The sequence below is a fragment of the Podarcis liolepis genome (genome assembly GCF_965112155.1).
Source record: "Podarcis liolepis genome assembly, chromosome: 6".
NCBI lineage: Eukaryota > Metazoa > Chordata > Lepidosauria > Squamata > Lacertidae > Podarcis > Podarcis liolepis.
This window is the reverse complement of record NC_139559.1, coordinates 19,809,117-19,921,237: the sequence shown is the minus strand read 5'-3', so window position 1 is coordinate 19,921,237 and position 112,121 is coordinate 19,809,117. Positions and strand designations below refer to the sequence as shown.

General features: G+C 44.8%; 3 protein-coding genes and 1 long non-coding RNA gene across 8 annotated transcripts; 2 read left to right on the top strand and 2 right to left on the bottom strand.

Annotated features, from left to right (window-relative positions):
• Window positions 1–47,313: 47,313 nt before the first annotated feature.
• On the bottom strand, window positions 47,314–57,800 carry SPATA2 (spermatogenesis associated 2). Of its 2 annotated transcripts, XM_083508123.1 has the most exons (5): window positions 57,672–57,786; window positions 56,491–56,799; window positions 52,485–52,911; window positions 49,206–51,164; window positions 47,314–48,870 (listed from the first exon to the last, which is right to left on the bottom strand). In XM_083508123.1, the coding sequence occupies exons 3-4, from the start codon at window positions 52,800–52,802 to the stop codon at window positions 49,926–49,928; spliced, it is 1,557 nt and encodes a 518-aa protein (XP_083364249.1). In that variant the 5' UTR covers window positions 52,803–52,911; window positions 56,491–56,799; window positions 57,672–57,786; the 3' UTR covers window positions 47,314–48,870; window positions 49,206–49,925. The 2 variants fall into 2 exon arrangements, with proteins under 2 accessions (XP_083364249.1, XP_083364250.1); XM_083508124.1 differs by lacking the exon at window positions 56,491–56,799 and having other exon boundaries at window positions 57,668–57,800.
• A 4,986-nt stretch (window positions 57,801–62,786) lies between these two features.
• On the top strand, window positions 62,787–72,301 carry RNF114 (ring finger protein 114). 4 transcript variants are annotated; one of them, XM_083508292.1, is made up of 6 exons: window positions 62,787–63,081; window positions 64,993–65,143; window positions 67,251–67,357; window positions 68,418–68,532; window positions 69,167–69,274; window positions 69,645–72,301. In XM_083508292.1, the coding sequence occupies exons 1-6, from the start codon at window positions 62,942–62,944 to the stop codon at window positions 69,708–69,710; spliced, it is 687 nt and encodes a 228-aa protein (XP_083364418.1). In that variant the 5' UTR covers window positions 62,787–62,941; the 3' UTR covers window positions 69,711–72,301. The 4 variants fall into 4 exon arrangements, with proteins under 4 accessions (XP_083364418.1, XP_083364421.1, XP_083364419.1 ...); XM_083508295.1 differs by having other exon boundaries at window positions 62,791–62,967; XM_083508293.1 differs by having other exon boundaries at window positions 62,813–63,142.
• A 2,983-nt stretch (window positions 72,302–75,284) lies between these two features.
• On the bottom strand, window positions 75,285–79,163 carry LOC310709166. The gene is made up of 4 exons (XR_014527378.1): window positions 79,120–79,163; window positions 78,245–78,299; window positions 77,496–77,650; window positions 75,285–75,351 (listed from the first exon to the last, which is right to left on the bottom strand). It is a non-coding gene; the product is annotated as an uncharacterized lncRNA (long non-coding RNA).
• Window positions 79,164–99,759: 20,596 nt separating this feature from the next.
• On the top strand, window positions 99,760–105,735 carry SNAI1 (snail family transcriptional repressor 1). The gene is made up of 3 exons (XM_083509909.1): window positions 99,760–100,944; window positions 101,888–102,403; window positions 104,470–105,735. Exons 1-3 carry the CDS (start codon window positions 100,866–100,868, stop codon window positions 104,649–104,651), a joined length of 777 nt encoding a protein of 258 aa, XP_083366035.1. The 5' UTR covers window positions 99,760–100,865; the 3' UTR covers window positions 104,652–105,735.
• Window positions 105,736–112,121: the final 6,386 nt, after the last annotated feature.

Below are 112,121 nucleotides of genomic sequence, written 5' to 3'. Positions count from 1 at the left end.
TTGATCAACCGATTCATTAATAAATGTAGCTATCCCATACTTCTTTGCCACGAATAAACAGGTGTATGGAAGATGCTGCTGGTCTGAGCACTCTCCACAAAATAGGAATAATGGCTTGGATCCAGGGATATCTTGCATGAGTGGAAAGGCGCTTGCAGTTCTGCCAGGTTGATTGGCACCCCCCAAATCTGCTCCGGGAGGGGTTGCAGGAAAGAAACGAAGGTGAAGTCCTGCTGTGCAAGTGGTACTCTTTGCAGGGATGTCGTGACCAGGGATTCCATAATCACCCATGCTATGCATCTCTGAATCAACTTGTGGGGCTTTGGGGGCCAGGCTAGGTATGACAATAATTGCACCACTTGCAATTGTGCTGGATTTTCTTTCATTTTCTTTCTTTTTTATTGTTAGTAGCAGCCATATGTTAGCATGGGGGTGGGGGAAGCACCTGAAATGGGAATGCAGCTGGAGCAGAGAGTCTATTTTCCTCTCCCTCCCCAACTGCGGTCCCAATCCACCTATTTCTTATCAAACAAACGAATCATCCATATTTCAGCCCGGACACTGAGGTCCAGTGCCGAGGGCCTCCTTGTGGTTCCCTCACTGGGAGAAGTGAGGTTACAGGAAACCAGGCAGAGGGTCTTCTCGAGAGTGGCACCCGCCCTGTGGAATGCCCTACCATCAGATGTCAAGGAAATAAACAACTATCTGACTTTTAGAAGACATCTGAAGGCTGCCCTGTTTAGGGAAGTTTTTAATGTTTGAAGTTTTATTCTGTTTTTAGTCCTCTGTTGGGGGCCGCCCAGAGTGGCTGGGGAAACCCAGCCAGATGGGCAGGGTATAATTAATAAAGTTATCATCATCATCAACAACAACATCATATCTAGTCTGACCTGTAGGATATCAAAATGCAAACAACATTTTTATTTATTTACTTTCTTCATAAAATGTATATACCACTTGACTGTAGTTTGCAAAAAGAGAAAAATAATAAAACTATCAGTAAAAACTGTTAGAACAGCAATTTAAAACATTTAAGTACTGTAATAATTTAAATCAGCAATAAACTAAGCACAGATTAAAACACTTGTACACATTCTACATAAGGAAATAAAATAAAGACCAGTAATCAAACAAGGTATTAAGCTTGTGGCAGCATACACACAAACACACACCTTAAAGCCTTTAAGCAGTTTACAAGAAATATCAATATTATTATTATTATTATTATTATTATTATTATTATTATTATTATTATTTTGTTGTTGTTGTTGTTGTTAATTAAATTTATATGCTGCCTTTCATCTGAGGATCACAAGACATTTTGCAATATAAAAACAAAATAATAAATAATATAGTTAGTAACAAACAAACACAATAATATTAGTATTATTTATCATATTTCTATAATTACCAATAAAGACCAAAAAAATATGTAGTAAAAACATTATGGAAATAATTAACATTAACAGTAGACTAAAAAGAGCTGAAAATACATCACTGTCTATAATTCTGGATAGCCCTGCCTAAACAAAAATGTTTTAAGCAGGCAATGAAAAGAGTACAGAGTAGTCACTTGCCTGGTGTCAATCAGCAGGGAGTTCCAAAGTGTAGGTGCTGTCACAGCAATAGGCCTGTTTCCCCCACCCCAAGTGCAGAACGAGTATTATGCAGCACCTGTAAGAGCGCCAGTTCCACAGACCAAAGTGTTTGAGTGGGGCAAGTAAACTGGGCCCAAGATGTTGAGGGATTTCCAATAGCAACACCTTGAACTTGGCTCTGTAACAAGTGGGCCACCAGTGCAGATGCCTGCAGAATTGCAGTACTAGCTTTCTGGGTCAAGTGCAAGGGAAGCCCCCATAGAATGCATTGCAGTAATCTGGTCTTGAGATCGCCGTTGCCTGAACTACTGTGGTTAAGCTCTCCTAGTCTAGACAGACAGATGGACGGATGGACAGACAGACAGACCCTTTTTGCTATGGAGGCCAGGAGCTATGGCTAATGCACATATTTCAGGTATTATTTGCACTCATGTAAAGGGAAATGCCACCTTAACCTTTCAACTAAATAGCCACATTTGTTCAGGGCTTTCCATGCAACCCCCTCAGATGTTGATGAACTGCAACTCCAACCATCCCTGATGCTTGACCATGCTGACCTTGCGCCTGATGGGATTTGGAGTCCCAGAATATCTGGAGATCTACAGGTTCCCCATCCCTGATGGAAACTGCTTCCTCTGTTGCAGGCTGCAGGTCCTTGCACTCTGTTTCTGTAAAATGAATGTCAGATAGGAAAAGAAGGAATAATAAAACATTCATGATGGGAATGCAGTTACCTCTTTTTTGCTGGTCCCTCTCCTGCAGGGAGACAGGCTATGTGAGGAGCGTTAGTGATGGGCTGTTCTCAGACAATGCAGAAGGCCATTGCAAGTCTCCACTGAAATCTGGCCCTGTTTGTGTTTATTAAATCAAATCAGTCGTTGGCTCTGCCTGGCTTGGCAAGTCTCTAGTCACGACAGTCACTTATGCATCTATTGTTCATTCCCCACACATGAAAATGTTTTATTTGGCTGCCAGCGAAATGTAAGAAGACTGGCTTACACACACACACACACAGAGAGAGAGAGAGAGAGAGAGAGAGAGAGAGAGAGAGAGAGAGAGAGATGTTGACTTTTTTGAAAAAGCTACTTGCAGTTTAAATAGATGTGGATATGTATGGCATCTGCTAAAGTAAACCAAGGGAAGACATGCTGTGCAATCTTATACATGTGTGCTCAGAAGTAAGCTTCCATGTATTCACTGTTGGCATTGCCTGTGGGGGAGAAAGTTCTGCCATGACTCCCTGGTCTAATGCTCGGTTAAGGGTTTGTGTCTACCAGCTTTCAGAAGCAGATTCAGGTCATCTTGTTTGTTGCTATCTGTAAATGGCAGAGAGGTAGGGCCTCAGTTGTCTTACAGGCTTTTAAGGGCTTCTTTGAGTTCCTAAGAAAACACAAGGATTAAGCATTGCGTTTTGGCTATAAGTCATGGGATGAATAATACCCCTTTCACAGAAAACAATTGCAGCCTGTTGGAAATGTTACAAAGACAATAGACAATGGGGCAATGGGGCAGATTAAGTTGCAGTTTCGCACCACACCTCCAGTAATGTAAACTGCCAGCTGCTGTCAAGCAGAAAAATCTAAAACAGAAGACTCACCAAGCAGGTTCCAGATAGTTCCTCTTCCAGATAGGAACACACATAGCTCCATACCCTCTCAATGCAAACATTATATTAACCCTTTAGACTACATACTGTGCTTTCCACACACCTGAGAATGAGTTTGGTCTGAATAGACTCCATTACTTTCCCCTTACATAAGGACATGGAGTGTATGGGATTTTAGGGGAGGGGTAGTTTGTCTACCTTTGGTTCCCCTGCCCTCCTTTCACTCAGCTCTCACCTGTGGCTCCTAGAAGCTGTCAGCATGAGACAGAGGCCACACCCCAGGAACAGCCTCTACAATGGTTCTCAAGCCCTCCATGAGACTTCCCCTGCATGTGAAGACAGGCCCCGGCAGATTAAGCAGGTCATGACCAATAGTGGGTCCCACGGCCAAGAAGGCAGTTTCTGCACGTGCTGTAGAGCAAAGTTTTCCAAACTTGAGTCTCTAGCTGTTTTTGGACTACAACTCACACCATCCCTAGCTAGCAGGACCAGTGGTCGGGGATGATGGGATTTGCAGTCCCAAAACAGCTGGAGACCCCAGTTTGGGAAACCCAAACTGTAGAGGGAAGTGAGGGGCAGATGGGGCTTGTCAACCTGCTGATACATTAGCACTGCATCAAGCTTCCTGCTACCTTGCCCTTCCCAGGAAGCAATAGTGATCCACCAGCCTGGAAGCTAGAGTAGCAGCAGCAAGCCACTGTATTTTTCATGGTGGCAAAGTACCTGGCATTCCGTTGGCATAGCAGCACTTCTGCCCAATCTTACAGCCCATCACCCAATACAAAATGCAAAAGGGGTTGCAAGAGGCAGAGATTACTGCAGCATTGAAATTTTACAATTTGATCCCTTTCATGAGTGTGTGTTTAATTTGGTACCAGACAGAAGAAACTGTTTTCTTCTAATTGAACTTGTTCTTCCAATGTATTTTAGAAGCGAACCATTAATCATGGCATGTGTTCTTTTCCTGCCATATAATAGAGATACTTGTGGATGTTTAATGTGGGCAAAACTCAGGGCATTTCTGAGCAGCCCAGTTTTGTGAGTTTCCCATTTATTGTGCACAGTCAGCATACCTTCCCCCCAGATTAAGCTTTTGTAGCAGGGATATTGCAATTTCCAAGGGCTCAGTCGGTAATATTTTATATCAGGGAAAATGCAATTCTTCTCCTGGACAGCAGGTTCACGTATCAGAAGAACCTCCGGAATTCCATTGTTGGTTCTGTGGAGATGCCCTGGAGGGGCTGGTTGGATTAGGACAATGGATGGGAGAAGCTTAAAGAGTTGGAGCTTGACAGTCCCATGGCGGGATCCAGTAGATTGGGACGGTAAGTCTGAAAAGGATGCAGTGGGTGGTGAATCAGATCCCAAGGAGGGACCTAGTCACTGTGCGAGTCCAAATCCACTCCACCTTCTTCATCACCAGATATCCCCCCCCCCCCGGCGCCGCCAGCACCTGCTACAGAAGAGACTTCAGGTACCAGGACTGGTTCTGAGGGTAGAAACTGCAACCTGTGTTAGAATTCTTCATTCAGCAAGAAATTATAGGTTGGATCCAGATTTCATTCCCACCAGCATCTCCTGTGTGGAGTCCTGCTCAGCAGGTGTTGCCACTGGAAGAGAAGGCAAATTCTCTCCTTACAGTCCCCAGAATGACCTCCCACAGTGCTCTGGACAACGGAATCTCTCCACCAGACTATTGATACATTTATGTATTTACACAAATATCCCACCTTGCTCCTCTCATGTAACCCAGGGCAGCATACAATGCTTTCACCAATCTGATACTGTAAAAGTGTGGCCATTTAACATACATTTGAGCTCCAGTCATCACTGACTGTAATCTTTTGCATGTCCTTGCCACTCAGCTCCCACCTTTTCTCCTTTATCTACCTGTCAACAAAGGTTTCAGTTCATGCAAATGAAGAAGTCTATGGAAGTCGATGCCATAATAAATGGGTCAGTCTTTAAGGTTGCTGCAAGACACTTTGTTGTCTTTGGTTATTGTTATTTTTAACTTTTTGTTTGGTTTTATATTTTGTCTGGTGCTTCAATGAACTCGTTTTGGGGGGGAAGAAGCACAATATACATTTTTTTGTATAAGAAGAATTTATTTTGGAAAAATGATGAGCCAAGCAATAAGGAATGAAAAAGTGGAGCCCCTTTAGGCAATTACCAGCTAGCACACTAGAGACACCATGAAAGAAAATGTATTCTGTAGTTCTGACTTCCAGGAGCTAAAGGTGCACACGATTCCAGTGTCTCTGGTGTCTTTGTGAGTGTAGACCTTTGCAACACTGAGGAAGATCAGCTGAGAGGGCAGTCGATACCTCTCCTTAAGCATTTTTTCTTTCAGAGGATCAAAAGGAAGATGGGAATTCTGAATGGCTTCACCTTTCCCACCCCTTAGAGAAAAGGTGCATCAATTTTAATTTTGTTTGCACCCACTGGTATCCTCCTCTGATGAAATAGCTGGCTTCTCCCTAACCTTTAATACAAACTGGGGCAGTGCAGTGGGCAAGTCAGTTTGTGGTCAGGTGTGGCTATTTGTGTGGCAGGGTCCTGAACCCTCCCCCATTGTAGAATAAAGACAATTGACACCAGAATCTAGGTTAGGTAAAGGTAAAGGAACCCCTGACCATTAGGTCCAGTCGTGGCCAACTCTGGGGTTGTGGCGCTCATCTCACTTTATTGGCCGAGGGAGCCGGCGTACAGCTTCCGGGTCATGTGGCCAGCATGACTAAGCTGCTTCTGGCGAATCAGTTTACCTTCCCGCTGGAGCAGTACCTATTTATCTACTTGTACTGTGTGCTTTCGAACTGCTAGGTTGGCAGGAGGAGGGACTGAGCAACGGGAGCTCACCCCATCATGGGGATTCAAACCACTGACCTTCTGATCGGCAAGCCCTAGGCTCTGTGGTTTAACCCACAGCGCCACCCGCATCCCAGAATGTAGGTTAATGGGCTGAAAAAAGGCCACAACTTTATTGGTTACAGAATTAGGATAATTCCCAAGAGTTATAGAGAAGGCCAGTTTGATGCACATCTGCCAACCCACTTTTCACGGTGGGGAATGGGCTTTGCTTCCTAGATTCTACCATACGTTGGTTGTGCTTGAAGGGTGCAGAGGGGGGTTGCAACTAGGTGCACAAGGGAAGGGCCTTGGCTAGTGGGAGAGCATCTGCTTTGAATGCAGAAGGTCCCAGGGTCAGTCCTCAGCTTCTCCAGGTAGGGCTGGGAGAGAACCCTGTCTGAAATCCCAAAGAGCAGCTGCCAATCAGTGTGTGCAATTCTGGGTTAGATAGATATATGGTCTGACTCAGTATAAGGCAGCTTCCTATGTTCCTATATTCCACTTCAACCTACAAGAGTTGTGCATAAATGGATTTCTCAAGGTGGCAAAATATTGTCCTTTATGTAGGGAACAGGTGGGAGACCTTGCTGGACTACATCATTGGTCATGCTGGCAGCATGAAATATTATATTTATATTTGTTTATGTTTATATTTTCTTTTTAAAAAACCTTAAAACCAGTTCAATAAGCTTCCATTTTCAGGGCAGTTTAACTGTCAATCCCTCTTCCCAGGGAACTCTGGAAATAGTAGCTCTGGGGTTGCAGCTCTGTTAAGCACCCTTAACAGTTCCCAGGATTCCTTGGGGGAAGCCATGACTGTTTGAAGTTGCCTACCTTAGCGGGACCAGTGGTCAGGGATGATGGGAATTGTAGTCCCAAAACAGCTGGAGACTCATGTTTGGGAAACCCTTGTTTAAAGCAAGGAATGGAAGCAATGTTGGGTAGACGAACTTAGGATAGGCACGTAACACAAAGAAGGATTTTGTATAGTTTTAGTCTAATGCTCAGAAACGCATGTCCTTATGAACCATTGCATGTTTAGCAGTTGTAAGAGCATCATGATTTGTTATTAATATTGTTATTATTATTATGACCTTGGAACTATTAGCAGCAAATAATAGTGTGCGGTAAAGATCCTCCGGCTTTAAAACAATGCTTGGCTGAGTCCTGGAGAACTGCAGAAATGGCACAGATAATTGAATGAATACATTGGAGAGACTGAGTCATTTCAAAGAGCAGGGTTGCCTTTTATTAATTTTATGAGAAATCAATGCAATTTAGACCTTCATTTGTATAGATTGCTTGCAGCAGTTTAATTGCTGTTGCTTTTGTAACTGCGTATGTATTTCAGAGCAGGATCTTACGTATACTTAATAGGGAGATCGCTTGCACATTGCCAAAAAGGAGAACAAAAAGAAAACACAGATTTGCAAAAAAAAAGGAAGAAAGTGTGTTGGCGGTGGTGGTATCCTTCTGTCTTGAGAGACAATGGAGTCCGCCTCTAGGGGTGAAGTCAAAAAGTCGAACTGCTGTGTTAGCAGCATTGAAGTGACCTCCCTGGGGCGCAAGCCTGGGCAGCGTGTATGGAGGTCCTGGACTGCCCAGATGACAGTCACTCTTGGCCTCACGGATGTGGTCCAAAGGGAATCAGAGAGATACGTTTGGCACCAGCTTGGCTACAATAGTTGCTAGAAGGATGTACAGTGGTACCTTGGGTTACATACGCTTCAGGTTACAGACTCCGCTAACCCAGAAATAGTGCTTTAGGGTAAGAACTTTGCTTCAGGATGAGAACAGAAATTGTGCTCCAGCGACGCAGCAGCAGCGGGAGGCCCCATTAGCTAAAGTGGTGCTTCAGGTTAAGAACAGTTTCAGGTTAAGAACGGACCTCCGGAACGAATTAAGTACGTAACCCGAGGTACCACTGTATACGAGGCGTCATCTTAGGGACTCCACTCCAGATTTACATAGGTTTACACTGTAGCCTTCTGAAGGCAGAGGAGATTTCGGATCACGGTTTTCCTCCTTCTAGATTGGCTACTTTCTGAGGTTGCTGGGCCCCATCTGCCCCTATGTGTGTCGCGCTAGATAGATGATAGATAGATAGATAGATAGATAGATAGATAGATAGATAGATAGAGGATAGATAGATAGAGATGCAAATTTTGAAACAATTTGTTGTTGTTTAGTCGTTTAGTCGTGTCCGACTCTTCGTAACCTCATGGACCAGAGCACTCCAGGCACTCCTGTCTTCCACTGCCTCCCGCAGTTTGGTCAAACTCATGCTGGTAACTTCGAGAACACTGCCCAACCATCTCGTCCTCTCTCGTCCCCTTCTCCTTGTGCCCTCCATCTTTCCCAACACCAGGGTCTTTTCCAGGGAGTCTTCTTTTCTCATGAGGTTGCCAAAGTATTAGAGCCTCAGCTTCACGATCTGTCCTTCCAGTGAGCACTCAGGACTGATTTCCTTCAGAATGGATAGGTTGGATCTTCTTGCAGTCCATGGGACTCTCAAGTGTCTCCTCCAGCACCATAATTCAAAAGCATCAATTCTTCGGCGATCAGCTTCTTTATGGTTTTGAAACAATTAAAACAATTACTTTAATTTAAACTGGAAGAAAATACAACTCACCATACAGTGGTACCTCGGGTTTAGTACCAGACTCTGCAACTCATCTCCCTTTTTACAGTTCTTTATATTTACACTGGACTTCAACTGAGAAAATAGAACAAAAAAGTGTATAATCAGAGAAGCAAGGAGCAAGGAGGGTTGGGCCTTGTACATAGCCAGGAGGCAACCAAATATGCAGAGAAACACTTCTTCAGAGATACAGAGCCAATCAGGGCACATCCTGCCTCAGCCAACAACATTCTGCTCTGCTCAATCACTAAGCAGCAGCACCCACCTCCCCCCCCCCCCATCTTGGCTAGTTGACTCCAACAGAGTGAACCCTTAGCTACACACAGAATGGTCTCTGCTGCAGCACTTGCAACATGCTCTTCAGGTAGAATACACCTTCAAATAGAGCAGGAGCAGGGAATCTTTTTCAGATCCAGAATTGGCCCACCCACCCTTCACAGGCCATTCTTGACGGCTGGGATGTCAAAAGGGATGGAGGAAAGATTTGATTCAGTTTGCACTTAAAGGTGAACTTACCTAATTTATACTTTCTGAAACAATATGCAAACCAAAGCAGACATCCCCCTAAATTTGCACTTCTCCAAATTTTGCAATGGTGTTTTCCAGCCAATAAATATCAAAATTCATATACTACAGCAAAGTGTGCCTATAAATGCATATATATATATATATATATATATATATATATATATATATATATTGGGGGGGGACCATATTTATTTAATGTATTTATTTTCCAATGTGTATTTTTTATTTATTAAAAAAAACCTCAAAGCAGTTCACAAAAAGATTAAAACAATTATATTTATGAAGACATATTATATTAGGGGAAATAGGCTTGCAAAAATGTGTATTGGGAAAAATTATGTGTATATTTGGTGAACTTTGCAGTGAAAGGCTAGTGAATTTTCATGAGGACTTTAACAACAACAACAACAACAGCAACAATAACAATAATTCAAATTGTTATAGAAATGGAAAGAACCAAACCTAAGACAGGAAAAATGAGAAACCAGGAGGAACTGAAACTGACATGTTCATCCATCCCTTCTAGTCAATCACCTGACATCCTATGTTATCAGGTCAGCACAGAAGAACTGAACTGTAATTAGAATTATTGTTTGCTAAGAAAATTATGTGTCTATGGTTACTTTTGTAATTTGTGTGTAATTTGGTATTTGGGGTTTTTTTGGTTTTTTTCTTGTTGTATAAATAAAAAACTTTTTTAAAAAAGAATATTATAGTGAGGGGGGAAAGTATTTGATCCCCTGCTAAATTTGCCCGTTTGCTCTCTGACGAAGAAATGACCAGTCCATAAACCCTACCAGTAAAATTATGGACTGGTCATTTCTTCGTCAGAGGGCAAACGGGCAAATTTAGCAGGGGATCAAATACTTTTCCCCCCTCGGGAGCCATTCAGGGTGTAACCAAATTTGATACTTTTGATATTGCTCTGTATTTTTAAAGATATGTGAACGAAGGAGACAGCTTCAGATGGCCTCCTGCATCCCATTTTTCTCAACGGCTGGGCTATTTGAATATCTAAATATATGCTGAACTATTTTAGGATTTTTTTATGTCTATTGGGCTTAATAATTGAGCTGTATTATTGAAGTGTTACTGTATTTTTCCGTGTATAAGACGACCCCCCCCCCAAGGGGTCGTCTTATACTTGGAATGTTGCAATTATCATCATCAACCTTTATTACGGTCCAGAGACCCAACAAATCGTTACAAAGCAATACACAATTCATACAGCCTACTTCCAGGTTAAACAAGCATTTTGTTCAGAATATAGGGCTCATTGGTTCTTACAACCACCAATAATTATTTATTTCTTAATTTTGGGCTCAAAAAAATAGGGGTCATCTTATACATGGAGGCATCTTATACACGGAAAAATACAGTATATTATACTATCTGTTGTGCCAATTACCGTATATGTTAGACAAAAATTGCTTCTCTCTCCCCCCCCCCTTCTTCTTCTTCTTCGGCCTTGACTGATGGAAAAACCAATAAATGTTTATATATAGAATATAAGATTATAATATTGGAAAACGTATCCTCATCCTGTTCTAAGCTTTGCCACAGGGGGGATTTTCCTGTATCAAATGAAGCCAATGAAACAGGGCTAATATCAGTACAGCAGAGCTGTTCAGTGTAACTCACGAACGTTGCACTGTCATAATAACCTTTTATCCACTTTTGGGGCTAGCATATCTCCTGTGCTGTATATTGAGCAAATATATAGACTGGAAGGAGAAGTTGCTGAATTGCAACTTATTACCAAACTTAAAACCATGGAGAGACCTGGTCTGAATAGAGCCGTTGGATTCTTATCTCATTATACATGATAAAGCTATTTTTAGCTATCTCACCCCTTGCTGTTTCCTGTAAGACCAATTGTAGTTATTAGCAGTCATCAACAGGTTTACTATCAGCCAATCACCCACTCCCACCACCCTTCTGAGTATACCCCTCCCCACCCTTCCACTATATATAAGGGACTGGTGAATTCTGTTTCAGTGTATCTGAAGAAGTGTGCATGCACACGAAAGCTCATACCAATAACAAACTTAGTTGGTCTCTAAGGTGCTACTGGAAGGAATTTTTTTATTTTGTTTTGACTACAGCAGACCAACACGGCTACCTGCCCATATATTGAGCAAAGTTCTTCCTAGTTTCCTAGCAGGCAAACGTCATCAGCTGAACTTGCATATTTCCCACCCCCCCCAGAATAGAGTTGTGGGCTGAATTCAGCAATGCCAATTGTAAGTGGAAGGAGTCCTTCAGTTAGCGTAAGTGACTTATCCAGTGCAGGCTACTGCTGAGAGAAAGGAGTGAGGCCATTTTCAATTATTCCTAACCTGCAGTGCCCCCTGCAGGCAACCTCCCACAGTGCATTTGGAAATAGGCCTTGGGGAGACAAGGGGAAGACCCTGGTAGCATCAAGGATGTTCACAGAGGGAACATCTGGCGAAACTGGTGGTTGGAAGAATGGATGGCATTAAAAGAGCACTAGACAAATTGATGGAGAATGATTCTATCAATGGATAGGTTCTACCCCCATTGTCGGATGCAGTTTGACTCTGAATACCAGTGCTCTGATGGTGTTTCCTGCTTGGCAGGGGGTTGGACTCGATGGCCCTTGTGGTCTCTTCCAACTCTATGATTCTATGATTCTATCAGTTACTGGGAATCGTGAGGGCTGTTGCTTTCATATTCTGCTTGGGGGGTTTCTCATACCATCCAATTAGCTCCTGCTAAAACAGGATACTGGACTCGATGAGTCATTGCCACCTAGCATGGCTCTTCTTTTGTTCATATTTACAGATGTATCTGAGCCACAAAATCCATCTTATAAACACAGGTTCTCCACAAGCCAGTGTCTTCATTCTATCCTACAACCTTTTAAACAGTTGAGTCTAAAGGTAAGGTGACTGTTAGTCACCTTATTGTGTTCTCTCCCTCCCTCTCCAGAAATCTCTCTCTTTGTCTTGCATCTCTCTAATTACCCATATTTATTATCCCCTATTAATTAATGATAGGGCAATATGATGCTAAGGACGGATGTGGGAATTATTAAAACAATAACATTGGCCAGGATTCAAGCAGGTGCTTGAGGGTTGTGCTAACCCAGATTTTATTTTATTTTTTAAAAAAAATCTTTTATTTTCTTTCACTGGCAGACCCCCACCACCACCTCCATGCTGTCATTTCACAAAGTGCTTCTGAATTTTCCTTCAATCTCATGAGCAGCTTCCTATGCAGGAGTGGCGGGGAGGGGGGGGGCTGCCACTTAAGAAAAATAATCTAAAGCTCCCAATGGGCTCAGCCAAACTAGGTTCACATATATTTGGATCCCAGCCATGAATAATATCAATGGGAACCAGGAGTTCTTTGCATTTAAACAAGCAAAGCATTTAGAATTAAAGAAGGGCTTTTCTTTCATTTGTTTATTGACATGGAATGTTTCAAGTAGAATTTTAATTTCTCTGAGATGGGGGGGGGGAGGATCTTAGCAACCTGAAAGCAGTGTCTGCAAAGAGCGTACTAACTCTGAAGGACATTATCAGTACAAAAGGTGTGCTAAGTAGCATTATAACAAAACAGACGAGCTTTATTGTTTGTTTGTTTTTTCACATTGTTCGTTAGGGGCCTTGAACGCACTTGCAGGATTTACACTCAATACTCTTAGTGTAGCTTAATTACTTCTTAGCAAACAGGCCCTCTTCAGTCACTTCTCCATGTAACTGTGTCACACTTCCCATGAGCAGAACACTAAAGGAGATTCACCAGAGGCTAATCCGTTGCTCAGCCATTCAACGGAGCCAGGTTGTCAAAGGGACCTAACATTCACATTTACTTCCAGTAAGATGACCTGGCTCACTGGAAGGCCAGATCCTGAAGCTGAGGCTCCAATACTTTGGCCACCTCATGAGAAGAGAAGACTCCCTGGAAAAGACCCTGATGCTGGGAAAGATGGAGGGCACAAGGAGAAGGGGACGACAGAGGATGAGATGGTTGGACAGTGTTCTCGAAGCTACCAGCATGAGTTTGACCAAACTGCGGGAGGCAGTGGAAGACAGGAGTGCCTGGCGTGCTCCGGTCCATGGGGTCACGAAGAGTCGGACACGACTAAATGACTAAACAACAACAACAATAACAAAGATGACCTGAGATCTCAGTGCTGTATCTTTTGCAGCACCAGAATGTTGTTTCTGTCCTGTGCCACCCCAGCCCAGCTTTCCGCCTGTAAACTGGTCCCCAGGACCCAATATTCTGACAAACTAGTACAAATGTACTAGTTTGAAAGTGCTTGGATATTTGGCACTTGGGTTTTGTTTTTCAAAGTTTAGTGAAATGTATGTGATTGAAATTATATAATAGAGACCATCATACAGCAATTTAGGCTTTTGCTGTTTCATGTGGACTTGCGATGCCCTCATCCTATGAGACTTTGAGCCTTCTAAAAGCAAGGTGTGGTTAGGAAAGGTGAGGAACAGCTCATCTTCATGAGCTGAGAGGTGTTGAACCATCCAGCGGGTGCATAAATCTGCTGTATATCACCAGGCTCATGAAGCTGAAGTTTTCTGCATGCTGAGAACCTACAAGATTGCTCCTTGAATTAATCTTCAAACATTTCCCCCGCATTTCGCAATTCATTTTTCTCTGACACTCATATATCAGGATGCTGGGATATTTTTAGCAGAGGCCAATGCACCACCAGGAAAGACGTACTGTAGATGAATGAATGGGGAACACTGTTTTACAAAAATGTATGTATTAGGCAATATTGCATACAAACGTGTGTGTGTATTAAGAGGAATGCACACTAAAATGCTGGTTAATGTGCAGATGTGGAGAACTGAACTTAAGGTTGGAAAAAGGAGAAAATGAGAGAAACCAAATTTGACAGATATGGCCATTCCTATCTGTGGGCATAGCCAAATGGCAGCTGCCCCCCTTAAATCAAGCAAATAAATAAAAATACTTCACTAAAAGTAGAAATAATCAGAATATTTGAAATTGAAATGCTCACTTAGATCCCTTGGATGATGTTGTGGTGTGTTCTAGCAATGCAACTGGCAACCCGACTGACCTTTGGGCCCTTATCATGTTGGAGATTCAAGACTTCAAGATGAAAGCCAAGCAGTTCTCAAGTTTTTGTAAGTCACAAGACTTCGACCCCGAAGCCGAACTATGGTACACCATGTGGAAGGAGAAGAAACTCAGCAAAGAACAGTTAAAAGAGCTGAACGTAGCAGGTCTTCTTACCCTACCCCCAGTTGTGCACCACTTGACCATAGAGCAGAGAGTAAACACCTGGCTCAGGCTAGTGATGACAGGGGACTGTCTCAGTGGCCTCTGCTTACTGAGTGTGCACAGAAAAGCTGAATTGGAAAAAGGAGGAATTTGAGAGGGAAGTGCTGAAAATGTTTTTTTTTATTTGTTTTCAGCAAATCCAAGTTTAGATTTTTTTTTTAATAAGATGAAAAAAGGAGTGCTCTTTGTAATTTTGCAAAATGTTAACCGCATGAAAGGCTAAAATGAACAATATCACTTCCTAGTTTTCAAATGACAGATTTTGACCGTTTTTTCTGAGCACTTGGGATCAAAAGAAAGTAATCTGAAACAACTGTTGTTGAGACATTTCATTCCAAATCTACTAGACAGAGCCAGATGGAAGATGATGTCCTGACACCCCCCCTCCCCAACATAAATTCTGGCTACACCCTATCCCCAGCAAATAGTACCCTGTGATGTTAGGTGCCCACACAGTTTTGACTCCAGTAGATTTTGGTTTTTTTGCTTGAGTGTGTTTGCCAGGGCATTGTGGCGTAAAACTGCCTCTCCTGGTTTGGAATGAGAAACCTAGTTGCACAAGGGCCTTTGCACATAAATCAGAAAAGCACATGAGGCGATGGTGCAAACCAGAACCCAGAAAGCCTAGGAAAGTTTCCGAGTGCCAGAGCTGGAGGAGATCTCTGAAGGTGTGAGTTTAAAATTTGGAGCAGATAAATGGGCTGTGTTTGCAGTCTTGCAGAACTGACTTCCAGAATGAACTGAAGTCCTAACAGGCTCTTTATGGGTTCTGTCGTTGAGAGAGTGAATTAATCAGGCATTACAATACACCTGGGCTGCTTAAAACGAGTGAAACGGAGTTCCCGGCTCCTGCCTCTTCAGCTGAGAGATCTGCGTACACCTCGCCACCCACATCTGCAAGCAACGGCGGCTACTGTATAAAAATGCTATTAGGCTCCCGAATGCTACTGACCCCTCCATGAGGCAGCTGGGGCTGGTTTTTATTACACGTACCTCCCAACCTTCCCCTCCAAGTTTCATATTGGATTTGTTCCTCTTTTTTTGGAAGAAAGGAAGAGGCAACGGAGTCCAGAATTACATTAAGGTGTTTTATAGTGTTATGGCTGGGAGGTAATTTGTGAATTTATTGGATTTCAGCGGTTCACTTGTACGCATGTTTTATTTTTAAATTAGATGAGGTTATCTAGTGCTCCTCTGAGCGCACTTTAGTCATTGTTAAGAGCATTGATTCACTGCAAGCCAGGACAGGAGGCAGGTATTCACTTGATCTGCTAAGGCAAGATCGGCTTGAAAGTGATGGATTTCCCATTTCTTGGGGGAGTTTATTTAATGGCTGGTTAGCGCGTACTAATGGTATTTGATTAATCACTAACGATCTTTGGGCCGTCGTTCTCTATTCCCTCTCCTCCTCTTCCTCACTTGCCACAGACCTGTTGTCCTCTCTGGTACAGAGATCGATATGAATGTCATTGTGCAGCCCCCGTTAGAGGACCTGTAGTGCCATCATGAATTTGCATGGGGAACAAAATGGTGGTCGTGACAAGGGACGCAAAGAGGGAGGGATGTGTTGGCCTAAGAAAGGATTCCCTAAAAGTCTCTGACCTGGCCAATTGCAGGGTGAGCTCTTAGCTGCATGAAAACATGACCCAAGCCTGCACTTGCTCCCATGGTCGCAGCATGCCAATCCTAAGTCCCTCCCTCTCAAAAGTCTATTTCTGGGTTAGGAATACAGGTGGCTGACTTACAATGAGTTCTCAGATTGGTCAGAGCTGCCTAACAGTGGAACAGGTTCCCTTGGGAGGTGGTAAACTCTCCTCCACTGGAGGTTTTTAAGCAGAGCTTGGATGGCCATCTGCCAGGGATGCTTTAGCCGAAATTCCTGCATTGCAGGGGTTGGACTAGATGGCCCTAATGGGGTCCCTTCCGACTCTACAATTCTGATTCTATGGTGCATCTAATTCAATTGGCTGGCAAGAGCTCTCCAGGCTTTCAGACAGTGATGTCTCCCAGCTCTACCTGAGATTGAACCTGTACCATTCTGCACCACTGAGCTGTGGCCTTCCTGTTCACAGAATACCAGTCACTGGGAGTCACAAATGGGCAGAACACTTTTGCACTCATATCACTCTTCCAAGCTTCCCACAGGTCCTGGGTTGGCCACTATGGAAAACAGGATTCTGAACTAGATGGACTGTTGTTCTGGTCTAGCAGGACTTGGTCTTGTGTTCACCCTGGGCTGTGTCATAAAGACATACACTGCCAAAGCTAACCCCTTTCCAAGGCTGTACGCTTTGAGAGCACCATGGGATTCTCTGCAGACTTCAAGGATACTTTTCTATCGGACGCATGAAGGATGACTTTGAGTCCGCAAAGTTCAAAACTCCACATGATGAGAGCCTCATGTGATCAGATGTTTTGGTTTTAAAAAAGGAAAGTCATTTATTTCCATTAGAAAACTTGTCAAAAGAGCAACCCCGTTCTCCATGAGCAAAAAAGATGTGGAAATTAACTCTTGGGCTACCTGGTGTTTTGCAGCAAGTGAAAGATCAGGACAATATCTATGTGTGTGACTGTTTAATGGGAAGGTTTGTTTGTTTTGCTTTAAAATACTGTTCTTGCTCCCAAAGGAGCAAAATAAAAATTGTGAATAAATGGGAGAGGGGGTGAGCAACTGTTTGGAGAGATGTTGCAGCGAAGGTGTTATGCAAGACCTGGTTTTGATATGATGCAGCCGTCACAATTTTAAAAACAGATTAACACAATTACATGCAGCATTTGCAAGCCAGGAATCTATAGCTGCTACAGACACACCGATGGTGTGCTAACCAGTTAAGTTACCAGATAGCTCAGTTGTTTAGAACATGGTGCTGGGTAACACCAAGGTCGCAGGTTCGATCTCCGTATGGGACAGCTGCATATTCCTGCACTGTGGGGATTGGACTACATGATCCTTAGGGTCTCTTTCAACTCTACTATTCTATGATTCTGTGAACAAGCAGACCATCTAAATGTGAGGCTGAAGACATGGAGAAGGGTCATAGCTCAGTGATCGACCAGCTGCTCTGCATGTAAAAAGGAACCAGGTTCCACCTCTTGGCACTTCCAGGTAGGCCTGGGAAAGCCTAGAGAGTGACTGCCAGTCAGAGTAGACCGGGGTCAGCAAACCTACAGCACCTCGGGCCAGTGTCTCCAGTGCTGATTGTGCGGTGGGCTGGAGGGCGCATGCCCATACATGTGCACACACGCTATTTCCGGCACACTTCCGGGTCGGAGGAGCAACGGAAATAGCTTGTGCACAGGCCTCCTCCAACCCGGATGTGCACCGGAAATAATGCTTGCGCATGCACAAATAATGCTTGTGCATGTGCACAAGCTATTTCCGGTGCTCCTCCGACCCAGAAGTGGACAGCCGCGCAGCGCAGCGCCGCTAAGAGCGGGCCGCGGCAGCAGGCAGCGGAGGTCGCCGTGGGCTGGATAAACGAGTCCCTCAGGCCTTATCTGGCCCGCGGACCTTAGTTGATACTGAGCTGGATGCCCTTTTCTCTTCAAAAGAATTTAAGAAGAGTCCTGCTGGATCAAGCCAGGGGACCATCTCCTGCAGCATTCTGTTTGCACAGTAGCCAACCAGCTGACTGTGGCAAACCCACAAATAGGACCCGAGCACAAGACTTCCAGCAACTGGCATTCATTCATTCATTCAGAAACTGAGCGGAGAGGGGTGGTTCCACGATAATTACTTAGCATTTCAAAGAACTGTGGAGTTGGAAGGGACCTTGGAGGAGGCCTAGGCCAATTCCCTGCTAAATGCAGGATGTAGCTACAGCATCCCAAACAGATGACCATCCAGTCCCTGCCCAACACCTCCCAAGGCAGCCTGTGATCCACGGTTGAAGACCTTGCACTATTGCAAAGTATCTCTTACTATTTAGCCCCAACCTTCTTCCTTGGGTGTCTTGATTCTCGTCTACTCTTCTGTTGCCCAAACGTCAGGTGCTATTGAGGCTTTTCACACTTTACTTGCGATGTACCATCCTGAACAAAATAAAGGTACTAAATTTTCATAGTGTTTCAGGGACTTTCCAAAGCACTTCAAATGTGTTGTGTTAGTAACCCTGACAACAACCCTGCAAAGTAGACCAGTATAATTTCCCCCATGTTACAGTGCAAGGAGGGGGGCAGAAATGACTTCCCTCAGGACTTCCTGATTCACAACTCTGGCTCTCAGCCGTAATTATCAATTTAAATTAAATAACTAATAATTCATTGCCTTCTCAAAACAGCCCGAGGTGTCCACCTCACTCTCTTTAATAGAAGGGCTGGAAACTTCCCCACCTTTTCATAGATTCCAGTTATCTTTAATGGAAAAAAACCTAAATGCTATTCTTTCTAATGATCTTTCAGTGACCCATCATGAACCTCTAAGCCTCTGGCCGTGATTTTTATTCTGCAACAAGAAGAAACCAATAAGAAGAACAGCAGCTTCTCTTTCCTAATGCCTTTTCCCCTAGTGGGCATACAACATTAAAGCTAATTCTCACAATATCCCTCCTGGACACTTTATGAGAATCTGTATTTGGCAAATGGGGAAACTGAGGCTTGCAGAGACTTAACTGACATTACAAATGCCACTTCCCTGGTATTCCATTAGCCTGCCCTGAAAATATAAACAGTTGTGAATACTCTGCTTCAGTGCTCCAAGGACCTGATCAGGCTGGCTGGATGAGATAGAGCATTTCATAGAATTGAAGAGCTGGAAAGGACCATTAGGGTCATCTAGTCCAACCCCCTGAAATGCAGGAATCTTTTACCCAGCGCATAAGGGATTATCTCCTTTGTTACAGAATTCCTGCCTAGAGGAGGCAAAGAAGAAGAGTTTGGATTTGATATCCCGCTTTATCACTACCCTAAGGAGTCTCAAAGTGGCTAACAATCTCCTTTCCCTTCCTCCCCCACAACAAACACTCTGTGAGGTGAGTGAGGCTGAGACACTTCAGAGAAGTGTGACTGGCCCAAGACGTGAACCCAGTTCACCAGATTACGAGTCTACCTCTCTTAACCACTGCACCACACTGGTGACCACACAGAGAGCCCTCTCTAGGAAGTTTAAGAACTCTCTGTGTACTAGCCCTGTGCTTGTCTAGCAAAACATGCATTTGTGATTTGGCTGCAAACCACATGCAATGTTCCAGGTGTGTTCATTTCATCCTGCTTTTGGTGTGCTATAGCACAAGAGTGCCCTTACAGATGACAATAATGCAGTAATGCTGGGGAAGCATCTCAGAACAACAAAGCAGAATGGTGTGTAGTAAAGGTAAAGGGACCCCTGAAACGCTGTTTACCTGTTTCGCATCAAGCAGTAATTATCTAACCCATGCAATAACCAATAGCTCATCATATGTCTTTTTGGAAAGATCATTTGACAAAATTAGACCATTGCAGTTGAGCAGTCAGAATGCACTGCCTTCCTTCTTCTCTATAAAGGGACCCCTGAGCATTAGGTCCAGTAGTGGCCAACTCTGGGGTTGCGGCGCTCATATCGCTTTATTGGCCAAGGGAGCCGGCGTACAGCTTCCGGGTCATGTGGCCAGCATGACTAAGCCACTTCTAGCAAACCAGAGCAGCGCACGGAAATGCTGTTTACCTTCCCGCTGGAGCGGTACCTATTTATCTACTTGCACTTTGATGTGCTTTCAAACTGCTAGGTTGGCAGGAGCAGGGACTGAGCAACGGGAGCTCACCCCGTCGCGGGGGTTCAAACCACGACTTTCTGATCGGCAAGTACTAGGCTCTGTGGTTTAATCCACAGCACCACCCGTGTCCCTTGGTGTTTGGATAGTCCAATATAAACCCAACACTTATGCACTATTATTGCATCAATGCTACAAGGAAAGGTTGCTGTGCTTGGGGGTTATTTGGTATAGAGAAAAGGTGAGCAAGAAGAGCTATGATAGAAGAGCTATGATAAAATTATGCACAGTATGGGGGAAATAGGAAAGTTTTTCTCCTTATCTCATAGCACTAGAACCCAGGGACACCCAGTGAAGCTGAATCTTGGAAAATTTGGGGGAAAGAAAGTACAGCACTTCTACTCTTAGCAAATAAACTTTGGAACTCACTCCCAAGGGAGCCAGTGATGAGCACCATCCTGGATGGTTTTAAACGAGGATTGGGGAAATTCACCAAACATAAGGCTATCAATAGCTACTAGAGTAATGATGTTTATACCAGTTGCTGGAAGCCACAGGAGGGGAGAGTGCTCTTGCACTGGAGCAGTGGCATAGCATGGGGGTGCAGGGGGGGCCGGCCGCACCGGGCGCAACATCTGGGGGGGCGCGCTCGCACTCGCAGCTCTCTGCCCCTACCTGGCTCACTCACTCTCTCTCACTGCAGTGCTGGCTGTGCGAATCCGATCCGAGCCGCTGGGTCACCGCCCACTGTGGAGGGGGTGGGTGCCAGGCGTGCAGTGCGGAGAGAGAGCGAGGGACTATCTGGGGGAGGGACAGTGCAGCGGCCGCCCAGCACAGCGCTGAGCGAGGGAGAGAACCACACCAGACCAGACCAGGCAGCAGCAAGAGGAAGCTGACAGCGGTGGCAGGTTAGGGGGCGCAAATTACTTGCCTTGCTCCGGGTGCTGACAACCCACGCTACGCTGCTACACTGGAGTTCCCCATGTTCAGCCAATGTGAGAAAAACATGCTGGACTACATGGGCCCCTGGCCTGATCCAGCAGGCTCTTCTTTGGTTCTTATTCTGGCATGCCACTCCAATCTGAGCGGTGCAAAATTCCAGGGGTTCCAGCTACTCAGGGCCTTGTTTCCTTTTGGAATGAGGCACAGCAGAGATGGTGGTGCCTTTATGATATATGGTTTAGTTCCCTGAGTCTACCATGGAGGGGTTCACAGCATTAGCACCCCGATAAGGTCTTGCTTGTCCCATAGCAGCAGCCTATTCAAGGAGAAATCAGGCACGGCCCTCTCTCTGGCTTCCCAGACTACAGTCAGCTTCTAGCTCACACGGCTCTCAACTCTGGTCTTTGTCTTTCCAATTAACAGACAGCTGAGGGAGGGTGCCCCACCCATTTGTCTTCTGGCACAGAACCAATTCCTTTGTTACCTTAAGGACTCATGCTTAGGAGGCCATTATGGCCCTTGCCTGACTTATTCAGCCACTCCAATTCGTGCTGGTGGCAGGTACTGGGTTTCGGCATACAGCCAACTCTGAATACACCCCCCACCCCCCAAAAAAACTACCAGTCTGCAAGGACCCCCTAGATAAGCTCAGGCTGTTGTCCGCAGGCACATGGAGGGACCAACGGGAAGCTGTATCCGCTACTCTGGCCAAGACTTCGGGAGGGATTTTCCCAACCCAGGCAAAGAGGAGGCGGGCTGGTGGCGCTTCGCTCGCTCGCGCGCCCCTTCGCTCCCTCCCTCGTAAGCCTCGTTTGTTCCCTCTGAATAAAGCATCACGTACTGCAAATTGTTCTCATCAATAATCAAGACAGGAGAGGCAAAACAATGTAACGAAAAGTGCGGAGGCCCAGCGGCTCCGCCGGTAAAACAGCCCTAAGGATTTCGGCGCGGTGGGTTCTGCTCTGCTCTGTTTTCTGCGGTGTTTTGGTTGCGCGCGCGCGCGTGCTTTTAGCCTTCCTAGCAAAGCGACGCGCTCCGTTTCCAAGATCGCTCTGAATAATCGCTCGGCGTCGCTGTGGAGATGATGGGCACTTGGCGGGGGGGGGCTGGGGGCGGTCGGCCTTGTCCTTCACATTGAGTAAGGCAAGAGTCCTGCTGTCTCTCCCTTTCCCCCTCCCCACCCGCCTTGCCCACGGACGCTTCCAGGCAGGTGGCAAAGCTAAGGTAGAGAGAGTGGGGTCCGGGAGGGGGGAAGAGAGGCGGCATTAGAGCTGCTTAAGGCGCGCAGTCACTCGCCGCGATGATGTAAGAGGTGGAGAGACCGAGAGCGTGGACGACGTGAGTGGGAACACGCAGACTAAAGAGGGTGGGCGGGTTGCAGCAGGCAGGAAGCGAAGAGGTGGACATTTGCAGCAGGCAGGGATTAAAAATCATAATAAAAAAAATTAAGCGGCTGGAAACATAATGAGAACCTGGAAAGGGTCGTAAGAGAAAGCCAGGAGGCCGGGCCGGGCTAGGCTGGGTTATGAATGAAAGTCTGGGCGAATCAGTGAATGAATGAAAGGGGGAAGAGAATCCGGAGCAGCGTCTGCGTCTGTGCGCGCACGGCCCCCTGCTGCGTTCCGAACGTGCCTTGTCTGCGAGATCAAAGAGGAAATGGAGATCAGGGCGGGGGCGCGATATCCGTCCCACGGCGGGATGCAAAATTAATCAATGGGCTTCGTGGTGTGTTTGCAATCACTGCTCGCAAGGAGCGCAGAGGACAATTGCGAAGAAATTTCTTTCTTTTTCCTTCCTTCCTTCCTTCCATGTAGAATTAATGGGCTGGAGGAGCTGTCTAAACAGCTGCTTCTGATACTGGGGATATTATCTATAGGTGAGCCAAAACCTCCCGCACAAGCACCTAACAGGGGCGGGGGGAGAGAGGAGGGGGAGAAGCAGACCCTATCTCCTTCTTGCAGGCCCAGGAGATGGCGTGGAGCAGAAAGGGCAGCGGAGTTTCGATTCAGCAAGGCTCGTTGTTATAATAAAATATACCGCAGATCCAGCGCAGCGCTGATGGCAAATACAGTATTTTTTAGAAAGAGAGAAGGGAGGGGGAAGCCTGTGATGGATAGCCCCGTCGCAGCCACCTAAGTAGCGTGGCTGAAAATAGCAACACTTAGCACATGTATAACGTCTTTAGGCCGTCAAGGCAATTTTATTGTAATTATTTGTTTGTGAAGCATGAATGGATGAAATTTCCCTGGTTGGAGGGGGCACACGCACGCACTGTGAAACAAGAGAGATAAGGGCTCTTTTATATAGCCCGCCATTGTCCGCGATTCGTGCTCGGTTTTGCAACTTCTGGCTGAAAGGTCCAGCCAGAAACAGATTAGGGTGAAGCGATATAAAGGATAATGCGCAGATTTCCTTATATCTAGCCTTTGCCGTACGTGCAACACTTAAATTACTTTCTTCTCTGTCGTCTTTACAACAACTCTGTAAGGCAGGCCAGTATACCGGAGTCTCCTGCTGTAAATTGGGTGTGCATGCAAAGAGTATTTTCACTCTAACGCTCTCCAGACACTCCTTTGACTGTTCTTTCAAGATGATTTGTTTGTTCAACATTGTTTGCATCTGCAAAGCCTCTTTGCAGGGAGGACATGGTGCTTCCTTTCCAATCGCTACATGTCCCGAGCTGTAACTTCCTGCTGAAGTTCTGTAACTTCTTAGACCACAAATGTTCCAGGGCGGTGGTTGCTTTCGTCCTGTTTTTGTTGAGCTACAGTGCAAGAATGAGGGACAGCGCAAGACAGCAATATTGAGTAACTTTGGGGAATGATTGCAGAACGACTAATAAAAAGGAATGGTGTGTGTGTGGTCCAACATGAATGCACAGTTATTGCATCAGTGTCATGTTGCACAATCCACCTACAAAAAAACACCAAAAAGGAAAACCCAACAGTTTTAAACCATGAGGTCTAATTAAAGACTATTTTCTTGTGAAGGAGCAGGCCAGAACCCAAGAGAAAATAAAAACATTCTCCACTGGTGAGTTCTTGGCATTCTTTGTAAAGAGAAGAACTGCTTACCTTCTTCCACCCCATGTTGCTCAACAATGGAGCATCAAAGTGGGGGCTTCTGCAGCAGCCTATAGGAGAGGCTTCTCTGAATGGGATGAGAGTCAAATGGCCTAACTGGTCAGACTCCGTGTGCAGTTAGGTCATTTGATAATTCTGAATTTAATGGGGAGGGGTGCACATCTTTCAATGGTCAGGTGCATTTATTTGCTCACTTCACAATGTAGTAAGCCAGCCTTGTTCCATTTGGGGGGCCTTGTGGCTCATTCTGCTGAGCGGGGGCTCTGGACTTCTGCCCTAAAGTCCTTCCTTGGTAGCACCACTAGCTGCCCCAAAACTGTGGAACTCTCTTGATGCCTGGCTGGTGAAGACTGTTCTTTTGTTGTTACCACCGGCTTTTGCCCTGCTAAGTATTACAACTCTTATTGATTTCATAGAAATCAGAGAATTGTAGAGTTGGAAGGGACTACAAGCGCCATCTAGTCCAACTGCTGGCAAGGTAGGTATCATTTGCCCAACCTGGGGCTTGAACCCACAACCCTGCAGTTAAGAGTCTCACGCTCTACCAACTGAGCTAAGTGCCTGATAGGTTTAAAATAGTTCTTAACTGCTCTTGACCAGAAGGTTCCAGGACAAAATACATAAGAGTGAAAACAATTAACACAACATCTAAACCCAGTAATTTTGGAGAAAACACATAGAAGACAGGCAAAGACAAGAGTGGGAACTTAACTCCTCTGGCCTCCATGGGCCAAGTTTGACAGGTGGGCAACCCCATGCACAACACATTGCAGTAATCTAGCCAGAAGATTAGAGAGAGAGTGAATCACATGGCAAAACTACCTCTGTCCAGGAATGGCTGCAGTTGGTACAGCTGCCATATACATTCCAGTATTTGCTAATACCAGAGCACACACTAGCAACCAGTGATGGGTTAGATCAGGCGTAGGCAAACTCGCCCTCCAGATGTTTTGGGACTACAACTCCCATCATCCCTAGCTAACAGGACCAGTGGTCAGGGATGATGGGAATTGTAGTCCCAAAACATCTGGAGAGCCGAGTTTGCTTATGCCTGGGTAAGATAGGTATTTTCACATTTTTCCTTGACCTATATAAACATCTATGATAGGCCAGCACAGACTCATTTTAACACCGAAACAGAAGCTTTTTGGAAGCAGTCGGCACACACACACAATGCATAATTCCTGCAACTTGCTGATTCAGAATTACTCTCTGACCATTTTTCACTGGCTCGTTTGCAGTTAGGAAATTTTCCACTGAGCTGATAACGGATGCACACCTCTCAGGATGTAATGGGCCGTGGCGAGGAGTCGCAACTAATCAGTGCTTTTTGAATTTCTGGCTGAAGTTTGTGGTTGCACATTTTAAAATTATGTTACATTATTTTATTTTAACTTTGCAAACGGCTGCCCCAGGAACACATCTGAAGGGTAGCGTCAAAGTGCTGTGGCTAAGGATAGTGAGTTGTTTACTTCAGAAATACCAGTGTAGTTATGGCAAATGTGACTTCTGTATCACAGTCATGTTACCCAGCAGTGGATCCAACAGTCAAGAAGGTGATTTCTGCATGTGCTGTAGATGGAAGTGAGGGGCAGATGGGGCTTGTCAACCTGGGAAGGTAGCCCATCTAGGAGAAGGAAAACTCTGATCCTAAACCTCTGCTGCTTTGCAGGATATCTTCAGGAGAAGAAATGACTAAGGAGTAAACCCTAGTGGAGTCCCTAAGACAGTTGGATGGTGTCTTGTAAGCTTCCTTCCAGCAACTCCTGCAGCCAGGCTGGTGCCAAATGTATTGCTCTGCTTTCCTCTGGACCACATCAGCGAGGCTGAGAGGGAGGTCTGGTTGTTTGGGCAGCCCAGAAATTCCATATACACTGCCCAGGCTTGCACCCTGGGGAGGTCGCTTCAGTGCTCTAAACACTGACTGCTTGACTTCACCACCAGAGGCGCACTCCATTGTCTCTTGAGACAAATGAATGCCAACACTAAGAACAAGTACAATGTTTTCAGGCAGAAGATGCACTTCTTCTATGGAGCAAATAACCAGACACAAATTTGTCCTGTGCACAAATCACAAACACAATAGATGCAGTGTGAACTAGCTCTGTAGAAACAAGAAGCAAAGCCACCCAGATACTTTAACCACTAATCAACATTGCCTCCACAAAAAGAAAAGAAAAAACCAGGCCATCTCTTATCTTTCAGTGACCCCCAGAATCCTGCAGAGAGCAGTCCAGGTGGGCTGTACTTCTCCTCCAACCAACATTGAGTTGTGCTGTCCATTTCCAGCACTATGTAAATATAAAAGCATTACCTTGAAATTGGTTTCCCCCTTTCCTTGGTTTTCACTTAGAAGTTCTGCTCCATTAGGTTCCCCCTAATGTTTATCGCCTCTGTAGAACTATTTAATAAATCCTTTCTTCCTTGTGCACTTCAGCCCATGCTGTTAATTCATTTTCTCTTCACAAAGTCATTTCTCCCTACCCTTCACAAAGCATACCCTTTCAGATAGGTGAATTGTGCTGCTTATGGCACAAGCTACAAATGTCCTTGTACTTTTGAAAAAAGTAGTTAAAAGCAAAAAAAATACTGAGATCCAGGACTCATGAGTTTTTTCCAGAGATGCTGGTAAAGATTGACTGAGCCAGGCTCAGCTACAAACTAGTGGAGCTTGAAAAAGCTAAAGCCTTAAAAACCCAAGAAATTCTTCTCCCTCTCAAAACAAAATCCAAGCCGGATAAGAACCAGCATCCACTATGTTCATGCCAGCAAACTCTTCTCATAAGTCCACCCCCAATTTAGAAAAAAACCACAGCTCAGAATAATGCCCCCACCCATCCTTTGTTGCCACCCAAAGCACACACACAGAGCAGCAACAGTAACCAGCCCCCAGCCCCCAATCTTCCCTGTTATTTGCCATATTGTTTTCTCCATCCACAAGTACTGCCATTTTGAAAGAGACTTAAGGAAGATTCTGTCATCTTGGATTTCAGTTTCACACAGTCATTGTACCAGCTCCGGCTGCTGTGTGATGTCACATATGAGGTATGCAACTGAGAGCTTGCCTTCCTAACACTGAGAAGGAACTGCTAATTATTGTGCTCATTTCTCAGTTAAGGATGTGGCAGGCATCAGAGGTGCAAGCAGTTTGTCTACCTTTCAGTGAGTCACTGGTTAAAGCCAGGTTTAGAATCAAGGTCTCTTCAAAGTGAGGACCAAACTGGAGAAGATGTTTGGAAATCTGACTTGATATTCTGTGTTTGTGTTTTTCTTAAGTTAGAAGTAGCTGCAATGGGACTTGAATCAATGGAAGCTGAAGAATGGAAGTTTAACCTTTTATTGGGACAATTTAGAACCTCTCCTCCCCCTAAGCTGCTACTTGTATATTTTCCCCAATAGCAACAGGGCAAATAGCAACTGAGGGGCTCCTTAGGTCTGGAAAACAGTATGAGAAAGAAGGTCACCCCTCCACCTACCCAGCAATACCACAGATCAGAATCAGCATCTCACACTCATCCACACATGTTCTCACTCACACTACTTGTCAGGAGTGAGCCAGCAATAAATCACACGGAGTAAGTGAAGTTAACTATTAGAAGAAACAGGCTCTGCTCAGGAGTGCTAGGCCTAATGAGCACAGCAACTCTCTTCAGTAGGTCTTGCCCCTATGAGGCAGTTGTGGAGACTGAAGGTCCCCTGCCTTCCCTCAGCCACCTAGCTCTCCTCCTTTCCTGTGTCTTCCCCCAAGTAAATCTGAGACTTCACCTGTTCCCTCCTGCTTCATAGCTCTTCTGGTCCTGGGAGGCAGGGAGGAAAGGGAGCTTGTCACAGCAGGAGGGAGAGACACACTGGCTTCTTCGCCAGCCAGATTCTTTGCCTCTTGGTCTCTCTCCTCTCCTGCATCTGCTTCTGCTTCTGGGCTTCTACCTCATCAGCTTCTGGCACCTCCTCCTCCCAGTCTTCTCCCTCTGACCACTCATCATCATCCCACCACCACTCCCCAGTCTCTGAGCCTTCTTCCTTGGGGATTCTCCAGCTGGTGGCTCCCAGCATTCCTCTGCATCCAGCCAGTCCATGACACTACTGCTGTTTTTGTGTTTGAAAAACACCCACCGTTTCAGCACCTTTTCTATTTTGGCCCTACGGCAAGAATAAGTAATTACCGTATTTTTTGCTCTATAAGTCTCACTTTTTCCCTCCTAAAAAGTAAGGGGAAATGTGTGTGCATCTGGGAGCCAGTGTGGTGTAGTGGTTAAGAGCGGTAGTCTCGTAATCTGGGGAACCGGGTTCACGTCTCCGCTCCTCCACATGCAGCTGCTGGGTGACCTTGGGCTAGTCACACTTCTCTGAAGTCTCTCAGCCCCACTCACCTCACAGAGTGTTTGTTGTGGGGGAGGAAGGGAAAGGAAAATGTTAGCCGCTTTGAGACTCCTGAAGGGGAGTGAAAGGCGGGATATCAAATCCAAACTCTTCTTCTTCTTCTTCTTCTTATGGAGCGAATGCAGGCTGCGCAGTTATCCCAGAAGCCAGTGCAGCAAGAGGGACTGCTGCTTTCACTGTGCAGCAATCCCTCTTGCTGTTTTGGCTTCTGAGATTCAGAATTTTTTCTTCTTCTTGTTTCTTGTTTTCCTCCTCCAAAAACTAGGTGTGTCTTGTGGTCTGGAGCGAAAAATACGGTAATTTATTGTTTGCAATGATCAGCTAACATACATTTGCAGGATTGCTTTTAAAAGACAGCTTGGTATGGAAGGCAGTACATAAATGTTTAAAAATATAAATAAATAAATTTCAACTTGAGGGAGAGTGCTGGAAAACCTACAGATGAGGAAAATGAGCTTGTATCTATACAGCCTCCAATAGACAGAGATAAACAGTAGGGGAGGGTTCCCCTCCCAAAATTAGAAGAGCGATTGCTGCTTGTGAGTGCACTAAACCCACTTTTGACTCTGGCAAATACAATGTCCGGTTCTTTGGCATTGCTTCAGAGATCTGCAATACCTGTTAGATTAGAGGCAATGATGGGTTAAAAGTGATAGGATGGAAACCCACTTTTAGGTTGCAATATAGGCACATTTGTGTAACGCCCATTAAATCTGGTGGGATTGACTTCTGAGTAAACATGCCCAGGACTGGACTGCCAAGCACTTTCTAGTCTTTGAAATCCTATCTGCCAATCCATCTCATCATCTAAAGCTTATTTGTGACCCAACTTTCCATCCAGCTACGTCTAAGTTGGCTAATAATATAGAAACCACTAGCCTGTATCTAATTTAGCGCTAAGTAACTGACCCATCAAAAGGGACGCGGGTGGCGCTGTGGGTAAAACCACAGTGCCTAGGACTTGCCGATCGTATGGTCGGCGGTTCGAATCCCTGCGGCGGGGTGAGCTCCCGTCCTTCGGTCCCAGCTCCTGCCCACCTAGCAGTTCAAAAGCACCCTTAAAAGTGCAAGTAGATAAATAGGTACCGCTTTATAGCAGGAAGGTAAACGACGTTCCGTGTGCTGCGCTGGTGCAGGCTCGCCAGAGCAGCGATGTCACACTGGCCATGTGACCCGGAAGTGTCTGCGGACGGCGCTGGCTCCCGGCCTCTAGAGTGAGATGAGCGCACAACCCTAGAGTCTGTCAAGACTGGCCCGTACGGGCAGGGGTACCTTTACTTTTACCTTTAACTGACCCATCAATGCAAGGATCTATGCTTGTGAAATGGGGCTTTCTCCCCTCTTTCTCCCCAGTGCTGCCACCAAATTAATTATGGATGGTTAGGGGAAACCCAGAACAGATTTAGGATATGTTGCAGGGTGGGGGTTAAAGTTCTGTTGTGCAAGCAGAAATCTTTGCAGCGATGGGACGATTCTTTGCACTACATTGGATACAGGCCTATCCATCAATATCTATCTAACAAGTTTCCGAACAACGGCAAATAAAACAAAGAGCAGACAAAAATGACAGGTGAAATACCAGCTACTGTCTGGCTCCATCCTGACCTGAGGCGAGCAGAAAAGCTTTTCAAACCTCCCCAGGGATAACTTGGGAGCAGGATCATATATTTGCTGTAAGGGGGAAATATATTTAAGGTCAAAGTAAGGATTCCTTTTGTAGGGGCTTAAGTTCCAGGTCCCTTTCGTTTAAAAAAAATAACCAGGATCAAGCAGCTACTGACAGCTTCACTTTTTAAAAAGGCAGCCAAATTAGCTCCATTAAATTTTGAAATGGGTCCTTTGTTGTCGTCTTGCTTACGGAGTTTCTTCACTGTGATGCAGTTGAGCAAGCCCTGTTCCAGCTCAACCCCCCGAGTATGCTCCAGACTTGTGCCAGTTTAAGAACAGGAGGCTTTCTTGTCCCTGACTTTCTGCCATGTCACCTGCATAGTTTTCCAAGAGGGACTTTCCGGGGGCAAGCTGGAAATATTAGAGAGGTACCTTGGCCGGCCTCCAGCTGAAATTCATTCAGGTTAATCAATGAAAAGAGCTCTAGAAGCTGCAACGGGTCCGCTGGGATTTATAGATCAGAGTAAGCGATAGGGCTGGCAGCTTTTAAAAATACCATGTCTTTTACAGAGGGGAGATCTATAGGAGCAAACAGTGGTGGGTTAAAAGGGATAATTAGTGGAGGGAAAAAGAGGCCCCAAATGCTGAAGCCGGGGGAATACTACAGCTAAAAATAAAGAGATCTGCAAAATATAAACACAGTGACAAATAGAGAATCGATCCGTCGCATAAAAATAGCCAGGGATCAAAGGGACGAAATGGAGGAGTGTCATTCAGAGAGCTTACTTAAGCTATCATGTCTCCCAAGACCCCTTTGGCAAGGGCAAGGGCCAAGGAAATCTCTGCTGCCGTTGTGTCTGGAAATTGCTGCCCTGCAGAGGCACTCAGGGTAAGAAGTGTTCTACTGAACTTGCCATTTGTCTGCCCTCCATGTGAGTATTAAAAGTGGGAGCGGGTTAATTTGTGGAAAATGGTTAATTTCAAATTTGGCCATGCATTATTATTAAATATACCAGCCCTTCACCCTAAGGTCGCAGGGCATGTTAAAACAAAACATAATGTAAAAACGATTTACAGTGGTACCTCAGGTTAAGTACTTAATCGTTCCGGAGGTCCGTTCTTAACCTGAAACTGTTCTTAACCTGAAGCACCACTTTAGCTAATGGGGCCTCCTGCTGCTGCCGCGCCACCGGAGCACGATTTCTGTTCTCATCCTGAAGCAAAGTTCTTAACCCGAGGTACTATTTCTGGGTTAGCGGAGTCTGTAACCTGAAGCGTATGTAACCCGAGGTACCACTGTAAAGCCACTTACAATCACAGAGACAAAGGCCAGGTGTCAAAGGCCAGGGGAAACAGGTGTGTCTCCAGCGTTTGCTGAAAGCTGTACTGTGAAGATGCCAGATGCAACTCTGTGGGGAGGGAGTTCCAACACAAGGGCTGGCACAGGCAATGTCCTGAAACTGCTGCAGAAACAAAGGTGGGGGGAACCTTGTTTTTAGCTGTGCCTTGCTGCCTGCTCATGCTTTGAAGCCCCAACTTCAGGATTTCAAAGCACCCAATCCCCTGGCATCACTTCTTATGTCAGGTGGTTGACAGGTGGACAGCCCCACCAATCAAAGTTGGCTTGTGGAGCCAAAATGGTTCCCCACTCGCAGACTACAGACTCTCCCCAGACCACACCAATCATAGCCTTGTTGAGTGTTTATGTGTGGCTGGGAAATGATCCTCATCTCTCTGATAATGCCTCTTAGTTGCCTGGATGTGTTCATGGAAACTACTCTAACGTACAAAGTTAAAATTCACATCCATTGCCCCACCTACTTTCGCCTCTGGCCCTGCTCACTATTAGCATGTGGCCCCCAGAAGGTTATCATTGGAAAACTCCAATGATTATCATCTTGGTCCCTCTCCTGTCAATACATTTCAGCTTGTCATAGCTTTCCTAAACAGACGTAGGCAGTGCTATTGTTGCCGTGTTTCTTTTAGCGATTTTGCCCATAAAGCTCAATAACTTTGGGAAAAACTTTTAAAAGTTCAATAGGTAAAGGTAAAGGGACCCCTGACCATTAGGTCCAGTTGTGACCGACTCTGGGGTTGCGGCGCTCATCTCGCTTCATTGACCAAGGGTCATCGGGCCAGCATGACTAAGCTGCTTCTGGCAAACCACGGAAACGCCGTTTACCTTCGCGCCGGAGCGGTACCTATTTATCTACTTGCACTTTGACGTGCTTCCGAACTGCTAGGTTGGCAGGAGCAGTGACCGAGCAACAGGAGCTCACCCCATTGCAGGGATTCGAACTGCTGACCTTCTGATCAGCAAGTCCTAGGCTCTGTGGTTTAACCCACACTGCCACCCACGTCCCTTAAAAAAAAAAAAAACTTTGGCCAAAAAACTCACAACTTTTCTATCCAGATTTTTCAGTGTTTGAAATATGGCAACCCTATTCCTGTCTAAGTGCAGAACCTTACATTTGTCCCTAATCAAATTCATGTTGTTAGTTTGGGCCCATTTCTCCCATCTGTAGTCATCTTGAATCCCAATTCTGCCTTGTGTGTCATCAGCTACCCCTCCTAGTTTTGTGCCACATGCAGATTTGATGAGCACGCCCTCAATTCTTTTGTCCAATTATTTATAAAGACATTGAACAACAATTGGTCCAGGACATAAACCTGCGGCACCCCAATTTTCACATTTTTCTTGGATGACAAAGAATCATTAGTGAGCACTCTTTAGGTTTGGTCAATCAACCAGCTACAAATCCACCTAATAGTTACTGCATCCAACTGGAGGGACTTTGCCCAAAGCCTTACTGAAATCAAGATGCACTACATCCACAGCATTCCCCTGATCCACCAAGCTTGTAACTCTATCAAAAAAAGAAGTGAGATTCGTCTGGCGTGACTTCTGCTTCTTATGTAGCAGATCTCTCTCAGGTGATCAAAGAGCAGTACATGGAAACAATATTTTCCTCCCTGAACAATATTTTCCTCCCTGTAGCTTGTATTCAGGGACGCGAGTGGCGCTGTGGGTTAAACCACAGAGCCTAGGGCTTGCCAATCAGAAGGTCAGCAGTTCGAATCCCCGCAACAGGGTGAGCTCCCGTTGCTCAGTCCCTGCTCCTGCCAACCTAGCAGTTCAAAAGCACGTCAAAGTGCAAGTAGATAAATAGGTACCGCTCCGGCGGGAAGGTAAACGGCGTTTCCGTGTGCTGCTCTAGTTCGCCAGAAGCGGCTTAGTCATGCTGGCCCCATGACCCGGAAGCTGTACACCAGCTCCCTCGGCCAATAAAGCAAGATGAGTGCCGCAACCCCAGAGTCGGACACGACTGGACATAATTGTCAGGGGTCCCTTTACCTTAGCTTGTATTCAGTGGCATAAACACTGGCCGGGGGCACATTGTGGCTGGTGGGATGGAAAGCAAGGAGGCTGATGGTGGATGGAGTCAGAGCTGATGGTAGGTGGAGTCAACTCATTCTGGTTTCATCCTCATTCTGTGCATTGCAAGGACAAAACAGACTAAGGAGGGGGAAGCTGACAGCCAAGGACCAGCTGGCTCTGGGCTGGTTAGAAGGCAGGCAGGCGTGGCCTGGGTGAGGTTGGTGGGGCAGCCCCCCATTTGTCCTAATGGACTAGCTGGTGGCATATCCCCTCCAACCAGTCCCTTCCTATCACATTTCATATTTAAGAAATTTATAATAAGAATTAGAAGGAATACAATTTTCATCCCATTCTTCTTTAAGTCTATATCTTGATCTTTCCCCTCCTTCTTTATTTCTTAAATGAAGCTTCCATAATTGTGCGAGTTTTAATTTTTGCCTTCAGGGCAAAATGCACATTAAGTTACACTTCAGCCAAGCTGGGCTATGAATAGAAAGATAAGGCTGAGCAATTTCGCCTGGAGAAGGATGAGAAACTGTGTGGCTCTTTTTTAAAAAACTTTTTTTTTAAGGAAGAAAGAAAAGGTTATGATAATGAAGTGGTATCTTATGACTCCAAATGTACGGGCGAGTCTTGCCTGAAACAGTGTATCTCTCTGTTCCAAGGCACAGCAAGCATAGCAGGTGCGCAAATTAAAAGGGGGGTGGGGGAATCCACAGATTTTAAAGGGAATATAAATTAGAATGAAACTGTTATTATACAGACCAAAGTACAATGAGTAATGCAGGATAATTCCAAAAGAAATAAGGTGCCCTTTCCTAAGATCCTGATAAAATGTCCAAGCTGGAGGCAAACAGAGCTTTGCTTTGGGTGAAGACAGACAGAGGAGCATCCTATATCCTAGTAGCTGCGGGTTTTTCACCTGTGCTGAGAACTCAGCTTTGAAACTTGCCATAGCAAGCATGGTGTCAAATGGTGCACAGCTCAGCCGTAAAGCTGACTGGGTGACCTTGGGCCAGTCACAGTGTCTCCTGAGGTTGCTGTGATGACAAATATGGAGAGGAAGGGGAAATCATGTAAGTTGCCTTGAACTCTTGGAGGAACTGAGTTCCTTGGGCTCTGGGTGTGTTTTGCCTGCCAAAATGCGTTTTCGATAAGGCCTCTGGGTTGTCGGAATGATGGATAGAGAGGCTGCACGGTGTGTGTAGAAACGAGTCAGCTGCAAAAAAGGAAAACGTAGGTGTTTTGCTCTGCTGACTTTTGCCTCAGATCCTGCCCACCACTGACTGGCATGTGGCCCTCAAAAGGTTGACCAGGAGGCAATGCAGCAGCCCTTGGTTAGGAGGGCTTCTCACCTCCCCACCTCTGTTTCAAAGGTTAAAGCCCTAATGCAGAGCTTTCCAAACTTTTCATGTTGGTGGCACACTTTTCAGAAATGCATCATTTCACAACATAGTACCGTATTTTTCGCTCTATAACACGCACCCGACCATAACACGCACGTAGTTTTTAGAGGAGGAAAATCCGTAGGCATGCCACCCGTAGGCATTCCCTCCATAACACGCACAGACATTTCCCCTTACTTTCTAGGAGGAAAAAAGTGAGTGTTATGGTGCAAAAAATACGGTAATTCAGCTTCACTAGCAAACCAGGGGTTAAACTAACCTCTTTCCAGCCCCAGAAGGAGTGCAGGGAGGGTTTGCATGACACACCTACACACCACAACATGACTGTTGTGACACGCAGTTTGGAAAGCTCTGTTGTAATGGCTGGGGGCCTGGAGGTGCCTCTTCCATATACCTACCTGCACCTTTTCATTGGAGGGCCTTATCCAGCTTACTAGAGACAGGGCCTTTTCACTGGTGGCACCCCAACGATAGAATGTTTTCCCCACAGAGTTTTCGCCTTTCACCTACATTTAGGAGCTTCTCTGCACCAGGGGAAAACTTTTTTTCTTCTCCCAGGTCTTATTTGCGGGTCTTCTCCGTGCGTTTAGTTCTTTAAACTATAACGTTTCCCCCCCCTTATGGGTTTTAGGGTTGTTTCATTTATTTTTCTCAAGCTGCGTGGTTTAATGCTAGGTGGGATTCCCCCCCCCCCCCTTTGCTAGTTCTATATTGGTGCTGTTCATACATTGATTGCTTTAAAATTATGATTGGAGGGGTTATTTTAATCGATTGTATTTTCAATTTGCAAATTGTCCGGGGGACGTAGTTGACTGGATGGTATATAAATGCATTGATTAGTTAATTAATTAAATGCTGTGCATGTGAAAGAACCTAGGTTGAATCTCCATGGTAGGCCTGGAGCAGACCCCCCTTGTCTGCAACCCTGGATAACCTTTACTGCCAGTGTCAGTAATGCACAGCTAGGTGGAGCAATGATCTGACCCAGGATACATTCACACAGCAGTTTATTCCCTTTCCCCAAGGTTTCCCTAAATGTTAATTTCTGAATTATATTTGAACTTTGATGTCATGTAAAAGCTACTGTGAAAGGAACATTCGAAAACATAACAGAAGAGCTAGCATTATAACCAGAGAAACTAATGCAACACTCCCCAAATCAGAATGCACCCGCAGTACAGTGGTACCTCGGGTTACATACACTTCAAGTTACATACGCTTCAGGTTACAGACTCCGCTAACCCAGAAATAGTGCTTCAGGTTAAGAACTTTACTTCAGGATGAGAACAGAAATCGTGCTCCGGCGGCATGGCGGCAGCAGGAGGCCCCATTAGCTAAAGTGGTGCTTCAGGTTAAGAACAGCTTCAGGTTAAGAACAGCTTCAGTTTAAGAACAGACCTCCGGAACAAATTAAGTACTTAACCCGAGGTACCACTGTATAAGGCAACACTGGAGAGCTGCCCATTTTGTGAGTGTCGCTATCATAAGTGAGGCTGAATGTGATTAATGGTTCATGTTAACATTGGATACTGGAGCGTCAGGGGTGATTAATTTTTCCCCCCTGGTTAAAATCACCTGCGATGTATCTGAGTCAGTGATTTTGGAATCGAGGTCAGATAATCTATATGGTCCCTCTACTTTGACGTGCCGTGATATTTATAGGAAGCGCCCCGGTATAAATCACCACATAATGCCCATGATAATACATCGCTGCCATGCATTTGTCATGCTCTATTTTACAAATCACACAATTAGCCAGCTTCTAAATTGGTGAAAGACTGAAAGAGAGAGAGGAAGCCCATTTGCTGATAAAAGTCTGCTCAAGTTTCAAATGGCTCCGCTCTGCATTGATGTAATTATGTTTAAAAAAAATAAAATCAAACCAGACGCAGTCAAGTAATTGAAATTCTCAACTTTCTGGTTTATTTTCCCCAAAGTGGGTGGGGTGGGGGAACTTAATCATTGGGGTGAGGTGCTGGTATGTTGAGAACTAGGAGGATATAGACCTGGTTCCCATCATTGTCAAACCATCCACTCCTTAACAGCTGATTGGCTTCTATGATTGTACAGACAACCAACCACACCCTGGGCCCCCAATCCCTCTCACGACCAAGGAAATGTAGCAAGTGAACAGAAAGAGACCCTATCCAGCAGAAGCTGACACAAAACCCCACACATACACTGTAAAAATACAGTGGTACCTCTGGATGCGATCGGGATCCCTTCCGGAGCCCCGTTCGCATCCAGAAGCGAACACAAGCCACGTCTGCGCGGGTCGCGATTCGGCGCTTCCGCACATGCGCGTGACATCATTTTGAGCATCTGCGCATGTGTGAGCAGCGAAACCCAGAAGTAACGCGCTACAATGGTACCTCGGGTTACAGGTGCTTCAGGTTGCATATGCTTCAGGTTACAGACTCTGCTAACCCAGAAATAGTACCTTGGGTTAAAAACTTTGCTTCAGGATGAGAAGAGAAATCGTGCTCCAGTGGCACGGTGGCAGCAGGAAGTCCCATTAGCTGAAGCGGTGCTTCAGGTTAAGAACTGTTTCAGGTTAAGAACAGACCACTGGAACGAATTAAGTACTTGACCCGAGGTACCACTGTATATATATTTCACCACCACCACCCCTCCTTCTTCTTGACCTTATAGCAATAATCCTCAAACTCTGCCCTCCAGATGTTTTGAGACTACAATTCCCATCATCACTGACCACCAATCCTGCCAGCTAGGAATCATGGGAGTTGTAGGCCAAAAACATGTGGAGGGCTGAGTTTGAGGAAGTCTGCCTTATAGTGTACTCAACACAAATGTCTCATAACAAATGTAACTGATCTGTAAAAAAAGATTGTACAACCTGAAAAAGAGACAAGAGACTTTTGTAAACCAAGGAAATCTTTAATAAAAAATCATTAAATATAAAACATAAGACTTGGCTAAACAAGCACTTTATAATCATTAATGCTGTTGTGTTGAGGAGAAATGTCTGTCCCTGTGGGCTCTGGCTTGGCTCCATCATAGATGGGAGACAATAAGAGCACCCATCCCCAATTAAACTGTGCTTTTGTTTGAAGCAAAGATTTAGGCAACCTGTAGCTGAACCTGTAGTTTTCCAGATGTTGTTTGCTGATTCCATCAGCCCCAGCCAGCCTGGCAATGGTTGGCACTGATTGGTCCAACAACTTTGCATCACAGGTTCCCTATTCCTGCTCTTAAGCCGCCTTAGAATGTACCTTAGCCACATTCACAAAGGGGTGGCATGTCTTGTTTCACCACTTGAGATGAAATGGGAATGCTGTCCCACCCTGCCCACCTCTGCCATGCCACTTCCACCACCAATTTCCCACAAAATCTCACACACTCCATGAGATGTTGCCAGAAGCCAGTGGCAGAGGTCCCGGGTGGGGTAGGGTACCTGCAGGGGTGCCATCTTGGTGGATTCTGCCGCCTGAGGCAGCTGCTTCACCCTGAATTCACTCTGTAATAATAATAATAATAATAATAATAATAATAATAATAATAATAATTTAATAATAATTTATTATTTATACCCCACCCATCTGGCTGTGTTTCCCCAGCCACTCTGGGCGGCTTCCAACCGAATATTAAAAACAATACAGCATCAGACAATAAAAACATCCCTAAACAGGGCCGCCTTCAGTTGTCTTTTAAAAGTAAAATATTTGTTTTATTGCCTTGACATCTGATGGGAGGGCGTTCCACAGAGCAGGTGCCACTGCCGAGAAGGCCCTCTGCCTGGTTCCCTGTAACCTCATTTCTGGCAGAGAGGGAACCACCAGAAGGCCCTTGGTGCTGGACCTCAGTGTCCAGGCTGAACGATGGGGGTGGAGACACTCCTTCAGGTATACAGGACCGAGGCCATTTAGGGCTTTAAAGGTCAGCACCAACACTTTGAATTGTGCTCGGAAGGAAACATACTGGGAGCCAATGAAGATTTTTCAGGACAGGTGTTACCTATATGGTCTCGGTGGCAGCTCCCAGTCACCAGTCTAGCTGCCGCATTCTGGATTAGTTGCAGTTTCCGGGTCACCTTCAAAGGTAGCCCCACGTAGAGCGCATTGCAATAGTCCAAGCGGGAGATAACTAGAGCATGTACCACTCTGACAAGACAGTCCACGGGCAGGTAGGGTCTCAGCTTGCGTACCAGGTGGAGCTGGTAGACAGCTGCCCTGGACACAGAATTAACCTGCACCTCCATGGACAGCTGTGAATCCAGAATGACTCCCAGGCTGCGCACCTGGTTCTTCAGGGGCACAGATACCCCATTCAGGACCAGGGAGTCCTCCACACCAGCCCGCCCCCTGTCCCCCAAGAACAGTACTTCTGTCTTGTCAGGATTCAACCTCAATCCGTTAGCTGCCATCCATCCTCCAACTTTAAACAGTCACGGCTTCCCCCAAAGGATTCTGGTAGCTGTAGTTTGCTAACAGCATTGTTAGGAGAGACCCCCTATTCCCCTCTCGGAGCTACAATTCTTAGAGCAGTTTGTCTCTCCCTCTTAACAGGAAACTCATGAGAATTGCAGCTCTGCGAGGGAAAGGATGCTTAACTTCTTGGATTTGTTATTTACGGCAGTTCCTTTTCCACTCTCTGAGTCCAAGGAACAGCAATGTCCTTTTGACATCTCTGAGCTGCATTCATGAAAACTGATTTATCAGAGCTTTTGCCTTCTTGTTATTTTTAAGATCATTCCACCTAACACTCAATTCGCCTCTGGCCGGCGGGCCTGCTCCGCAGCTTCTCCTATTACGGAAGCAAAGCTGTTGGCTTGTTTTCATTTATTTCTACCTTGCAGATTTGGGCTTTAGCAATTGGCATGATTCATGCCTTTGTAACCTTGAAGATTGCCGGCTGCAATGCGGTCTGTGTGGGGCTGCCCCTGAAGACTTTCCACATCTACAGCTGGTGAAGAACAGAGCGAGTGACCTCCTAATAGGGGTGAGCTGCTGGAAGCAGTTGTACCAGAGAGACTCAAGATGGAAGGGGAAGCAATCTCCTTGCAATCACTTTCAGAGGTTACCTAGATGGGAGTCTCTCGAAAAGGGGAGGGGTGTCCCTCCGGCTTCTGGTCGCAAAAATTGAGCTTAATATACTATTCCGGCTTCCAATAGCCCTTCAGAAACACTTCAAGGTTTTGATTTTTTAAAAAAACATAAGAAAAGTTGGGAACCAGGTACAGTAAAGGCTGGGGACAGGCAACAGTCTCGCCCGCATACGCCAACCCAGTTAAAAGTGTTGTACATTGAGGAACGGGACGCGGGTGGCACTGTGGGTTAAACCACACAGCCTAGGACTTTTTTAAAATAAAGGCTATGCAAGATTTTGCAGTGTTATCAAACTGGAACTGATGACAATATAAATAATCCGTATACAATTATAGATCACTGTGTGAAACAAATACAGACATAAAAGAAAACCAAAATTAATAGAGAACTGGTATGTGTGGAAAGTAGCGGCTAGAACTATTTCTAGCATAGACAAAAAGGGTAAACAAGACAAGGTTACAGAATATGGACCCTATTATACTAAGGGAAATAATTAAAGTATTCAAATGCCCTCAGTCACTGTCCAAGCCATATTTGTTTGTAGGCTGAGCAGGGTCCTCTGCCATATTCCTCCTTGCCTATCAATGAAATAAATAGGCTGAAGACTGGACCTGGGAACCAGGTGCTCAACTGCTGAGCTGTTGTTGTTGTTTAGTCGTTTAGTCGTGTCCAACTCTTCGTGACCCCATGGACCAGAGCACGCCAGGCACTCCTGTATTCCACTGCCTCCCATAGTTTGGTCAAACTCATGCTGGTAGCTTCAAGAACACTGTCCAACCATCTCGTCCTCTGTCATCCCCTTCTCCTTGTGCCCTCCATCTTTTCCAACATCAGGGTCTTTTCCAGGGAGTCTTCTCTTCTCATGAGGTGGCCAAAGTATTGGAGCCTCAGCTTCAGGATGTGTCCTTCCAGTGAGCACTCAGGGCTGATTTCCTTAAGAATGGATACGTTTGATCTTCTTGCAGTCCATGGGACTCTCAAGAGTCTCCTCCAGCACCAGAATTCAAAAGCATCAATTCTTCAGCGAACCGCCTCCTTTATGGTCCAGCTCTCACTTCCATACATCACTACTGGGAAAACCATAGCTTTAACAATGCGGACCTTTGTTGGCAAGGTGATGTCTCTGCTTTTTAAGATGCTGTCTAGGTTTGTCATTGCTTTTCTCCCAAGAAGCAGGCGTCTTTCAATTTCGTGACTGCTGTCACCATCTGAAGTAGCTCAACCGCTGAGCTACAGCCAGATAAAAAAAACCCTTCAAACTAACACACATAACAACAATAATAATTGCACGCTACCCATCTGAGTGGGTTGCCCACACAAAGCCCACAATATCAGGAGAACTGCAAATATGCATCACTTCCCTTAAAGGAAAGCTCTACTTCCACCGCGTCGGGATGCAATAACCGTAGTTCCATTACTCCAATCCTTCTTCATGATAAACTTACGTTGCATGTCTGTGCTCTCCTGAAGCAGAGCTCTAAGCTCCGGACAATTTCTGCAAGGCAAAAGCTGATGCCAGAGCGCCACCTACGGGCATTTTTCAATAACTCCCACAGCATGGCAGAGCCACATTTAATTTTGGGAGAACACAATTCTTACAGTGCCATCTGCTACAGATCAGATCAGATCAGAAGAAAATCCCCTTGAGTTCAGCAGGACTCACCCCCCCGACCCCCAAGTAATTGTATGGGGGCTTTTTCAGCCCAAGAGTTACATTCCCCTATGAGCAGCTTTTTTGGAGGTGCATTCCAGGACTGGAAGGGGAAGGGAAGGGGAAGCCCAATTGATGGGGACAAAGGAAAATGTGGCTGGAGACAGTGGCAAAGCTGCATGCTCCGGAACCGGGGGCGGAGAGCAGGCGGGGGCGTGGCATGTCGCCTGTGGGGGCGTGGCGTGCATCCCGGGGGCGTGGCGAACAGCACGGTGGGGGTGTGTGGCATGAGTCCAGGGTGGCAGCCGCAATGGTACCCCCTCCCCGATGGTGCTGGGGGCAGTGCGCTCCTCCGTTCCTCGGCCAGTGGCTGGAGAATCAGGCTAAATGGCTCAATAGTCAGACCTAATATTTGTTTGTTTGTTTCGTTAAATTTGCACACCCCTTGATTGTAAAAAGAAAAAGAAAACCCCTCAAAAGATAAAACAGTAAAATCAGAAAATAATTACAATCCTGCTATAAAACATACTGAAGTTAAAATACTAAAACGGATTGAAATGGCCTCAACTTTCTAAGCATCTAGGTCAGCTTGTCTAAACAGGAATGTTTTCAGCAGGGCCCAAAAAGAGTAAAATATGAAGGCGCCTGCTTGATCTCCATAGGCAGGGAGTTCCAAAGTTTAGGATCTGCCACACTAAAAGATTAAGTTCTTACATATGCGGAATGGGTAATTTGCGGCACAAATTTGTAGAGCCAATTCCGCCCATCAAAGTGGTTGAGTGGGCACATGTAGGGAAGGCAATTTCGTGGGTAAACTGGTCCGAAGTTGTTATGGGCTTTACATACTAATAGCGACCCCTTGAACTCAACCTGCTGTCAGATCAGCAACCAGTTCAGCTCTCTGAGCACAAGTGTCAGAGTGTCAGGCCTAATGAGCACAGCAGCTGATCCTCTGTAGGTCATGCCCCATGGACATAGGCGCCGACTCCATGGGGCTTGAGGGGGCCCGAGCCCCCTCAAAAATTTGTTTGGGGGGGCTCCGCCCCCCCAATAATCTCCGGCGCCCCTCCAGCAGAGTGCCATCGCCGCCCCTCCCCCAGCCCAAAATGCACAGGGTCGGGCTGCATGCCTCCTGCCCTCCCTCCCGAGCAAAAGCTCCACCCAATTTCCGCTCCGGAGCTGATTAATAGGCGCAGCACGCTCTCCCCTATTCGCTCACGAGGAGGCGGCACCACTTTATTTGCATATTCATGAGCTTATTTATTATTCATGAGCTTTCCCGGGCCCCCCCCAATATTTTTTATAAGTCCACGTCCCTGCCCATGGATCAGTTGCTGAAACAGAAAGCCCCCACCAACCCACAACTGTCTAAATCCCCTCCTCTCCCAGGTTCCCCCCAAGCAATCAGAGGCTATGCCTATGTGCAGCCAACCTCTCTTCTTCCCTCATCATGCCTCTTCTGGTTCTGGGAGACAAGCAGGGACAGGGGTGCTAACTTGAATAAAATATTGCCAGGGAGGCAGGCATGCCCTGCCCTGCATAATTGATCATATGAAGCGATGCATGCACACCATTTGAAAGACAATACCCATCAACTTGGGAGGGGGTGCCCCCTCAAATATTTTATTGCTAGGGCCAAAGCTTGTCTCACACCCTAGCTGTGGCTGATGGGAGCTGTAGTTCAAAAACTTCTGGAGGGCACCGGATTGGCAAAGGCCGGTATAGATGCTGCATGTGATAATAATGATTAAAAATGAGGCAGACTGAGAAAGCTCAAGCCAGCTATGCAAAAGAGGAGCAGCATGACTGCGCTGACTCATTTAAGCTGCTTGTGTGTGTGTGTTTAAGAAGCTGCTAAGGCGCATGTTGTTATTAACAGTCTTATTTATTAGGACTTTTGGCTGGTATATGCCACTGGCAAAAAGCCCCATTTTGATTGCTCATCAAAGCAGGACTCATAATTTCAACGGATCTGAGAGCAAACAGAATGGAAGGAATTGTCTTTTTAAATGCTTGATGATACAATATTGATATTAATAATAATAATAATAATAATAATAATAATAATAATAATAATAATAAATTGATATCTGTTGTGCTTTCAGGTCAGCTTCCTTGTCCGTTCATTTTGCATCTAATCTCCCTCTGATTTCACTTAACCCTCCCCCCCCCCCATGTTCATATATGTTTGACAATTCAGGGTTGCACTTCACACAACTGTAGACTGTAGCCTACAAACACTCATGCCACATCACATTCCTTCGTTGTTAATGTGCTGCAAGATTCTGATGTTTTTGCTACGACTCGCTAGCTACTCTTCTGGAAGTTGCCCCCTGTAACATGTCCTGGCGTCAGAGCAGCCCGGTACTTCATTTCGACACATGCCACTTTAAATTATGCTGCCCCCGTGCCAAAAGATGAATAAGTGTGCTAAGATTCTACGGCAAACATGCAGGCTTTTCTCAACAAATGAGTCAGTATAGTGAAAGGATGGCTTGAAGATGGAAGTTTTTTTTAGCAAGCACTGCTTTATAAAACTAGTAGTTTTAATAAACACGAGCATGGTTATGATTATTTGTCTTTCACAGATACATTTCAGGGCAATGTGCAAAATTCTCCAGCATCACAGATGCATGCCACACTCTAAGTAACAGGAAAGAAACTTCCCTACTTTGACTCCTCTACCTTCCGTGGTTGAACTGGATTCATGTTCTCCAAATGTTACTGTATTTTTCACTCCATAAGGTGCACCTGACCATAGTTTTTAGAGGGGGAATGCAAGGAAAAAAATATTATTTAAAGGGAGCACTGAGCAGAGTCTGTATGCATCCCAGGCTCTGCTCAGCGCTCCCTTTCATGAGCCATGTGGAGCGTGTGTGCGGCGCTTGCAGGCTTTTCCCCGAGGAGCGCTCCCTCTAGCTGTTCTGGCTTCTGGGGTAGCCCCAAAGCCTCCGCAGGGGAGCGGGATGAAGGTTCCCCTGCGGAGGCTTCGCACAGCTATGCCAGAAGCCAGGTCAGCCAGCGGGATCCCCTTCTCGGGGAAAAGTCCCGAAGAGCCGCACACACGCTCCACGCGTCTCTTTAAAGGGAGCGCTGAGCAGAGCCTCCCGCCTGCATTCGCTCCATAAGATGCACACATATTCCCCCTTACTTTTTAGGAGAGGAAAAGTGTGTCTTATAGAGCAGAAAATACGGTAATTCTTTGTTCAAGGTCTGGGCTCACCGAAGACAGCAAGGAAAACTCAGGGGCTTTGGTGACGCACGCATTTTGCTGACCACCACCCCTCCTCACACATGTGATGATTGCAGGGAAAGTGGATGGAACAGGGGCAACACATTTGCTGCTTGAGGTGAAGGTCAAGATGCCCCTGGCTCCCTTCCACATACAGAAGTCACCCAGGCTAGCAGACGAATATTTCTTCTTCAAGCCTGGCTATGGGACAGCATCATCAGCCTGAAGGTAGCTGTCTATCTTAGGGGTGAAGTACAGGACATGTGGCAGACACAGCGCCATTCTCCAACATTTTGCCACCACCCTGTGTTGGCTGCATTGCTCTGCCCAATAGTAGAGCCAGGACTAGCTGTTCCTATCAGCTCAACACAGCTGAATCTCACCCACTTGGGGCAAATCCATGGCTCACACCTACAGAACAGCCTTGAATGCTGTTAGGCCTGTGCCAAACATTCGTTTGGGGACTAGATAAAAACTCTTACGTCAAACCAACGTTTTCAGCTACCCCACACAAGTAGATAGGTAAATCAGCTAAAACAGCTTCATATGTCCGGCTGTGGCTGGCTGAGAGGTGCCCAATTCTGTGGTTGCATTTCCTGTTCTGTATTGCAGATGTCTTAAAATGTAAAGCTATGCTTTACTTTAATAGTGTAGATTTGTCGTGGAGGAATTGCCATGTCCAGCCTTTGCTTCTCTAGGGGGTGGAATCTCTTTAATGGTAAGAGCAGTTTGACAGTGAAAGCAGTTACCAAGTGTTGGCAGGATCTCCACTGGAACTCTTGAAGATGTTGGAGTCAGATGCTTTAGCTTCCCTACATCAAACAGGGTGTTAGACTGAATCATGTCCCCTCCAGTTACCATGGACTTCAGTTCCCATCAGCACTAGCTAGCCTGGCCAATGTTTAAGGATGGGAGCTGTAGCTCAACATCTTAAGAGCATTGATAAATTCAGGACTAATCTGTCTCTCCAATGCTGCAATTCTATATTGTCCAAGAAAATGTGGATCCCTGCCTCTAAAGCAAGTGTTTCTATCGCTGCTGGAAAATGGCCTTTGGGATGTAGTCATATGAGTGAAGTCACGGACTTGGTGGATGCAGAAGAGTGGTGGGAGGAAGCAGTTGAGGAACCCCCAGGAGAACTCCCAGGGGAAGAAGGCTCAGAGCAAGGGGACTGGTGGTGGGACAACAATGAGTGGTCAGAGGGAGAAAAGAGGGCAGACTAGGAGGTGGTGTTGGAAGCAGAAGAGGTAACAGGGTTTAGTGAGCAGGAAGAGGCTGTGGCAGAGAGCAGTTCAGACTGGAGGCTGGAAGACACCAAGAGGCAACAATGAGGTAGGCAGCTAAAGAAGCCAGGGAGTCTCCCCTTCCAGCTGAGACTAGCTCCCCTCCCCATCGGTCTCCTAGAACACACAGAGAAATGAAAAGGGCAGAGCAGATACTGGTTGTGCATGGACAGAGTCTTCAACTGCTTGGGAAAGACCCTGGAGAAGATGAGCCTTGGGGAGTGGTGGGGACCTTCAGTCCTTGAAACTGCCTCATTGGCCCAAGACCTCTTTTGGCTTCTTTAAAGAGTTAACTTCACTGACACTGTTTTTTATTGCTGATCTATTATGTTTGACTCCAGCTCCTGACGAAGTGTCATAGAGAAAATAAAACCCTTTGTTATTCACCGCAGAACTCCATATGCTCAGACGTTCACCCTTTCTAGGTTTCCAGCTCATATTGCTGCAAATGTAAGCTTTAACAGAAGAGTGGGGAGCCGTGGCCTTCCAAATGCCGTTAAGACTCCAACTCCCATCAACCTCAGCCACCATGATCTATTTTCAGAGAGGATGGGAACTGAAGGGCAAAAATATCTGATGTGGGATTAAACATTGCACATCCCATCTGTGCAAGCATTGCAGCTTGCCCAATGGAACAATACCCCCTCTTCTCCCACAGCATGTTCTGGGTGTTCTCTTGACTTCCCCAACCCAAACCCGTTCCAGGGGACACATGGGGAGGAGGGGGAAGAAAGCCCCATTTCCATTGCCAGTGCTTATTAGGAGTATCCCCTCTCCTGTCTAAGTTCAAATACCATGGGGCTGGCTTTGCTGGGAGGTAGGGAGGGGCATCAAAAATCTTCCAGCTTTAGCTGAAAATAGGATTAATGACACAACCTCAGAATGCGGTGAGGGCAAGCATAACCTGGATTGTGAAGCGGTTGGCCATTATGTGCTACAATCCCTCCACAAAAATGAGCTCAATGTTTAAATCCCCACTCCCCCCAAATCAAGCTTTTAGGAGAGCAATATGCTTCTTTACAGATCATAACACAGAAATTCAGATGTTTAACAAATCAGATGCCAAGCAGCTGCATTTTAAATTAACATATATTTTACTGTCTCAATCACAGCAACCTCATACAGTAAGATACACATAAAAGTATAGTTTGCATGGTATCACTTGCAATTTAACACTGTTAAATACCACAGGTATTCCATGACAAATATGTACACAGGACTGTTTTTTTTCTTTTTAAAGCAATATAATTAGTCCCTGCTAGGTTCACTGTATAAATTACGTGGCATCACAGTTTTTGTTCATTTAGTGTCATGTGAGTAGCAGTATGGAACCTGAACAAGAGAGGAACTAGAAGCTGTACAGTATAGCAGCCAAGTAAAGACAGGCATGGTACTTGGAAGAGGCTAAGCAAAAACGGAACACATCAAAATGAACTCTACAGGCTGATACTTTAGAAAGAGTGAAATTATTTTAAATTTGGCATTATATACACATTTTATCTACAGGTATATGAATATATGCTTCTAAAAAAAAATCCATCTAAGATTATGAAAACCTTCATCGTTCACTTAAGCAATGATTTTACATGGACCTTCCCAGCCAGCAAGCTAATGCCTGCAAAGAAAATAAAATGCTGAATGCAGTAGTATGCCATCACTATAATCTCATTTCTACTTTTCTCAACCATGTATTCTTTTCTTGGTAACGCTTTGCTGTTGGCAACATTCCAGAAAGATCATGTGAGACAGTGTATTTGATGCTCAGTCACAACAAAGAATTTCACCAAATCTACAATGTGTTTAATCCCTTTATGTTTCTGCCACCCCCACCCCCGCCATACACTGGCTATTCATGTAAGCTTCTGTTACAGAAAGGGTGAAAGGACTGCAAGTCTTAGAATCAACAACCACACTCTTAAAAATTAACAGCTTTAAGGTCAAATGTAATCTGCCACAAAGTTCAAAACTCAATGCAATGGCATAGCAATTAAACATAAAGGGTGAATTATTAAAAAAGGAGTGTTTGATATCCTTTGTGGCTTAAGAAATTTCACTTGGCCGGGAATGGTGCAATCCCTGTTATTTTAACCATCATTATTTCTAGTGTGATGTGGCTGTGTACTTTATGCAAACACACTCCCGTGAGCACGGATGGGAGAAAGCATGTATGCATAGCCGAATCTTCTACATCCTTGTTGTGGCTAAATATCATTACAAGGGGAAAAGCTTCACTTCTGCATGAAACGGTTGGAGCCAAGTGACTTGCCCACCTCTCTGACAAAGCTCCAGAGGCAGAATTTCAAACCAGGTGAAAGAAGCAAAGAGACTAATAGATTTGAGGGACATCTGTCTACCACAACAGCTGTAATAAGCTGTAGGTGAAATACAGTACAAGGAAAAAATAATGTTACCTGAAAAAATAACCCAGAGACTTCATTTACAGGACCTTATATATATATATATTTTAAAAAACCACAACATACTGAATATATTTATTAAAAAATAATCTGCTTCCAAATCACCTATTTACAGTAGAAAGAACTGGATTTGATACATGTGCAAACAGAAGGTGAATCTGATCATAATTCATTGGGAACACTCCAGGCGTAACGTAACACATACTGATTCACTTCTTAATACAGTGGTGCCCCGCAAGACGAACGCCTCGCAAGACGGAAAACCCGCTAGACGAAAGGGTTTTCCGTTTTGCAGGCGCTTCGCAAAACGAATTTGCCTATGGGGTTGCTTCGCAAGACGAAAAAATCTTGCGAGTCCCCGCGGGTTTTTTTCGCTCCCCCCCTTTCCCTAAGCCGCCTATCAGCTGTTCCGCTGAAAAACCCGCTTAACAGCTGATCAGGGAAAGCCGCTAGACCGCTGTAGCGCTAGTCAATGGGCTTGCTTCGCAAGACGAAAAAATCGCTAGACGACAAGAATCGCGGAACGGATTCTTTTCGTCTTGCGAGGCACCACTGTACTAGAACAGTTTAAAAAACCAACCACACACACAAGGTGTATTGGCAACACCGAAAAATAAAGCAAATATTCAGTTTAGAATTTGATTTTATATGCTTGAGATGGTGAAGGAAAAGTAGAAGAGACACAAGGAATAGATGCCATGGTGATTTTGCCTTTTGGAGCTTAAGTAATGCTATTAATTTTCCTTTTTTAAAATAAAAAAATCACTTTTTTGGCAAACACAAAGGAATATTCCGCGCAAGTTACCAAAACAGACAATTTCACAATTCACTGAAAATGCTGTTCTTAGTTTCTTGGTCATCTTTCTAGTTACTACTCTGGTGCTGTGTTATGTGGATGAGGCAGTGTGACAGCCACAAAGCACAGACATGTGATGTCTTTAGAAAAAAATGAATTGCAATGCCTGCCTGCTTCTAAAAAAAAAAGGAAAAAATTGCTCCTCTCTCCCATCTAGAACGGAAAAGCAGCTAAGAGTCACCTAAAACAGTAGCAGCAGTGTCAATTATTGAATAGACAACATTTGTAAAGTCACATCATTGAAGACTGGCACTATGTTAAGATGTATATGTCCAATGTTAGGGCATGTCTACTTTTTTATTTCTCCTAAGAGGGTCAGTAGGATACTTCTAGCAACATCAGAATGTTTTGTGTTTTTAGCCCTTTTGTCCCAAATTACAGGATTTCCAAAAAACAAAAGATAAAAATAAAGGTCTATCTATAAACCATGTGTGGTAGCTGGTTTGATTTATAGTTTAACTGATTGTTTGGCAAGAACCTATGAAGCTCACTTTTTCGACAGCAGGGATCATAATAGTAAGCTGTGAGGCAAGAATCGCAGGAAACTTTTGAACAAAAAGTGCATGTGTTTGTAGCTCCTGGTCTGTTGCAAAATCCACAGCGTGAAGAGCCTGAAGGTTTCGATTTTGAACTGTACTGAGACACTCGGTCTTGAGTCTGCAACATGTACTGAGGCTTCTCCCTTATCACCGACCCAGAAGATATGCCTTCACTTGCAAGAGTTTTGAGTGAATAGCTGCTCTGCTTCATTGGTGGATAGTCCTGCCTGCAGATGAGCAAGTTGTCGCACTTTTGGCAAATGGAGGTGCCGCAAGATAATCCACAGTTTTGGCACTTAAGGGAAGTGGTATCTTTGGCTAGATGTGTACGTTTATGGTAAGTCGGGTTGGCATCATTCTTTAGCAGCCATACATCATGTTTAGTGGGTTCTTGTCTCTTGAACATACTTCTAGAATCAGAGTCAGTATATAAATCTAAATCATCTTGAGGGGAATAGTAAGTACTGTATGGAATACCCGTTCTTAATATGCCGTTGGTATGGGATGAAACTGGCAAATATTCATCGGAACATCCATGCGGAGAACTTGACATGGCAAGGAGGGATGGCGAAGGACGAATTATTTCATCTTTAATGTCATCTTCAGTATCAACCAAAATGGGTTCTTTTCTGAGACTCAAGGATGTCATCAAAGGTGGCTTCTTATTTTCCAAGTAACTATCATAGGCATCCACTGATTTAGAAGCTTTGCTAACTTTGGGTTTGAAGTAATCTTTACAGCCTCTCTCACTTGCAGATTTCTGAAGTACCATTCGTGACATGGAAGTGTTTAGATTTTCTTTGCATTCTGCACGACGCTTCAAGGCATCTGAGCAGCCTCGGACATCACTGCTATTCTTTCTTTCATTTACAATATCAAGTTCTGTGTAACCTTTATCTTTCACTTGCAAATGAATTTCAATCAATTGTTCACACTCTAATTTGGCCAAGAAAAGTTCAAATGATACCATCTTTACCTGGAGGGTATCAACCATGTCTTTGAGTTTATACATAGTTCCAAGTTCTTGGATGTATCCCATTGAGTTAAGTATCTGTCTTATATCCTCATCTGGTATTGTAGACTTTACATAATAAACAAAAGGTCCTGTGTAAGTCTGAAGATGGGAAAGAGAGGGGGGAAAATGGTAAACATAGTATTCAACCAAGTGCTCAGATGTAATTCTGAAATAGTGTAGATATGTTATAACCAGTGCTTTTTCGGGGGGGGGGGGGGGACACAGACGGATGCCCCTAAACATTTTGTAAATCTTTGTACTTCTGTCCATTTACTGTATTTATTTTCCCCAATTTGAACGATAAAATGGTGATTTTCTTGAGTCAAAATGAGAGTACCCCTAAACATTTTTTTAGGGGGGAAAGGACTGGTTATAACCACATGCGGGGGTCATACACTTTCAAAAAACAGGGTTTGGTGCTAAAATTCAGAATAATTCTATGCACAATCCACTTGAGCACACTAAGGCAAATTAATTTCAATTGGTTGCATCCAAAGCACAGCTACATTGGGGTACTGTCAGCATACGGATTCCTGCTTGTGCAACAGGTCTTTCCTCCCTCAGTGTATCCCCTAAATATGTTCTAGGGATTCACAATCCTCCATAGAAGATTTGGAGCAGGCAGGGAACATTCTGTTGGGCAAGCAGAAATCCTTGTGTTGACAGGACACAATAGAGGAATACCACCCCGTGGCAATACATTCACCAGATAATTTTACCATACCAGCTGCTCTCTGATTCAGCTTCTACAGTTAAGTATGATGCTACAGTAAAGATTAAACCAGGCTGAGGGTGAAACTGTGACCCAAAGGTATTCTTAAAGTCAATAGTTCTCCCATCTTCCATGATAGTAAAAAGAGACCAATACCAAACTCTCATTATTTATTCTTTCTAACTTTACATTTCATGACTGAACTTTTCATTTTTTCCCTTACAGGCCAAAGTATGGAGAGCACTAGGGAAGTGGGTGAGAAATGTACATTGAGGAATGTACTGAAGTTATTCATTTAGAATAATGAGGTGATTCTAAAATAAAATGCAATGAAAATATTCGCTGAACTCGAGTTTAGGAATTGGCAAGGCTGAATGCAGAAATCAGGGTTATAGTAACTAAACTTAAAGCCAAATTCCAGCCCAACTGAAGCTCACTGGGTAAGCTTTCCTGAATCGTGATTTCAGGTGAAAATCTACTTTGCATCCTAAATTACAATAAAGATTAACTGGTCTGAAAAAAGGACACAACTGGGCACAACTGCCCAACAGGCATTTATAAAAGCAACTAGACTTTCACCTTGCATTTATTTTGTAATCTTTGGAATAAATTTGAGTGCTACACACCTTACAGATAGAACAGACACCCTTTTAAGAGTTGAAAGCACAAATATTTAGATTACAAAAGACATATTTGCACACTCTTACCTTTATATTTTTGAACTCCTTCTTCCAAGGGTAAAGAAAAAGATTAACTCCAACTGATTCCAGAACGCCAAATGCATTTTGGAGTGACCGCAAACTTGAAGATTTCAAGGACCTAAGCGAATTTTCAACTATCTCATAAAATTTTATCAGCCGGAATCTGTAGAAGGGATCAATCTTGGGAAAACAGAGTAGGGTTGAAGCTGTCACTTGTAGACACTCATCACTAACAGAGTGCTGCTTCTTGTCAGAGGTATTCAATTTGGATTCATGAAACTGTACATACTTCCTAAATACATCGTCTTTATATTTTGCATCCATCTGAAGTTAGATTCTAGCACGCTCAAGGGCGGCTACCTCATCTCTTTCATGGCTACAGTGAGGCAGGCTGGGGAGGAGGCGGCAACGTAAGATCGTGCTGGAGAGTCTTCTGAAAGAAAAGAAGACACAAATAACTTACCATTACTACTAAAATCTGTCATCTCTCACCCTACTTTACTATTGTAAGAGCCTGCTGAATCAAGGCCAATGTAGTCTAGCATTCTGTTATCACAGTGGCCTACCAGACGCCTGTGGGAAGCTTATAAAGATGTGAGTGCAACAGCGCTCTGTCCATCTTCAATTCCCAAAGCTGGTGTTAAGAGACATGCTGCCTCTCACTGTGGCAGCAGAGCATAGCCATCATGGCTATCAGCCGCCGATAGCCTTACCCTCCACAATCTTATCTAACCCTCTTTTAAAGCCATCCAAGTTCACAGCCACCACTGCCTCCTCCGGAAGCGAGTGAATTTCAGTTCAACTATGCACTGTGTGAAGAAGTATCCTTTTACCTTTCCTGAATCTTCCAATGTTTAGTTTCCTGAGATGTTCACAAATTATCATGTTACGAGACAGAGAAACTTCCACTTTCTCCACACCATGCATAATTAGTATTAACGTCTCTATTACGTCACTTTTACTTGTATTTTCCCAGAACTAACAAGTCCCAAATGCTGCAAACTTTCGTCATAGGGGAGCAGCTTCACCCCTTTAATAATTTTGTTTCTGGACCTTTCCCAACATCTTTTTTGTAGTTGTGAATTAATAAGCCTTGGGAAACTATGAGGCAAGTGTCTCACAAGGAATTTATACAAAGAAATAAAAAGAAACCAGGAGGGAAGGATTAAAGAAAAGAAAAAGAAAAAAGGGGGGTCCAAAACAAAACCAACAATAACTGCTACAGTAGCATACTGGCCTAGTGACAGAACTGTGAATCAGAAAGCCTCCAGCTAAAATTGTGCCTTCTACTATGAACTTACTTAGGTGGCCTTAGGCAAGAAACTCATGCTTGGTCTCATCGCTAGATGTGCAACATTGGGGAAACCCCCACTTACCTTAAATGGTTGTTATAAGGATTACTGGTGTGGTATATGTAAAACTCTTTGAACATTTAGGAGGAATTTTATCTTGCCAGGTTTTTAGCAACCAAGAGTTAATGGTGTTTCATTGGGTTAGGGATCAGAACCGACAAGTAAGTCAATTCTATAAAGCCTAAAGAAAGTTTTGTTTAGTAGGTCCCTTTAGATAGAGAACTTGATGTAATCTTACTGCAATGTGACACTCTGCTATTCAAATTCATCACCCAAGTAATAAATGATGAAAAAGGATGCAACTTAGCCCTCTACATGCGATAAGCTGAATACTACACTAGGCATTTTTCTTTAATGGCTAATAAAATGAAGGCCTGTGTAATTTGAACAGTCAACTCCTACAACAATTTTCCTGCTTATGTGAAATCATCCACAACTTCGAAACCAATCATATGGGGAAATTAACATTATTGCTCATAAGAAAAAGCAGTTCCACATAGTGCCTGATCAAATGCCAAATCGTTCAGCTTTGTCTACCAGTGGTTCTGAAGGAGATTTACCCTGTAATATGAGGCACACTCCTCTATAGAAAAAATCACACTGAGTTCACTTGGACGTTTTCTAGGTAGAATTGCAGCCTGCAACACTAGACTAAGAGGTGTTGGAATCAACTACATTCTTTTGGAAAAATGTATAATATTTGCATCTCTTTTCCATCCTAATTATGACTTACCATCTGTATATGTTCAGTTCCTGCAAAGTAGCTTACTAGCACCTTCAGATGTAAATGCCAGAGCCCTGACTCTGCAGAGACTAAACTGAAGACAGTTTGCAGGAGGCCTATTCACTGTGTAAAGTTAAATGGGTATTAAATGTTTTATTTCTGGAAGCTTACAGACAAGACAGATTTTTGAAAATGTATTTACAGATCCCAGAATTTAGCCCAACATCACACCAGACAAACTTCCAAGTTTTCAGCTGCCAGAAGCCATTCTTACTGAGCCAGGCACCTGCGTTTTCTCCAGTCTCAGGCTTATCTCTTCTTATCACTATAGACTACTACAATGCAGAACACTATAAACAGGGCGTTAGCTTCTGACTCCTTTAGCAAACACTTAAGCATGCAGAATCTGTACAGGTGGAAAGCCTTGGAAATTCCCACAATACTAGTACAGTGGTACCTCGGGTTACAGACACTTCAGGTTACAGACTCTGCTAACCCAGAAATAGTACCTTGGGTTAAGAACATTGCTTCAGGATGAGAACAGAAATCGTGTGGTGGCGGCGCAGTGGCAGTGGGAGGCCCCTTGGGCTAAGGTGGTACCTCAGGTTAAGAACAGTTTCAGGTTAAGAACGTACCTCCGGAATGAATTAAGTTCTTAACCAGAGGTACCACTGTATAGTTTTGAGCCCCTCACTTTCTAAGATTATTGTACACCCTTTTCTAAATTAATTCTTCATTCAGATTGTGGACCATGAGCTGAATATATATATCCATATATATGGATGTCCCGCAACAGAAAACTGTCCCAAATAATATAAAAAAGACAAAGAAGGAGGAATTGAAAAACACCAAGAGAATAATCTTTGGAAACTTTTCACATCACAAGACCTGTGCCCCTGCGTATTACTTAATTCTTCCAGCAGAAAGTCAGTGCCTAACAATGAAGTGAACAATCAACACCTTCAAGCTATTTTGAAAAGAACTGCAAGGTGATCCTCACTCCTGAGGAAAGGTCCCCATCCCCAGGGGGTGGTAAAAAAACCACAACAGCCCTGCAAAGGTCACAGTCCTTACAATGGATGTGTGCCCCAGCTACAATTAGGCCTCTGGTCCCTTGCACAACCTAACCCGTGGTGAGAGATAGGCATGGAATGCAATCCCAGAAAGAAAGCACCAGCATGCTCCTTACTTTTCGGCCACGTTTCTCCATCAGCCCGAGCCTAAGCTGCTTCCAAGGTGCAAAGCCAAAAACAGCGCTCAGAACAGAGACACGCTTTGTGTGGCTTGTACACGGGGGGGGGGGGTAGATTTAAACGAACAATACCAGCCTCTACCCCCATTATAGAGCGAGAGGGGGGCTGGTTTTGTGCGTGTGTATATACATACATATATATTTGTGTGTGTGTGTGTGTGTGTCTCTGTCTCTCTCTCTGTGTGTATATATATACACACACACACACACACACACACACACACACACACACATCCTTAAACCTATATATATATATATATATATATACACACACACACACACACATCCTTAAACCTAGGTCCTTAAACCTAGGAGGAAGGCCAGCGTAAAAAATACAACTGCAGGGGGTGACCATCTGCCCCTAGCTCCTTCCTCAACTGGGCGGGTGTGTGAGAGAGAGAGAGAAGGGACGGCGAACGAACGAAGACCTCGGAAATCCTCACAGGCTCCCTTCGCCAAGTACGAGAAGGGACCCGGGGACCCCGGGAAGAGAACCCGCCCGAGGGGGGAGGAGTACGGACGAAGTAGGAAGACAACCCCCCCCCCCTCACCCGCCGCCGCCTTCCCCTTCGCCCCCACAGCCGGGGGTCGCCTGAGGGCCCCCCTCCCTCTCCCCAAGAGGCTTCCCAGTCCTCCTTCGGCCCCCAACCCCCCCCCCGCCCGCTGTCGCGAAGCGGTACCCACCGACTCTTTTGCCCTCCCTTCGAAATCTCGCGAGGCGCAGCGCGAGAACCCGGCGGTGCTGGCGGCGGCGGCAGCAACTGCCCCTTATCCTCCTCTTCGCCTCCCACCCTGGACCACAGACCTGCAACCGCCGCCGCCACTTTCGCCAGCCAGGAAGTCGCTCGTGACCCGGACGCGCAACATCCTGTCACTCTCTCTTCCTTGCCCCGCCTCCCAACCGGAAACCGGAAGTGAGCGCGACTCCTGTCTCCTCTCGCTCTCTCTGTGTGTGCGTCCCTCACACTCGCCCCCCGGACGGTCCGCATGGGCCTTAAAAGAAATTAAAAAAAATTCTGCCCCGCGTTCTTTTTCTCTCCCCACCACCCTCAATAAAACCGCAAAAGTGGCTTGGGCTGCGGCGGAGCATTTGAGAAAACTCGGGCCATTTGGGGCGCTGCGGAACTCCCTGCCACTTGAGAACGACGCGGAGGGCGGCGCCTTCCGCGGTGCTCCGCTTAAAAGCGTTATTTGGTTTAAAAAGCGCTTAGGAAGCGGAGGTAATTTTAATCCGTTTTAGTTCTTTGTTATGTTTGCGAAGTGATGGTTGCGGAGTTTTCTCCTCGATTCTAGGGTTTTTTTAAAAAAATCTTTTCGTCACCCGCTTTGAGGACTTTTTGGTTTGGGGTGTGTGTGTGTTTTAACGATCAAGAAGTGAAGTAAATAAGTGATAAAGTGGGCTGTGCTTTTGCGTGCGTGTATAAAGGGAGGCTGAGGATCCAAACTACCCTCAGCGTTAACATGCTGTACACGGAATGCCTCAGGGGAGAGCCACAAATTGGGCAGAAATCACATTTTAAAAAAGAAAGTAAGTTGCAACCTAAGTTTGAAATGAGCATATTCTTCTGTTTTTCCCTTTTTCCTTTTGTTTGGAGGCGGGAAGGCAACTATGCCCGCCACCTAATCGCAGCCATGCAAAAACATACCGATTCCTTCGTTTATTTCTAATTCTAGCTTCCACGGCGGGGTTGGAGGCGTTAGGCTCTTTTGGGATCTTTCCTCCCCAATCTATGAGTTGCTCTAACGTTTTTTCTAGTATCTATGCGCCGGGCGCATGCGTCGAATTCTGTGTCTCTAGCTTTTTATTTTTTATTTAAATAATAAATATTTAAACCCTCATTAGTAGCAGCATGGTACTTACTCACCTTCTTCGCTCCGCCTTTCGCTCTTGCCCGTTTCTTACTCCGGGAACACGTCCGTCAGGTGGTGATTCTGGCAGCTGCAAAGATAAGGAAGAAGGGGAGGGGTGGGGAGGGGAGAGAAGGGCTTTTCTTAAGTCGATGGAAACGTCGGGATCAGCGGGAGATTGACGTTCCCTGCACGTGTGTGACGTCATAAACCATGTAAAGACGCGGGATCCCCTCCAAAGCCGCCCAACAGCTATTTTCATTGCATCAATGCACTTATGAGCAAAATAACTTAAATGGATTTCTGCTAGGCAGTAGGACCTGTAACAAATTGTTGCAGCCTGCAGTAGGGTAGGCAGCTAGGGCACCCCATTCCCTTCTTACATACACAGCCCCCTCCCTACACACTCATCTAATGCAGTACCACAATATGTTCGGTAATTCTTGGGTTTCTCTTGGGGGAAATGGAGGGCTCCTTCCCCCTCCCCCCCCCAAAGTTATTTGTACAATTGCAAAAGTTTTTTGTACCTCCTACCTCTGTCATGTGTGGGTGATGTCATTTTCAATCCATTTGATTCAATCCCTCCTTGAATCTGCTGGCTTTCAGAAATCAAAGGCCAGACATTTTAGTAGAATATGGATGGGGTAGTATGAGGCAGGGTGTGTTAATCCAGAGAAGAATTCCAGCAAAAAAAAATCAGTTCAGAATCTGGAAGTTTCACCACCAGTTCATTGCAGTTAATTTGTAGTGGCTCAGAGCCATCTGTCCACTCCAGGGAACTAGTAGGATACATTTGTTTCACGATAATTAAAACTCAATCGCATCAATGAAATTCAGCTATGTCATTCATTTTTAATTCCACCCAACATCTTGTATTCAAAGAAGACAGAGATGAATAGCCCTATTCTTAAAAAGATCAGTATTTTTTTCCTCAGTAGCTTTGGACTTCAATGAAGAAGAAAACAGCATTCATTAATTTTTTCTTCTGCACAAAAAGCCTCCAAGCCATACATGACCAATAACATAATAAGTAAAATGTGCTCACATCCTCCAGCCCTGAAGCTAATGTCAGCAAACCCACTCTATCCTGCCTGCTGGCTGTATGATTACTTACTTTCTAGCAGCTTTCTCTGTTTTTAAACATTTCCCTTGAGGGAAAAAGAAGATTTTAAACAAATGCTGTAATAAGTGCCTGCTTCAACAGTCAGGCTGAGCAAACCTCTCTTCCTTCATGTGTTGCCTGAAGATAGATTTAAAGCCCATATCAGTGCATACATTCCGCTACATGAACCATGTTTTACTTTTGGCTCCCTAATAGATAGCCTTAGGATGCATTTATTTCATTGGGGAAATGAAACTCTGGATAAATCTTTTCCCCTTGTCAGCCTGTGCAGTTAACATACTAAGTGCTGTGTGAGCACAGTTCTATGAAAAGAACAGAAGCCTTCTGTCACCAGCATGCAATCCACGCCTTTCCATTTTCTAATTCAGCTAGTTAAGAGATGTCGCTTGGCACATCAGAAGAAACATTTGGCTCCAGAGTTACATTGTGTTCAAACACCCCCCCCCCAAAAAAAAACCACTTCCTACTTTGGCAAGCCTACCACTCCTCTATTTTTCTTCTACTTAATGCTATTTTCAAAGATTTTAAATGTAAAGATCTGCCTTCCAGAGCAGAAACTAGTATTTCACATCTACGGTGCCAGCATAATCATATATTTTCCAACCTGTTCTCTCGTTCAGCGGTGGAGGATCTCAGGCCTGGGGATTGAATGCTACCTTCCATGCCTCTGTAAACACTCTCCAGGCTTTGCCCTTCATTGGCCTTGCTTTGCACACCAAGAGTTTTTGCAAAGCTGGAATGTGTCCAGAGTGCACGGAAACACTGTTTATCTTCCCACTACTCGTGCTGGTATGCTTTCAAACTCTTAGGTTGGCAGGACCTGGGACACAGCAACGGGCGCTCACCCTGTTGCACGGATTCGAACTGCCAACCTTACAATTGGCAAGCCCAAGAGGCTCAGTGGTTTAGACCACAGCGCTACCTGCAACCCTGGGGGGGGTGTGTGTGTCTCTGCACACACCGTACATGGAGATGCCTTGCACACCCAGAGCGCTTTCTGTTTTTGAGCCTCTCTCCTGACACAGTTGCAGGCAGATTTACACAACACTGGCCACTTAATGCCATCTAACCTCCCTGCAAATAAATTCTCATTATGTCAAAGCAAGTGCTACCCCACACCTTCCAGTGCATTTTCCCCATCACTTTCCTTTTCACCAAAAGATCCTCTCTGCTGGAGAAGCAGGTTTGTTGCTCAAGAGAACCAAATTAACTATAATTGTGCGGCATACAATGTTAGTATGTGCTTGAACAGCGGTAGGCAACCTAAGGTCCATGGGTCGGATGCTGCCCAATTGCTTTCTAAATCTGGCCCACAGACGGTCTGGGAATCAGCGTGTTTTTACATGAGTAGAATGTGTCTTTTTATTTAAAATGCATCTCTGGGTTATTTGTGGGGCCTGCCTGGTGTTTTTACATGAGTAGAATGTGTGCTTTTATTTAAAATGCATCTCTGGGTTATTTGTGGGGCATAGGAATTCGTTCATCCCCCCCCCCAAAAAAATAGTCTGGCCCACCACATGGTCTGAGGGACAGTGGACCAGCCCACAGCTGAAAAAGGTTGCTGACCCCTGTGCTTGAATCTCACCTGAAAATAGTGACAGTCTAGAAGCAAGCACAGATTCCTCCTTTTGCAGTCCCTCCTTTTATCATCCTCCTATTTGAATGATGTTAAGCAGTTTGGTCCTAAATTATAATCACAATAATGAAATTATAAACCCCATTTTGAAGTTCTCCCACACCTACCATATCTTATTTCAGTGGTGTTTTGGAACTTCTTCCCCATGCTCCTTATAGGAAAGCTGTCTTCAATAGCCTTGATGCATTTATTCCCCTTAGCCTCTGCAACACAGAACAGCCTACGCATAGCTTCTGTTCATATATGAACTGATATGCGGCTGTCTTGTGTTCCTTCCCTCACACCTCAAGCAGCAACGTATGGAATCAAAGCATAAATCATCAGAAGGTGACCTGCTGCCAACAGTGACAAATATCCACAGTTACTGAAGGAAAAAGAAAATCCCCCATATTGCATGGTGATTAATTCCACCTCCCACTCCAAGCTCTCAGCGTCTGTCTTTGCTACCAATCTCCTGTATGTCACCAATGTATGAAAAATTCTAGTCCAGTGAAAAATGTGTCCCCAGGCATACAGTGTTACTGCACAATTTTAAAGTTGCTGCTGGTCACACAAGGACCTTGTAAAGCAGAGCAAGTTGACCACAAAAATCTTAATAGTAACAGTCCATTTGTTCCTAAATTGCTAATCCCAAGCAAGTGGGGATCGACTCTTATGCCAAGTACATCGTATGGCTGGGTTCTAGCTAAAGGGGAACCCTTTTATTAGAGTAAATAAATGTATTTTTTTAAAATTAGTTTTCCAATAAACCCCCACTAATAGCCAAATTATAACAATAACAGTTCATTCCCAATTATACAATTATCAAAAGGCCAATTAACTTCCATTTAATACATTTTAGTTTAAGTGGTTCCCCACATGATGGTTTGGGTACATTTCTGATATTATATCACTGCATTCCATAATCTTAATTGTAATAGTAATAATTCCTCAGTCAACAGCTACATAATTACATAATTTGTGATGTTACAATATATAAATTTATAAAGCTTCAAGTAAGGAACTCAAACTAATATCTTTATTCTGTGAAAACTTTTATATGCATGAATATTCCTTCTTTATTAGAGTAATTATATTCTAGTGTAAAATATTTGCCTGTTTTGCTTCCACTGCTCAGAATGTGATGGAGATTTATTTGTGGCATCACCAGAGAAGCAGAGATTACATTTTTAGTAGCTTGGAAGTTTAAATATCTGATGCAATGCCTAACAGTTGCTAGGCCTATAGGTCAGGTTTGATGGATGATATCCAATGGATAGTATCACTACCCTTTAATGTACAAAGGTTCTTTAAATGGACAGGGCTGCAGAAAATCAACAGATAAGGCTTTCTCCAACACTGCATCCCTGAGGGGGGAAAAACCCACCTGTATAATTCTTGACTATGGTGAACTGGGATGGAATTATTTTATAAAAGCTTCCAATCTTACCATTGGAATGCAGTAAACTTGCCCCCATTCTTGCCCAACATGTTGCTCCTTTGAGATGCCTGTGAAGTTATTTGGTTGCCTTAGTGCATAACTTACAAGGCAGCTGCCAGTGCTCATAAGACAAGGTAGTTGCATTGTGTCTTTGGACAAGTTCTTGTCCGAATACAGTACACTTCCTCTTGCAACTGAAGAGGCCATTCCCGAATGGGAAAGACATGCTGCGGTTGTCACATCTGTAAACCACAAGGGGAGAGGTCATGGCTGATGTTTAGCTTCTTATACTCATGCTCATTCTGGAGTTGTAGGAGCGATTTCCGTAAAAGTTGTGCATGGCATCTCTGCAAAATGACCAGATGTTCCTATTGTTTGCCAGAGCCTTCCATCCACTGAGAAATGTTTGCCTTGTGTTTGCAAATATTCTGACATCAGAGCTTTGGGTGACCTCTGAGTCTTTTACTATCGGCTATCTCACCTTTGGTACATGTCCATTTTGAATCTACATAGGCTCAAGTCAGCAGAGCTATCCCTGCTTGAGAGATAGCGAGATGCAAACTGCTTCTATTTAAATTATAGCATCTACCTTTATATTTGCACCTGTGCCTATAAACTAGGGAGTTTTTTTAGCGATTGCATTTTCCTATATTTTTAGCTGTTCCTTGTTGTAAAATGCAACCCGCCTCGAGTCCCTGTCAGGGGAAAGAGGTGGGGCACAAATAAATAAATGTGCAACAATAACGCAAATTTGTGTCTTCATTTATTTTATTTTCCTGCATGCAAAAGTCACCTTGCGCACTTTGTGGTCTGTCTCTGCCACCCAGTAACCAAACCCTCCCAAGTACAGTACAGCATTGCGCTTGATTTAGATTCCCAACCTTGTAAGGGAAGCCGCGCCTCCTGTGACGAAACGAAAGTCGCCGCCGCGGCCGCGCAGGCGCATTCGAACCCGGACCCGGTGGGCGTGGCCTGGGCGGCACTGGCCCTTTTAGGCCGCCGTCGCCGCCGCCTCCTCCTCCCTCCCCTCCGCTCCCGGCTTGTTGGCTAAAGCGTCGCTGCTGTCGCGCTGCCGGCAGAGTCTCTCGGAAGTGGCCTGTGGGGGAAGATGGCGCTGGCTGAGGCGAGCTCCCGGTACGCGGAGGGGGCAACGGCCGCCGCTGAGCGGCTGGACCCGCTGTCCCGCTTCACCTGCCCGGTGTGCCTGGAGGTGTTCGAGAGCCCCGTGAGGGCGCCCTGCGGCCATGTGTGAGTGCGGAACAGGCCACGGGGGCCGGAGCGGAGATAGGAGGCCGCAGGGGTGGGTGAGGTAACCATGGCAACGAAGGGCTGGTGGGGGGCGCTCTTGGGCGGAGGCCGGTTAGAACTGGACGGGCCGCTTTTTTCTTGCCAGGAGCGCAGCCAGGAGGAGGCCGCCGCCGCCGCGGCAGCTCCGTTCGCCTCTTCCCTCCTCCAGCTGCACAGCCTTCCGTTGTCTTACCAAAGCTCTGGGCTGCGGCGAAGGACGGGTTTAAGTCGCCAATGCGGTGGGGGTTATTTTTTTTTGGGGGGGGGGGAAATGGTGTTTAAACCCGAGTTTCCCCTTTTGGCCGTTCATAACAGCTCCCGAGTTAACGTGTTGGGAAGCGGTCGGGTCTCCGCCGGCCTGCCGCTTTTGCAGCTGAGCGGAGATGCTTGCAAATGAATAGGGCGTGTAGGTTCTTTCCAGAGTTAGCTTTCGGTTCCATGGGTTCTTTGCTGTGTTTACACTTTCTGTTTCGCTTTTGCTCCTCCTCCTCCTGCTGCACGAGCGGCTCGCCCTTCCTTTCACCAATCCCGCACCTAAGGGCAGTGCCAAGCGCACCTCGAAATAGGTTAAAAATTGCTCGTTTCTGGTAGAGCACGGGGTTGAAATGGTGGAAACAAAAGAACTAAGTGGCAATTATAAGTGACAGGTAATTAATTATAAGTGAAAGAACAGGTACTTAATTATAAGTGAAGGAAAAAATTGTAGCCTTTCTGAGGTTTCTAGGAACCAGCATGAGAAATTGGTCGACCTTAAGCATGCCTTAAGAAAATAGGGGTGCTAGCATTTAAAACTTTCAGAGAGCTTTTTCAGAGACCATATATAATTTTTCCAGCCCTGAAAATGGCCACATGCTCCCAGCAGTGTTACCTTTTGCCATCTATTAACAGGTACATATTGCTGTTAACTCAGTGGCGTAGCGTGGGGGGTGCAGGGGGGGCCGGCCGCACCGGCCGCAACATCTGGGGGTTAGGGTTAGGGGGCGCAAATTACTTGCCTTGCCCCGGGTGCTGACAACCCACGCTACGCCACTGTGTTAACTTACTGGTGTTGTGTGAACTTCATTGGTCACATAAATGCATTTCTGTGTAGCACAGAAGCCATAACGCTTAGACTCGGTTGCAGAAATGCTCTTGTTGGGTAGCTCTGTATACATGAAACAAATATTGTTATCCTGCAGTAGTAGCACGCATTATATCTGTTCTTCCTTGGTCAGTTCTAAAGAAATAAATGAAAGAAATCAAAACTGCACCTGTTGAGCAATTATGCTGCCTGTTTTTACTGGAAGTGTGAATGGTTGCGACAGGTGCAATCCATAGTCCCTGACTACTTTTATGTGTGTGTTTTTATTTTGCCCTAATTTGATGCTATGTATATAGTATGCTATGTATAGAGCACCTAGGAATATGATTACTATTGCTAACACTGCTGCTTAGTGAAGTTTATAGCAGTAATATTCACTTTTTATATAAGGTGTGGCTAACTATTCACCACTGGTATACTTTTGTGACTTCATCTTGCATGTTATCAAAAGTAAACGTCAACTGTGATTCATGCCGCTATCATAAATGTTGGTTTTGCAAGGTCTTTGAGGAGCAGGTTTTATGCTCCTTATGTAGTCAATTTTAAACAAGAAGAGACATTATTAAAAGGAACAAGAAGCTGTTAACCGGTTAACTAGATACCTTTAAGGTAAGTTATAGAAATAGTTGAGTGTAGGTTGCCTTTTAAAGATTACATTGTAATATATTAATAGGTTTCTAGGTCCTGTGCTGCTTGTGATTTCTTTTGGTGTTATAAGAAAGGGGTGCATTGGCACATTGACTGATTGTGTACAATGCAAATGTTAATATACTGTCTTTTTTTCATATTAGCTTTTGCACACCATGCATTCAGGAGTGTCTTAAGCCAAAAAAGCCAGTTTGTGGAGTTTGCCGCAGTACCCTGTCTCACGGCAGCAGAGCTTTCGACTTGGAAAAGCAAATTGAAATGACAGAGACTACTTGCAATGGCTGCAATAAAAAAGTAGGAAAAGCTGGCCTGTGTTTACCTATATATAACATGAATCTAGATAAAAGCAAATTTTCACATTAGATTTCTCACTTGATAACTGTCAGATTTGTGTAAAAAAAAATATCTGGTAAGCCCTGCTGAATTTCATGGTGGTGGGGAAGAGGCTATTCAGGTCTTTCAAAGAACTGGCCAAGGTAACATGTGGTTTTTTACTTTTTTCCTTGCCTCGACTAGAGCGTGGGAAATGGGTCTTTCAGTTTCCTGCAATGAGATCTGTCAGTAGTGGAAGCAATCCAGCATGTTCAGATCTTGTCACAGGAGGGGATCATGGGACATATTTTACTAACATGTCCTGTCAGTGCAGGGATTTCCACTTGCACAACAGGACTACCCCTTATTCCATTCCGTACCCTCTCCAAATCTGCTCCAGTGGGTTAGGGGAACCCCTGGAGCAGCTTTGTTTTGGGGGGAGGGGCTAGAATGCTCCTTTGCATAAATCCTTGTGCTAACAGAATGATTGCCTTAGCACTACTTTGGATTCCACCCCATGACTGCACGGCAACATCACAGTTCAGGTGGTGAAGAGAATACATGGCAAGCCCTCATGCAGCTTTTCAGTATTTCTTTGTAATATAAGAAGTAGCTCTCATGAAAGCATACAATTGTTTTGTGAAATTGATGCCATAATTGCTTCAATGGACCCCATGCACTTTGTTGTTTATGATTTGTAGTGAAGTTTGCATAACCCCCTTAAGGGGCTTAACAAAGTGAATTTTGGATGTACGGCTGATATCTTGAATAAAGTCTGATAGTTTGGGGACTGTTTTGAGCCAAAATTGAGTCAGGAATGGAATTGCATTTTATATCTGTCTTCCCGAAGCCCTACAGATGTTTTCAACTTCAGTTCCCATCAGACCCAAGCAACATGGCCAGTGGTCAAGGTTGATGGATGTTGTTGCCCAAAACATATGGAGGGCACCACGTTGTGGAGCGCCCCTTTATATTGTCAGTCTTCAAAGTACAATGAGAATGTGAGGGGGTGGGGATTAATGAAGAGCTGTTGTATCTAAAAGTACCTAAAAATACTTTGCTCTTTTGTAAGAATGGTTTTTGTCTATATCATTTGCAGTTGAAAGTAAAACTGAAGTCCTCTATTTTTAAAATATCTGACTTTCCATGTCTCAAACTGAATGCCTCTCGTGTATCATATTCTGTACTGAGCTTAAATCAGCATCCTCTTATCTATAAATGTACACACATAATATATTAAATGTGCTCAGCTTGATCTATTTGCCAGCTGAGACTGTTAAAAATTCCTTACCATTCCAGAAATTGTCAGATCATAGACTATGTTAGATCTGGTAAACCAAAATTAAAATTCTTGTTCAATTGTAGTTTGGACAAGCAAGCTGAACTCATAAAATAGAAATCATAAGAGTAATCCTGTAATTTGTGTTTTCAGTACAAATAAAATATACAATATTGTGACTATAGAAAGAAAAGCTTTTATTGGTAAATGTTGGCAACTGTACTTTGTCAGTGTCTGGAGAAGTCCAGATGATACAAACTTGTTTAGAGACTAACATTATATATGGGAAATGTAACAGCACAATAGGAAATATTAAATTCCATCCACCTCTGCTTTCTGAAACCAGAGTTTGTTTTATAATTTTGAAGGGGAGAGAAGTTGTCCCCAAGTACAATTTTAATACTATCCATATATCCTGGTGCTGTTCATGTGACCTTGTCACAATGCAATTCTTAAAGCAAGCTACAGTAGTTGATTTCTTTCTATCTGATTGTATTATACAGAGTTAACTAACATGGGGCATAAGAGAAACAGTAGACTGTTTAATCTCCTGGGAATGAAAGATAAGAACAGTGTCTGGATAAACAAGGTGTCAGCTAACAGAACAGTAAGGGATAGGCTAGGTGCTGCAGTATTGCTGCAAAGTGGTAAATCAACTTAGTACAATGTGTCCCTTGTGTAACTGTGTTTTTTTGACCCAGAGCCTGTCACAACAACCCTTTTGTGCAGTCCTTGGAACATACTTTTATGTCACATCTGAAACACCAACACTGATTTAAAGAAAATGTTTTATTTTCTCATTCTGTACAGATGTCCCTCTCAAAGCTGCGTAATCATGCAGCTTCTTGTTTGAAGTACCAGAATTATATAATGGAAGGTGTTAAAGCCGTGACAAAAGATCCACCACAGGATACCAGGTAACCTCTCAACTGTTGCGATTTGCTTACTTGTAATGGAGGCTCATATATAAGATAGGTGTAAAAACTGAGGTTTGCTGTATCTTGACCAAATGGCCTTGGAGATCTTCTGCACTTAAGCAATGGGACCCTTGAATTTTGCCACCTGATCCCTTCCTGAAGGTTGTTCTTAGTTTAAAATGGCATCCCTGTGAGGAGATTTAATTATTTGGAGGGTACATTTACATAGTGGAAGAGTGAGAGCCCACTGGACTCTGGACAGTTGAAAGGTCTGATGAAATATGTATGTCATAACCATTCACCCAAAGGCTACAAAGGTCAGCTGAGCTTCCCAAGGAAGGAAGCCTTATTTGGAATTTGATTAAATGATCTGTGGTGAGGTCTAAGTATATGGCACCTCACTTGCAGTCTCAATTGAGGTCCAGACAAATGTTTGTTAGCTAATGCAAAGCAGCTCTAGCAATTTTTCACATGTACGTATGCGCGTAGTTGATGGCAAGAACTACTTCCTATTACAGTGGTACCTCGATTTACGAACTTAATCCATTCCAGAAGTCCGTTCTTAAACCAAGGCGTGCTTTCCTTAATGAGGCCTCCCACCACCGGTGCCTTTCCACCATTCAGATTCCGTTCTTAGACCAAGGTATAGTTCGCAAACCAGTACACTACTTTTGGCTATGCGGAGTTCGTAAACCGAATCGTTCGTAAACAGGACTGTTTGTAAACTGAGGTACCACTGTATGTAGTTTGCTGTTCATCTTCGGAGCCACATGTTGAAAGTGTTGCTGCTTTGTGTCAAATAAGGAAGGGTTTTTCTTTCATATTTTAAAAGCCTCAAACATTGAGGGCACTAGAGGCTTAATTACAGTATAAGCTATTTTGTGTGCTTTTCCCTTCAGAGGCTGTAGTACTGCCTAATAGCCTGCACTGCCTATCATAGTTGCTTTGTTGAATGATTCTGCTGTGCTACTCAAGGAGCCTTCTCCTACATGAAGTTAAGCTGCTCTACATAATTGGAAGTTTTTCATAGAAGTAAAGGCCTTACCCTCTGTTTCTACAGGAGTGTTCCAAATAGGTTCACATTTCCCTGCCCTTACTGCAATGAGAGAAATCTGGACCAGGAAGGGCTGGTAGAACACTGCCGAAAGTATCACAGCATGGATGCAAAACGAGTGGTAATTGCTTTACTTTTCAAAGTGTAGTTCAGGGTGGGTTGATAGGTCATTTAATATGAAGCTTTTTTTCCTTGAAGGATCAAATAGCGTTACTTTGATTATAGCTAGTATCCAGTGCTGCATGACTTGCTAAAAATTTCTTAACAAACTTTTTTTCTGCCATTGCTGTATTTTAGCAACTACTAACATGGCTGGGTGTTTGTAGTGGTGTTTTTGAATACTTAAGATTGTTGCAGTTAGTAGGAGTTGCCCCACCCAAGTTTACACTAGGAAACATCAAGATATTTGGCTTGTGGCCAAAGAATCCCCAGCAGAATTCTGTTTGCCCTACAAGGCTTTTTTTCCCTCCCACTCTTCCCACACCATTTCCTTATGCCTCTTGAAAAGCCATTCCTAGGCTTTGCAGCAAGACAGTGCTGTGCTTGGGGCAGTGACTAATAAGTTTGTATGGACAGAATTGCCCTTCTGTTCTTTGGGTTTCTTACTAAGGGTTTTCCTGGGACAAGCCTTTGACAAAGAAAATAGTGGGCAGGATCTAGAATATATGCTGATCAGATGGGGGGCGGGGCGGGGAACCTCCCACCAAACTTGAAATGGAAGAAATTTGGGTTGGATAAACTGCAAACTTTTCCAGGTTTGCCCGATCTGTGCATCAATGCCATGGGGTGATCCAAACTACAGAAGTGCTAACTTCATGGAACATCTTCAACGACGACACCAATTTTCTTATGATACTTTTGTGGTAAGTAGTAACTAGGAAACAGCCTCTTCAGAATTTACCAAACGCTAGTCTTTTATTTTAAACTTTGTCTTTTTGGACAGCCTTATTCTAATGTAAAGAGCTAGGAAATAGTGTTTCATTCAGTTGCCGTCCTTGGAGGGGGGATGACCCTTCACAGATCAGCCCATACACAGAAGTGAGCGAAGCCACAACTGGGCCCTGAGCATACAGGGAAATCTTGGGCGCACCCCTTGGAAATTTGTGCCTATACCACTTAACATCCTGTAGTGGGAGAAATGAGAAGTGAAAGAAGGAAATTGGCTTTAACAGTTCTGGTACGAGACCAAAATCTGTTTAATCATACGCATTCTCCCTTGTCTCCTGTTTTTAGGATTATAATGCTGATGAAGATGACACGGTGGCCCAAGTTCTGTTACGTTCCTTGAGGGATCAGTGAATATTGCAAGGAGTAAAACTCTTCAATACTTGGCTTCCATTAGGGGAAATGTACCACAGAAACTATTTGCCTCAAGATTCTTTGGCGTCCTTAAAAGTGAAGAGCCTTTCTTAGTTTTGGTTCCTGCTGTCTCGATACTTGGCCTCTTCTAATGGTTGCTCCTTTACTGTTTGCCTGCTCAAGGGTATCTCTCTTCTTTCCAGTTAATCTTAAATATTATTCTCTGCTTTTTCTTTCACTTTTGACTTCTAAGGCCTATACATCACCAGGAACTTGGCAATAATTTCACCCTGTGAGCATCCTCTTCATATTATTGTGCTCCCCTATACATTGGTCAAGAATCGGAAAACTAGGTTTTCTAGATAATATAGAAGCCCTGGTTTGTTAGGTTCAGCTGTTAGAAATGGGCTTCCATTTCTTGATTTTGTAGAGAAACGGTGGATTTTATTCCAAATCCACCTTTACAAAAGTTGATGCCAGCCATTCAACCGCACAAGTCCCAGTTGTGAGTAATTCTCTCACTTCACAATATGCTCTTGTGTGTGTTCAGCAACTGTACAGTACCTGCTTCTGTGAGTTTAGAGGGAATTGGTTGTTTCTTTAATTTGTTTTTTATTTCTCCATCTTTTGACATCTTTGCAAAGTTCAGATGTGAAGTATGATGGTGTTTGTGTGGTCCTTGGGAAGACAGAAGAATTCAAACACAATGTTTTATTTCTTGCCTCTTAAACTCAAACTTGTATATTTCTACCTCTGCGCCTAGAGTTCGGAACAATTTGAGAACAAGAGGGGTGAACTTTAGCAGCTGGTTTCCTAGATGTAATATGTTGGAAATACTGCCCTTTATGTAAAACTGCACTTCTATATCCAAAACAAATGCTATGAAGGGATGTGCACGAATTTCCATGCTGACATGGCAGTGTTAACATGCTTAACCTATTGTAAGCATACAGCCACATTTTGAATTCTTAGGCTGCTGTGGTTCAAAAACATTTCAGTACATAGTATACAAGATCTGATTCTCAAATTGGTTCTTGATACCTCAAAAACCCTAGCCCTATTCTTGCCTGCTGTTTACACACTAACTAAACAGGTGATTTTCAAGTTGGGTGGTGTTTGTTGGCCTGGTGGTCCTGTGCTGAATGGGATAGGAGAACAGGGCTCTTTATACAGCTCTGCAGGCTTTATCTGTCAGGTCAGAAACCCTATTAGGAAGTTATTCTACTGAATATCCAGAGATCATATGATGCGGCCTGCAGGTGTAATTCCACTTCCCCATCACATTTAGTCAATATATAGTGAGAATAGGGCTACAGTGAAGTGATTTGCCAGAGGTTATCAGCACTTCTGAATGTACTGCCATGTAGTTAAGTCTGAAATGTTAGTCCTGAATAACCTTTTCCTTTTGCTAGATGTGTAAATATCCTCTTGTGTGGCACATTCAGATGTCATGTTCTGTGTACAAAAAATAACAGTGCATTTAACTGTCAGAAGCAAGTTTGAGAACTGGGCCAGATTCCATATTTCAGCCATCACTAGCCTTGGGTCCCTGGGAGGTGGTGTTGGACTGTAACTCCCATCAGCCCCAGCTGTAGTCCAATAACATCCGGAGATCCAAGGGCTGGGAAAGGCTGCCTTAGATTATACTTCTGTTATACAATCAGATCATTTCTTCTGTGTTTAATGACAACTTTTTGCACTAATTATTATAAGTGAAACCAATGTGAGGTTATGGCGCCAGAGCTAATAGCGATTTATGTAAATCCGCACACATAATTTAGCCTGACAGGCATGCAGTGATAAAATCTGAGTCTGAAGTATGTTTACAGCCTGCTGAAAGATAGATTCTTAGAACCTGTGGCTTTGAGCTAATAATGACTAATAATGACACGGTACATGTGAAACTAGTTCCTATGCTGAAGTGGTCTAACTGCCAACTGCCCATGCTACTTTTTAGAAAGAGCTCTGTGTGGAGACCGCTTAGTCCTATGCTAAAATTCCATCTTGAAACCCTTGGTTGCTAGGATTTTGATTCCATATTAAGAGTTTTGCACTGAACCATTAATTATATTTTTTGTGTGTGAGTTTGGCCAAGATACAAAGAGGGCGTGTGGTGTTCTGGCGCTCATGAAGTTCACTCCTGTCACCTTAGCCTCTTGTGTGTCTTTGCATTTCAAAGCAGTACGTGAAGTCTGGGGAACCCACCAAAACAATGTCCGGTATGGTATAGAAAGCCCATAGCACAGGGATCGGGAACCTGCGACCCTTCAGTTGCACTGCAGTTTCCGTCATCTCTCCTAATTGGCCATGCTGGCTGAGGCTGATGGGAGCTGGAGTCTAACATTCCCCATGCCTGCTGTAGCCAGAAGGGAGAACTGGCTGTCCATATATGCACGGAAGTGCCTTCTGCATGCGTGTGGGCCTCTTTGAATCTTGGCCACTGTCTTTCAGTATTCAGTCAGAACATTCTGCCATCCACCTATGGAATTCATAGGAACCTGGGTATCCTCCATGAACATACCAAGTCTTTTTTGTTCTTGTAATTCTAAGTGCACTTCTAGTAATTTTAATAAAAATTTTAGAGTGTCAAATCTGTCTTGTTCTGGCTTTTAAATGAAAAAAAATGTAAATAAATGCAATGGAGAAAGACAAATGTATGGAAATACTTTGTCCCTTGCTATGGGGAGCTCCAATGGCTGTCACTTGAAGAGCAGTAATGAGCAAAGCTCAGTCTCTGCTGAGTCTTACTCTTCTAGGTTTTCACCAGCTTCCTCCGTTGTTGCAGAGTGAAAATCTCAAGAACATAATTTTATTCTGGAATATAGTTTTATTGAACCAACTTCAGCCTGGCAACTCCTCCACACTGCTGTGGGGAGTGGGAGAGAAGCCTTGTGCAACTCATACTGTGGACAAAAATAAATCTATCAACACTTGGGCATGCTGACATGTACTGTTTCAGGATATGAAGGGAAAGGATTAAATGCATATGGGGTACAGAAATTGCATTAACCTGTGCTTTTTTGAAGATACTTTTAATCCTGTCCTAATTTGCATATGTTGGTAGGTTTCTGATCATGTTGACAAAAGCCCTATTCTAAGTGTAAAACGTTGCCTTGCTCATTTAATCTAAATGACCCTACCAAATATAGAAAGTGACAGCTGATCAACTGTTCTGTATACAAAACAAAACAAAAACAAACAAATAATCAAGCTCACCTCATGGAGGTATAGAATCCATCCCATATTGAATCTACAGGTATAAATGAGCACAATGGCTATCTTGGTTGTAAATTCAATCTAGTCTCCTTTTATTCCCTGCACACAGCTATGCAAGAGGTGTCATTTCTGAACCAAGCCTTGTTGGTAATTGCAACCCAATGTTCAAATACACTTTGGTCTCACTTTAAAGGAGCAGATAGCTAGATTCATGCTTTGGCCTTTACACTGAATACAGAGCGATAGCAATATTCTTATCATTGGGGAGTAAATACATGTGCTGGATTGGTATATCTCTGCGGCTCATTGGTTGTCCCCCAGGTATTTGATGAGCCCAGTATTGGTATGTGTTAGATTTTTGAACATTTGTAAGAATGGTGTCAATGTTATTTATAAACTGCTAAGAAACAAACAAAAATAGTGTTATAAAATGCACTCATTAAGCAATGGTGAAATTCTACAACTCAATGGAATAAATGGCCAGCATTGAATCAAATTCTTCCAATGCTTGGCAAAACAAAAACCTTTCCAGCCTTCTGCTAAGGTCAACCACCTATTAATGGATCTGGAGTTGTCATAATGCATGTTAAGTACTGCTTAATTGCATATTTCTCTATTAACTATGTTTTCAATCCTGTTCACAATTGGAGCTGGCTGTATTGGAGCGTTTTGCAGTGTCCCCAATTTGGAAAGGTGGTAGCTCAGTGGTAGAATATGTGCTTTGCATGCAGTAGGTTCCACGTTCTTTCTCTGGCATCTCCAAGAAGGATTGCTAGAGTGCCCAGTTCAAAACCCTAGAGAACCTCTGCCAGTCAGGGCAGACAATTCTGAGCTACATAGACCGTACAGTCAGGGGGGGGGAGAAAGTACCCCCTCTTTGAATTCTGTCGTTTTACTTTTTAAAAAAGGGACCCCGGACCGTAAAGTCCAGTTGCGGATTACTCTGGGGTTGTGGCACTCATCTTGCTTTACTGGCCAAGGGAGCTGGCGTTCATCCGCAAACAGCTTCGGGGTCATGTGGCCAGCATGACTAAGCCGCTTCTGGTGAACCAGAGCAGCGCACAGAGATAATAACAATCATCTGTTCCTTAGCAGGTCTTAAAATTAGGTAAATACAACCTCAGACGAACAACAACACATGACATATTACACCATGTCATGATTTAGTTAACACAAATAAAGCCAAATTGAAAGAGGGTATATGTTCTTTATCCCATGACTGTAGGCTGAATCAGTGAGACTACACAAAAAGCAATTTCATTTCTTCCACAACACTGCTGCTGCTGACCTGCAAGTCCCCATTCTCCAATATAGTAAAAAGACGCCAGCATGGAACTGCAAAACTAGAATTTATCAATAACTCTTATTTGTATAGAACTGGATCAGAACCAAGGTTTCCTCCCCCACTTGAGGGTTTAATCAAATCATATCTAGTGTGATGGTATGTGGGATCGGGCTTAGTGCTAACTACATTTTGTAGCACTTTAGACCCACTGTTAACACATATATTACTGAACTTCGTAACTTTACATAAGGTTCAAGCACAGCACTAAAAAATTAAAATCAGCTAAAACAGTTTACAGTCAGAATAATAGGTGTGTCTTAAAGAGCATGGTAAAGAGATGTGCCTTCAGCTTATGTCATAAGCCATCAAATGATGAACTTGGATTCACCTCTGTGAATTCCACAATTTAGGAGCTGTCACAGAGAATGTTCTCTCCTGGGACCCCATCCCCTGATACTCTAAGGGGGCTGAAATTACCAAGAGGGCCTCTGCTGATTTTAGCACTGGAGAGTGTCTGTAGGGAAGGAGGTATTTTCTTCAGATATTTGGGGACGAAGTTGTTTAGGATTTTAAACATTAGTGCATGTATATATCAGCTGAGTAGAACACACACACTGTTCCAGTGGGTTCTAGTCCATGAAAGCTTATGCCACAATAAAACAAGACTTTTTACAGTGTCTTAAGCCTCTTCCTATGTTTAGCGCTGCTGCTACTCTCCTACAAAGTCTCTCATTTCTGTTACAAGGAATTTGGCATCTGGACAGCAGAGAGCAGTCTTGCAGCTCTTTTCAAGTTGCCAGGGCAGACAAGTGTGCAGAACATAAATTAAGCATTTGCTACATTTTTATTATCTTTGAGCATTTCCTCTACCAGCTGAGTACAGTAGTTGCTTGACGTATGTACTACGTGTACGGCAGCTTGTGTCATGTCAAATCCAGCCTTCTGAATGCAGAAATCTTAAGGCTTGAATTCTAAGTGTAGTTGCACGCACGAAGACCCCATTGAACTCATTGGAACTGACTTTGGAGTTAAATTTGCTCAAGTTGGTGTTGTAATAAGGCTGCATTTTCAATGGCCCCTGCATAGCCCGTTCTTGGTCTCCTTTTTGCTTTCCTCCTCGATTTGTAGCCCCTTAAACTCCTGCCATTCAGAAGCCAAAAGTGGAAAATGCAATTAATATTTCCCGCTACTTTGGACTGTCTCAAGTAATGGGAAAGTCCAGTGTACTCAGAAGGAATCATTTCCTTGTAGATTACAATGCATAAAGTTAGTTAGTCTCCAAGCATTATAGTCTTATGAGTGGCAATGGCTTTCCATAAGGCAAGCTGAAGCAGCAGACTTTGGATGTCCTCAAGGGCAGGAGAGGGGGAGGCAGATTTCTCATCCATGGCTCTTACCTAGAGCACAGTAGCTTCTCTCGCTGTCAGGAGCTGCTGGGGCTACAGAAGTGGACCCCTGGCTCTGCACAGCTGCCACATGGGGTTGAGCCACTAGGGCAGAGATGGAGACTTTGTGGCTGCCAGTCATTGCACAATTTCTGCCATCTCCAGTCAGCGTAACCAGTAGCTCTGCAACAACTGGATGAAGTCCCACAGGTCCCCATGCCTGTGCTAGGGTTATAAACTGGAGTGTCTCCCTAAGTGGTAAAGGCTTTCCAAGTCACATGGCTTGCTGTAGTCTCACTGCAGCAGCAGCAGCAGCAGCAACAACAACAACAACAATTTTATTTATACCCCACCCATCTGGCTGGGTTTCCCCAGTCACAACAGCAACAATTTTATTTATACCCCACCCATCTGGCTGGGTTTCCCCAGTCACTCTGGGCTGTTGCTAGCAGAATAGTAAAAACATGATAAAACATCAAACATAAAAAACTTCCCTAAACAAGGCTGCCTTCAGATGCCTTCCAAAAGTCAGATAGTTGTTTATTTCCTTGACATCTGAAGGAAGGGTGTTCCACAGGGAGGGCACCACTACCGAAAAGCACTGGTTCCCTGTAACTTTGCTTCTCACAGTGAGAGAACCAGCAGAAGACTCTCGGAGGAGGAACTCAGTGTCCAGGATGAGTGATGGGGGTGGGAGGCGCTCTTTCAGGTATACTAAGGAAGAGCTGTAATAATGGTTTCTGGTTCAGGCTGAGACTTTACGTATGCAATACTAGTCTTTTCTGGGCCTGGCTTGGCTCTTGAGCCCCACTGGATGGCTGCTGCCTGTTACTCAGCTCTGGCAGTTTCACAAGTGAAACCTGCAACAAAATGCTGCAGCGGGATCCTGTTTAGGATTCCAGCCACCCCAAACCTTTTTCCCATTCCACCCTAGTTTTCTGTTTCTCCTCCAATAGCCATCATTCTGTGGCCACTGAGCATGCTCAGCCCTCATAGAGCTGTTTCTGGGAGTTCCCCCTAGGGTTTTTTTAAAAATGTAGTTCTGCAAGCCTTGGGTTTGCCTGCTGCTACCACCTTCCAATTTGTTTTCATGGCTTTGGCTACCAAAGGGTCTACAATCTGAGAAGAAGTACAGGAAAGTGCTCCCTGTTGGTTATGTTACCAAATAGCAAGAGTAAAAGGTAAAGGTCCAGTCGTGGCCGACTCTGGGGTTGCGGCGCTCATCTTGCTTTATTGGCCGAGGGAGCCGGTGAACAGTTTCCGGGTCATGTGGCCACCATGACTAAGCCGCTTCTGGCGAACCAGAGCAGCACACGGAAACGCTGTTTACCTTCCCGCTGGAGCGGTACCTATTTATCTACTTGCACTTTGACGTGCTTTCAAACTGCTAGGTTGGCAGGATCAGAGACCGAGCTACGGGAGCTCACCCCGTTGCGGGGATTCGAACTGCTGACCTTCTGATTGGCAAGCCCTAGGCTCTGTGGTTTAACCCACAGCACCACCCGCGTCCCTTGATAGCAAGAGAGTGGACTGTTATTTAGATTTTGCACCAAAACAGCCCTCTGTGTCAGGGTCCCCTGACATAGGGACTCTGTGGCCTTCCAGGTGTTGCTGCACTACAGCTCCCATTGCCATGAAAGACTGGAGTCCAACAATATCTAGAGGGACAAAGTTCCCCATCCATGACCCAAATGATGTCGGAGGGGATGACTTTTCTCCCTTTCACCACCCCTGCTGTAAGAAACAACCAACAACAGCCATCTCAGAACCAAAAGGAATTTCAGCACCCACAACCAGGTGCCACGCTGAGCTGTCAAGATCTGCAGCGGAGGCAAACAACTGTAATTTGGGAAGCAGAACCACAGAAGAGTGTAAACGTGGGAGCCTTAATTGCCTTACCCTTTTTTCCTCAAAGCCCAGGGTTGTGATGATGGGAAATAATCCTCAGGAACGGATATTGGTAACTCCCTGTGAAAGATGTGGGTTTTTTGCCACCCACCTCACGACCTCTGGCTTCTAGGCAGCTGACGCACACTTCTGAAACTTGCCTGTGTCTTTATGCAACCACAAAGTTAAAACACATTATTTACCTTTCAGTAAAACTCTCAAGGTGACACAACAGATGATCAGGGCCTGGAAGAGGTATGGGGAATGGGGTTTTTTTTGGAGGAGCATTGGCATATAACCCAGTTTTTAACTGACAGTGGCAACAGCTGGAAGGAAGATGATATGCAGGCTGTTTTGTGAGAACGGGAAATAGTTTGGATTAAAGACTGGATACCCACCTTTCTGGGAGTTCAAAGCATGGTCCTAGTGTGGTCCAAGTGTTTAACTATTTGGTATACTTTGCGACCAACCAACCCCGCTACTCCTTGAGACAGAAGTCCAAGCAGAATGCAGTTTTCCAAAAAGGTGTAAAATAGATCCAGTTACAGATAGGTAGCCGTGTTGGTCTGCCATAGTCAAAATAAAAAAGTTCCTTCCAGTAGCACCTTAAAGACCAACTAAGTTAGTTCTTGGTATGAGCTTTCGTGTGCATGCACACTTCATGCACACGAAAGCTCATACCAAGAACTAACTTAGTTGGTCTTTAAGGTGCTATTGGAAGGAACTTTTTTATTTTGTGTAAAATAGAGGCAGTGATCTACCTGGTTCTGGAGCTGGTAAATAGGGCCAAATGGTCCTGATGGTGAGATTCTACGCCTGGGAAAACCCCAATTAAAAACCATTTAAAATAATAATGTTTATTTCCCAGGGATCTGATGCTTCTCCCTAAACAAACATCCCTATTTTCATGTGGCTTGGGGGCTAAAGGGATCTCAGGCACCGCTGCCGTGAGTCTGGAGACAGATGGGACAATAGCTTTATCCAAAGGGTGTGAACTGCCACCTTTATCTGAATGCAGTGTGATAGCAACCCAAATCACTCAGCACTGGGCTGGGTCACAATTCTGTTGCTCTTCACTTGACTAAAACAGCTTCTGGAAAGGGGGAGGAAAAGGCACTCCCGTCTCCTTGTCTCACACCCCTTTTAAGAAGATTTGTCAGCAGCCTCTGAATATAATCGGTCTTTTCAAAAAGCTGCCATAGAATGATATTCTTATTAGGAAGACCAGCTAAAATGCTACAGAGCAGCAGATAAGCTTTTGAGAACTCTGGGACTCTTCCTTACGCTGGATGAATAATCAAAACAACCACCCTTTAAAAAGAAAAAGGTTGTGGGGCAGAGAGAGAACAGCTGTGCATGATGGAAAAGCCCCAAAGCCTGCAGTTTGTTACAGTCTTAAGATGGAGTGTAGGAGGTGTTGTGCATACTTAATTAGATTAGACTCTGCTGGATGCAAAATAGTTTTCAGATTGCATCAAGGAGTCCTGGGATTTATTTATTTTTTAAAAAAACAATAGCTGCCCCCCTTTTATTTTTAAAAATACAAAAGCCAACAAACTGAGAAAGCTAATACAAAAAGCAATTACAGTGAAAGCAGCAAGCTATGGATTGAGGCTGCGGACCTATGCACACTTACCTGGGAGTAAGTCCAACCGAACTCAAGTGGGACTAAGTTCTGTTCTGAGTAGACAAGCATTGAATTCACTGCTAGAAAAGGAACTGATAAATTAATTGTCAGCGGAGTAGCTATGCTAACAGTCCATAACAGCAAAACTACATCAGAAGAGGATTGTGGCAACTTATTTGTTTTACTTATTCCTAGGATTTCTTATATCCTGCTATGCTGAAGGTATACAATTCCACAGTGGGTTACCACAATACAGTTATAGAAAGAAATCAAAGTTATAATTTTGCAACATACAAATTCAGCAAAAGAGGTGGGTCTCCCAAAATAAAATACGTTAAATGTCAAAAGCCAGGAGAAAGAGTTGCGTTTTCAGTATATGATGAAAGCTGTACAATGAAGGTGGCAGATGCATCTCAGTGTTCCACACTTTAGGGGCTGCCACAGAAAAGGCCACAATTCCCAGTATGCCAGAACCCCTTTAAAGACTAACAGATTTAATACTTCTGTGCAAGCATTGGGGACAGCCCGTCAAATGTCATTGCTGTGTTGTTATTATAAGAGTGGCATCAATGCGCATGATGCTTTGTAACAAGCACTTGCTGGTCCTTGCTCCACGGAGCTTATAAGGTCTGACAGTGGGGAGGATGCACAGTGAGGGAGGCATGGAAGATGCAGAGAGAACAAGGGATGTACATGAGCAAATGCACATACTCCACACTTCTCTGTGCAGAAATCCAGCATTAAGTCCTTTGGGAGTGAACCGAAATCTAGCAGAGGCAGAGTTTGGCAGATCACACCTTCCATCTTGAGTCACTTGTAGTAGAGACTTAAAACTGCAGGTGAGAATGTGTATCCGCTGTTCATAAAAGAGGATGCATCCAGCCACCTCACGGGGAACCAGTTGGGCTTGCAATGGGGATTTGCACCCAGGTGTGAATCTATTTTCTCCAGCAACTCTCCTCTGCTGGATGTGAACAAATAAGTATTTGAAATAGTGACAGAATCATAGACTCAGAGAGTGGAGGGGCCCCTGTAGACCATCCATCTAGTCTAATCCAACCCCCAGCTTGATGCAGGAAATCTGCCGCTGAGCGTTCAGCCTCAACAGGTGGCCTGTTTGAAGGCCTTGAGCAAGTGAGAATCAGACTATGGCATCAATGCTTGTGACATCATCTGAAGCAAAGCGAGAAGTTCAACTATTGATTTCCCAAAGGTGGGTGTATGTGAAATCTAAGACTAGCCTGTTTAGTCCCATAAATTGCAAGAGAACCACCTGTCATTCCTATAGTCCCTCCAGTGTGAAATGAATGCAATAGCAATCCATTTCTCCGCACACACCCCAATAGAAGCATCTCTTTTAAAGCAGAGATAAGGAACCCTCTCTCTGGTTTTGGGTCGCTCCTCAGGCCACACCTCTTAGCAACCTCGATCCACACTCTCCTCAAGTGCATTTATCCATGGCAGACCTACATTTGGGGCGCTCTGAAGCTTCAGCTGTCATGGGGGCTGCTTCACAACCAGCAACAAGGTCTGGGGAGCCACTGTTATGTTCTTTGATGGGGTCATTCCATGACAGATCACCACACCTTCACAACATTGGTTCTAATCGGCTCTCAAACTTTGGGATTGTTGAAATACATACAACAAAAAATGAATCAATTTGAGTCGTGCCACTCAAATTGGGTCTGCTAGGCCTAAAAAGTTTAAGCAATGTGGATTAAAGTTGCTTCTGGGGCCCTGAATCTTAAGCTTCAAGAGTTTCATGGTAGGTCCACACCTGCACTTGGCTGACTGGAATGTGTTACTGTCTCTTCCTCACTTTGACACAGGATGGAGAAATGGTCTGGCTTTGGCATGGCTGGAATGAGGCCTACATTTACAGAGGTAACAGCTGTATCACTTGACCCATTTACCTCAGGTAGATTGTCTGTGAGGGAAAGTGGCACTCAAGGTTGCACACCCCTCTCTTAAAGCTATATTTTACCAGGGTAGCAGAGACAGTATTCAACCTCTTCTATCAAATAAATAATAACTTGTAATATATACCATGCCCATCTGGCTGGGTTGCTCTCTGTTGGCTTGAGGAGTATCATACAAGGATGTTGGAAGAAGGAATAATGTGTTGTTAATGACATGTTGGTGTTGCCTTCTCTTTAAGCAGGCCAAGATGGTGCACATCTTTTAACTTCACAGGTAGAATAAAGGAAGAGGGAATAGAATCATAGAGTTGGAAGAGACCACAAGGGCCATCGAGTCCAACCACCTGCCAAGCAGGAAACACCATCAGAGCACTCCTGACATATGATTGTCAAGCCTCTGCTTAAAGACCTCCAAAATAGGAGACTCCACCACACTCCTTGGCAGCAAATTCCACTGTCAAACAGCTCTTACTGTCAGGAAGTTCTTCCTAATGTTTAGGTGGAATCTTCTTTCTTGTAGTTTGGATCCATTGCTCAGTGTCCGCTTCTCTGGAGCAGCAGAAAAAAACCTTTCTCCCTCCTCTATGTGACATCCTTTTATATATTTGAACATGGCTATCATATCACCCCTTAACCTCCTCTTCTCCAGGCTAAACATGCCCAGCTCCCTTAGCCGTTCCTCATAAGGCATCATTTCCAGGCCTTTGACCCAAATGATTTTTGGGAATGATTGACCCAAGCTGAATAGGTGTTTGAACCTGTTCTCCCAGGTAGTAATCCAACACTGAAGGGATGACCTCTAATCAGGTCCTGGATTTAGCCTATTTTTAACTTGCTGAACTTCAAAGTTCACCCCTGAGAAGTGGGTGGTGCCCATCTTTAAAGGGTTAAAGTAAGTGGGATTATCTCACCGCTGATTAAATCAATGACCTATCAATGAGGATTTGAGATTGCGAGTCTGGATCAGAGATGATGTCAATAGGCCAGGGGCACTATACAGGCACTGTAACCTTCCAACAGTTTGACTTCACACCCAAAGGCACACCCCTCCATTGTCTCTGAAGACAGACGGATGCTAATATATATTACATATAGGGAGACTTTGGACCCTCTGACTCTGGGGAATTTTTTCCAAATCAAAATAAATTGAATACAGCAATTATTAAGAGATATGCCTCATCAAAGGCAATGGGATTTACTTTGCTGCCGTTTTGTTGCAGAAGATTAACACAGCTACCCACGAGTAGACATGCATAGGATTGCACTGACAATTAACCTTACAAGCCGCTTTCAAACATTATGTTCCAATGCACATCTACTCATAAATAAGTCCAACTTGAGGTCACAGCCACACCCTATGTTTAAAGCACTATTGTGTCACTTTAATGACCCATAGTTTCCCCCCCCAAGGAATTCTGGGAAATGTAGTTTGTTAAGGGTGCTGAGAATTGTTAGGAGATCCCCATTCCCCTCAGAAAGTTAAAAATCCCAGAATGGTTTAATAACCAATCCCTCTTCCCAGGGAACCTGGGGAATTGTAGCTGATTGTAGCTCTCAGCACCCTAAACAAACTACAGTTCCCAGGATTCTCTGGGGGAAGCCATGACTGTAAAAAGTGCTACAAGAGTACTTTAAATGCACATGGTTCAGTTGTGGCCCAAGGAGGAGACACCTGATATGTTTTAATTTGCTGGGAATTGTCAGAGCAAATAACTGAAAGTCACACTGTAGCACCCTGCTTGTGGTTAACGCTTAGCTGGAATGAAATATTCAACGCAGCAATAGAGAATTTAAAATAATTATTTATTTGTCAGACAAATAAATGAGAGGCACAGTGGTATATGGTTACCAAGCTCTGGCCTGGCCTCCTGCCATTATGGCCAGCACTTATATTCCCTTAATCCAGCCCCCTTTGCTCCTCCTTGGGCTGCCTCTGTCCAATCAGCCTGGTTGGATTTCCTATTGGCTGATTGCTATATCCAATCCTAAAAGATACACCCACATCCTCCTGTCCTTATAAGGAACACAAACAGCTATATATTGTTACATCTATAAATGACAAATAAGTAGTAATATATCTTACATGTGTCTCAACAAGGAATCTTAATTACCAGCTCACCTCTTGCCCTCCCTGCCCTATTGCCTTCTAAAACAAATGGTTAATCTTAAATTTTTATCTTAAACATATGTCAAGGATCTTGAGTTTCACATCAACATTGAAAGATATCCTTCATTTGAAGGTTTCTAAACAAATGTCTGGCAGCTAATATATCAGGACAGCATTTGATGGCGTCTTCTTGTCTGGCAAGAGGCTGGACTGGTGGCTGACTTAATTTCAAGATAAATACAACTCTTCTAGCATTTGTTAAATCCTTTGCATAATTACATTTAGGCCAACATATTTAATACACAACACAGATAGCCTCTTAAAAGGAATAAGGCCTTTTTAAAGTAGAGAGAGAAAGAAAGAAAAGGACTCAGTTTAAAACAGTTTCAAAAGAAGGCTCTTCAGTTCACATCCCCCCCTTCAGCAAGCTGCTTTTCCCATTATCTGTTTAAGGAAGAAACAGCTTTAAAAAGACTTCCCAGCTAGATGCTTTAAAAAGACTTCCCAGCTAGATGCTTTAAAAAGACTTCCCAGCTAGATGTTTTTTCTCCCATTTACCTCTGGCCTTAGAAAATACAGCTCAAGGTTTTAAGAGAGGCCCATGGTATCATTTTACTATTTGCCCATTCCTAATTATGTTTATCTCTGCCTTTGTTATCTTCTGTAACATGTAGGGTCAATGTCCTGCTTTTAGTCTGTAATTTCAGCTTTTATGACTTTGAGAATTGTTTTCTGCTATCAATCAAAAAGGGGGCCCCTTGTCTTAGGAGAATGGCCAAGGTTTTCTCTGCCTGGCATTGAAACATTTGAAAATCTTTTAGGCTCTCTCTAATATACAAGTCCTGATCAAACATTAATAAAATGCAGGCTTATGCCTGATGCCTCATTCCCCCCTTTCAAGCTCAAGGACCTTCGTCCCAAGTGTCCTTGATAGCTTGACCTTCATCATATTCCTGAGGTAAAGCTCTGTATAGGGCCATGATATGAGGTAGAGTTTCATTTGAAACCATCTTGCTAATTGTACTTCTAAAACATGAAATGATACATGGCATCATACATAAAACCATTACCACTACTGTCAAGAAAAACAAGCAAGACAATAGTATCCCTTTGAGTCCTGTGACATTAGGTAACCAATTGGTGAGCCATCCCATATCCCATCCTTCCCATGTTTGTACTGGGACATGTGCTATATTCTCCATCTTTGTGGCCAACACACGGATTGCCTCACCATTATCTGAAATGTTAAAGCAACAGGCATTCCCTGTCAAGTTCAAGACTCCACATAGGCCTCCCTGCTTGGCAAGTACATAATCCATTCCCATTTTCAGCTGCAAAATGGCGGCTCTACTTTCATCCAATTGTTGTGCAATAAGTCTCAAACTCCGGGCCGTTGCATTGGTTACAAGTTCCACTACTGCTTGCAATCGAATTATTCTGTTTAGATTATAAATAGGATCCCGTGCCCCTTGTATGAGCTCACCAGGATTCCAGGAGGCAGGATCATAATAGGCTATAATGCGCTCTGGTGGCCAATCATCAGTACCGCTCCAACTTTGGGTACTTCCTCCTGCTATATGAGAAATATCAGCGTTTCTTCGTGTACGCTTGGGCAAATTAGTAGGCATAATCCACATTGGTGGTAATACCCATCCCAGGAAACAAGTCCCACTCCATTTGGAGGGGAGTTTCTTGTATGCCCATTCTCCACATATCCACCACAACCATCGTGTCTGAGGTCTTTGGTACGTGGAGTACAGAAGGCGAAATAGCAAAAGAGGTAGAGAGTTCACAGTGCAGTATGTTAGATTGCCTTTTTCTGTCACAGTTATGTTCCATACCACTTTCCATGCATGAATAAAAGGAGGTGCACAGGGCAAGGCATCCCGAGTTCGATAGGTAGTATCGTGTGCCCAGGTATTCTTAATATTATCCCAAGTATAGTGACAATGAGAAGAGCCTATCATGGTAGAATCAGCTGCATCTGATGATTTATGTACACAGAATTCCCCTTGTACAGGTATAACTCGTAATGGTTTAGTTGAGTTCCATCCGGGGAAATTCTGTACTTCTGTTTGGTGTGGTATTTCGCTTACCATACCAATGGCATCTAATGGTATCGGTAATAAGGGCATACCTCCCTCTGAATCATCTGGCCCAAGAGAGCAAACAAGGCAATTGGTCCTATTTGCAACATTGGCTACCATTTCAGCTAAACCTACCCACATATTGTGGTCATGGTGGAATCCATATTTAGTCAATTTGGCCAGATTCAAGGACCCTTCCCCTTCCCAAGGGATCAGGATTAATAATAGAATCATGTTGATGTCTAGCATATGCATTCCTTCCACAAAAGATTACCTTATAGTGATAGCAAATAGATATTAGTCCCAATATAATTCCCCCAGTGACAGAAATGGGGAACCACCAAGACCAAAACATATATCCCGAGGATCCCCAATGAGTAATATCTCTGATAATTGTTCCACAAGGGGGTGGGCAGTCAATTAATTGTATAAGAGAATCTTTCCTTTCACAATCGCTGGTTCAGATGCTCCTCAAGCTTCAGGCGTGCGCAGGTCAGCCAGCTTCCAGGTTGTGGCTGCAGCAGGCCGGTCGTCTAATGTTGCCCGTGACCTAGCCCGTTCCCGGTAGGGCTAGATACAGGGGTTTTTGGAGAGAGTCAGTTTAAGAGGATTAGAGGGGTCACCTTTGCACGTCCAACTGCCTTCGGACTTCTTCAAACGAGAGTGATGAATCCAGGGGGTCACCTCAGCTACCTTCACCGCTGTTGGAGTAGAGAGCAAGACGGTGTAAGGTCCACGCCACTTAGGTGCAAGTGGATCACGTTTCCACTCTTTCACCCATACGCTATCGCCAGCCTGGAACTGATGAATCGGCTCGGCAATGCTGCACGGCGTGCGCTCGAGGACCCACCTGTTAAGAGAAACAAAAACACGGGAGAGAGATTGCACTTGTCCCTGTGTCACATGGTCTCCTATTTGTTTAAGATCAGCTGGAATATCCTGAACAAAGGAGGGCGGTCTCCCATACAGGAGCTCAAAAGGTGACAACTTAAGTCTTTTTGTGGGTGCACACCGAACACGAAACAGTGTTATGGGTAACACATCTACCCATCCCAATCCCGTTTCCTGGGTTAATTTTGCCAATTGGGTTTTCAGAGTCCGATTCATTCTTTCAGTTTTCCCTGAACTCTGAGGCCTATAGGCTGCATGCAGTCTCCATTTCACTTGTAGGACTCGACATACTTCTTGTACTACTTGATCAATGAACGCTGGCCCATTGTCACTTCCAATGCATCTAGGTAATCCAAACCTCGGGATCAATTCAGTGAGGAGTCTCTTAGTTACCTCTCGTGCCTTTTCAGTTCGGGTGGGAAAAGCTTCAACCCATCCGGTAAGAGTATCTACAAACACAAGGAGATACTTGAATCCCTTAGAAGGGACCAGCTCTGTGAAGTCCACAATTAGGCTTTCCATGGGGACATATCCCACATGTTGGATTCCAGGAGGTTGTACCGGTCCCTGCCTGGGATTGTTTTTAGCACAAAGAACACATTTCTGTGAAATGCAAGTTGCTAATTGTGATAGGTTAATAATATACAACTTCCGACTGAGACTCTCTCTGGTTGCAGTACCACCAAGGTGAGTAGATTCATGATAATTTCTTACAATTGTGCCTGCTAGATGATGAGGTACATAAATCCTATTGTCTGGCAGGATCATCCAACCGTCCTTCACAACTGCTCCTTCCTGTTCAGCCCACTTCCTCTCTTCTGGGGTATAGTGAGGTTTAACTTCTTCTGGAGCTACCTCTGGTATGAGGGCTGCTATAAATCCTCCCACAGGCTTTTGGGCTGCCTCTCGGGCTGCTTTGTCAGCAGCATGATTTCCTCTGGTTATTGGATCCCTTCCTCGTCCATGACCTTTGCAGTGCATTACAGCAATCTGTTCTGGAGCCCATACTGCTTCTAACAGGATTTCTACTTCAGGTCCATATTTCAAGGCCTTCCCGTGGGCTCCTATTAGACCTCTTTCTTTCCATAGAGCACCATGTGCATGCAGGGTTAAGAAGGCATATTTAGAATCAGTATAGATGTTTGCCTTACATCCGGCTGCCAATTGCAGAGCTCTAGTTAAACCTATAAGTTCAGCTTTTTGTGCTGAGGTGCCAGCAGGCAAAGCTTCAGCTTCCACAACTTCCTCATTGGTGACCACAGCATATCCTGCTCGTCTGGCACCTTCATGCAGGTAACTGCTACCATCAGTATAATATACAACATCTGGATTTTTCAATGGTACATCTTTCAGATCGGGTCTACTGGAATAAACTTCATCCATTATTTGGAGACAATCATGTGATTCTTCATCATCTACCTCTGGTAGGGGCAGCAAAGTCGCTGGATTGAGCATATTCACTACTCGTAGATGAATCCTGGGATTTTCACACAATAGGCCTTGGTACCTAGCCATCCTTGGGTTCGTTAGCCAATAACTACCCTTATATTCCATGAGTGTCAAAACAGCATGAGGTACATTCACATACATTGTCTGGCCGAAGGTAAATTTATCAGCTTCTTTGACAAGGCTTGCAGTGGCCGCTACTGCCCTTAGGCATGGAGGCCATCCTTTTGCTACTGAGTCCAATTGTTTTGACAAATAAGCTACTGGACGATTCCAACTTCCTAATCTCTGGGTCAGGACTGCCGCTGCAATCCCATTCTGTTCATGTACATACAGCTGAAAGGGTTTTTCCGAATTAGGCAGTCCAAGGGCTGGGGCCTCCATAAGTCGTTGTTTGATAACTAAAAAGGCTTGTTGCTGCTCAGGTCCCCATACAAATGGGTCCTTTTCTGCACCTCGAGTGCTTTCATGTAAGGGTTTGGCCAGACTGCTGAAATCAGGTATCCATAGTCTACAAAACCCTGCTGTTCCCAGGAATCCTCTGAGTTGTTTCCTTGTGGTAGGTTCCTTGATAAGGCAAATAGCTTCTTTCCTCTCTGGCCTCAATGCTCGTTGTTGGTGTGAGATGTCAAAGCCCAAATATTTGACCTTTTCTAAACATAACTGTGCCTTTTTCTGGGAAACTCGGTAGCCAGCTTGCCAGAGCAAGTGGAGCAGTTCCTCTGTACCTTCTTTACAGGTCTCAAAATCCTTTGCTGCTAGTATAAGGTCATCTACATATTGCAGAACCACCTTTTCTCCAGGTATTGAGGGGTAACTTGTTAGATCCTTCGCCAAGGCAGTGCCAAATAAAGTTGGGGAATTTTTGAATCCCTGGGGCAATCTCGTCCAAGTTAGCTGGCCTTTTGTTCCTGTCAAAGGGTCTTCCCACTGGAAGGCAAATATAGGTTGGCTCTGTGGTGCCAGCCGGCAACAGAAGAATGCATCTTTCAAGTCCAATACAGTAAAAAATGTTGCTTCTGGTGGGATCAAACTCAGCAGGGTGTATGGGTTTGGTACATTTGGGTGCAAGGTCTCGATAGCCTGGTTTACGAGCCTCAAGTCCTGCACTGGCCTGTATTCATCTGTCCCAGGTTTTCGAACAGGCAAAAGGGGTGTGTTCCACTCTGATTGGCAGGGCTTAAGCAGACCATATTTTAATAGGCGGTCCAAATGTTTCTGGATGCCCTCTGCTGCTCGCCGGGGTAAAGGATATTGCTTTACAGATACAGGGGTAGCCATAGGTTTTAAGGTTACTACAATTGGAGCTATATTCTTGGCCATTCCTGGTGGGCTATTTTCGGCCCATACTCCTGGTGGCACCTGTAGAGTTCGGAGGAGCTTGTTTAACTCTGTATCCAATGTGGGTTGGACTTGCAGGGCTGACATTAGGCGCCATGATTGTTCCTTAGGTACGGAGAGGGAAATTATTCCTGCTGCCTTTGATGGCAGTTTCATTTCTGGACCTCGAGGAGTGAAGGTGATTTGGGCCTGCAATTTGGACAGCATATCTCTACCTAAGAGAGGTATTGGACACTCAGGTATATACAAAAACTGATGGGTTAAACGATGTCCCCCAATCTGGCATTCCAAAGGTTGGAGGAAAGACCTCTTAGCTGACTGACCAGTGGCACTTTTAATGACTACACTTTTGGATGCCTTTTTCTGCAATAGTTCTGGGAGTACTGAGTATTCAGCCCCAGTATCAATCATAAAGTCTATTAAATGGCTTCCTAATTGAATCGTGACCGTGGGCTCCTGGAAGCCTAACTTTATGGAGTCCGGTCTTTCCTAGTCTTGGGTAAAATCCTCCTCTGCCAGTCCAATGACATTGTCCCTACTCCGTCCTTGTCCAGGTCTCTGATATCTTCCATCTCGAATCATTCCCCGTCCCCGTCCCTGGTTTCTTGGGCCGGAGCCTGGGCCTGGACCTGGGCCTGGGCGTACTTCTTCCAACCTCAGGGGTTCAGGACACTCCCGCTTCCAATGACCCTCCTTCTTGCAATTTGCACATTGATTCCTTCCCAGTGGTGGATTCCTTCCCCGCCCTCTTCCTCCATTTAAGGGGCGGTAGTCTTGCTTCACTGCTGTGGCTAGCATTACCATCTTTTCCTTCTGCCACTTCTTCTTCTCTTGTTTCTCAGCCTCATCCCTATTCCGATAAACTCGGCGTGCAATGGCCATAATTTGGCTCATCAGCATCCCTTCCCATCCTTCTGATTTCTGAATTTTCTTACGAATGTCAGAAGCGCACTGGGCCACAAATGTAGCAGTAATCATTCTGCTGTTTTCAGGGGCTTCAGGGTCAAAAGGAGTCCATATACGATAGGCTTCTTGCAGCCTCTCTAAAAAGTCTCCTGGACTCTCATTTGGTTTCTGTTCTACTTCTGAGACTTTAGACATATTAGTGGGCTTCTGGCATGCCCTGCGGATACCTTGCACAAGCGTCTGGCGATAGGTGGTAAGCCTGGCCAGGTGAATTACATTGTTTGGATCCCAATTAGGATCTTCCAAGGGAAAGTTGTCTTGGAGATGACGGTCAATATTAAAAATATTTCCCACTCTGGCCTGCTCACGCAAATATATCTGTGCCTTTTCAATTATGTCTCTCCTTTCCTCAGTGGTGAACAGAGTATTCAGGAGCTGGCGGCAATCTGTCCAAGTAGGACTATGAGTATTTATTATTGAAGTCACCAAGTCCATCATAGCCTGAGGTTTTTCTGCGAAAGATGGGGTGTGTGTTTTCCAATTCATCAGATCTGTAGTCGTGAATGGAATATATTGCAGGGTCGAAGTTCGAGGTGGCCTTGGTCCAGGTAGCCCGTTAACCAGCACAGGCTCCTCAAGTGCATCAAATACTCTTCTGAGAGGGGCTACTACGTGATCTTTCTCTTCGCTTTGCTCTAGGGGCCTTAAATCATAGGGGATGGTATTTGTCCCAAGGCGTTCTTTTAGCAGCTTTATACGCCTGGCTGTATTGCTTGCTGACCGATTAAGGTCTCCCTGTAACTTCTGTAATAATTCTCTAGGACTTGGATGTACAGGGGTTTGGGGTAGGCAATCAGTTGTTTCACTAAAAGAGACTGTAGATGGAGTTCTACTGGGACTCACAGATGGAATAACCACTTCTGCTTGGGCTTTATTATAGGCCTCCAATGCCTCCTGAAGATATTTATCATAATCTATCAAGGAATCAAGTTCTGTGACTCCAGCCCCATTATTCATTCCACTTTCTTGCCTTGGGGTTACAACTGGTGGAGTGTTTGGATTAGGCTCCCTTCGATGTGGAGCATAGGGTGGAGGTGGAAGCAGCTCTTCCTCTGGTCCCTCAAAAATGGGTTTGAGTTTATTTGGCAAGATTCCTTTTCTAGCTTCGGCTTTTACAGCCAATAATTTGCATCGTTGGACTTTGCATTCCCTTATCCATGGAGGATTTTTATTTAATGTGCTCAGCCAGGAATCTATATATGAAAATTGTTCTGGGCACCCTCCAATTTCTTTGGCGATGTTAGACCAAAGTTTGCTTACTAAATTTATATCAAAGGTTCCTTGAGATGGCCATTCAGTATTTTGCTTCGGCCACTCTAATTCACATAACGTTCTCAAGCGCTCTGGCGTCATTTTGACTCCATATGCCCCTGAGAAGGCTTTCTTAAAATTATTTAACATACATTCAAGAGGTGTATTTTCCCCTTTTGAACCCCCAACTCCCATTGTATGGCCCTGTGAAGTATCCACTCAGTCACTCACACACACGCTTCGTGGGTTTCCTTGCCCAGATGGAGTCGCCTCACTGGGAACCGAAGTACTACCCACTCCACACTCAGGTCAGCTACAGATTGCTCTGTACTTTCTCACACATACAATGCGCTGGATACTTCACCACACACTACCTCCCAACTTCCCCTTTTCCCCCACCAGACCACCATCTGATATACCCAACCACCTAGCGTACTCAGTTCCCACTTACTGAGACGCAGAAGTTTGATCAAGACTTCTCTTCCTCCCAATTAATTGGAGGGCCAAAACCCCTTTGTGCACTTACCCCTGGTTGGTTCCGTTTCCCCCCGGTCCGTCGCCGCCAGTGAGCAGGGTATCAGACAGACGAGACTTCTGCGTTCCCCCTGGAAAAATTTACCAGTGCGCGCTTGGGTAAGCAGTTTAGAGATCCTCTCTCTTGTACCCTGCTCAGTAGAGCGAAGGGGCTGCGTTCCAGCAGACCACTTATCCGAGTCACAGGGCACCATAAAATGTAGCACCCTGCTTGTGGTTAACGCTTAGCTGGAATGAAATATTCAACGCAGCAATAGAGAATTTAAAATAATTATTTATTTGTCAGACAAATAAATGAGAGGCACAGTGGTATATGGTTACCAAGCTCTGGCCTGGCCTCCTGCCATTATGGCCAGCACTTATATTCCCTTAATCCAGCCCCCTTTGCTCCTCCTTGGGCTGCCTCTGTCCAATCAGCCTGGTTGGATTTCCTATTGGCTGATTGCTATATCCAATCCTAAAAGATACACCCACATCCTCCTGTCCTTATAAGGAACACAAACAGCTATATATTGTTACATCTATAAATGACAAATAAGTAGTAATATATCTTACATGTGTCTCAACAAGGAATCTTAATTACCAGCTCACCTCTTGCCCTCCCTGCCCTATTGCCTTCTAAAACAAATGGTTAATCTTAAATTTTTATCTTAAACATATGTCAAGGATCTTGAGTTTCACATCAACATTGAAAGATATCCTTCATTTGAAGGTTTCTAAACAAATGTCTGGCAGCTAATATATCAGGACAGCATTTGATGGCGTCTTCTTGTCTGGCAAGAGGCTGGACTGGTGGCTGACTTAATTTCAAGATAAATACAACTCTTCTAGCATTTGTTAAATCCTTTGCATAATTACATTTAGGCCAACATATTTAATACACAACACAGATAGCCTCTTAAAAGGAATAAGGCCTTTTTAAAGTAGAGAGAGAAAGAAAGAAAAGGACTCAGTTTAAAACAGTTTCAAAAGAAGGCTCTTCAGTTCACATCCCCCCCTTCAGCAAGCTGCTTTTCCCATTATCTGTTTAAGGAAGAAACAGCTTTAAAAAGACTTCCCAGCTAGATGCTTTAAAAAGACTTCCCAGCTAGATGCTTTAAAAAGACTTCCCAGCTAGATGTTTTTTCTCCCATTTACCTCTGGCCTTAGAAAATACAGCTCAAGGTTTTAAGAGAGGCCCATGGTATCATTTTACTATTTGCCCATTCCTAATTATGTTTATCTCTGCCTTTGTTATCTTCTGTAACATGTAGGGTCAATGTCCTGCTTTTAGTCTGTAATTTCAGCTTTTATGACTTTGAGAATTGTTTTCTGCTATCAATCAAAAAGGGGGCCCCTTGTCTTAGGAGAATGGCCAAGGTTTTCTCTGCCTGGCATTGAAACATTTGAAAATCTTTTAGGCTCTCTCTAATATACAAGTCCTGATCAAACATTAATAAAATGCAGGCTTATGCCTGATGCCTCAACACTTTTCACATACTCTGTGTAACAGCAATGGGCACTTTCCTAAACCCTTGTCTCCAGCAAAAAACCTATTGTTGCAAGGCCCAATAAGGCATTCTGGACCAGCACACATGACCTACACTTGCCAATCCTGTCAACCACCCATCAGCAGCTCCTTTGCAAATCCTGCTACTGATTTCATTGGGTTCCCAGAGGGAGCCCTTTGCAGTGAATGTAAATTTTTTTAAAAAAAAAAAATCTCCTGGCATCAGTAAAATTTGAATCGGCCCCAAAGTATAATTAACAACAGAGCTGTAACATTGAGGGGTGGAGGGGATATCAGGGATGTCGTAACTCCTGTTCATAACATTTGCGCAACCAAGCAACTTTGGAGGCACGGCACATGTAAATAAATGTGGATCACACTCAGTTTCCTGCAGAGTCTTGAAGAGTTGATGAGGTTTTTTCATGGTAAAAGTATAGCACTGAGATTTTCAGTAAATTTGCACACGTTATATTGATCTTGCGAACAGCAGCCATCCTGGGAAAGATCAGTTGGTAGAGCATGAGACTCAGTCTCAGGGTCATGGATTTGAGCCCCATTTTGGGCGAAAGATTCCTGTATTGCAGAGGGTCGGACTAGGTGACCCTCGTAGTCCCTTCCAACTCTACAATTCCATGATTCTTAGAACGACAAAAAAAAAGATGCAAGCTACAACACTCCTGTTGTTTTTGTCCATGGAGTTTTCTTGGCAGGGATACTGGAGTGGCTTGCTGGTTCCTGCTCCAGCTGGATCACGTTTAGTCAAAACTCTCCACTATGACCTGTCCATCTTGGGTGGCCTTGCACGGCATAGCTCATAGCTTCTCTTAATTATTCAAACCCCTTCGCCATGACAAAACAGTGATCCATGAAGGAGATGGTTGGACAGTGTTCTCGAAGCTACCAACATGAGTTTGACCAAACTGCGGGAGGCAGTGGAAGACAGGGGTGCCTGGCGTGCTCTGGTCCATGGGGTCACGAAGAGTCAGACACGACTAAACGACAACAACAACACTCCACAAGCTTTTGGGAGCAACGCACTATCATATGTTGGTGTTGTTACGATTATCATTATTCTTCTTAAAACACTTATAGCCCACGTTTGTGATATAGTTCAAGATGGCTAACGAAAAAGTAGTAAAAAGGTAAAGGGATCCCTGACCATTAGGTCCAGTCGTGCCCGACTCTGGGGTTGCGGCGCTCTAAAATACCATAAAAAGCAACAGACCATAAAGAATAAGAAGCCAGCATTTTTTTATTAAAAAAAACCAGCTTAAACATAGCAATAATAAAAACATTTCAGAGCAGAATAATTGCATTTCAGTTGTGGAAAGCCTCAGCAATAAATTCTGGCCTCTAAAATGGAGGTGGAGAAACTTGCAGCCTTCCAGATGTTGTTGGACTCCAGCTCCCATAATAGAAGAGTTTGGATTTGATATCCCGCTTTATCACTACCCTAAGGAGTCTCAAAGCGGCTAACATTCTCCTTACCCTTCCTCCCCCACAACAAACACTCTGTGAGGTGAGTGGGGCTGAGAGACTTCAAAGAAGTGTGACTAGCCCAAGGTCGCCCAGCAGCTGCATGTGGAGGAGCGTAGACGCGAACCCGGTTCCCCAGATTACGAGACTACCGCTCTTAACCACTACACCACACTGGCTCTCCTAACCTCTGGCCATGCTGGAGGGGGAATGATGGGAGACAAACAACATATGGAGAGCCACTCCTCCTCTGGAAGCCAGGGGCTAGAGAAAGCCAACATGGTGCCCTCCATGTTGTAGAACATCTGCTCTGCATGCAGAAAGTTTGATCCCTGGCATCTTCAGAGACACACCTGCCTGAAGCCCTGGAGAGCTGTTGCTAGTGTAGACAATATTGAGCTAAATGGACCAATGATTTGAACCAGAATAAGGCAACTTCCTGTGTTCCTAACTCCAACTTCCTTTAACCCCCCAAAACATTGCCTATGGTCAGAGATGCTAAGAGTTATAGTTCAACACCTGAAGAGCATCATCTTGGCCACCTCTGTCTTGCTGCTGTAGTGCAAGGCCAGTAGGAGGAGAATGAAATGAGCCTCCCTAAGGAGTTGCAAAGCTTGCGTGTGGAGGGACTCCAAAGCTCCATCATTTCTTCCAAGCATACGGACAGGAGGACACTGCGGATGGTGTCCAGTTATAATATGCAGGCAGGCTCATATAGGAGAAGGCGGTCCGAACAGCACTTTAAATAACGCCTAGAAACAAAGCGAGAGCCCGATTGTTTGTTTATTGAACTGCAAAATTGCTCTTCATCCATTGATGGTCCCAGAGAAGTTTATAAAATGTTGAATAAAATTATAAAACCTACAGCAAAACAACTACAGTCATTATAAAACAGCAAATCATTATAATTATAAACAAGTGCAGCAGGAAATCCATAGCAACTTTGGCAGTGCTTTTTTTCCTTAAAAAATGTTTAGGGGGACTCTCATTTTCCTACTCATATTGAAATACTGCCCCTCAATGAGGCCAAACTTAGATTCACAAAAAGTTTAGGGGTATGTGTACCCCTGTGGCCCCCCAGAAAAAAAGGACTGAACTTTGGACAATTTAAGCAAACATCACCAAAGGCCTGAAAGAACAGATATGTCTTAACTTGGCCCTGGAAGTCTAGTGATGTAGTGATCACCTGCTAATTTATATCTTCTTTTTCCTCCAAGGAGATCACAGTTGTGCAAGCTTAGCACAAGTGGACTACAGTTTTATTCCCCATTCTTTTTGTTACCGGGATTAGTCCAAGGTTGATTGGATTACAGGTGGTCAATTCACTTCAGGGCACATGATTCTGCTGAGGCTAACGTCATCACCAAACAGGTTTCTTTACAATGAAGTTATCTCCATCCCTACCCAAAATTTCCTTAATCACCTGATCAAGGTGAGCAGGTCACCTGAGCTTCTTGCTTGCACAAGATTACGTCCCACATATACATGCACACACCTGTAGGCATCCCCAAATGCTAAATTTACCCATCGAATGTCACGGTGTGTCTTATTCACATTTAAGGACTAGCCTCCAGCTTTGGTGTTACAGCGATATATCAAAAGGGTATACACCTTCCTTGCCAAGCTAAATTAGAGCCTGCTTCCAACACCCTCTCCCTCCTATAAATATCTGCACTTAGGTTTAAACAGCTCAGAGCAAGCCAACAAACTTTAGCCTTTGAGTCAACAGTTATCTCATTTTACGACCACTTGTCATTGTCCGCCCAGTGTGTACCTCCTTTAACTGCAGCTAATTGTATTCATTTCTGGGACACTTTATCACAATAGAAGCTACCATCCCGATGACATTGCCTTATTCTCTCTTATCAGCGGCTACTAGCCAGGACGGCTACGTTCTCCCTCATGCCTCAGAATACCAGTTGCTGGGAATCGCAGGTGGGCAGAATTCTGTCGCAACCACGTCTGACTTGCAGGCTTCCCAAGGGCATCTGGTCGGCCACTGTTGCTGGAACTGAATGCTAGACTGGATGGGCAACTCCAAATTGGATTATTGCAATGCACTATACACGGGAGAGCTCTTGAAGATGACTCAGAAACTTCAACTGGTCCAGAACTTGGCAGCCAGATTATTGGCTGGGGCTCCCCATAGAATGTATATGATACAATCCATTTTATAACAGCTGCACTGGTTGTCAGTTGGTTTTCAGGACCAATTCAAGGTGTTTCAAGCCCTAAACAACTTGGGGTCTAACTATTGGAAAGACAGTCTCCTTTCATACGGACTTACTGGGTGTTAAGATCAACAGAAGGGGCCCCTCTTGCTGGTTCCACTACTTTCAGAGGTTCAGGTGTGTGAGTGAGAGAGAGATACCCAGTCATTATCTGTGGCATTCCCCAAGTTGTGGAATTCCCTCCCCACCGAAATGCAGTTGGCATTTTCCTTGCAGCTCTTTCAATGTATACGGAAGATCCAGCTCTTTACCCTGGCTTTTGACCCTTGAGATACACTTGTCTGTATTTTAGGACCCTCTCTAGTTGTGATTGGAATTTGCTTTAATCTATCTGCTTTTAATACTGTGTTTTCTGTTGCTGTAACCCACCCAGGGACCTTCGTGTGAAGGGCAGTTAATAAACTGAAATAAATAAATTGGAAGACTGCAAGCTGGACTCAAGTGCAACAGGGCTCTCCTTACCTGTGGTTCCCAGCAAATAGTACCCAGAACAGAACACTTGATAATACAGGTGTATTTAATTGATTAGTTATTAACTACAGTGGTACGTCAGGTTAAGTACTTAATTCGTTCCGGAGGTCCGTTCTTAACCTGAAACTGTTCTTAACCTGAAGCACCACTTTAGCTAATGGGGCCTCCCGCTGCCACCGTGCCACTGGAGCACGATTTCTGTTCTCATCCTGAAGCAAAGTTCTTAACCTGAAGCACTATTTCTGGGTAAGCAGAGTCTGTAACCTGAAGCGTATGTAACCCGAGGTACCACTGTAACTCAGAAATAAGTGGTTGGCTGACCTACATTTTGCGTCTCTTGAATGATTCAGAGGAACTTTTTCTAGATGGGATATAGAAGTGTAACTGGGTTTTGATAAAGCTCTCAGAACTTGTCTGCTAGAAAAATGCATTAGAGGGTTTTTTTGTTTTGTTTACGCTAACTGCTTTCTAAACCAAGCTAGTGAAACCTATATTAGCTCCTGCAAAAGAAGCATTTTAATAGGCCCATGCCTTGCTTAAACCACAAAGGGTCACCACTTACTAAGTCATACAAAGAGCAGACTCACTGAAATTACTAACTGTATACTTCTCAAGCTCCAAGACAAGCCTATTTCTCAAATAACTGAACCATCTTTTTCATTCCATTGAAAACCATAAAAATGCTATGTAGGGGGGTTGGGTGCCATTGAGAATGCATTATCTGGACAAGTTACCCGAACTCTCAAAGGCATGAATTGTGATGTTGCAACCAACTTGCAGTTTCCTCTGCAGTCAGTGGGCAGTTCAGAGAAGAGGGTTTCCTGGGAAGAGGGATTCACTGTTAAACCACTCTAAGCATTGCAGCTGTGTGAGGGCACCAAGGCTCTCCTAACAACTCTCAGCACCCTTAGCACACCACAGTTCCCAGGATTCTTTGAAGGGGGGGAGCCATGGCTGTTAAAGTGTTATCATAGTACAGTAAATGCATAGTGTCGATGTGACCATTTACTTGGGCTTTGATGAAAGGATGCATTTCCTGAGATTCCTGGAGAGGGCACTGGTGTCCTAGTAGAATGAGGAAGAACTACAGAAAGCAACCAAAAGTTCCCTGCTTCATAAATGTCATTGGCACATCTTTTACAGTTAGTGCTGAGTTGTTTCAATAAATGAACAGTCCCTTTTGATAGTAAATAAAGGTTGTTCCCAGGTGTCCGTTTATTGAGCATTTATCCTGATTTGTTTGCAGGGAGGCTGCACGCTGCTGTAGCAAACAGGCAAAAACTTTTGTGCATCTCCCTGTCACTTCCCTTATCATAGAAGGTGCTACCAGACTATTGCTATTTTGCAGGGAAGTTTCACCGGCAAATTGCAGGTTCCAGAGCTAAGATGCCCTCAGAAGTGTGGATTAGGAATTTACTGATGCACTATAATAACCTCCCTGCACACAAATCAAAACGAGTATTCAAAAGTCAGCCGGTGTCCTATAATACCTCCCCCCCCCCAAGCTTTGGGCACTTCCAAGATGTCACCATTTTCAGCTGAATTTGACCACACTGACTTGCTGGCTCAGGTTGCACAATTATAGTTGATTGGGAGGTCTTGTGCAACAAAGCTGTTTCTCCCTAAATATCAAACCTTTTCAAAGTAATAAAAATGTACATTCGAAAGTGTGAACTAGCACTTGCATTGGTGTAACATCATCTAACCTCGCTGCAAAAAAATAAATAAGTCTGAATTGAAACTCATCAAATAGCAAACTTCAAGAAACCTCCTTGAAAACTAATCAGAACAGTTGCTCAATAAGCAGGTTTTCTGGAGCCCTTTTGTGCAAACAAATCAGAAGGCATGATCTGAAAGCAGGTTGATTAGAAGAAACCAAAGAGCCCTGACGGCGTGGGGGGGGGGGGAGGCCGGTTGTTTGTCGCGCAAAAGCACTATATAAACTTTAGGTGAACAACCTGAATTTGCCTGTACGTATGTGAATCCCACCCTAAAATAACCAGAGGCTGTGAAGTCCAAAGTCAAACGTTCCAGCCAAACCGAGACCCTCACTATTTGTCTTGATCAGAAGCTGGCAGTATAGAAGTTCTTCCTGGGAACTGTGTGAAGCTGTGCGCAGAGATTTTATATACAGTACTGGGCAAAAAGTGATGCGTTATTTTGGCGGGCGTGGTGCCAGGAAAGGAAACAGCATTTTCTTTGCCACCCGCTTCTCTCCTGCTCTGTCTTGGCTTAAAGGGCTGTCCTGATCTACCCACGCAGCTACACGGCTCTTGAGAGTTGTCGGTGGGAGGGAAAGGCAAGCTCTTGACCGGGGAAGAGGGGACAGGCCGAAGGAGCCAGGCCATAGCTCTCGCCTCCCCACCTCAGCCAAGAGCCTCTCTGCACAGGCTCTGGAATGCGGACGGAGCGAAAGGGAAGGCAGGTGGCTCCAAATCACTGCAAGGGAGTGCGCGGAGCGGGAGCGGGCGCGGATGCCCATAGGCAGAAGCAGGCAGCGCTGGATGAAAAAACGGGGTTATTGGGAAGGTGGGGAGGGGAATCTACGCGCGCACACCCGGACGGATCTCCCTCAGTGAATATGGTTGCCAAGCAAGTCTGCGGACGATGCGCGTTTCTCACATCTCCCCGTCTTCACCCGTAGCCAATTGCCCTTGGTTTGGATTAGACGAAGGGGGAAAGGCAGTTGCAGCTTGCACGCCTCTCTCCGGGGGCGCCACCCCTTTGCTCCTTGCAACCCCCAGAGACTGTCGGAATATTCTGAGCAACCCCCCGGCCCCCATCACACACTACCCAAGGGAGGAAAAACTGCAAACTGTTGACGCACAGCCCTTGGGTAGGGTTAGCACAGGCAGCGCCCTAACAGCTGCATCCGAACCGCGCCTACTCAGAAGTAAGTTCTCTTAAGTTCCGTGGGTCTCCGGCTGAAAGCGCTGTTAGGTTGGATGTTCTTCGGAATAAACGGGTGTAGCCAATGCTGCAAATACCAGGCACGCTTATTACTTAACTATAGGTCTCAGTGAAATCAGTGGCGTTTATTCCTTCCCCCCGCAAAAGCAACCCCGACGGCCATGAAAGCTTGCGCCACACCGGCCTATCTTGTCACCCCTACAATTCCCCGGGTGTCTCTTTTCTTCCCTCGCTTTCATGAGCCAAACCCACATGCTGGCTGGATCAGCCCCTTTTCGCCAGCTTCTCTCCGCCTCAAGCGTCCCGCGGCTCCGACGGACCCCGATCCTAGCCAGTGCGCTTCGCTCGGGGAGCACCTGCTAGAAAAAGCCGAGCCTCCGGACCCCTCCCTGCCTCTGCCTATTGGCTGCCAAGTGACACCGGGGGGCGGATCCGCCTCGCCCCCTGCCGCCCAGCCCGTATTTAGCCGGTGGCGCTGGCGCTTTGGCCGCTTAGCTCGAAGCACGCCGACTGGTCGCGTCGAGGTTTAGTTTCTTTTGCAGTCTTCCCTTAGAAACGCACCGAGGGCATCGCCACTCCCGACCTCCGCAGTGCTTGGATTGGAGCCGCCTCGGCGCCGCCAGACTCCCCAGCAAGATGCCGCGCTCTTTCCTGGTGAAGAAGCATTTCTCGGCCAGCAAGAAGCCCAATTACAGCGAACTGGAAAGCCAGACTGGTAGGCGCGCTGCACCGGGTGGGGAAGGGATGGACCAGAAGGAGGAGAGATGGCGGCGCTGAGCGCTGAGCCAGTTTGGGGGGTTGACGGGGGGGGGGACTGCCAGGCGCAATTTGGTGCGCCCAGGGCGGGCGAGCGCACGTGGACGCACGGAGAGGGCGTGAGCCTCGGGTCATCCGAGCGCTCGGTGGGTTCCCCGGTTGCTTCAGGGTTAAGCATGGATGGGTCGATCGCTAAAACTTAAGCGGTATATCTGTTGGGGGCAGATGAGCGCTGGATCCGCTGCTATGGCAGGGAGATGTTAACTGGTGTTTCGGCTCTTTCACGTCTCCAAGGTTTGGCGGTAACTTTCTGCAGTTGGCTGGGAGTCAGTCCCGTTGGACACGGAGTGGAGACTTGTTTAGTCTCCACGGTTAAGTTCTAGACCGGGGAGGGAGGACTTGCTGGACTACAGCTCCCATCGCCCCTGAGTATAAAGTTATGGTGGCTGGGGTTGATGGGAGATGGGAGTCTCAACAGCCACTGGAGGCCACAGCTGCCCTAGCCCTAGTGCAAACCTAGTAATGCTGGTGCTCCCTAGGCTACTTGAGTTTACGGCTTGCTTCTGAGTCATGCTGTGTGAGTTGTGACGCTGTCCTATACCTTGAAGAAAGTTGGTTTTGTTTTCCAAGTACTGGGAAACAGGTGGCACTGGGAGAGCTAAGCCATCAAATAGCTCAGTTGGCTAGAGTGTGGTGCTCATAGCGGCAAGGTTACAGGTTCGATCCCGGTGTGGGACCCAGGACTAGTAGACGATCCTCAGGGTCCCTTCCAACTCTACATTTCTGATTCATGGAGGGTGGGGAATGTTGTGGGTGAGGAAGGATCCAGCACCTGCCTAACTTGTCTCCAGTGCTGCATGCTCTCTTTATAACCATTGGCTTTTAAAAAAATCTCTTTGCAGTGATCGTCTCCCCGTGTTTTTATGAGAAGTACCCCATCTCTGTCATCCCCCAGCCTGATCTGCTGAGTGCTGGTTCCTACTACCCTCCACTTGTATGGGACACAGGGCTGCTCTCCAATTTCTTCACCTCTGAGCCGGAGTACAAGAAAAGTGCCACTTCTCCACCCAGCCCTGGTTCCAAACCTCTGGACCTGACCTCCAGCGAAGAGGAGGATGGCAAGACAACCTCTGACCCGCCCAGCCCAGCTTCTTCTGCCACCGAAGCGGAGAAATTCCACTGCAGCCAATGCAACAAGTCCTACTCCACCTTTGCAGGCCTTTCCAAGCACAGACAATTGCACTGCGACTCCCAAGCCAGGAAATCTTTCAGCTGCAAAAACTGTGAGAAGGAGTACGTGAGCCTGGGAGCTCTCAAGATGCACATCCGAAGCCATACCCTGCCCTGCGTGTGTAAAATTTGCGGCAAAGCCTTCTCCAGGCCTTGGCTCCTGCAGGGCCACATCAGAACGCACACTGGTAAAGCCATTCTTCTGTTTGTTTCTAGTCACTCTTATCTCTTCTCTCACCCCAGCCCCCCTCCTTCTCTCCCCATTGCTTCCAACCTGATTCAAGTCAACACTGCATGCAGTTTATCTAGGAGATAAGGGATTCTCTCTCTCTCTCTGAAAAAAATTACTTGCTAACCAACATTTCTGAGCAAAATCCACCTGCAATCCCTCCCAAATTCAGTTCCCTATTTGCAAACAATGCACGAGAGCAGATTTGCACATTGGGGGCTCCTGTTCATAGCAGATTGTTGGTTGCTTTTATTCCAACTCCACACAGTGAAGCAATTATCTGATTAGTCCAGCATGTACCCCAATCCCTCCTCCCTTTCCTTTTCTTTCCATGTGGCTCATCCTGGCACAGTGCAGGGTGCACTGTGCTCTGGGCCCGTGGCGGGGAGGAAGTGATCTGTATCACGTTACTGTGCCCGCAAACTTGGCATGCACACCCACCCTGTCGGCTCAGCAGGCTGCTCAGTCATGTGAACTGTCCTTGAGTCACTCTTGCACAAAGGGGCACTCTGACTGGAAAGGGCTTTGCACCAGAGAGCCTCGCAGTCCAACGCTGCAGGCATGTGTAATGTCAACACAGAGGCTGGGGATGGGCTCTAATGAAGTACTCTCCTTGGGGGTTTAAGCAGGAGGCATTTCCTTCCTTACCCCCGCCTTCTCTCTAGCTCCCTGTATTCCAAGGATGAGTGAGGTGTTGCTCAGGGGGGTTGTGGAGGGGAGAATAGTGCTTTTAATTGCTTCATTTGAACACAGCTCTCATCCCAAAGGGCTTCCCTCTGGCACACAAATCCTCCCCTTCAAGGAGACATAAGCTTGCTTCCCTGCACAAAAGGTGCTGTTGGGATGCATCATTCCAGGCCTTGTTGATTTGCATTGTTCCACTAATGGGTAACTGCTGGAGGAGGAGGGAAGTACCTTGGAAAGGAGGGGGGAGAGGGAAAGAGAGAGGTGACCGGTCAGCCCAGGCAGGTGCTTTTAATGTAGCCATGCTGCTTTCCCCCCTGGTTCACCTGTTACTGTATCGCCCCAGGCTGAACACCAGACTCCACAGCTGCCAGGCTGTGGAAGCGCTTTTAGCTTTTAATCCAAGGAGTATCACATTCACAATGCATCTCCCTCCAAGCCGGCCTTGATAGTTTAATTGTTACTTGGTGCTGATTTCACACCCTCTTAGAGGTTCTAAAGATGTTGCCTGAAGGAAGCCAGAAAGACTTAATTGTGCTTTTTTCCAAATTGAGCACGCCTGTTTGTTAGTTCCAAAAGAACTTCTCTGACAGGAATTCATCCTGTTTAGTCTTTTCAGCATGGAAGAGTTTGAAGCGGATGGTGCAGGGCCTGGGGGGGGGGGTGGAGGGAAGGAAGGAGTGGAGAGCAGGGAAGCCGCTCTGGGAAGGATATAGCTATACTTGGATCTGTGAAGCTTCCAGGGCGGCCAGACTGATGCAATTAGTGCTTTGCGTTTTGCACAGCTCACAGTGAGCCAACAGATGAGATAATTTGCATGTTGCACGATGCAGAATTATTATTTTTTATTCTGTCAAACGAGACTTCTGAATGACTTACCTGTTGGCGCAAATGCCCACTGCTCTGCATGTTTACTCAAAAGTTAAGTCTTGCTATGGTTTATAGAGCTTACTTCCTGGATCAATTTGTAAATTTACTGAAACTGAAGTCCCATCCATGGTCAAAATCTAGCCGATGGGAGAGAGAGAAGCATTTGTCCCCTTGAAGTCAGGAGCTGAGAAGTGCTTAGCTTCCAATGACTCTCTCCTCCTAACACCTGATCCTTAAGCCATTTAAATGGAAATAAATTCCACCGAAATTGGTAGGAACTAATTTCCCTCTGCTTCAACCTGCTTACAAATGGGTTGACTCTTTCTTACCTGTTTGATCCTGGGTACCTCATTTAAATATACATTAGCTTGGCTTCTTGTTACCTGTTTCTTCAAACCATTAAACTTGCAGGTGCATGGGCCAGTCTTGGAACTTCGGGTTTAACGTTCCCTTCTACTTTTGTCTCCATAGGCGAGAAACCGTTTTCCTGCACACACTGCAACAGGGCCTTTGCTGACCGCTCCAACCTCCGCGCCCACCTGCAGACTCACTCGGATGTCAAGAAGTACCAGTGCAAAACCTGCTCCCGGACTTTCTCCAGAATGTCACTTCTCCACAAGCATGAAGAAACGGGCTGCACTGGGGCGCGCTGAGAGATCTTCCCTCTTGCATCTTAGGAAAAGAAGAAGCAGAAAAATGCTACAGACTCTCATCCATGCCAATTGCATATATTGTAACTAGCGCCTCTAGGAATATAGTTTTTCCCATTTGAGTTCAGCTGCCAGGGCAAAACTTGTCTTCTACCTGCTTCAGGCCTCGCAGTGACATTCAGAATACTTCTCCCTCTCCCTTTGGTTTTAAAAGTCTGGTTCCGCACTCCCTGGCCATGGCAGAATGCTTCTTGGTTTAGGCAGAGTGAGGCTGGTTTGCAAAAGCAACAAGCATTCTGATGTTTTATTAGTGTAAGGACTGTTCAGAAAGTGTTCAGCATCTCCCAGTATTGAGCCTTACACCTAGCTGGCCTGAAGGACCACAGTATTTTTTTTATTTCTGGGGGTGTTGGGGGAAGAAAAAATAATCTGCTGTTAACTGTTGACCCTGAATTGATATGCCCCTCAAGGAGGACAAAAGCAAAGTGTTCCCAACAACCCCCACTCAATTCTCTTTTGCTCTAAGCGTTGTATATACCCCCCCCCAAACACACCCTCCCAAGAAGGTGTAACTATGCAGTAATACAGTATTGCATTAGCTCCGAGGCAGCTGCTTCCACCACCAGCACAATGATAATTTGCAATGCCTCAAAGATTAACAATGTCTATAGAAGGCATTGGGTAGCCATTTCAAACAAGACTCCTGTTTACAGAGCAGCTATGCACTCAAGCACCTGTTAATATGACTTCTTTTAACAACTGCTTTTCAAAAGAACTGTGACTAATAGCAGGCACTTGTCAGGCGATACAATAGCAGCCTGTGTAGAGAGGCTGCCCATTGACAGGTGTGTGCCAAAAGAACTATTTATGGTTATTGACAGGTGCCTCCTGAATGCATCTTTCTTTTGTACATTGTTTCCACATCATAAACAACAGGAAGAAAAAAAAAGAGAAAAGGGTATGTTTACATTTCAAAGGTACACTGGTATTTATATATTTTTGTGCCACGATTTTATACTGATTCAAAACTTTTTTATATATAATTATATACAATTTATTGATATTCAATAAAATGGTTAATTTATAATCTGGTCTTGTGCTATTACTCTGCTTTCTAGGGACTTGTATTCCAGTGTAAAATCGCATGCTTTAACGCTGCAGAAGTTAGCTGTGGTTACATCCCTACAAGTTAGTCTTGACTAACCCAAGTCTCTGCTAACTTGTTCTGTTATAAAAACGGGGTGAAAAATCCACAGCTAGGAAGTAATGAAAGAAAAAACTCCTATGCGTTTCTTACTCATTTCAGTAAGGCTGGAACAAGAGAACTTGCCAAATACATTGAGCGCCACGTTAGTAAACAACTTATTCAGGAAAGCCTACCCACTGTGCACTGTTCCTTGATAGTCATTTTGAGGTATTGTACTGATGTAAGCTAACATTTGAATAGACAAGAGCCATCAAAGGTGGCATTGCGTGGCCAGCTCAGGAAAGTGACAATTTCCGGTCTTTGGTTAAATGTCCATCTTATGAAACACCTCTTCACTGAAACATAGGGAGGGCAGACAGTGGGTGACCTTGCCTTCCCTATATCAAGTCATAGCCATAGGGTCTTCTTCCAAAGATATCGATACCCCTGCCCTTTATTAATTGTAGCAATTTTATCCCATCTTTCTTCCAAAGAGTGTAAGGTGCTGTACAAAGTTATCCTCTCTCCATTTTTTCCTCATAACAACCCTGAGGGGTAGGTGAAGCTGAAAAACATTGAATGGCCCAAGGTCACCCAATCAAGGATTTAGCCTTGCTACCTTGCTTTTTTCCTTTTGGAGCCAGCTTGCCCCTGGGCTGAAGACAAAAGCTGCCATGCCTTATATTTTTTCCCTCCTATAACTTGCATTATGCAATCCCTTTCCCCGATGAGCGTTTTTTGCCGGATATTAGTGCTTTGTCTAGACACTCTGACAATGGGACCTCTGCCATTTCCCTTGGAAAATAATTCACAGCTTTTAGCAGGTTGCACAAGTGGAAGGATTTCCATGATATCCTGGTGAAATTTATGCATCTTGGAATTGCGCTAGTGGGAAGGATTCTTTTGGAAGTGGGGTATGCAGGTGTGTTGCTTGCTAACAACTCTTGACATAGAACTGTAGAGTTGGAAGGGATCCCTGAGGGTGATCTAGTCCAACCCCCTGCAATGCATGAATCTTAACCATAACACTTGAGGCCTGAAGCTTGGATCCATTGGTTTGTGTCCTGCCCTCCAGAGCAGAAGCTTTCTGGAGCGTCAGGCCTCAATTTTTATAGCAACCAGGCCCTATAAGCATTCTGAGTTACACCAGCATCACTTCTGCTTAGTGCAGTAAAAGGAAGTGTTAATGTTTGGCTGGGTGTCCCTCCCTGCAAGGAAAAAAAAAATGAAATTAGTACTTTTGAGGATTGCTTAGCCAGTTCATCAAACGCCAGCTCAGTTGGGAAAAAACACATAACTTGGATTGCATCCTGGAGTTACTTTGGTGAACTTCCATGAGGGCCCCTGTAATTGCGGAGCAGCTACTCAAAACACACCTCTGCGGAGCCTTGTAATTTAATGCAGTGAGCTGGACTTCCACTGGCCACTTGCCCACTGACTTAGAAAAAGAAGCTCTGCTTGGCTGGATCATTCCCAAGGTCCGTCTTGTCCAGCATAGTCTTTCCACCATAGTCTTTCCCTGGGAAGCCTGCAAGCGAAGCAATGATGGAGAAATACATGCCCTGTTTGTCTACACCAGGGGTGTCCAACTTCCAAGATCAACTCCCACTATCAATAACCTGGCAGTGATCTACCCATTGGATTGACCAGAGTTGCTGAGCTTTTTGAGACAAGGATCGACCAGGGACAGCCAGCAATCGACCGGTAGATCGCAATTGACCGGTTGAACATGCATGGTCTACACCATCTGGCAATCAAAAGAGATGCACTGTCTCTAAAGCTGGGATGAAGAACCTGTGGTCCTCCAGATGTTGTCTGATTCCAGTTCCCATCAGCCCCTTGGCTGGGCCAATGGTCAAGGATGATGGGAGTTGTTGTCTCATAACATCAGGAGAGCCACAATTTCCGCACCCTAGTTATTAAAGGCAGGTGTTCTATTTTTGACTCTTGTGACTTATAGCTGTTGATAGACTTCTCCTCAAAGAGTTTCCATAGCAGAGCAAGTCCAGCACAGACTGAACTGGCCACACAATTCAAGGCACAATATTGGTCTGAGATGTCCCTGCTGTACCCATTGCTCTTCCAGCCCAGCCCGCAAAGCTCTGGTGCTAATATGCTGATTGAGGAGGATGTTTTGTATGGAGGAAGCTAAAGGATGATAGGAAAGGCAGCTGGTCTCTCAGAGCCATGGCACTGAGGGCAGAGATGGGAATGCTGTGTCCATCTAGGTGTTGATGGGCTTCATCCCATTCCATCAGTCCAGTGTTAGAAACTGAGAATATGAAAGCTAGGAGCTAAATGGCACCTTAATCCTAGGATATGGGTGCAACAACGGAATGTCTAGGTGCGCTTTTTTATAACAAGAATACAAAGCTGAAAATGAATGAACTGCAGCTAAAATATTAGGTCCATTTTTTCACATGGTCTAGTCCTTCCCTTGCCCTCCCACTGAATATTCTTAAGAGGGTCTCTTCCTCAGTCTTTAGAGTAGCTGGAAGTGGGGAGGCAGAAAAAGGTCCTCCTTTCCTTCTACTCTGCAGTTTTAATCTCAAATATTAGGTGCAGTACTGCGCCCACAGCTCAGAAACTGCTGGCACTAATGAAATCCCCTGTCGCAAAATGCGCCTAGATCAATGGGAGTTTCAGTTGCTGGATCAGCTCCAACCAGCTTGGCCAATGGTAGCCAACCAAATCCCTGCAGGAAGAATTTAAGCAGGATGTGTTGGTGTGTTAACCACCCGCCACCGCTTGCTCCCAGCACCAGGTACTGTCTCTGAACATGCAGGTTACATTAAATTGTCAAGCACAAATGATGAATATGACAGTTTAATGCAGCCGGCATGTTCAGAGACAGCGCCATTACATCAAGCTACTACTACTACTCAGAATGTCACAAGTCGGGGACAGAGAATCTATGGTCCTCCAGATGTTGTTGAACCACCATTCATCACCATCATAACAACAACAGCAATTAATAAAAATATTTTCTAGAACTTCCTTAAATATTTAAAAACGTGAAGCTGTACAGAAATTGGAACTGGCCAAGCAATGTATGCGAAAGTGAATAAAAGGTTTATGAAATGGATTAGTTGCAGATGGAAACATCTACTGAAGCTTTCCCAGTCTGAGGGCCACTTTTGCTTCTGGGCAACCTTCCTGGGGCCACATGCCAAGGGTGGGCAGGGCACTGAATGCAAATGTTTTCCTTTGCAAACACTCTCGTGCTCCTCTCTATTCTTGCTCCAAACAAGCAAGAGGCACTATCAGATTCCAGCCAGCCATAAGCAATTGGGTTTCAAATTGGGCCAGTGAGGGGTGTGGTCTGGGGAGGGTCCTGCACAGATATAGGGTGCCATCAAATCATCAAATCAAAGAACTGTGGAGTGGGAAGGGATCCTCAAGGTCATCTAGTCCAACCCCCTGAGATGCAGGAGTCTCAGCTAAAGATGACCATCCAACCTTTGCTTACAAACCTCCAAGGGAGGAGAGTCCACCAGCTCCCGAGGGAGACCGTTCCACTGTCAAACAGCTCTTAGCATCAGAAAGTTCTTCCTGATGTTTAGTCAGAATCTCCTTTCCTGTAATTTGAATCCATTGGTTTGAGTCCTACCCTCCAGAGCAGGAGAAAACAGGTTTGCTGCTCCATCCATTTGTCAACCCTTAAGATATTTGAAGATAGCTACCATATCTCCTTTCAGTCTCCTCTTTCCAGGTTAAACATACTCAATTCCCTCAACTGTTCCTCATAAGGCTTGGTTTCCAGACCCTTGATCACCTTGGCCGCCTTCCTCTGCACATATTCCAGCTTGTCAATATCCTTCTCAAATTGTGATGCCCAGAACTGGACACAGTATTCCAGGTGTGGTCTGACCAAAGCAGAATAGAGCGGTCCTATTACTTCCCAAGATGTTCAGTTTTTATGCTTGACACATCCCAGGTTGAATAAGCACAACATAACGAAATTTTAAGATGGATATGTTAGCTGTTTTGGGGACATACACCAATGAATGCTGGCAGTCACATTTCGGTGACAATATTCACCAGGACAATATTCCCCACACAGATATACAGTTTTCAGAGTGGTTTTAACAATCAATCACTCTTCACAGGGAACTCTGGGAACTGTAGCTCTGCAAACAACTCCCAGCACCCATAACAAACTACAGCTCCCAGGATTCTCCAGGGAGAAGCCATGAGTGTTTATAGTGTGGTTTCATAGTGCTTTAAATGCATGGTGTGAATATGGCCATCATCAGATCTCAAGTTAGATAGACAAGCAATCTGGCTTGCCATAACACAGCATTTTATGCTCCTATGTTAATAGGACATACCGGTACGTTTGGAAATCCATAGTTCTGAAAAAACAGAATAATTAGCAAAAGGTTTCTTTTCTTCTTCTTCTTCTTCTTTGTATATTAGAATAAGGTGGGGATTTTTTTGTTCTTGAGGGTGAGAAAAAACCCTTCTTGTTGTGCTCAGGAATAAAAGAAATAACGAGAGAGGAAAGCTTGCTGTTTTTTCCCTGCGAATGAGTTTAATTAGAGATTTGCTGAGCAGCATTTCTCTTCCCTCTTAGGACCGCATAACTTCCTGTTTTATAAAACCAGCTCCTGGAACCGAAAGGAAACTCCAGATCTGTAAGAATCTGAGCCTTCGCTGATGGTATTTGCTCAGTCTATTCCCCCTGCTTGATGAGGTGGAGCAGAAACCAAGACTGACTGCTGGGAGGTAAACATCTTCCTTCCAGGTTTCCAAAAAATCATAACAATCCTCCAGAGAGAAACAAAAACAAAGAGGGAAACACATATTTTGCTTGTAGGAAGGTTGGAGTGGGAAAGATTGGGGGTGCAAGTGTGAGAGGTGAAGCTGTGGGTGCTTCAGAGGAGTAACAGAGTTTGTATTCTTTAAGCACCCAGAATTCTTCCTCGCATTCAGGGGGGATATTGGAACCATAAAGGGACCCCTGACCATTAGGTCCAGTCGTGACCGACTCTGGGGTTGCGGCGCTCATCTCGCTTTAATGGCCAAGGGAGCCGGTGTACAGCTTCCGGGTCATGTGGCCAGCATGACTAAGCCGCTTCTGGCGAACCAGAGCAGCGCACGGAAACGCCGTTTTCTTTCCCGCCAAAGCAGTACCTATTTATCTACTTGCACTTTGACGTGCTTTCGAACTGCTAGGTTGGCAGGAGCAGGGACTTAGCAACGGGAGCTCACCCCGTTGCAGGGATTCAAACCGCCGACCTTCTGATCAGCAAGTCCTAGGCTCTGTGGTTTAACCCACAGTGCCACCCGTGTCCATAGCTGTCAACTTTTCCCTTTTCTTGTGAGGAATCCTATTTGGAATAAGGGAATTTCCCTTTAAAAAAGGGAAACATTGACAGCTATGATTGGAACATTCAGGTAGACCATGGTGGCAACACGACTCAGCTGCAGCGTGTGGTACAGCCCCCCACAGAGGACAGACCACCAATTGGAGGAGCACCCTCACTTCGCAGAATGCTCACACCACAGTGAAATTTTTCACTGATAAGAAATGGGTTGGAAGACAAAAAGGAAACAGGGGTCTTGGTGGACCACAAGCTTGACATGAATCCACAGTGTGAAGCAGCACCAAAAAAATATGGTTCCGGAATTGAAATATTAATAGAGAATGTGTAAAACGTGCAGGGGTAAGCAAGAAAATAAAAATAGAATCAATTGAATAATTATTAAATTATAACAATACAACAAGATGGAAGAAGTAAAATATTGAGCTCACCCATGGGTGAAGGGGAGTGGGGGGTATATGGGAACCTATAATATAATTTATAATATAATTTGTTAATTGCGCTGTATTTACATATAGCAAAGGGAAGCCTAGAGCAATTAGATATATTTTAATTTAGGTAATCTGTGTAATAGGCTTATGTTAGAAAATGAATATGGATTTTGTAAAAAAATTTGGTTTTGGAAAAAAAAGGGTGAATGCATCGACAAACGTATAGTGTCCAGATCAAGGGAAGTAATAGTGCCAGTCTATTCTGCCTTGCTTGTTTTCTCCTGCTCTGGAGGCCAGGACTCGAACCAATGGCTTCAAGTTGCAAGAGAGGAGATTCCGAGGAAGCATTCAGAAAAGCATTCTGACAGTAAGAGCTGTTCGGCAGTGGAGCAGACTCTCACGAGAGGTGGTGGACTCTCCTTCCTTGGAGGTTGTTAAGCAGAGGTTGGGTGGTCATCTTTAGCTGAGACTCCTGCATTGAGTCCCTTCCATCTTTCAGATTCTATGATTCTATATTAAATCAGGCCTG

Bases quoted from the DNA above. Each gene is read 5' to 3' on its own strand.
- SPATA2 (XM_083508124.1), bottom strand. From the start codon at position 52,802: ATGGATGCAAAATATAAAGACGATGTATTTAGGAAGTATGTACAGTTT. The intron at 51,165-52,484 runs GTAAGAGTGTGC...TCCCATCTTCAG, and splicing joins AGGAGTTCAAAAATATAAAG to ACTTACACAGGACCTTTTGT.
- RNF114 (XM_083508292.1), top strand. From the start codon at position 62,942: ATGGCGCTGGCTGAGGCGAGCTCCCGGTACGCGGAGGGGGCAACGGCC. The intron at 65,144-67,250 runs GTAGGAAAAGCT...CATTCTGTACAG, and splicing joins GCAATGGCTGCAATAAAAAA to ATGTCCCTCTCAAAGCTGCG. The intron at 67,358-68,417 runs GTAACCTCTCAA...CTGTTTCTACAG, and splicing joins GATCCACCACAGGATACCAG to GAGTGTTCCAAATAGGTTCA.
- SNAI1 (XM_083509909.1), top strand. From the start codon at position 100,866: ATGCCGCGCTCTTTCCTGGTGAAGAAGCATTTCTCGGCCAGCAAGAAG. The intron at 100,945-101,887 runs GTAGGCGCGCTG...ATCTCTTTGCAG, and splicing joins CGAACTGGAAAGCCAGACTG to TGATCGTCTCCCCGTGTTTT. The intron at 102,404-104,469 runs GTAAAGCCATTC...TTGTCTCCATAG, and splicing joins CCACATCAGAACGCACACTG to GCGAGAAACCGTTTTCCTGC.